This window comes from Photinus pyralis, unplaced genomic scaffold (assembly GCF_008802855.1).
Source record: "Photinus pyralis isolate 1611_PpyrPB1 unplaced genomic scaffold, Ppyr1.3 Ppyr1.4_LG1, whole genome shotgun sequence".
NCBI lineage: Eukaryota > Metazoa > Arthropoda > Insecta > Coleoptera > Lampyridae > Photinus > Photinus pyralis.
This window is the reverse complement of record NW_022170249.1, coordinates 49881649-50025827: the sequence shown is the minus strand read 5'-3', so window position 1 is coordinate 50025827 and position 144179 is coordinate 49881649. Positions and strand designations below refer to the sequence as shown.

Here is a 144179-nt window from a genome sequence, read left to right as displayed (position 1 = left end):
GCTACTGCCTGTTAATATATATTCGAATTTATTTGATATTTTACAACAGTTGATGACGGAATTGCTGTTGAAACTACTTTACAACTTCCCCTACATATAGAATTTCATTACTAAGGTATACATTTGATTGAGGTGTCATCTTGTAGCAAAATACTTCAAATTTCATTCACGTATTGTTGATAGTACTGAATTCCGCCACTAGGAGAGACCGTAACAAACCTAAAATTTCAGATTTCCCTGCGTTTTGGATGAAAAAAACAAAGTCAGCAACAAGAGTTTCAACGTACAATTCGTACACGCTGAAAAAATACGAATTATCGCGAATTTAAGGGGGAGTAATAGACAGTTAATGTCGAATAAAACGCGTTCTTTATAGAGGTTACAACAGCCGTACGCGGTCAAGGACAAACTAATTAAGCGCGCCAGTATACATGTATTTTCGTTAGGTTGAAGAATTACTGTTCAGTTCTGGGGTTGATTTACGCATTCGTTGACGAAACAAAGGGGATTGCATTGTGTCGTGATAATCTGAAAATTTATCACAGAAATTTGTATTAAAATTTGCGTTTGTTCAAACATTCATGAAAGTAAAGTAGGGGAGTTTGCGTAGGAGAAGTTAATATCAAGCCTCCAGTATCCAGGACTAAATTTCTTTCGTTTATGATAAGTCCAAAGGCATAGAGATAATGTTTACTGCACAATGTAACTGTAAAAACACTACTGGTAAGTGAAGGATTAAGTGAAACTTCTGAACGGTTTATTAATACTATTACCAGCACTTTTCCTAAGTACCAGTCGTTTTTAGAGTAATGTAAGAGGTACCGAGCTCAAAAGCTGGTATAGTTTTAGACTGTTTAATGTAAAATCGTTGGTCTAATGCATCTTTTGTTTTTTTTTTTGTTTCAACCTATAACATATAATTTTGTAATTTATATTTTTCCCTTTCGTCTGGTTGTAATTTTTCAATATAGCCTTCGGTTTTCTATTTGTTCGATCAGGATCACTGGATAATAAGAAGGTGTTTCCATTACTTATCTTTTTTAAATCTTTGGAAGCAAAATGATTATGCTAAGGCAAGTACATGCTCGACACTATATTTTCACACGGTCTGTATAAAATAATGTAACCTCGTCAAGTCTTGAAAATACATCTCCAAAATAATTCCATAATTCTGTAATCCAGTGACGGATTATAAACAATGGCCGTGATATGTTTGGAATCGATTCAATTGCAATCTTTCAAAAGATAAAAATGCAATACAAGTAAATCATGTACCATGACGCCATAAATTCCATAACTTTTCTACATACTCTATAATCGGATAGTAAATCAAAAATAATCGGCTTAGTCGCAGCGACCAAAATATATCGTTAGGAAAAGACGGGAGGTCGTTAATTGTACTTAATAAACATTTCACGATTTAGTTGGGGTAAATGGATTAAAGGATCAGGTAATTTATGTATGTCCTGGATTAGAGTATATATTGATTATGTAATATAGGCTTTTTGTACCGAAAATTGCTTTTTCCAAACTAATTTCGTATATAATTTGGGAAATCAAGTGGAAAATTTCTGAATGCAATTGTTAGGTGATGAACGAACTTGTAAGCGGCACCCTATCAAGCTCGTTATCGATGACGTTAGGATCCCTTTAAATTATCATCAATTTTATATTGCCATATTTCTTTCACGAAACGTTTAATGTAGTATTATAAGAATTCAAATATAATCCGAGTCTTTGATTTGAGAGATGAAAGTGCTTATTATCTGTGAAATAGGAAAATTAAGATATCTTATTTTTCTTTGTTAGAAACCCCTTCCTGTCAATTTCGATTCCTTTCAGTTATTAATGACACCCGTATAGATTTTATGGAAGGTGAGTTCTAGTTGCGACTAAAAAACTTAATTAAAGGCACCTAACTAAATCGAGAACGCTTCACATTTTCCCAGACCAGCCAACATAAAATAGCGGGAGTTCAATTTATGTGAACGTAAAATACACATCCGCATAAGGAATTCAAATTTTTTCTTTTTCTACTTCAATCATGTTCCAATATGAATAACCAGCGAAGCCAGCACTATCACAGAAATTAATTACTCCGACCTTTGTTAATTTCAGATTGCTTCCTACTACCAATATTACTTCTGAGTATTATCCCGCCGTCCTCTCAGATGGAGCTATATTTAAAGGCGCTGCAAATTACGTATTAACATAAAATAAATGAGTAACAAATTGCTTTTTTGGGATATAATTCTTCGAAAGTAAATTGGTTTTCGTTATACTCTCCACCTTTAATGTCACATTGCCATGCTTTTGTGTCGTATTAAGATGTAAATTTCTGTACACCTACCGACTGGTACATAAACTACTTTATGCCGTAAGTAGGTATGCTTGTATAGCATGCAAATTATCTGCGACAAACACATATATTACCAAAGTATTTAACTCAGCAAACATGTTTTAATTAGTACGTAATAGTGAATACATGTAACACGCGTCAACTATGTCATATTAATTACCTGTACCATATATAACTTCAAGCGTTACTGATTTGCTACGTCTTTTCTCCGTGCATTTAATCGTTTATTTATATCTAATAAAATTGTGGTATAAATAATGTTGACATACACACAAAATAAATATGTGAACATATTTTCTCTGTGAAAAGAACCCCAGCCATTATATTTACTTTTGCATGTTACGGTATTATAGCGTGATGAAATAAATAATATTTACCTTCATAACAAATACGGTACCATCAAAGACAGAAATTGTTTTAATTATAAACCGCTCAAAAAAGGGAGATACCTCGCTTAAACAAGCAAACCTGTACATGCAACCGCAGCTTTTTCATTCTGTGAGCTGGAATTTTTGCAGGGGATTTATAGAAATGAGAAAAAAAAACCCATTTAATTCACCATGTACATCAAACGGACTTGATCAAATGATAAAGACATGTATTGTTTACAAGACTCCATTCCGTATTTGTATCTTGATTTTTTTACTATTTGGTATATATTTGTATTCAATACCTATAGTCCAAAAAATGTGACCATACAACGATTTGCTGATTGCGAATTTGTTTATTATAATGATATAGGTACCATTCCTGAGGATACTTATAATTCTAACCTCACTTTTGTAGAACCAATTAATTTCTCATTAAAAAAAATCCGGCTAGTTGAAGTGTGAAATGGTCGCCATGCCTCATAATACCCTGGAAGATCTAGAAACCCATATTCATCGCCATCCTCGATCCCTCATTATTTATTTATATTTTATTGTCATTTGGGGCAGCTGATCCGTTTTGTTGTATGCTAGATGAATTAAAACCCCAATTCGAATGGAGCGGTGTAGCGAAAAGGGACCACCATTCCCGCGCGTAATAATAATTTGTTCTTTCGGCACTTTGTGTCCTAGTATCATACAAAAAATTCTAGGGAGGAAAGTTACTCGATAGCTTTTAACTCGTAAGTAAAGGTCTGATTATGATATTATTGTCCGCCAGATAGGTAGATAAACAAAGGACCCACAATAGTGCCCTTCTACATTATCGAAAATGCGTTAAAGGACTTTTTGAAATACCAAGTGTTTGCTTTCCGTAAAGAAGTTATACGGTGCATCTGATAATTTTTGGATCAAACGAACTTACCTTAAGTGATGTTCGATCCTAATTATGAGTTGCTCTCGTCGAGGTAAATAACTAAGTGTAGTACCCCCTTTTCCTGCGTATAACATCCACAACGTTCAAAGGTCGAAAACCCCGCTCCCCGATTCCTCAGGTAGCCCAAGGTACTCATTCTTTTAAAGGATATGTTGTTGCCTTAATGGGAGGGTTAGGGAGGGAGTTATTTACCTCGACGAGAGCAACTCATAATTAGGATCGAACATCACTTAAGGTAAGTTCGTTTGATCCAAAAATTATAAGTTGCTCTCGTCTCATAAATAACTAAGTGTAGATGTTTAAAGAAGCAACCACATATCACATCAGTCCTTATAATAGCATAGCAAGGAGTACATTCTCGCAAAGTCAAACAAAAATCCATATCCAAAAAACTACAGAAATCAAAAGCTTGGACTAAAGAATAACTTACATTAATAATACCTATCTAACTAAAGGTACCAAGTAGTAACACTATAACGAGTTAAAAACTGCACCCGCAAAATCTTCTAAATCTCTAACTGGTCTTTGATAAAACCGAGCAAAGGTATTAGATTTTGCTGACCAACTAGCAGTTGTTCGTATTGTATCAATGCTAATCCCTCTTCTAGCTGCAGCGGAAGTTGCTGCGTGTCGTGTGCTGTGAGCGGAAAAAATATTTGTGTCCAGCCCACTATTCGATAAAATTTCTTTAATCCATCTACTAATAGTCTGACTAGACGCATTGTGGATTGGTTTCTTGTGAGTCAAAAACAATTTTCGACAAGATAATAGTCTAATAACCTTAGACCTGGTTACATAACATTGAAGTGCACTAGCTACACAAATTGAGGGTTTATCGATAAAAAAAGGAAGCAATAATGTTGGTTGGTAACGATTTCGAGCCGATGTTTTAATCTTCAAAGGTATCTTAATTTCTATTCTATGTTCGTAAACTAAAATATCCTCTACTAAAATGTTAGAAAGAGTCTGCACACGATGCCCTGTCGCTAACGCCAATAAAACGGCTAATTTCTTACCGAGATTTTCCAAAGAAATAGTGTCATTCGCAAAACCCGCTAGATAGTCGAGCACTATTGCTGGATCCCAGATATAATTATATTTAGGCAAGTTTGGCCGAATATTACCAACGCCCTTAAAAAACTTTTTTATAAGAGCGTTGTTTCCTAGGTCATAACTTAAGACCTGACCTATCGCTGCTCTATATGAATTCAGAGTGCCAAAGGCAACCCCTCTTTCAAACTGCAAAGCCATAAAGGATAAAACATTGCTAGGCGAAGCTCGAAACACGTCAAGTTTATTCTCATCGCAAAAGGTCCACCATCGCTTTAAACCACTGTCATATTGTCGAAGAGTGACCATAGATACTGATGATAGTCCTATTTCCACGGCTGTCAATGGAAAACCCTTCTGTATTAATGCTGTCCTGACAAGATTCCTGCAACCAGGGTAAGGTTCTTCCACATAGGGTGGGGCTGCCTATTAAGAGACAAAAGATTAATGTCTGGTTTAAATACGATTGGCTGGCCTACTAATAAAGACCTAAACATAGGAAACCAAGGCTGAGCTGGCCACAACGGAACTATAAGAATACCTCTAGCTTGATCCGTTTTTATTTTACATAAGGTCCGTAAAATAATGGCAAATGGTGGAAAAGCATAAAAAAACAAATTCGTCCAAATTAAGGTAAAAGCGTCTACTTCAAACGCTTCCGGATCTCTGAACCAAGATACAAAAATTTTACATTTCTTATTTAATCTGGATGCAAACAAGTCTATAACTGGGAAACCAAAGGTGCTTGTAATTTTTCTATAAGCTTTATCAGAAAGTTCCCACTCTGTTTCAAAAGACAAGTTTCTACGCGACTCTCTATCCGCCTCTAGATTATCTCGAGACTTAATGTAAGAAGCAAAAATGAAAATATTTCGACTCTCACACCATTTCCAAATTGTACGGGCCAGCCGAGTAAGCTGTGGGTATTGAACACTGCCCATCTTGTTAATGCAAGCGATGGCAGTTGTATTGTCTATGCGACAGAGTATATTCACATTTTTTAAGCCATTTGCAAAGCATTTTAACCCAAAAAGAGCTGCTTTCAGTTCCAGAATATTAATATGATCGGCTTGTTCGGATAAAGACCAATAACCACCAGTTTTCATGCCCTTACAGTATGCTCCCCATCCTGATCTGGAAGCATCAGAGAAAATTTCTAAAGAAAAATCTAGTTTGTTTAAGCTATTAAAGGAAGTTGAAATATTTTTTAACCACCAATCGAAATCTTCTCCGAGTGTTCTGGGAATAGACATAGTAGCATTGTAATCATTTTTATGACGAAGTAAGGCTAAATATTTTATCCTCTCAAAGGAACGGGTATATACCCATCCATACTTAATAGCTGGATTAATAGAAACTAATTTTCCTAGCAAAGCAGCAAAGTCCCGAATTTTGCACGATTTCAACCTAGAAAAACGTATCAGTAATTGCAAAAGTTTAACACGTTTATTAGTTGGGGGAGAAATAATCATTTCATTGGTATTTAAGGTAAATCCAAGAAAATCACATTGGTGCTTAGGAGTGAAAACACTCTTCTCTCTATTTATAATAAACCCCAAAGATTCCAACAGGTTAACAGTGTAGGCAACATTCAGAGAACAATCTCTTTTTGAATCTCCAAACAAAAGGAAATCATCCAAGTAAACCACCGAACAAAATCCAGATGCTCGAAGGTGAGACACCACTGGTTTCAAAATCTTTGTAAATATATAAGGAGCACAGCTCAAACCAAATGGTAAACAATTAAACTGGTACAACATGCCATTAAATAAAAATCTCAGATACTTTCTGTGATCAAAATCAACAGATAAAAGAAAGTATGCATCTTTCAAATCAATCTTAGCCAAAAAAGAGCTCCTACAAATAAGCGTCTTAACAACCTTTATATCTTCCAACTTAAAATGTTTGTATAAGACAAACAAATTTAGGTATTTGAGGTTCAAAATTAACCTAAATTTTCCATCAGGCTTAGGTACTAAAAAGATATTCGAGACAAATTGGTCTGCACACTCAGCCATATGGCTGATAGCACCCATTTTTAATAGATCAGCTATAGAATTCTGTAGATAAATGAATTCCGTTCTAGACCATATAGGCTCTCGCTTTACAGCCGCCTGGAAAGGTTTTTTTATAAAAGGAATCTTTATTCCTTTGATCCAAGATAAAATTTTTTGGTTATTAGTTAATTTCAGCCATGAATTATAAAACGCTGATAATCTACCAGCTGACGCACTCACACTTATCGCATCCTGGCCTTCTTGTTGATGGGTCTCCCTTGGAATCTCTGATGACCTCGTCGAGTCCTCTGATCTTGGAGAGAAAGATCCCGGTACTGTCGAGTTGGCTGACGAAAGGGCTGTTGGTCTCGACGTACTCGATTGACGTGAGGCGTGCCCTTGAAGTTTTTTGAAACCCTGTTGGACGAAGTTGTTGCTTTAACGGGTTTCAATTCCTGGCTAATCTTCTCCAAATTTTTGGATGCCTTAACTCTCTCGTCCAGGTTTGTGCCAAAAAGCCAGGTATCCACCTCAACACTATTTAAGGTTTCCTTAAGTTCCTTTTTTAACCCTAAGGAAACGAGTTCCTTCCTTACAGAAGAGTAGGAGCTAAATAAATCCGCAAGTAGCTTTCCGGCATCACTTAAAGGCTGAACTAAGCGCAGGTCTGCTTCCCCCTTCTGTTCTAACAAGGAGGACAAAGCATAACCCAAAGCAGAAAGACTACTCCCTAATTGCTTCTGAAACTGAAGTAACCGCATATCTCGATTTCGAGCAGGTTCATTAATTGCAGCTGCAACTTCCAAATTCAGTTTAGGCGGTTCTAGGGCCTTCAAATTAGAAGGAGGTAAGTAACAGGACAACAAATCTGTCCGAGCTTGATCGGAAAGTTTCGATTTAATTAACTCGGACCAACTGGTGGCCAACTCCTTCCGTATAGCTTTGGATCCTAAATCCTCTTCATCTTTATCGCATCCCAAAATTTTTAAAACATCAGCTGATAAGGGTAAAGCCTCGCGTGGTAAGTTGGGAGAAAGATTTTCATCTGTAACCACGGGAAAAAAATATATAAGCAATCAGTAGATATATATCTACGTAAATGCTAGTGTACAAACTATTTTGTACCAATAAGATGAGGAATATTCCAAATCTTAATACCATACAACGCAAACAAGCGCCAAGGTCAGTGTCGATGCGTCATCGACACACAATCTCTAATAGAGACCAGCAACTGTACTATCCCAAACAAAAAAAATTTACCTGTTACAGCATAATCCCTGACGGCAGGTATGTCCATAACTGAATTTTCCGAGCCGAAATATATATTTCTGCTAGAATCGGGAGTATTCCCGCGATCTGACGTAGTATCTGATGCCGAAAACGAAAGCATTCTCTCCGGAGTCCCAGAATCCGAAACGGAACCGAAAACTGAACGGCGATGGCGACTGCTATCACGATCTAACCGCGATAACTTCTGCAGCAAACGTCTCCGTTTCCTAACCGTCTTGCTGTCCCTGTCTCTACGACTTCGTTTACCCATGTTCGAAAAAACAAAACAGTAAACACAAAACAAAGGATCACGTCTTAATCCAAGCGCAAACGAACGATGTGATGACTAACGCACATAAAAGAAGAATGAGTACCTTGGGCTACCTGAGGAATCGGGGAGCGGGGTTTTCGACCTTTGAACGTTGTGGATGTTATACGCAGGAAAAGGGGGTACTACACTTAGTTATTTATGAGACGAGAGCAACTTATAATGAAAAGATTCTGACTTTCTAGTGCTAGTCCATTTGGTTCCAGTTTTTTGTAAAAATTTATGAGTTCTGATTATTGTTCCGAACCGCCTCTGTAGAATTAAAATTCTTCTAAAGAAGTGTCTAATAAGATTTTGCTGGTGACGTAATAAGGAAACTATAAAGAAACGCAAAGGAATATTTAGACCAGTTCTTGGTAAAATTTTTAAGTTCTGAAAATTTTAATAAAATTCCATTGAGGAAATCAATTTTTTCTAAAATGCTATCGATTTCTGCCATCATCAGGCTGTGTCTATAAATTTTAGCTTTGTTCGTGGATGCAATTCTGAACCATTTCAGGGACGATACGCATGCGGAGTCTAGAAGGTAGCGTTCGTGGTTAACGAATTTGGGATTTTTTGTAAGAGTTCCGTGTTGGCGGATCACATTGAATTGATTTAAAATCGATTCTAAAATAGTCCTTTGTTAGAACTGACAGTTCGATTTGGTTGCTCATTCGCAATACCCATCATCGTGTAGCAAACAGCACTCACATATACTCATATTATACAGGGTGAATTTTCAAAAACTATCCCCCAGATTCGTGATTTCCATGTTCACAAACCCCCCCAAATACCAAATTTCGTCGAAATCAGAATTTTTTTGCACCTCCAAGTAGGGGCGCGCACTTTAGTGGTAGAAATTTTGAAAATTTTTTTTCATAATCGGATAGGGCATACCCGAAAAGATATTCAAAGACGTGCCACTCATCTTTATAACTCTTATGGTTGCTGAGAAAAAAATTAAAGAAGAAATTCAAATTTCACCACTTCTTTGGGGGTGGCTCCCAAACGTTGGATCCTCGGTTTATTTGGAAAAAGTGTTTATTTTGATCTCCTCTACCATCCAATTTTGTACATACTTATATGTTATTTTCTTTGTTTATACTACATTATCTTTTTTTTTCATTATTTTTTAGTCTTTTTCAAGCATGTATATTTATGTTTAATTAGATCATTAAGTTACGCGTCTCATGTCAAAGGATTTTGTTTTGATTTATGCATATTATGTCACAGTTTCACTGGAAGAGTGGAAGATCGCCCATCCATTTGTGAAAATTTTCTTTGTTTTTCACAATAAATTATTATTATTATTATTAAATTGGGGATCCTTAAGCCATTTTTAAAGGCGATAGAAAATAGCTAAGTTTCAACAAACATATAGATGCAACAATAGTTCGCAATACCTTTGCATTACGAAAGTTATCTGACAACGTCTCTGTTCGTGTCTTAAGGGTCGCATATTTTGCATTAATACAGTCACAGTTAATGTACTGCAACATTGTATGGGGAAATTGCTCACATTCAAATAGAATTTTTGCACTACAACGGAAGGCAATCAGAATCGTTGGCAACTTGGATTACAGAGAAGATTGCAGGGACATGTTTATCCAACTAAGAGCACTAACTGTTCCTTCTATATATATATTTTAAATTGCATCTTGTATGCCAGATCTCAATTGGACAATTATTCCTTAAGATCTGACATACACTCCCACAACACACGTTCGTCCACAGAAATTTATGTGAAATACTGTAGGCTACACAAAACATATATGAGTTTTCAAAACACTTCTGTCATACTTTTTAATAAATTACCTTGAAGTATAAGAAAATCCTAAGCCTGAGGAAAATTCTTAAATGTGTATTAATTAAACAAGCCTTTTATAGCGTAACAGAATTTGAAAATTTAGATTTTTATCATGTAATTTACTTCGGCGTTCATGCATGTCTTACGTCCTTATTACACATGTGACCATTCATCATTTACGCAGGTCGTGATTCCCCGCTTAATATGAAAATGCGATAAAAGAGTTATATGTTACTTTATATAACAACTCAACTTTCGAACCGTTCATTACCTGCCACATAACAAACAAAAGATAAAGTTACCCTAAGTCAACACCGCCCTGTAGACATTTAAATGACGACCGAACACAAAATTACAGGCTGTTGAACGTGAAATACTTAACTATTGATCAGATTTATTTTGTAACAGTACAAAAATTATATACAACAATCTAATCGTGGTGATACACGATCATACTGTCCATTATTTCACGTACAGACAACGCGGCAACTTATTATTCAAGAGTACACGTAACAAATATATCGACCATCGGACTAAATACACCTGTAAACACGGTATCTTAAGGTTGTGAAAGAAGAAACATCGCCCATAAATTTTTATTGTTTATGGGAAATGTTTTTTTTATCTGTACGCGTTTCTCGTATAGTTCCTGGATGGGAAACAGTAATAAACATTAATGTGATATAATTGATATAAACCACACTGTCTTAACATTCCTGCATGTCACTTCAAAATTTATGCTTTCACTATTCAGCTTAATTTACGCCGATAGTAATGTTGATAGCTTTTAAAGCGGTACTCAAGCAAATGAGTGAATTCCTGATATTACTGACTAATTACGAATAAGGTATATATGAAATTTATCACAAGAAGTACAAGATCTTGGTAAACCAGATTTTTATTAAAACATAGTTTATAGAATTATTTTATTATCGACATTTTAAGGCCGCATTGCAAAAAATGACATTAACATCGTAAAGAGCTGGATCTTCGCTCAAAATGTCGCAAAGTGTACGTAACGAAAGTTCTCAGTAGTTTCTTTGAAAAATCCAGTTTCTGAGATACATGGATTTATGAATAATTAATATTCTCCGACAGATGTTTTGGACGTTAGAAGTGTCAATTTATTTAACATTATTTAATTCGGCAAGTAAGTTGCCAGTATTTTTTTCTGTCCATTATATAGATTTATTTTCTTCATTTAAAAGCATTATTAGTGTTCCCGGTATATTTACTTGTTGAATGATCCTCCTAACAGTTGTAAGCTTGGAATTTTCAAACACGCCCCTTTCGTTCGTCAGATGTGACAGAGTGCACTTGATTTTTAATCAAACAGCGAAACGCATGAGATTTTAATTGCGGCCACCCATATGTATTAGTATTTGGTGATTAAATTCGATTAATTGGGGGATTCCGCATCAATTTGTGAATGGAATTTCACCCCTTCACTCCAGTAGGAGGATATAGTTGCGTTATTCTTCTTCATTGTAAGTACGCCTTCCCATTTACTGATAGGAGAGCCGCCATTTGATGAAACTGAGTCGTGCACCAGATAACAAGATTCGATCCACAACCAGGAAACAACATCCGTAATTTCTAGCGTATTAATCAATAACTATATTTGCCCCTTCAGGGTTATATGCTCTCATTTACAATTTAACTTGTTACCTTCAGTATTTGTATTTATTATCTTGCGACCTCTGTAATGTTATGATGGAGTTCTCGCGTATGATATTGTAGACGACCACTTCCTTCCGAAGCGTTGGCCAAGTAACCGTATTTTACAGAAGCTTACTACGAGTAAGGCGAGGCCCTTCAGGCATTGTTCGGTTCTTTGCATTTCGAGCTCTGCAGCTTGGATGTTTTCTTGTTTGCAGATTTATGGAAATCCAGGAACTGAGCTCACTTCTCTGGATGATATCTCCGGAAATGAAGGTAAGCGTGTTGCCTTTCTTATGTTTTGCTTGTTGTTGTAAAGTTATTAAAAAAGGTTAATTTTTGAACGAGATTCAATGCGATTCAAATATTGGTGAGCGTTAGGTTTTTTTGACCCTGTACATTGTTTAAATACTGTTTAAAGCTATTGTCACCCCTACAACAAGAGCATCAATTTTCTATAAACAATATGATTGTTAAGACATGAACGGGGAAAAACTACAATAGGTAATACACTAATTTTTTTAAACTGTATTAGTAATCAAGATCAGATGGTCTAATGATTCATTACGTATAGTCCTTAGAATAAGAAAAAAAACCAATGAACATTGCCACACCTCCACAAGTGTATTCCTACATGTTGTAGTGTCATAAGAACGGAACTACATAGTGCTACTTAAAGAGAATCGTTGTTACCACAATGATACAACATTAAATATTTTATAGTCTCCTCGCGCATAAAACGAACGTTTTGAAAACGCCGCCGTTATGAGAGATCAATATTTAAACGAAATGCATTTATGAACAGTTGAGCAAGCTTCAAAATTTCATTTTATTCTTATCTGCGTTTTATTGCTACGCCAATAATAATTAAGGGAAAGAACAGTGGAAGCTGCTGCTTATTGAGACTGTATTGTCTCGCGATTCGTTTGCCCATTCGTGCAGATGCTGTTCAGTTTCATCACTTCCGATGTGTCAATTAATTTATTTCATACCTTCTGCAACACGTTTTCTCATTTAGTTTTGATATCCGATTAATGTACTTTTACTCAAACTTAGATGCTATACTAAGAAAAAAGGCCAAATTGTACCACGTACACAGTATTTACGCTTAAATTAGCGATGGATTACAATCAAAAATTCACGCAAAAGTATACAAGTTGCTTTAAAACTTAAAGCTCAACATATCTGGGGATTACCTCAAAATCAATATGACTTCTGTCAATTCTTTAGAAAGAGGCGTTTAGAGAGGAATTAGGTTTATCCTCTTCAATTTCTTTTAAAATTTGTCTCATAAATTAGCCGTCTCTAGATCTTCTTACAAATCTACTTTAGTAACAAAAAAACGTTTCAGTTGTAACATCTAACCAAAAGGCATTACCGAGAAACTCTTTTCATTATATTACCTCTCCTAAAATACCGCTCTCATAATACAACTACTGCGCATAAAAAATGAATCTTTCCCTTCACTAGACGGGTTCCTGTAAGCTAATCTAACATTCAACTCAAGATAACACTTGAATAGCATTTAATGCTTGACACAAATAAATTTGAAGTATTTTTACGTTTCCTAAATTTCACGTATAAGGCGCGATTCATACTATACGTACGTCACCGCACCGTCAAATATTCTTTTATTTTATTTTTTTTTATTTTGCCTTTATTTTTAAGTGGGCGGGGTTTCAGCCGAGGCTGCTCTACCAACCCAACCCACTATACATTTACAAATATCCATGCCCGAACCCGGATTCGAACCAGGGACCCTGTACCGCAGTCGAGCTTCCACTGAACTGCGCTACATGAAAGTTATAGACATATTCAGACTACACCGTCCCGACCGTCAAGATTTGTCAACGAGAATATTTTACGTTTCGTTGACGGTGCGGTGGCGGTAAGTATAGTATGTAAACCGCACTAACTAAACTTTCCTAATTGAATCACTGCGGTATAATACTGTAATTCACCTCAACCCAGGTTCGAACACCCGACCTCCGGATTTATAGCCCAACGCTCTACCATTGAACCACAAACAGGAAGTTAATAAATTAAACAAATATAGCAAACGAGCTCCTGGGTATGGCTATAGCATGTGCAAAACCAAATGTTAAACTTGATGTTAGTTTTGCTTTTATTTAAAGTGTATATGTATGAAATTTCATTTGAATGCTTCCATAAATAAGCTGCGCATGCGCAAAACCAAACTTTGAAACTGATGTTAAATTTTCTTTTATTCCAAGTGGTTATGTACCAAATTTCATTTAAATCCCCCTATCAATCAGAAAGTTGGCACTGCGCATGCGCAAAACGAAATTTTGAAACTGGCGTAAAATTTGGTTTTATTCCAAGTGCCTATGTATCAAATTTTATTTAATTGCCTCCATAAATAAGGAAGTTGGCACTGCGCATGCACAAAACCAAATTTTGAAACTGGCTTTAAATTTGCTTTTATTCCAAGTGGCTATGTATCAAATTTCATTTAAATACCTTCATAAATAAGAAAGTTTGCAATTCGGTCTGTAAATGGTCGAGATGCGCAAAGGGCACTGTGAATGCTGATCGATTAGGTTCGACTTTTGGAATTGTGTTTTATATGGCTAAAGCTATGCGCATATTGAATTTCATGCAATTCGGTTCATAACTAACGGAGATGTCAAAAGGGCCTTCCTTATTTTTTGGGATACATTGCCAATTCACGAACTCCGATCTACAAATTTGATAAAGAATCCACCTGCAAAATTTCATCGTAATCGATTCATTCGTTTATGAGTTATCGTGCTAACGGACGGACGGACGGACAGACACAACAAAATTATAAACTCGCTAGGAGCTCGTTAATAAATAACTAGCTATAAACCTAGTCAAAACTGTAATTCCGAACTGGGTGATTACCATTACTACGGATTTGCGCTTTAAATCTCGCCCACTGCACAATAATGTGCAACAATAAATAAATTCAGGAATTCGAGCAAGATTTCATCTAGAACATTTTAACGAACCGCCATCTTAAGTGGGGTTACAGTCGAAACTCGGTAAGTGAACTGCGAGTAAAAAGACCTTCAAAATAATCAAGATATCGTAACATATTCATTAAAAAAAATTCAAAATGGCGCACAGTCACCATAGAAAGAAGCACTCGTTTTGCGCTTGAAATCTACCAGACCTAATGAACACACTGTATATAAATGAACTAACCAGTTTCATAGTTAAACATTCCTAACTCTGGATGAAAACTGTGAAACATTTAGTTACAGTAAGCATTTTTTCAATTATAGACAATTCATGTGCACCGATAGGAAAACACGCACACGAAAATACCTAAACTCATTTTAAACGACAACTGAAATAATAGTATATTAAGATACAAGTGTATAATCAAGTCTTTAAAGCAAGCGCAACGAGTTTAATGGCACGACGCGAAGCGGAGTGCCTTTAATGTTACAATTGCTTTAAAGACCAATTATACACGTGTATCTTATAGTATTTTTTATTATACCTGCAGTATAGTTTAAAAATAGGAAATACAATGAAATCATATTGACGTTATACTCAAATACATGTCTAATTAAGTGGGCTGGGTGTTCGTTTCACGATTGCCATGGAAATGTCACTTGACTTTTGCTTATAAAAATCATCTCTTTGTGAATAAAACGATTTCCGTTGAAAAAGATAATACACCGTCCAAATCGCTTGTTGTAAAATCTAAACAAACTTTGGTAGGTGTAAAATCCAAATCCAGTAAAGCCTATTATAAATAATATGAAAAGTTGGTTCTATGGATGAATAGGAAGTTACTTACGAATAAAGTCTTAAATGCATCGATAATGAGGGCATATATGAAGGAAATGTCAAAGGTATTTAAATCTTCTATCTTTTGGTGCATTCATTCAAAACTTCAAACAATGCTGCGATTAAAAAGTGGAACAGATTTGGAAACATATCCTAAACTAGGCGCGCTTGTGAAAGTTTCAACCGCAGGATAGGTACACGCCCAAGAAATGTTCTGCATTCACAGAAAGCGACCTAAGAGGATTTTTTATTTCACCCAGATGACAGTTTCAAAAGTCATACTTGAAGTATCGTTACTTAGCAACATTAAAGCATGTGTGTTAAAGGCCTTTTTTCGCACGCATTTGAGTGTTTAAAACGGAGATTGTGATGCAGGTATAATAAAATATGTTTTTTTCCAAATTTTGGGTAAGCATTCGTCAAAGTCACTTTTTTTGTGAGGCTCAATTGTCTCGTCTCACCTTCTTTAATTATGAAAAACATTTTGAATGCACAACTGTCCCACTTAATTACCTTGGACGCGTGTATTATGACAAGGTATTGTTTACGTACGTAAATAACCGGCAGGACTAATATTTATTCAGTTCGTAGACAAAACGTCCTCAATCAATTAAATAATTACAAATGCCTACAGCTTAATAAGACTTTCAGGAAGTAACAAAAGAAAAGTGATCCATCTGCTTCTGCTTCTTCGGAGATAAACCATTTAATTTTTTGCTAATTAGGCAACGTAAAAGAAAGTGATCTGACGCCGAACCATGCAAAAATTCATCAGTCATTCTCATCGAACGCGTCACATTTAACGTCTATCCCCAAATAAATGTAACTAATTGTACAGAAAAAAACCATGGAATGTAATACTTTTACGCTAACGTAACGCCGGTATTTGGGGAATTTAAATAAAACAGAAAGCTCTTTTCCCCAATGCCTATAACGAAATTAATCGCGCTAATTGCAAAAAGTATTAAAAAGTAATTTAGAAGTTCTCACGATAATCTACACTTACTTTATTAAGCTTACTTCCGTTTGTTGTGGTCACCTTTTTTTACAAATGCGTGTAATATTTTATTAAAAAAATTGATTTTGTCACGCTACATTAAGTAATCAAATATTACATTAAAATCCTATTATAATTCCTATTGACGCCTTTCGTAAGTCATTTTCAGAGTGCAGATAAAAACGTACCATTAAAATATGTAATAAAACCGTTCTGTTGCGTGTTAAAAACATTTAATATAAGGTACAAATAGTCAATATATCGACAGACACTGACGTGTGTAGAACAACTTAATTAACGTAAAAAAAGTTATTTTTCCTACATTATTTTACGAACAGTGTAGCTTTGATTTGTTTACTAGTGTTGGGAGAGGTGCTTATGCTTTCACCTTTCCGCCCATACGTCCGCGCTACTGGTCCCTAGGTAACGTACACACTTCGAACCTCACACTCGATAGTACCCGCGTCAGCAAAACCCACGCAAGTACCGAAATAATTTAGTAAATTGCGGGAAGTATAGTCGTTTGTTGAATTGTCTGTGATTTTTATTGAATTAAATACCAAATTATACACAGGCAAGTAATTTAAGTAAAACTTATTTTTGCTATATCATTCAAGGTAGCTATAATGGAATGTTTTCCAGTTCACAAAGCTGATCATTTACATACGACACAGATTTATTCAAGAGAAATCAATTAATAAAGCTGTAAGAAAGAGGCACTGAGAGCCCGAGGACAAATACCACGCAACATGAGATCGATTGAATCAAATTAGTTAAATTCCTTAAAGTTAAACGTCCGGTCACAGCTGCGATTTTCAACACCAAGTGATATTTTTTCGGAAGCTTTACTTGATGTAAATGAAACTGGCTTTGATGATATTTTAAATGTAATAGTAACTTTTTGGTGGTGGATAACTTCACTTTATCGGGTACTTAAAAACGTTATAGAAAGGTTTCACTTAAGTGATAACTGCTTGATAGACGCATACTCAAACTTCGTATACGTGGCACAAAGCTTGAGCTAAACTCGAACTTAAAACTTTGATCACGATTAATTAAAATCTTTTAGAACAATGTCAAAACTTTCATACAGAAAAAATTTACAACCATCGAGACTGACTGTATTTCATGAAAATGCTCACCAAAAAGATTAACCAAAAACGTCTGCTTCGTCTATTTAAAACATGCTTCCTTCTCTGTCAACGGCCAACAATTAAATTCACTTTAGCCATCAGTAAAACCGCCGGCGCCCCCTCTTGTATCGATTATTGCGCGTCTTCGATATACTCACACCTGTATCTACGTTCGGCGAACACATTTTCGTGTTTTTGGAGGTATGAAATCGGATTTTCAACGCTGGCATCTAAAAGAAAATCAACGCCAGACACAGAACTAAATGATCAAAGCTCTGATTTATCATCATTTCAGAGGAACAAGGTTACATATACGAGTATGTATCTGTGCGCGTACTTGCCGTCAACGAGAGGTTTGTAGCAAATAAAAGATTTAGGATTTTTATGCTTTTGCATATTTTCGCTCCTACTAATGGGAAGTAAACATTTTATGCGATTTATAAATGCCCGATTCACCTCATTCAATTTCAAAGTGCTGTTTAGGAATATTTAGGAAATTCTCACTATTCATCAATTCCTTAATTTATTTCCGTATTTACTTCACATTTGCGTTTGTCTAGTTTGAGCGTTTGCAGCACCTACATGCCAACGGAGTTCGTTTATGAACGTCATAACGAAACGCATGTAACGTTAACATCACTCGGCTACGCCTCGTGATTTAAGTTACACAAGTTTCATTAATAACGTTCATATTCATTCAAAATTTAATCTATGACGGTCCAAATATATTTTATTCGCATTTTGAGTTATCTAAGCGTTTTCATAATTTAAAATTCAAAAATAAATTCATGCATATTTTAATCTGTTTAAGTGCATACAAATCCGAGCCCTAATTATTACTGCTGAAACGATTCTTATAAAAATTTACAGGTCATCATTTATGTCCACCTAAGTCCACTTAACCACTGGTGTCTTAAATTAAAATATTCAGGCTATGCCAATCCGACATTCGTATTTTGCAAATTCAACGCAGCATGGATAGATGGCCCCTCCATTCCTCCGAGTTATGACAAGATTACATTATCTGACTTCCGGCACTTTACCATTACGCGGGCTCTCGACTTCGACTTTATTGATTCTCAGTTCGATTTTTCTCAAGGACAAGGGTCTGGCTCAAGTTAGATCAGTAATAGCTAACTCGGCTTTGTACAATCCCAGATAAGAAGTACCAAAGAATACTATTATATTTCCTGATGTCGAAGGGTCCCTCCGGAGATGTCCGAAAATACATGGAGGAAATAAATGTTAAGGACCCTTTATTTTTATTTAGAACATTTAGTGATAAAATTGACCCATAAGGATAGCGAGCTGAAGAGAGAAAGGCGGTTTTTTGGTCAATCTCCTTTTGTTTACCGAGCTCGAAGGTGTATTTTGGAGGCGAATGTTTCACGGGCTATGGAGAAGTTCAATAAAAACCAAGTCATGATACTGATAGAATTGCAAAAACAACAATTTCCGACGAGAGGTCTGTGAGCCTGTGAATCCGCTCTTTGGAGTAGACCACTTCCTCCATGTTATGGATATTTCCGAACACGACCAGTTTCTAGTGTCATATAATAAAATCTCCTATACGTTCGAGGAGTGGCCAGTATGGTGGGATTGAAGGTCTATTTCAAAAGTACCGGACCTGAATCTTTGAGGCTGTTGCATCATAGGTAGCTGAAATGACCCAATATAAGAATTTCATAATGGTTAACGGAGATGACCTCAGGATAATATTGATTTCTAACAAGACCAGGGTGACATGAAGACAAAGTTGGATAGAATTTAATTATCATTCGAGATTTTTAAGATATCAGAAACCTATTTTTCGACCCGGCACCTAGGATTTGGAAAAATTTATCTTTATGATGGTCACTTTAATACTGCAACCTTGAAAAAAGGAGCTACAGATTTATTTAAATTTTGAAACACGTAAACATAATTTCCAATTACATAACAAAATAGCCAAGTATTTTAATGAAAATCTAAATAATGATTATATTCATAACATGTACTCGTGAATAAATGAGAGCGCATTATTAAAATAGGGTTTGCGCTTAACAAGTATAGACTGAGAGCAATAGAAAGGATTTTGTACATTTTGCTCCGTACGTTAATTGATACGAGAGACAAATATAACAACAAACTTTATAAATAAGTGTGACATTTCTAATAAAACTACAATTCAACAGACGTCCTTCTTTGTGATCACGCAAAAGAGAGCAAGTCCCAAAGAGCGCTAATATATTTCATTGTTGTCCCTCGCTATGCTCTGTTAATCTTCAAAGAACTCGGCGGGCACTGGGAATTTCATATACATTCAAGAAGTGGCACTAGGACAATTTCGCGGAAGTCCAATTTCCCTATTTCATGAAACTGACAAATGATACCTCCACTAACTGGATGTATTTTCTACAGCCTAGACAAATTCTAACCGACCGAACAATAAGTTGCGGCCAGTTGTGACAAACTTTAAAGTGATATTCATTTATTTTCGTCTCCAACTTCTACACTTTCCCGCTTTTAATGTAATAGTCATACTTTGATTGTACCGACCTCTTTATGGTAATTGTCAGTAATTATATGTTACATGTACGCGCAATGTTATCTTGAATTCTTAGCGTGCGTAAAAATAAGGTAAGCAAACAATTAGGTAAATCAAATATTCCCATGCGAGATGGAACCCGCGTATGTGAAAAAAAAATAGTTGTCATGCTCTCCCCACACCTATATCTAAGTATCTAAAATGCTCACTTATTTTTTTTGCTGTAGTTTTAAGTTTCAGCCAACGTTACTATACCAAGACCAACCCAACCCACATTTACAAATACCCGAACCCGGATTGGAACCAGGGACCCTTAGTAATAATTCACAATTCAAGTTAATGATACTGAGTAATTTTACAGTTTGTAACGAATTCGAGTATAGGTGGCGTTTTAAACTAAGACACATAATTTCCAAAAATTATGTAAGATATTAAAAATTGCTTGCTACACTTGTGTGGCTGAATGGCGTTCATTTTCAATTGTCGCGTTTATAACAGCATAAACGAAGACCATCGTTGCCATATGATTGGCGCACATGAAAGATCGCAGACTTTGAAGTCGCGGGTTCGAACGCCGGACGCGCGCGAATTTTTTTATTCATACAATAATTGTAAAAAAAGAAGCTTTCACTGGCAACACGTACGAAGACGATTGAAAGAAATACTTTTAGAACATGTAAAGTTTGATGATTCAATTAAACATTGTGAATTATGCATTTTGTCTACAATGGGTAAACGTCCAGCAGAGAGGCCACTTCAAATAATTCTTTCAGATGTGATGTGGCACAGTTTTTATTGGTCCGAGCAAAAGAGATATTTAATTATTTAAAAAGAGTTCACGAGTGGAACATTTGCAGAGTTAATGAAAAGAGAAGAGATAGAATCGAATAGTGGCTCTCCAAATACTCCAATGCTAAATGGAACGGTCAAAAATACGATGAAACTATTCAGAGCATAATAAGGGCAACATGTGGGACATTCAAATTAAAAAGAATGGCAACTAACCTTCTGCCTAAATTGCTAAGTATTCGTAAAAGGTAAAATTCGTCGTTGTAGTCTTTCGGCTGTAGGGGTTTCAGGTAACCCGACGAGAGGGCGCCTGTTCACCATCTGGTTACTCCGTTCGCATGCTGCAACGCCCAGCGATAGCTCCAGACGTGCTCTGACGTTATTCAGGTAAGGAATACGTAAACGCGTCACTCTTAAAAACCGCTTCAAATCATGCACTTGAACGTGCAATCACCTAATCAGTCTCAATAATTACAAAGTTGTTATAAAACAGTCTAGGCACGGTGGCTCTGCGATATTCGTGCGTATTGACAGTTTAAATAAATGCAAACCATTAATAATAATAATAATAATAATAAATGTCTTTATTAGGCAGTTGTACAAAGTAAATATTTAAATAATAATAAAATTAAAAAAAAAGAAAGAAAATATATATATATATATATATATATATATATAATATATATATATATATTGACATGAGCATGTGAATCTGGAAAAACTCAAATAAAACGTACGTTGTAAGAAAATGTTTTGTTATTTAGGCATTATACGCTAAAATCCATAATAATACTTTAAAGATTATTTACTTACTAGTATGTCACGCACCGCACGCTTGAAGTTAGGTAGAGTGTAGTTTTTAATTTCAGCTGGTAAATTATTAAATATTGTAACAATCGAGTAAGAGAATGATCTTTGCAGTATCTTGGTCTTATGAACTGGAATAGATAATAGGTCTTTACGTCTAATATTGACGTTGTGAACGTCGGTGCGAAACGTAATTTTATTGTATAAATATGGTGGAGTTTTGTAAGCTATGATTTTATAAAACAAAATAGAGGAATGGAGGAGACGCCTTTTCTCCATGTTTAACCAGGATATGTCTATTAATTTATGAGAGACATGCTGTCCTCGCCTGATATCAAATATTAGACGCAGACATGCATTTTGGACAGCCTGAACTCTTCTAGATGTTTCTACTGTGAGACAGGGACCGTAAATTGAGGAATAATATGAAAAGTGTGATAAAATTAAGGAATTACACAATACGATCTTTGAATTTTTATTAAGCAGGTGTTTAATTCCATATATGTATCTAAGATTGGTAAAGGCACGCTGAGTACACAATTTAATGTGTTGCTGAAATCTCAAATTAGTGTCTATAACTAAACCTAGGTTACGAGTATAATTAACAAACTCTAACGGAGCACCGTCAATCTTTATGCACAGCTTTGCCATTAATTCATCACGCTTTGCCGTATTGTTAGGATAGCCAAACAGTAATACTTTAGATTTAAGGGCATTGATATGTAAAGAATGAGCAGTAGCTACTTCAATAAAATTTGATAAATCACTGTTGACTCTCTCGTTTGCACTTTCAACATCCTGAGGGTCAAATTCATAGTACAGTTGTGTGTCGTCTGCATATAAATGATAGCTGCAATATTTTAAGCTAATGGGCAATTGAGACGTGTAAATAGCAAACAAAAGAGCATTTAACTGTCAGCGGTAATTTCAGCTGTCAATTCAAAACTTCTTTCGAGTGTTTCGCTATCGAATGTGATAAGTGGTACATTGTAAATATTTATAAATCTACATGTGGTGATTTTGATCTGTTAACATTTTGAACAATTTCTTAAGAATCCAGCTATAAATACGTTGTTGTAACGGCCGATCTCAATATCAGATCTGGCAAAAAAACAAAAACAATACAATGTTCTGACATGTTTGTTCTTGTAAAGTGCAATCCGTAACTAACACCCGACGCGAGTGGTATGGTTAGGGCATACGGTTACGTCGACCATTATTGATTACGTAGTAACAAATGCCCAAGTATGTGACTTCGAAAACTTTGTTCCATGTTCCATGCCGTGATACTAGTATCATGATTCCATGCGTTTGGTCCCTATAGTCCATACAGGGTGTTTTTTTTAAGATGGGCCATAAGACAACGTAAAGGCATTGAGTTTTTTAAAATGGACCATGGGGAATATTACATTGCATCAAATGTTTCAAGTCATGGCTTCCTCGCTTGCTTCCTCACGAATCATCTGCCACGGTATTATAAAAAATTGTTTCTAAATCAACAAATTCATTTTAATTATATATATATATATATATATATATAAACGTATAAATTAGAATCGGTGCTCGAATTGTTTTCCATCGGCAACCCGAAGCGATCATAAGATCCTCGAAGATCACTGCATCTTCTATTTCTCTGCTCATCTTGCGAATTTCCTCCTTCAATCGATCCAATCTTCTCTTCCATACCTCACACCCGAATACACTATTTTTTATGTAGCCCCCAAGATCCGGGGAGCGCGGCGGCTAATCTCGAATAGAGCCGAGACGTCTTGAGCTTTTATGTTGTACTCTGGTGTTAGAGCTGTGTAAGTCGCCACATTTTGTTAATTATTTTTATTTTGGCGGATAAAACATAAAACTTTGTAGATGTATATATATGGAAGCGGCAGTATTTTATTTAATACTTTAAGGATTGATAGCCCCCCATGAATCCCATTGCAAGTTGACGAGACCCTACGTTATTATTTCGCGTTGGGGTAAGCAATTTTATTGCCAAGTATGAATATACCCTTCTGAGTGTTAGTATATGAAATACCTTTAATTGTGTAATTCCGCACGCCATCGGGTACGTTCGGAGTTTTTAGAGGCTTTGGTTTTCTGCTATTTTTAAGGAGGTGTTGGGATCCAGGTTGAGTCTACCTGCCTACCACGCGTTTACAGGTTGCGATTACACGGCAGCCTTTTATAGTAAAGGAAAAGTCGAACCTCTTAAAATCTTTTCCAAAACCGAGACTTGCCGACAAATTTTTGGGATTCTTGGAATGAAAGAATACGTGTAAAGGGCTCTACCTTACCAATTCAAGATTATGCAAAAAACCTTGGTGTGGTATTGGATTCTGACCTTAGATTCAAAAAACAAGTTTCAGAGATGATTAAGAAAGCTTTTTTAAATTTGAAATTAATTTTTCGTAACAGGCGCTCCATTAGTCAGCAGATAAAAAGTATTCTGTGCGAATCGCTCGTCCTTTCCCAGTTTAATTATTGTGATGCATTGTACGGACCTTGTTTGGACGCAGCCGATAAGTACAGGATACAAAAATACAAAACTCATGTTTGCGTTTGATTTATGGTGTTAGAAAGTATGATCGAATCTCTCATAAATTACATGAGATGAAATGGCTTAATATGGAAAATAGGAGATTCGCTCACTCTGCTACATTATACCATAAAATAATCTCTGGGAAGACTCCACGGTACCTCTATGAGAAGGTCGGATTGAGCTCAAATAGTAGGTACGCTGCATTAATCACCCCACCATTCCATAAATCAGCACTTTATGAGCGCTCTTTTAGCTACAACATAGCGAAACTTTACAACTCATTGCCAAACTCGTGTAAAAGATTGCCTCCTCACAAATTCAAAAAGTACATCCAACTATTATTACTTAATCGTCAGTTGCAATAAACTCGTTGTCAATTTGGTTATCTTATAGGATTTTTTTAGCCCTCATACCGAATCACGCACTCATTAACTCACATTTTCAGCACTCATCAATCGTTCATGAATTGTGCTGCAACCACGCACACCAGTTTATGTTATATTATTTAGAAGCCATATAGTCTTTCGTTCAAAACTTTATATGTATATTTGGGAAATGGGTTAAGTGGAAGAGCGAATGCAGTTTCTGCTGATACTGCATTCGAACTTCGCCCAATTAGCTACTTAGCACGCAGAATGTTGTTTTTTTTTCTGTACTTTATATATGTTGTTGTAATGTAGCTAATAAAAGACATTATTATTATGGTCGGTGTTTCTTGTGAGAACTCAGGTCTAGCCTGGTTAACTAATCGCACGGATTAAAATCAAGTAACGATTAGTGTCTGTGTCTGGTGAAGTTATGTAGGGTCCTAAAAAAAAAAAAATAAAAAAAATTCACACACGTACATTGGACATCTAGGGATAATGTAATTCGTACTTACCAACATACCTATTGATGGGCACAATAGCCAACGCTATCAGGAAAGAGGAAAACAAAACAAAAATCATTATAATAATTCCTGTAATTTTATTAAATGGAGTTTATTGTGTAAGTGTTTCTTTGGCTTTGCGTTTGGGTTGAATACGAGTGGGTTGTGATAACGTGGTGTGCTTCTGTGAAGAAGGAGTTTTGTGTTTTTTAATTGTATTTATGGTGTTTCTTTGTTCCTGAGGTCGTATTTGTGAGGTTGCTTGGGTTTTTGGTGGAGATATTGCAGTATTTTGTGAGCCTGTGTTAAGGTTTTTGTGTTTCGGTTGTATACGAGTGGGTTGTTTCTGAGAAGAAGGAGTATTGTGTTTTTTAACTGTGCTAGGGCGTGTAACTTTATTGGATGGACCTGTCTTTGTAGTGCATGTTGCGTTACTTGTATTTATGGTGTTTCTTTGTTCTTGAAGTTGTATTTCTGTTGTTGCATGGGTTATTGGTGGAGACATTACAGTATTTTGTGAGCCTGTAGTGCTGTTAAGGTTGTTGCGTTTGGGTTGAGTACGAGTGGGTTGTGTTTGTGATAACGTGGTGTGTTTCTGAGAAGAAAGAGTATTGTGTTTTTCAGCTGTGCTAGGTCGTGTGGGTGAGGGCGTCTTTGTAGTGCGTGTTGCGTTACTTGTATTTATTGCGTTTGTTTGTTCAGGAAGTTGTGTTTGTGTGGTTGGTTGAGTTAAGTTTGGAAATATTACATGTGTGTCATGTTGTGAGTCTAAAGTGCTGTTTAGGCTTTTGCGTTTGGGTTGAATACTAATGGGTTGTGATAATGTGGTTTGCTTCAGAGGTGAATCTCTGATTGTAGTATATGTTGTATCATTTGTTGTACTTGTTTGTTCGGTAAGTTGTATTTGTGTGTTTGTTTGGGTTAGAGGTGGAGATATTACAGTATGTTGTGTACCGTGTTGTGAGCGAGTACTGTTGTTTACATGTATACGTTGTGGATCATTTCTGTATGTAGTATCTTGTGTTATGTTTAGAAATTTACGAACAATATGGCATGTGTTGATAATGACTGCTTTTTGTAAATGTTTGTATGTGTTTTTGTCTAAACCTAATAGTTGTAAATTGTGGTGTATTGTCTTTGGTATAACTCCAGTAGCACTAAGAATAATGGGAACTATAACAGTAGATTTCATTCTCCATTGCGTCTTAAGCTCGATAGCTATATCGGTGTATTTGCGGTGGTTTTCTGCATGTGTTTTAGTTAAGTTGTTAGTGTTGGGGATGGCAATGTCTATAATACAAATGGATTTTTGTGTTTTATCTATAAGTGTAATGTCTGGTCTATTATTGTGGATAGTTTTATCTGTGAGTAGTGTCCTGTCCCAATATAATTTGTGTGTGTTGTTTTCGAGTATGATCTGTGGCGTGTATTTGTAGTATGGTGTCGTATCTGTTATGAGAATGTGTTTAAGTGCTAATTTTTGATGTATGATTTTAGCTACCTGATCGTGTCGATGTTTGTATTCAGTTTGTGCAAGTCGTGTGCATGCCGATATTATATGTTGGATTGTTTCTGATGTTTGGGAACAAAGTCGACAAGAATCATTTGTCACTGTTTTATCTTTATGTATGTGTTTTTTATAGTTGCGTGTGTTAATGACCTGGTCTTGTATTGCTAACATGAACCCCTCAGTCTCCGGGAAGACATCACATTCAGACAACCAACTGTGCGTTGCTATAGAGTCAACACAATCCTGGCCAACCTCTTGTGGAAATCGTCCATGTAAAGGCTTTTGGTTCCATGTCTGTATGTTATTTGTGATGTATGTAAGTTTGGATGTGGGTGGGAGTACATTAGTTTCGTGTAGTAAGTGGTGTGTAAGATTTGTCTGCATATGTTACTGTTTTGTGTAAGACTGAAGTATCTGATTTGTTATAAAAGTATTGTCGTAAATTGTGTATTTGTGTTTGGTGCAATAGTTTTATATCTGTAAGTCCTCTACCTCCTTCCGAACGAGGAAGGTAAAGTCGTATAGTGGAGGAGTGAGGGTGATGTATATGGTGTTTTGTTAATAGTGTACGTGTGTTTCTCTGTATTTGTTTTAAATCTGTATTTGTCCAACGTATAATCCCGAAAGAGTATGTAAGCACTGGTATGGCATAAGTGTTAATAGCTTTGATTGTATTTCTACCGTGTAATTTTGTTTTAAGTATACTGCGTATTCTTTGTAGGTATTGTGTGATAAGTGTTTGTTTTATACTCGTATGTTTAATATGTGTATTTTGCTGAAAACCAAGATACTTATAAGTTTCATTCTTGTCCATGGAATTTATTAAATTACCCTGTTCTAGCTCATAATCTAAAAGTTGTCTTTTACCAGCTGTGATGTGTTGTGTTTTACATTTATCAATTCCAAAGTCCATTTGTATGTCACGTGAGAATGTTTCGGTAATGTGTAGAAGGTGATTAAGTTTTATGCTTGTGGAAGAGTATAATTTAAGATTGTCCATGTAAAACAGGTGTGTAATGTTGTGATGTATTTCGTGGTTGTGTTTAATATTGTACCCAAAGTTAGTAGTGTTTAACAAATATGAAAGTGGATTAAGAGCAAGACAAAACCAAAGCGGACTTAAAGAATCGCCTTGAAAAATGCCTCTTTTAATTTGTATTGGGTCAGTAATAAGTTTTGTGTCGTTTAGTGTAAGTGTTAACGTAGTGTTCCAACATGACATTATGTAATTGAGGAATTGTGTAATATTGTTGCTTTATTATTATTATTATTATTATTATTATTATTATATACAGTGAATATTAATTTTTACCCGATGAATTGAAGAGTTGCAGCAAGGGTGAATATCAGATCGATTATTCAAGAACAATGAAATCCCGCCTACTGGAGAAGTTCGGTGAAGATATCCTTATTATCGACACTTTCAAAGCAACGACGATCTGTTCCAAAAATACGGGATATAAAATACTCACTGACAACTGATACTGTACAATGCAATCCCCTGATCGCGAAAGAGAGATACTGCGTGTAGTCAGGGGCGGACCCTCAGGGGGCCCTGGGCTACTATTTGTAGGGGGCCCTCTACTTACTGTATTTCGGGTTATCGAAAAACATCTTCATTTCTATTTCTATTATTTCTTCAGAAAATTATTATTAAAATTACAGGTCTAAGGCAAACGCACTAAGTATAAATACAATGAAAAATATTGAAATACAGTACGGTTCAAATTTCAAAAAGCACAGATTACACAGAAACAGTGAAGCTCGATCTGTACACAGCGGCAGGCGAAAAACCACTGATCTATTTTTAGAACTAGACTTGTGAGAATCAGGGTGACTTTCGACACGTTACCCGGTGCCTTGGGGTGAGTAGAGTAAAATATTGCTTGCACGGTGACTACATGAAACTAGAATAATAGACTTTTCAAGTGTTTTAGAGGAATTTTTTGAAAGAAATTTCTCTTATGTGACGGTTTTGTCCGTCCGTCTGTACCTCGTGCATAAACGAGTTTGATATCTTTCTAAAAATTTTGGCGTTATCATATAATGTCATATAAGGCATTAAATTTATACTAAATGTGTTACGAAAAAAAATGGTGGATATATCGTAATTTTTGTATATTTGGTACTCCCAGTTTGTTAATCTACGAATTCATTGAGCCATAGACCCAAACTATCGATTGCCGAAAACAGAATTAGGAACTCTCAAGTTATGGTGTTAGCAATTTCGGAGTTATAGACAGAAAGCTCAATCAAATAGGCACGGAACATGTCATGGAGGATTAGTTAGAAGGAAAGTAGGGTCAAATTTCAGTAAATAAGTTCACATAAGTATGTAGTATTATCCATTCACAGAACTTTTTTAAGTGTTCCACGTCCTTCCTCTGTTACTATCTAATAAATTGCAACTATTAAAAGAAAATGTGAGAAATGTTTAATATTATGATCAGTTAATATCATGGTTTGTTTGGGTCGATGTTTAGCAGAACAGCTGATCAAAATCAATTTACGAATTTTATTAAGAAAATACCAAAATACTGTCCTGCTCGTTGAAGTAATTTTGTAAACGCAGACGTTCGTTGGAGAAAGGCAATTTTATTTTCAAAAAAGTAATATACCTATGTATACGGTGCGTTCGAGATTAGAGGCTCTATCTCTTTTATTTGGCGAGATACGAAAAATTTGTCAAATATAATTTTGTATGAGAAATTACGATCTATCCAATCGCGTACTCAACCTTCCGGCATCAGCATTAGTTCCAGTTTAACCGGGGCGGAGGTTGATGCAACTTTTGTTTTTCAATTGCAATGCCTATGTTTTTTTAGTGTTTGAAAATACCGCTCAATTTGCTGTATACATACAACGTAAAATATGCATATGGTTCATACACAAGAAAATGAAGAAATTCGTGCTTCAATATTTAGAAAACTAGAAATACCACACCGTGGAATATATCACTATCACACAGAAAAGTCCTACATCAACTTGTTCAATGTTTCGTTTTGAAAATTTACTTCTGCGCGATACAATCAACCCGTGTATAACTGATTCCACGCATCCTGACAGCACACGAATTCCGGTTAGACAGGAAGAGATACCAAAAGTTTTAATATATGATCGGATAGAATGTAATGTCACATATTATAAAATTATATTTGACAAATTTTTCGTATTCACCAAATAAAAGAGATACGAGGTGGCCCTCTTTTCTCAAACACTTCGATCTTGTTTTTCATCTTTGTACTTATGGACTTATTGTATTAAGTGATATGAATATGAGATGTGTCTTTACTGCTCTAGCGGCGCCGGCGTTTAGTTGTATCGTCCGCCTGGTGCTGTGGATCTACAGACTGCAGCTATTCTAGAGATTATGGGTTTACTGGATTCGAATTCAGCTCGAGGGGTTTCCTTAGACGAGGCGAATGCTGGAGCAGTAATTTTACCCCTCAGCATCCTATTCCTTCATCCCTAAATTTACCTATCCTTACATTCCCGTTCTCTGGCTGAGGAGGCTCTGGCCAAGCTCTGGTCGAAATCGCTAAATTCTTGGACCATATCGAAATTGAGAAAAGTTTTTTCGTAGGTATATCGAAACTTCTACATCCACCATTTTAGAACGTTCGGAACTACGGGTGGATGTTTGTTTTAATTTTTTGCAAATACTTATAGTCAAAACTGTCTTTCAACAAATAATTTGGTTGATGGGTTGCGGAATCCACTTGTAGACCTTGGACCTTTGACGCGCGACCTTGTTCGAACACAAAGAAAAATAAAAACATGAAATGTAATATGATAGCGACTAAAATCGTATAAAGTTAGCATAGGTCATGTTGCCGTTAGACATCGCCATGTTACAGGGAACTTGCGGTGGACAATTATCAATATCAACAACGGCTAGGCAATTCATTCCGCTTCACGTGCTAGTGGAATGTAAATAAACTTACGTTATCCGTCATTCCGTTTCTACTACGATGTAGTAGTATTATCGACCTTGACCTTGACATATAATAAAGAGCTACTCATCAAAATAAAGGTTGTTGTTTTTATTATGGTTTTTGTGTTTATAGAATGAATGTCGTAATTAATTTTTCTAAAATCCCTGACGTTTCTGAAGGTTACTCGTTTACTACCCAGTAGGTATTATATGCGGAATCCGGAATTACGGGTTTAGGGATATCGTAAATTTCGGAATAACAAACAAAATACCGTTCACTCAGGACAAGTGCGAATATAATCGACTATTGGCAAAAGTAAAGTTTAACAGTTATCTAAATGCTACGTAAACTTCCGGTTTAATTAACAGTATTTTTTATTCCTATAAAATAATCGATCCACTTTGCAAAGTAACTCCAGTAACCGTATGTATGTATTAATCGCTTTATTGGATAACAGCAGCAGTGATTATCAACATTCACGAAGCGTTCCTTGAAAAACTCACTGCTGCAGCAATAAGGAATTGGTATTCAAACAGAATTTTTTTAACCCTTGTCATTTATTTACTAGGGTATCCCCTGGCAATTTAAATACTAAACTAGGAATTAAATTAAATAAGAAAAAAAATGCAGAATAGCTACATTCAATAATCAAATACTAATACCAAATTAAATACAATATTCTGTCATCGAATTACAAAACTGTAAGGCTAAACTAAATTTGGTCGTTATATTATTGGGAATATTAATACAGATTACTGTATTACCGACGCCATGTTCGAATTTAAATTCTAGTAGATATTCGCCAAACTGACAAAGAAGTATGTCTGAATATGTTGTCTAAAAAGTTATAACTGATTTTTTTTAAATGGAACACTGTATATGTTTAGTTGGTTTGATGTCATTTGTTAACCTCTGCCCTGAAACCTATTCAGTTTTTGATTTTTTTGTTAATGTTGACATCTTTCGTGATTCAATATTTAGAAAATGTATTAATTCTAGCATGCTGTGTCAAAAAAACCTACAATAACTTGTTCAATGTTTCGTTTTAACATTTACTTTTCCACGATACGTCCTCCCTTTGTAATGCAACGCGCACCCTGCATCTTTACAGCACACGGCACGCCAGATTGCATAAATTTTCTAAATAGTGAATAATGAATTTCTCTATTTTTTGTATATCAACCATACGCATATTTTATGTTGTATTGATTACTCTTTTTAAATATCGTAAAAAATATACTTAGGTAAGTATTACATTTGAAAAGCAAAAGCGCATCGATTTTGCGGAAGTGATACCGGAAGTTTATAGTTTATAAAATCATATTTAACAAATTTTTCGTATCGCCAAATAAAAGAGATATTAAGCTTTTTGGCTGTTTGGTCGGGCGGTCGGTCGCGAATGTTTTTTAAGTATGAATATAACTCTCGAAGGAATCATTGTAGAATGCTCCGGTTTGAATCATTAGCTTTGTGTCACATCAATTGCAATTCTTAGCGCTAATAAAAGGTTTTATGGATTGTATTGTCTTTCCACCAGATGCAGCTTATATACAATGTGTTCAAAGTAAAATCTGCGGTATTGCTAAGTTTGTTATTATTTCATCTGCGAAGTTGATTAAATCAGGAAATATGAGGTGTTTTTTTCTCATGATTGCAATTATTGAATCAGAAAAAAATTGCGCTTTGGGTATTCAGTAAAGTGTTCTTTTTTGAATGAAATACCCTGCTATATCTTAGCAAAAAAATGAAATTGTGAATTAAAAAAATTAATACTTAGCCACCAGCAAATTGAAGTTAAAGCTTTGAATTATATTTTATATTCAAAGGTTAAAGGAAATACAAGCCATTACATTTTTTAAGTTTACTACAACAATTTTGTAAAACGCAGGTGACCGATACTTTAAACTTAAAGAAACAAAAGAACCTAATGTTGTAAAGTATAAAATAAGTACATGTTTATATACGGGACGTTCCATTTAAAAAATGTTTACTTTATTGAATATCGTCTAAAATACGCGTTCCTTATACCAATTTCATTAGTAAAGTACATCTAATTTAGCAACTTAATTTTTAATTCATATTATCGAGGAAGTAAAGAACCTCGTGAATAACCCTATATTCAAGTAACAATTTAAAATGGTTTTACATAGGTACGCGTTTATCAGTTTAACTTTAAAAAACGGTTATTTGTCTAGATATTTTCAACGTTTCTTATACAGTCTTAACAAACGTAGAATAAGCATATTTTTATTCGTATTGTAGAGCAAATATATAAGTAAACGAATATTCTAGCGCATGGTAAATTAAAAGCATATCATACCTCAACATGACAATAAATTAAATCGCATTTTAAACGTAAGGTCATTGATTATTATATAATCAATGGTAAGGTCTACAAAACAAGTATAAATTGTGAAGATAAAGCGCATTTTTTGAAACCGGATTAGCTGATACTAAATAAATGGTTGCGTTATAAGGGCCCAGTTCAGTTTTGCCTTTGTGGGTATACTTTTCCCAGACAAAGCGTTTTTGAGATATTCGCTATGGTTGCTGTGAAAAAAATTATAAAGAAGAAATCCAAATTTCACCACTTTTTGGGAGCGGCTCCCAAACGAAACACGTTGGGCCCTCTTTTTATTTGGAAAAAGTGCTTTGATCCCCTCTATCACCCAATTTTTTTTTACATGCGGATGCGGTATGTATAACACCTTGTATACCTAGGTATATTATTGTAGGTATAGGTATATTAAGTAATGATTAAGCTAATGGTTGGTCAAGTCGTAAATGACTGACTTGAAAATGGGACACCCTGTAGGCTGACAGTTGGCTCATTTGTGTTTATTTATTACATAATCGAAGCTATCAATTTAAAAATGAGTGGCGCGGCATGAAGAGCGTTGTTTATTTGTTCTATTTTTAGCAATACTACTCAAACACTTACAAGCAACAGTTTTTTGCCGCGTGATTCTTAAATCTTAGCAAATTATACAGCACTATAATGGTTCATTATTATTCAACAAACGTCCTTGTCTTTTTATTGTTTTCTTTAATCATCCACATCAGAGCGCGATTTACAATAATATTGAAGAAAAGAAAAGCCATCGCTAAAGGAAATGAACAGAAGCTAGGTATAGGTACGACAAATGACCTCTTAAATCGGTTCATTTAGAGCTCTTGTTATTTTGGTTTCAGCAACTTTCTCTCGCATAAAACTGATTTCACCGTTGAATATTTATATGATTTCACCCTCCCGTTAATAACGCTTGTTGTTCGCATTGTTGAGCTCGAATGTCATTATGGAAGTACAACTAATAATAATACCTACCTATTACCTAAATTAAAAACGGTGGAATCGTCGGTCGCTTCGATGTACTTCCGATTTTATTTCGAAATCCAAGAAAATGAAAAACTTGTGCATTTTATGTTGCGGTTCTCCGATAATTTTACTTTCCTAATAGATACCTTGAATACCTAGCCAGAATTCAACCTTCTTTTTGTCTAGATGGTGTAGAAAAAACTGTTGTGGGTGCATGGAAGTGGGGAATACCTATGCGTCTCCGCAAAGAATAAAAGCGGATTAATTAAAATAAGTGTAATCGAAGGGTGTCGGTTCAAATTCATTAAGGGTTCAGTTTTCGAATTGGTACTAAGCAGTAAGCACTTTCCTTTAACTGTAATCGTTTTTGTGCACGTGTCAAAGCCCTATAAATTGGCGTGTAAAGATGGCCGCGTTGTCGAATTACCATAGCAACGAGAAAGCAGAGACGCACGTGTTAACATTGGAAGGGGTAGAGTGGGTCGCGTGAGGGCGGAGTTTCGTGCGGGAAGCCATCATGAATTCGGTGTCGTCGCCGGCTTCTAGCGGCCTCTATTCCGCTGAAGCTTCGGTTTGCGTCCGTAATTATGTTAATTCCTCTGTTTACAAATAGATGTACTACCTGGATGTTGTCGTTTACGTTTAAAGGGGATATATCAATCCATTCCTTATCGCTTTTGTTATTTCAACCTTCAAGGAATCTCATTTTTCGAATGACGTAATTTAAAGCCTAGCGATTTACGTATGCCAAACTCAGACGAATTTTTTGTGTATTTTTGCACTGGTGGAATTATAATAACGTTTGGGAACGAAGCGATAAAAAGTGCTGCCATTACTCACGGTATAAAAACAATTTCTCATGTCCGAATAATAGCGTCGTCGCCGTTGCCAAGATACGAAAACGAACGCTTCTGCTTGTTTTTCTTGGCAAGGACCAACGGCGATCAAAATATTTTTAGTTTCGGTACTTCTCCATTTATTTTAGAGCGTGTCATACATAAATTTTTTATAGGCGATTGGCGTCTGCATGTCTCACGCGTTGAAGGTCATTTATGTATCCTGTGCAATTTAACACCGAAAATACGACACTTCAATGTAAACGATCTAATTATGCAATAAAAAACGGTTCCTTCTTTCATGCAAACCAGTTCTCAGAATAATAAATGAAATAATTACACGTTATGACTCAACGGTACCCAAAAGTGGAAATAATTGCTCGTAGGTTTACCGTCTAAATATAAATGCCATTACTTTGTAGATAAGTATTACTATCAATGTTTATTTATTGTCAGTTAAGTAGATGCTTCCGGCGTGTTTTCCAAAGTTCATCGACTAGTAGCTATAGTCACTGGAGTCGTTTGCATTAAAAGTATGACCTGTCACGAACACTAATCGAACTAATTATGTTTATGAAATGGCCTTCAACTTCCGGTTATGTTGATCGATCACGCAAATTTATTTATGTGAAATTCGAAATGTCAACATTTATGGTAATTATACCGAGTTGTAACCTTTTTCGTTTGTGTATATTTATGGTTGGGTACAAAGTGATTCATAAATCATAAATGACCTAACAAAAGAAAGTCAGTTGGCAGAAATTTGTTTTTCAACTGCCAAGGCAAAGTGATGGCAAATTATCTTAAAAAGGTGTCTTCAAGCGGGATTCAAGTGCTGCTAGTACACTGACCATTCATCAAACAACGGACTGGCACAAGCCTCTGAAACTGCACCTTTGTCCTTGACACTCAATTTTCAGTGTATTTCAGTGTATTATGTATAATAAAAAATAGATTGTGCACCTTTAAACGGGGGTGTCAAGAAAGATTTTGGTATCAACCAAATTTGGTACCCCGGAATTTTTTAACATGAAAATATCATCGAATCCAATACAAATGTTTTTGAAAATTGGGATCAAGAGACGCGACTGAAATTCATAGTTGGGCCTTTATAAAAATGGTCAAAAGTTCATTAAATTGAATGCACTTTTTCTGTATAGGAACAAAACTCGAAACATTGTTGCATATGATTTCTCAATCATCGGTAGGTATAGGGTCTGTTTCATTAAATAATGAATTAATTAATTGATTGATTAATTAATGTTTTTTCCTTAGAATACACTAGAGGTCTATAACTAGTTCATTTTTCCACAAAATTCATACACATTATACACTTTGTATCCATGTAATTATTATTCTTTTAAGGATTCTTCTAGAGCGGTAGTAGCCGGTCCGTGTGGTGCAGTTAGCTGAACTGTGGTGCTAAGGTTCCCTGGTTCGAATCCGGGTTCGGGCATGGATATTTGTAAATGTATAGTGGGTTGGGTTGGTTGGTAGAGCAGCCTTTGTTGAAACTCCGCCCACTAAAAAATAAAGGCAAAATAAAAAAATTAAAAAAAATAAATCTAGTTTTGGCGCCATCTATTAGTTATATAGTGACTTAAACTTGTGGAAAAGAATTAAAAAAGATTTCGTCTTTCCATACAATTTTTTGGAAAATAGAAACCTTCTGATAATACGAAACACAACAAAAAAGAATTATCTACTTTGGTGCAATCGTTCTGAAGTAATGCGCATGCATACATTTCGGGGTTTTCAAACTTTTTTGTAGAAAATAAAAAGAATGATCACAAATATTTTTCCTTCGCGTTCTTCTTACACTTATCGTGCCAGCTTTTCATGTAGCGAACCTCGACTGAAGATCAACGATTTATCTAAGAAAACATGTACACGGTGGAGAACATGATGTTGGTCAAATAAAACTATTCTACCGTCATTCAATTTAAACGAAAAAAGTGGAATCGAAAAATTAAAATTTTAGTATTGCATAAAATTCAATAAAGTCAACAATTTCACTCTTTTTGTAAAGATGCTATCAATATGGATAGGTACATAGGAAAAGTTAAAAAAAAAACTTGTTCATTTTCTTGGAAAGTTACGCTAAGGAAAGATAATAGACGTGTTAGAATTGTATTAGGTGTTTGGAAAAGTTTATTTAATTTTAAGATTGTCTGTCTTTACGATAAGAGTTGCGCTTATCGCTAAAGTTTAACTACTTTTGTAAACAGGTAAACAGGTGAATTTTGTTTATTTTAAAATTAGGAAATGGAATCGGAGATGAGACAGGAGGGGGAAAGGTGTTACATAGAAGAGGAAATGTTTAACGTGCACCGTGGCTTTTTGCCGTTCGCCTTTGGCCTTTCCTCCGCCACCGCCGGCTGTGTTTTGACCGTTAGGTAGAATCGGACCCAATGGCTCCAATAAGTGTGTTGGAGCCGTGCTTTTCGGATGTACTAAAGACAGTCAGTCTGTGTAATTATAAGTTTATTGAAGAACGTTTGGTAGTGAATTAAGGGATTTTAACTACATGTTAAATTTAATAGTCGAGTACAAGTGCAAAGTGTTGACCGTGCAGTATTTTTTCTGACCACTTGATCTTTTTTTGTTCTGATGTTGTTATGTCAAGTGTCTCGTCTACGTTTTCTTGTGTTAGGTTGAGCGGTGTGAAGTTTTGGTCTATTTTAATTATGGCTTGATGAATGGGTGTCTGTTTTCTGTAAAAGTATGTCCTTAGGTTCTGTATTAGCGTGTGGTGTAGTGCATGGCCTAATAAGAGTATATTAGGCCATGGTGTAGTGTCTCAATGTCAACGAGTCCCCTCCCACCTTCTTTTCTGCTGATCGTCTGCCTTTCTATAGATGAATTTGGATGAAGTTTTCTGTGTTGCGTCAATCTCGTTCTTGTTATTCGGTTCAGTTCCTTTAGGTCAGTGTTTGACCACTTAATGATGCCGAATGAGTAGGTAAGGAGTGGTATGGCGTAGGTGTTTATAGCCTTAGAAGTGTTTTTAGAGTTCAACCTGGATTTGAGGATGTTGTTTAATCTGTGCCGATAATTCTTTTTGAGCTGTGTTTTAAAATATGAATGATTTATACTTGTGTTTTGCTCAAACCCTAGGTATTTATACGTCTCATGTGGTTCCATGTTTCTTAGTATCTCATTATTAAGCGTTTCGGTTACATCGTATTGTTTGTGTTTTCCCTTTTCTACGTGAAGCATCTTACATTTATTTATACCGAATTGCATACCAGTGTCGTTTGTAAATCCTTCCGTGGTCTTTAAAAGCGCTTTCATTTGTGTGAGATTTTGTGCATACAGTTTAATGTCATCCATGTACAATAGATGATTAATAATATGTTGTATTTTGTTTTGGTGTTTAATTTTAAAACCAAGTAAAGCGTTGTCAACGTTGAGGCTGTTTGAAAGTGGGTTGAGACATAAGCAAAACCAGAGTGCACTGAGGGAATCACCCTGAAATATTCCCTACTGATTTTGATCGTGTTCGTTTGTATTTGTCCTTGTTCTGTTGTCAGGTGTAGCGTTGTTCTCCATGTTTTCATCGTTATTCGCAGAAAGTTTTGTATGACATGGTCTATTTTGTAGATTTCAAGAATTTTGAGTAACCAACTGTGCGGTATCGAGTCAAACGCTTTTTGGTAATCAATGTAGCATGTTATTATATTCCTTCTATGTGTTTCTGCATATTTCATAACTGTACTGTCTATTATTACCTGTTCTTTGCAACCCTGACTATTCTTCCTGCACCCCTTCTGTTCCTCTGTCAAAATGTTGTGATGTGATATGTGTTTGTCTATTTTGAGTGTAATAAGTGATGATATAATCTTGTATAATGTTGGTAGACAAGTGATTGGTCTATAGTTTGCCGGATCTAGGGTGTTCTCATTTTTTGGTATAATGTATGTTTTACCTTGTGTTAGAAAATTTGGTAGTGTATGCGGTTCCTGGATTATTTGGTTAATATGTTTCGTTAGTTGTTGGTGTAGTGATGTGAATTGTTTATACCAGTAGTTGTGTATATGATCGATTCCCGGAGCCTTATTATTATTATTATTATTATTATGGTCGGTGTTTCTTGTGAGAACTCAGGTCTAGCCTGGTTAACTAATCGCACGGATTAAAATCAAGTAACGATTAGTGTCTGTGTCTGTGTCTGTTATGTAGGGTCCTTAAAAAAAAATCACACACGTACATTGGAAATCTAGGGATAGTATGTAATTCATACTTACCAACATACCTATTGATGGGCACAATAGCCAACGCTATCAGGAAAGAGGAAAACAAAACAAAACAAAAAATCATTATAATAATTCCTGTAATTTTATTAAATAGAGTTTATTGTGTAAGTGTTTCTTTGGCTTTGCGTTTGGGTTGAATACGAGTGGGTTGTGATAACGTGGTGTGTTTATGTGAAGAAGGAGTTTTGTGTTTTTTAATTGTATTTATGGTGTTTCTTTGTTCCTGAGGTCCTATTTGTGAGGTTGTTTGGGTTTTTGGTGGAGATATTGCAGTATTTTGTGAGCCTGTGGTGCTGTTAAGGTTTTTGCGCTTCGGTTGTATACGAGTGGGTTGTGACAATGTGGTGTGTTTCTGTGAAGAAGGAGTTATGTGTTTTTTAAGTGTGCTAGGACGTGTAACTTTATTGGGTAGACCTGTCTTTTGTAGTGCAAGTTGCGTTACTTGTATTTGTGGTGTTTCTTTGTTCTTGAGGTTGTATTTGTGTGGTTGCTTGGGTTTTTGGTGGAGATATTGCAGTATTTTGTGAGCTAGTAGTGCTGTCACGGTTTTTGCGTTTGGGTTGTATACGAGTGGGTTGTTTCTGAGAAGAAGGAGTATTGCGTTTTTTAACTGTGCTAGGACGTGTAACTTTATTGGGTGGACCTGTCTTTGTAGTGCAAGTTGCGTTTCTTGTATTTATGGTGTTTCTTTGTTCTAGAGGTTGTGTTTGTGTTGTTGCTCGCATTATTGGTGGAGACATTACGGTATTTTGTGAGCCTCTAGTGCTGTTAAGGTTGCTGCGTTTGCGTTGAGTACGAGTGGGTTGTGATAACGAGGTGTGTTTCTGAGAGGAAAGAGTATTGTGTTTTTTAGCTGTGCTAGGCCGTGTAACTTTATTGGGTGAGGGCGTCTTTGTAGTGCATGTTGCGTTACTTGTATTTATTGCGTTTGTTTGTTCAGGAAGTTGTGTTTGTGTGGTTGGTTGAGTTAAGGGTGGAGATATTACAGTATGTCGTGTGTCATGTTGTGAGTCTAAAGTGCTGTTTAGGCTTTTGCGTTTGGGTTGAATACTAATGGGTGTGATAATGTGGTTTGCTTCAGAGGTGAATCTCTGATTGTAGTATATGTTGTATCATTTGTTGTACTTGTTTGTTCGGTAAGTTGTATTTGTGTGTTTGTTTGGGTTAGAGGTGGAGATATTACAGTATGTTGTGTACCGTGTTGTGAGGGAGTGCTGTTGTTTACATGTATACGTTGTGGATCATTTGTGTATGTAGTATCTTGTGTTATGTTTAGAAATTTACGAACAATATGGCATGTGTTGATAATGACTGCTTTTTGTAAATGTTTGTATGTGTTTTTGTCCAAACCTAATAGTTGTAAATTGTGGTGTATTGTCTTTGGTATAACTCCGGTAGCACTAAGAATAATGGGAACTATAACAGTAGATTTCATTCTCCATTGCGTCTTAAGCTCGATAGCTATATCGGTGTATTTACAGTGTTTTTCTGCATGTGTTTTAGTTAAGTTGTTAGTGTTGGGTATGGCAATGTCTATAATACAAATGGATTTTTGTGTTTTATCTATAAGTGTAATATCTGGTCTATTATTGTGGATAGTTTTGTCTGTGAGTAGTGTCCTGTCCCAATATAATTTGTGTGTGTTGTTTTCAAGTATGATCTGTGGCGTGTATTTATAGTATGGTGTCTTATCTGTTATGAGATTGTGTTTAAGTGCTAATTTTTGATGTATGATTTTAGCTACCTGATCGTGTCGATGTTTGTATTCAGTTTGTGCAAGTCGTGTGCATGCCGATATTATATGTTGGATTGTTTCTGATGTTTGTGAACAGAGTCGACAAGAATCGTTTGTCACTGTTTTGTCTTTATGTATGTGTTTTTTTATAGTTGCGTGTATTAATGACCTGGTCTTGTATTGCTAACATGAAACCCTCAGTCTCCGGGAAGATATCACATTCAGACAACCAAGTGTGCGTTGCTATAGAATCAACACAATCCTGACTAACCTCTTGCGGAAATCGTCCATGTAACGGCTTTTGGTTCCATGTCTGTATGTTATTTGTGATGTATGTAAGTTTGGATGGAGGTGGGAGTATATTAGTTTCGTGTAGGTTAAGTGGTGTGTAAGATTTGTCTGCATATGTTACTGTTTTGTGTAGGACTGAAGTATCTGTTTTGTTATAAAAGTATTGTCGCAAATTGTGTATTTGTGTTTGGTGCAATATTTTTATATCTGTAAGTCCTCTACCTCCTTCCGAACGAGGAAGGTAAAGTCGTATAGTAGAGGAGTGAGGGTGATGTATATGGTGTTTTGTTAATAGTGTACGTGTGTTTCTCTGTATTTGTTCTAAATCTGTATTTGTCCAACGTATAATCCCAAAAGAGTATGTAAGCACTGGTGTGGCGTAAGTGTTAATGGCCTTGATTGTATTTCTACCGTGTAATTTTGTTTTAAGTATACTGCGTACTCTTTGTAGGTATTGTGTGATAAGTGTTTGTTTTATACTCGTATGTTTAATGTGTGTGTTTTGCTGAAAACCAAGATACTTTTATAAGTTTCATTCTCGTCCATGGAATTTATTAAATTACCCTGTTCTAGCTCATAATCTAAAAGTTGTCTTTTTCCAGCTGTGATGTGTTGTGTTTTACATTTATCGATTCCAAAGTCCATTTGTATGTCACGTGAGAATGTTTCGGTAATGTGTAGAAGGTGATTAAGTTTTATGCTTGTGGAAGAGTATAATTTAAGATCGTCCATGTAAAACAGGTGTGTAATGTTGTGATGTATTTCGTGGTTGTGTTTAATATTGTACCCAAAGTTAGTAGTGTTTAACAAATATGAAAGTGGATTAAGAGCAAGACAAAACCAGAGCGGACTTAAAGAATCGCCTTGAAAAATTCCTCTTTTAATTTGTATTGGGTCAGTAATAAGTTTTGTGTCGTTTAGTGTAAGTGTTAACGTAGTGTTCCAACATGACATTATGTAATTGAGGAATTGTGTAATATTGTTGCTGACTTTGTATATTGAGAGTACTTGTTGTAACCAAGAGTGTGGTACTGAATCGAATGCTTTTTTGTAATCAATGTATGCAGTGTGTATGTTTCGTTTGTTATGTCTGGATTGTTCAAGTATAACAGAGTCTATAATGAGTTGCTCTTTACAGCCCCTGGAATACTTGGTACACCCTTTTTGTTCTTCGTATAAAATGTTGTTATCAGTACAGTGTTGGTATATTTTGTTTGTAATGCATGATGTAAGGATTTTGTATATTGTAGGAAGGCATGTAATTGGTCTATATTTAGATGGGTCTTGTGTATTGTTGTCTTTTGGGAGCATGTAAGTGATACCTTGTGTAAAGAATGCAGGAGTGCGATCTGGTGAATTAAGAAGTTCAGTAAATTGTTGTGCAAGGTAAAATATTTCCACCAAAAGTTGTGAATGTTATCAATGCCTGGACTTTTCCAGTTATGTAAGTGATTAATAGTTTGAATGATGTCTGTTGTAGTGATGTTTGTGTTATTCATAGGGGTAATGTATTCAGTACGTGTGGTTTCTGTGGTAATCCACGGGGCTTGTGGATTGTGTTTAATGTCTTTGGTCCATAAGTCAGACCAGTATTGCTGGAGTGAGTGTAGAGATGGTGGTATTAGTTTTTCATTAGTGCTGTTTTGTGTTAGTGATCTGTAAAATAGTTTTTCGTTATGTTTAAATTGTGTGTTATGGCGCTTTCTATCTGCAGTTTCCCTATAGCGTTTTAGACGGTTTGTGTATATTGATAGTTTTTGTGTCAGTGTATCTCTATGTTCGTTATAGTTTGTATTTTGTTCTCGTGTGGTGTGATTGTTTAGTTTTGTAGTTATGTGTTGTACTTGTCGTGTTAGTTTTGAAGAACGAGTTCCTTGTATGTATTGTGTAATCCGACCTAAGTCACGTCTGATGTCATCGATGCGATTTATCAGGCGTTTTTCCCAGGCCGGGGGTGAGCGTTTTTTTGTTGTGTGCTGTTGTTTGTTTATTGCTATTCTTGCACCGTTGCATCTAGAAACTGCAACCGCACCGCAATACACAACAAAGTGTAGTTGATGTAAGCTTGTGTTATCGTTAATGTAATTTGGTAAAATGTGGTCATTTAATGTTTGTGAAAGTGTGCGTAATTTTGTAGTGTGACTTTGTTTAGGTATTCGTGGTCTTTGTGTTGGGTCAGTGTTTGAGAATTCTAATAATGCATTGTCGAATTCTTTTTGAAGGGATGTGAGTGTTTGGTTCGTGTGATTATTTGTATCTATCGATGGCTGCAGTGTCGCAAATGTCTGTCTTTCAGAGTTGTTTAGAACGGATGTATTATCTTGTACGGTGAGTGTGTTGTTTGTGTTGAGTAGTGCTTCAATTTCGTGCCTGATTTGTTCCTGTGTGTCTAATGTAAGGAGTGTATTTTTAATAATAACTCTACGTTGGTCTGCAATGCGTTGTTCTGTTAAGTGTGCTAAATGTGGGTATTGTGTAATGAACGCGTGATATAGTTTACCTCTGTATGCTGTCCTGTCCGTTTCCATCTTCGTGATCTCCAGATACGTACCGAAAATGAAGCGATTCATCCCTTCGTCCCATTTCATACGTCTTTTGGAGGTTTCCTTTGCGCTGGTCCCATCCACAAGCGGTTGAGAAGCAGGCACAAAGGTTTCTTCTTGGTGGTCCTCTTCAAGTGGTCGTTGTCGTCTTCGTGGTCTTCTTTCGGCTGTAAAGGTTTCGGGTATCCCGACGAGCGGCCGCCTGATCACCAACTCGTCACTATCGGCTCGCATGCTGCAACGCCCAGCGATAGCTCCAGACGTGCCCTGACGCTCCTCAGGTAGCGGCATTTTTCCGAGGCTTTGTTTAAACTCCATTTTCATGAGAATATGGGGTGACTAGGAACACGTGAAGGCGTCACTCTTCAAGATATTCGCGTAAGCAAATATCCACCTGCGTGTTGTGTAGGTATATGTAGGAGAGTCGGGAACATGGGCGTGGGAGTTGGAAAGTAAAGTGGGTAGGTAAGTACTAAAGGTGGTTGGATTTGCCACCTTTAGTGCCCATTGATCGCCTTTTACGATCTCTAGGGCGAGAGTGGGCCTATTCTATCCCCGAACCCACAGGGGTTATTATTATTATTATTATTATTATTATATTGTACTTTGGCAAGTTGGAACTTCTATTCTATTCTCCATGGGTTGGAGAAGTGGGTACTGCCTACAGGTTGGGGTACGTGACTGGTGTACGAAACTTTATGGGGTCACGGTGCAGGGTTCCATCGGACTTCTGCTCTGAGTTGGCTTCGACATTGGGGGTAACGCTGTTACTATTGCCGTAACGGGCGATGGTCGCATAAGTTGCGGATTCTGCCGTTGAGCGTCGTAGCTATGGTAACCTCAAGTGAGCTTCTGTTCAGCCAGCAGTGGTATCGCAATATACAGGAAGTGACATTCCTACGTTATACGTACCAGTAGTTAGGTGGGGAGGAGACTTCCTCGTTATGAGAGGTGAGGTCGAATAAATTCTGCTGGCGGATGGCGCCCTTTTTAACAAGGTTTTTGATCTTGGGTGGGGGGAGCGTAAACGTCAACTGTGCACGCGGCGGCGCTGTTGCTCTGTTCACTGCATTCTTACCGACCAGTCGTAGTTTGTACGTTGCTCAACATGTGGCGTTACTGTATAGTAGTTACAGTCTCATTTTTTGTCTTTTGTAAGTCTATTATTCAGACAGTGTAGTGCGGTTTTGTCTGTTGGACCTCTGGACAGGTGCCACGTCTTGCGCGCTTTTGCCTTTTCTCCTACTAGCTCCCTAACCTCAAGGACACAGTAATTAATTTGTGCCAAGCCAATATATTGAGGTCCGCGAAATCAGCACGGTCATTAAAAGTACTCACGACGGTACATGATCACATCGTTAGTGCTTTGTTAGTGCCTCTTAGTGCTTTATAACATCCATCGGCACGACCGGCCGTTTCCGAGAAAACGACCCCCTCTTGTGCAATGCTGACTTGCTACCTTCATTGAAATCACTAATGACCGGACAAGTGCTAATCGTTATTGCCTCTTAGTGCTTTATAACTTGTATCAGCACGACCGGCCCTTTCTGAGAAAGCGACCCCTTCTTTTGCGGTGCTGACTTCCTACCTTTGTTGGAAACACTAACGACCGAACAAGTTCTTATCGTTAGTTCTTCGTTAGTGCTTCTTAGTGCTTTATAACTTGCATCAGCAGGACCGCATGTTTCCGATAAAACGACCCCCTCTTGTGCAGTGCTGACTTCCTACCCTCGTTGAAAGCACTAACGGTGCGACACGTACTAATACGGACTAACGGTCCGCCGTGCCAATGGAAGTTATAAAGCACTAAGAGGCACTAACGAAGCACTAACGAGGTGATCATGTACCGTCATTAGTGCTCTTAATGACCGTGCTAACTTCACGGACCTGATATATATTGGGCGGTGCATTTTCTCATGATGTTTTCTCTGGATGACTTCTCTGAAGATGTCAATCTCTTTTCTTCTGCCTAGTTGTTACGGGCACTGCTAGGTCTGACTCTAAATCCTACCAGTGGTGTAGCTGCCCTAAGTATACACTTCTAGCGACGGCAAGAATGACAGGAGAGTGGTTGTAGGTATTAATTCGCCACATTCGCGACAAAAAATCGAGTCTCCCGGCTAGTAGGTCTATTTCGTATAGTTTCCCAGGTTATGTCTTAGTGGACAGTGTATGCTACAATACGAGAGAATTGTCTCTGAGGTTATGCAGAGATCTATTGCAGTCCGTTCGCATTTGACGTGGATGTTCTAATCCCTGAGGTTGCTCACACTCTTTTTGGACATTAGCATTGATTCATTTTCTTTGACGGCGCATTTTTATTATTATGAGACTGTTGGGGAAACCAAGAAGAACCAGTCCATTTGTAACCGCGTTCGGTGCGTCGTGGAGAATGACGTGGAGGGTGTTGTACTATAATCCCTGTACCGCCATGGTGGCCATCCTGTAGAGGAGGCCGATTTTTATCTAGGAGTGAATGACGTTTTTGGCCTCAGAATGCGTATTTGCGAGATGGGTTTCCGAGAGGATTAAAATTTGGATTTTGTGGTGTTTGAGGGGTTACTGAATTAAAACTGCATTGCAACAATGCACCACTCACAGGATAAAATCCACCCTTACTCTACAGACCCTAATTTAATTAATTAACCAACGTTGAGAGTTCCCCAGAAATTAGTAGCATTCGAACTTTAATTACTAAATGTGACAGTTTTCCCTCTCGGCTTGCAAATTTCGTTTACGTACACCCATGAATCCCAACCTGTGCCATTGCCGATCCGTTTGAGTTAGTACAATCAGACTAAAAGCGCGATTTCTTCTTTACAGATGCGCCGGATTGAACGACTCGGATATAGAATACGGCGCCTGTCCCGACCCTTGCAAAAACAACCCATGCAGCGTTGGCCAAAAATGCGTACCGGACACTCAGGTCTGCCTGTCCTTGAATCAGAAACCCTGCCTGCAATACCAGTGCAGTAAGTATCACTTTGTGCGCAACCGAAACGGGCTAATTCACCAATTTACAGTCAACGGAACCATAAACTGCGGCGATTTGCCGACGGAACCCGTCTGCGACGTCGACAACCGAGAGTATCAAAACGCCTGCTTCTTGGCGCATCACAATTCCAAATTTGCGTACGGAGGACCGTGCCTTACCAATTGTAAATTCGCGGGAAAAGTGTGCGGAATTAATGGCAAAACGTACACATCGGAATGTGCAGCATGGGCCGACTACGTGAGCGTGGATTATATCGGTCCGTGTGTGACAGTCGGGTTGATCACGAACGGTAATGTCAAGCAGTGTACGACTGTGAAGTGCGGACCGTTGTCTGATCCCAAATGCATAGGGGTGGCGCCGCCCGGGGCCTGCTGCCCGGTATGTGGCGGCGCCATAAGGCTGCTATACTCATCGCGCCAAATCACTCGCGCGCTTTACGCGTTCCAAAACAAGTCTACGTCGCCAATTTCCCTAAAGGGGGTCTTGAGAGCGTTACAAAGGCACATACAGGTGGCGCAGTGCACGCTACGTGGATTTCTAAGCGTCGAAGCGGACATCTTTGTCATAGTACAGTCGACTGAGAAATATCCCTCTCAGCTGCAGTTGGAGGCGTGCGTGAGGGAGGCGGAAAAGTTGGCCAGCTTAGTCAACAAGCAAAGTCCGAGGATAGTCAGCGAGTTGAGTTTAAGCTGTTTGACGACGGCTATGACCGTTCACTCGTATTCGTCCGTAAATTCGTTCAAGCAGTACAACGCGGCGAAAGGCGCGCATTTATTCACGCAATTTGCTTACCTGTTAAATATATTTATTATTTATTTCTTGGTGTCATGATAATTACAGATTTGTTATCATTGGGCAAATGAGCCAGTTTTATCGTTGAGAAGACAAACTTGATCTGTGATATAATTCTGTACATTTTGATATTGTTTTATTGTAGTTTATAAATATAGTTTTAAGAAACTTGTTACCAAAGAAATAGTATTCAAGCAAAATTTGTTGCAACGTTAAGCATGTGCCTTAATAGTTGTAGATATTAAAGATGTGTTCAGTGAGTAGGATTTACGTTCTTACATTATGTACATTTAAGACTTCCGTTAACGTGCCAAAATATATCGACTGGCTGGTTTCAAAATTGATTAAATGCTATAACTAGTCGAATTTATTGTTTTGTACAGAAATGATAAATATATGTATATGCCATAATATGTATCCATTGTTTTTTCTTCTTCATTTAACCCTCAGCGCTGTTAACAAACGTAAAGTACGCAGACGATTTAGCTATCACTATATCTGAGGGAACCATGGCAACAGTGTCAGAAAGAATGAAAAATGCTCTAAAAAGTCTAAATATCACCCAAAAATGGTGCGAAAGCATAGCCCTCTAAAACTGTAGCAGTAGGTACAATTTAGCGGACGTAGGAAGATTAAAGCACCAATGCTGGACGGTCTTCCCAAAGAAAAAATAGGAGAAAGATTTCTTTCCTTCAGCTTTACTTAAGTGAAAGTGCGATTTGGTTGATATAATAGCGTAGTTTCTGCAGAGTTCAAAGTTCCTCAACTTATGCGTGGTTTGACATACATATTGCACTATGTAGTATAATATTTTAGTTCTTGCAAATATAACTTTTGTATTATTAGTTTGCGCGATTGTAAAACGAAATCAATTTGCTGTCGCTCAAGTTTACTATAGACAATCACGCTAGTACGAAACAATGTGAAAAGTTCCACCCTTTATATACAACTTGCGACGATACATACATTTTTGAGAGTTGGCAACCATGCAATTTCTAGGTGGGAAGAACCTGCCTGCGCCATATAGAAAAGTACGAACGGGGGTTACGTTTGGCATCTTGTCTTGAATGGCGGTGGTGAACGCGTCGCTCCATAACTGTTGTTATTTTGTGTTTTCTTAATGCAGGTAGTAATCTTTGCATTTCTTTATTAATTATTTGTGTTTTGTATGCCACATTTTATATTTTGTGTGTGTTTAAATCTTTGTTTTTGAAATTTACTTGTTTAACCGCAATGCATAATCACATATGCGATACCGTTATGCTATTGTTTGTAATTGTTTACGTTTTTGGTGTTGTGATATTTGCAGGGGTTTGGTTTAATTAAGATCACGAAACTTCATTTTTATTTTATTAGGAATTGAATAAATTCCATAGACAGTAATTAATGGTACATGCTTACTCGTTTTCCATTACAAATCTACTGTTAGTAATATTAACCTATTAGTGACACACCGAAAGTGGAATAATGCTTACTGCTATAATAAGCGTTTTCGCAAGAAAGTTAATGCAATTAAATTTAAATCAGTTCAATGCAATGATTATGAATCAACAATTATTTGAACTCAAAGTTTTGAAACCTCATGCACGTGTATCCTAATTTCGGCAATCACTAATTATTACATTACAGTGTAATGCTTGCTTAATATATGTTTATTGATGTTGATTACTTGGTCTTGTCCCGGAAGCAACATTCATATAAGTTTTGATCATTTTATTTTAATATGTGGAAATTACCCATTCGTTTGATGTATGTACGGACTTGTTGTTTGTCACTAACCATTTTTCTCCGTGAATGAAGCAGTCACGGGGGTGAAAAAACTGTAGTCAAAATTGGGTTTCCGTGATTGTCTTCGACTTTCAACTGTAGGCTCGAAACCCCGAATGAGGGTCGACGCTATCTTGCGGTGGAGAGATTATGCTAATCTAAACTCTTCAGTTTAGAATCTATGTGCGAGAAATGAGTTACGATTCGTAATTTCCACATATCTTGTTTTTAGTTAAATTTTCCTACAAGTTCATGTAATTTTCCATCTTGCTTTTAACAAAAGGACTTTATTGCACCAAAGATGAGTCACATCCTGTGTATTTCACCCTTTCTTAGAATCTTGGTACCTGCTTACCTGACCTATAACTGTAGGGGGGAGACAGAAAAAACAAAGGAAGTGGTGGAACAAAGAGTGTATAGAAGATAGAAATAGAAATAGAGAAATGATGGAGAAAGAAAAGGAGAAATAGATGAAAAACCGGTAAGAGAACAGAAAAAAGTACAAAAGGAAATCTAAAGATAAACAATGAAGGTAAATCAGTGAAATTAAAACATAGAAGGATTTTGGAATGTGATAAACAGAGGAAAAAAGAGGAATAGGACAAGTGGAAGGGAAATACAATTAGAGGAATAGGAACAACATTTTATTAAGGAAAGCAAGAGAGAGCGGAGGCTATGGAAAAGTCAAGGAAAAGATGACGAATGTGATATGATATGATATGATGATATGAAAAGGAGGGGGGTTACCTAGAGAATGAAAGGAAGTGGTAATAGTGTCGATATTCAAAAACGATGGGAGGGGAGGATCTTGGAGGACACACAAATTGGCTACAGCAAAGGGAGAGGAACGAGCGACTGTATATATATACCTATACGTATTAAAGAGATTGGTCCAAAAGGAATGGGAAAAAGGGCGGAAACGTGTTTGCGTAATTTCATGGATGTTTTTGAAGGAAAAAAGAGATGGAAATAGAGGAAGGGAAGAATAGAAGATAGAGAAATTTAATATTTAAGGTACCAAATGCAAAAGAATAATGGGACAAATGCGCAAATAAAAGAACTAAGGAAAAAGGGAGTGGTGAGAATGAGACAGGTGTGGAGAATAGGAGAGAGGGGCTCCAAAAACAATTTCAGAACAAGGATGCAATGGTGAGAAGGATGCTTATGTATGTACGGACCGGAGATATGAAGGTGAAACGAATGGGATGAACGGGAAAAAGTACATAGAAGGTATTATAGGTATTAGGGAAAGACACCAAAAGAAAGTAAGAAACAAAAATGGAGAAGATCATGCTAACAGCGGGACGCATGGCGGTAAGATTGAAACAAATGAGTAAAAAAGAAATCGAATTGGTAAAGGAATGCTTGACAACAAGGATGAACGCAAAAGGAATGTGGGAAGAACAAAAAGGAAAATATTATCAAAGAAATTGATATAGGCGCGCTGAGGTCGAAAAGAAAAGAGGAGCAAACATGGAAAATGAGCTGACAAAAAGGGACCTGGAGGAGAGAGGGAAACAGAAATGGAAACAAGAAGATAGAAAATTTAGAATGTGTGGAGAAGAAGTAGAACATAGATCACATGCTATGGAATTGCAAGGAGGTGGAAAGGACGGAGACAAGCAGGAGTGAGGTGCTGGAAGTAGGAGAAGATGTGAGAAGTGGATGAGAGGGATACTAAAGAAATGAGAAAAAAACGCATTTTAGTTTCGGGTATAATCTAGATTGCAAAAATTTTTGCCATTTTGGCGGCTAATAAAGATTGATTGATTGCCTACGCTTAAAATATCTTTTCTGTATTCCGTAGTAAATCCTGTTTTTTTTGTGTTCCGTGGACTAAGTCAACGTGTTTTGCCATTCATTTAAGGGACTTAAGTGCCACTTTTTCTCAGTTCTGATTTAATTTATGAGCACTTTGATTGTTTCTATAAAAGTGTTAATTAATTTTGGTAGCGATAAGAATGGCTTAATCGGTAAAAATTGCGTGTTATCTGAGATGAGACGATTTCGCGTAAATTTTTGATACCTACGCGTCTACAAGAACGTTGAGAAACGGAGTTCTGATTGGTTGTCATGTTGCTAGTTCCCGTTAATTGGATGGAGTTCGTTGAAAGCCTAAAAAACGCAATTCCTGCGTTTCGTTTTGTTTGTAAAGTAAAATTCATTACGTAATAATCAGGAAGTCAGCCGAGTTCGAGTGAAAGTTTTAAGAAGGCCTACGTAAAAGTTTTGGTGTAGCTGTATTTCATTGAAGTTGTCGTCTATCGTCTCCGGACAGCCGTCGTATTCATCGGTCATGTGTTGGGCCAGACAGTTTTGGTAAACGCGCTTTTCTATCGCAACTAGTGGTTTGTGTACCCGGATTTTAAGTATTTCTAAGATATCATTATTTTTTTGAATTGTAATCGAACGCTTATGCGGAGTATGTAAAAGGACCTTGTTATAGTCTATTTTGATTGTTGGAGTCTTATGATTAATTTGATTTGTTTGTTTGAAATAAATGTTGTTTGTGTGAATTCAAGTAAATCGTGTGTCTATTCGAACCCTTTAACGATCCAGATAAATGTATCATGCTCAAATATGATTAATTTTGTTAATCAGTAGTTTCAGATGTCTACAAAATTTATTTAAATAATCCATTTGGAATAAGGAATTTGATCGCAGCCTGAGAATTTGGAATGTGAAGTCGAGATTGGAATTCTTCATTGTGTGATTCGGATGTGCCCTGGGAGAATTTTAATAAGATTTATTATTATTTGATGAAGTTAAATATGAGAGCATTTCTACGTATAATTTGTTCCAGGTGAATTTCTTTTTTAAACTATATTTCTTTATTTCACATATAGGTATGCAAGTTGAGTTTCTATTACTTTGAGGATGAGTAAGTTGAGTCGTTTCTTTATTACTCTATACATATTTTAAAAACTTATAAGACGTAGGTAGGTAAGCTGCAAAGTGCTAGGAATTTATTTCATATCGTCGTGTACTGCACTTCTTTTTCGTTTAATAAAACAAAGATTCTTATTCATCAGTATTGAAATCTCAAATACTACGTAGGTGCTAGAGCATCAGGTATAATCAGAAGAAATAATCCCCCTTCGTAAATCGTAAGTAATGACATAAAACTGAAGGGTAGTAAAAACAACTCTACATGGTACAATTAAGACTCCGACAAGAAGAACAACAGAGAAAATGTGTTTGTTGCTCCGACATTTGTGGATGTGACGCAAAAGCAGAAGAAAAGGTTTTCCGTCTGCATACCTACGTTCCTTGGCAGCATGCGTAGGCGTTAGTTTTCCAGTGCACCCCGAATCGCGGGTTTGTCGTTTACTTGCTTCTCCCCGGTTATCGCGAACGCGTCTCCCGTTGCTACATCTACTTGTTTACGAAAGAAAATAATTCGCGTCTCCTCTTCAATTTTGTCTAGACATTCCTCCTCCTTTGGTAAGTTATTTGTCTCTGGTCCATACATTTTAATAGCGACCACATTTTTACTTACAGAATTTAGATAATTTTCTCTATGGAGATTATAGAAAATGCGAGCATGCAAAAGCAATTACATTCGATTTTACACTTTTTCGAATTCTAGAGCAATTCGTGTTATTGACAGTATTAGCAAAGGGTGCTTGTATCAGAAAATTTGTTGCCGTATTACATTTAGATAAACAATTGTCTGCTGTAATTATGCATAGAAAAGATCTAGAAATAACACAACCGTAAACTTTGAAGTTGAAATGCAAATTTTGTAAAACAATCTCGAAACCACCTGAACCTTTTCTTTCATTTTGTTGGGAGTCGTTCAAGGTGGATTACCCCGATTACCCAATTTGAATAGACTTGCGGACTGATCCTTTACTCCATTCATTCGCTTAATATACCTAATACAATTACTCTATTGGGAAAACTTTGCAATTCGTATTTTGGACATTTTAAACGAAGTACCTACCTACGCTCGTACGAGAATAGAGGTAATCGAAATAAAGCAAATAATCCAAAAAATGTATGTCCACCTTTCTTTTGGACAAAATCGATTTTAATTTGCCACACGACCTACATACTGAGTTTATTATTCCCATACTTCATCTGAGTTCTCCAAGGCCACTATCTATGTACATAATACATTATTGACAGTCGTCTTTTTTTTTACAGTAGTTAAACCTATAACTTATTAATAATCCTATAATACTTAGATATCGTTTATAATTTATTTAATAGCGTAGGTATATGTTAAATTGACATTTTAATAGGTTTGAATAAGCCGTTTTTTTAAGCGTCAGGGTAGGTAGATAAATGTGACCGCTTTAACCGCATATGATTGGGCATTCTAACGATTTCTGTCATTCCTCTTTCAAATGGGACGCGGCGCATGATGAAAAATGACATTCAGAACATTTGACAACGGAGTTTGTATGAAATTAGTCAGGGAGCCAGTAGTTGGAAGGATTTGTTGTTTGCATTCTTATTAAAAATCATAACTCTGTGGCTCTATAATATTTTTATTTTTGCGGTTCCCATAACCTTGCCGGGGAAGGGCAAGATGATCGATAAGATGGTTGTCCTAGTGCTTCAGATACATTGATTCTGGGCGTGAAACAATCGAATGCCTTTACGGAAAGCGAGACGCATATCCTCTACCATATATATCGCCGATCCTTGATCGTCTTCGCAATGCAAAATATATATTTTCTTCACTAAACGTAAAGAGTGCATATTGTCAAGTCACCGTTGCTGAAAAATCGATAGACTATTTTGCGTATAAAGTTCCAGGTAGAGATTTATTTCGTGAAAATACCGTTTGGCTTGCGAGCCAACTTCACTAAAACAAAAATTAATTCCTGGACTTCTAGGGAGACACTCTACAGATCAATTATTATTAACTCATTTACGCATTGCATAGGAGACCGGGGGATTCGATACTTTGAGAATTTGGAACGTCCCCAAGTAACCTATTATAAAAGACTTTTAAGTCTCCCAAAAAACACCCCCGACTATTTGGTGAGAATAGAAACTGGAGCAATCCACACCAAACGGCTACTAGCATTGAGCCATTTGGAAAATGCGGTATCTATTTTTAACTGGGTTTTGCAACTAAAAGACATATTCTCTGAGATCAAGTTGGAAGAACAGTGGAATATCATTACTAACAACCCTACTAATTTCAATACTACTGAATCCTAAATCAATATGAAAAATATCTGGTAGAGACTGATAGAGATCGGTTGCTCCATTCCTCCTACCCAATCATTTACACACATTACCCTACCCTCATATCACATACCCCACAAACACCTAACCTTTAACATCCCTATCAAATACATACTTACGTGTGATATCACAGTTTAGGTTAAGCAGTCAACTTTTTCTACGATTCTATTGTTACGGCATTACTTATAACCATAGGCACACTACAAAATTGTGCAATGTGTAATTCCCAAATGCCTGAAAACCTAACGCACGTCTTTTTTGATTGCCCAATAGTTAAACCTATCCGTAATAAATTAATAAGCAAAATAAACACTTTTGAAGAATTATTGCTCGCTTTAAATGATCTGTCACAATCACTTGTAAAATCAATATTTCATTTTATTATTGAGGTATTAAAGTTGCGTTCATTTATCCTTAATGAATAACCTTTCTCTTAATACATACATTATATATAATTATATAATTTTTTTTTGTTTATAAATTTCTAAATTACGATTTTTTTTGTAACGACATTTGATGAATATGAAGGCTCTTGTTATAAGATGTAAATCTTTATACAATAAAAATTATTATTAACAACTTCACATAGCAAATATTTTTCAAGCAAATTGGCTCCCAAATTTGTTGGTCCATTTCGTCTTTCCGAAAAGGTATCACCTAGAGGGTACAAATTGGAAGACGAATATGGAAATGACAAAGGTTCTTGGAACACGAAAGATTTAAAGTCATTTCTTGGGAACTTTTTTTTGTGTTGTTAGAATAGGTTTTTTTTTCCTTTTTGTTGGATTCAGAGTGTTATCTCTGTGGAAATTAAGGGTGGAGTGTGACATTTATTTTTTATTTTAATTTTGGGTAGTGGACAGGTTTTATCTTCACTTTAGGCAACTTCAAAAATTTTAAAAATCACTTCTGGTTATTTGCATCTACGTGCACGTAGATATTGCGAAAACTTTATTTTACTTGAATGTTGCATACAAGTTCGTAATAAGACGATTTTTATTATCCATCCGGTTTACTTGAACTCGAGGAACCTTTGATATATTATCCTTTCCTTGATTTAATTTTCTTTTTCAAAAATTTATATTCAGGCGCCACCTTGTGGAAATTTAGACTGTTTATCTCCTCGTTTAAGTCTGAAAATCACAACTTGAGTCTTGGACTGCATTCGAACACAAACGTAGGTATTTCAAAATAAATAATTGAATATTTTTCAAACTAATAATTTGGGAAACTCAGTAGCCTAAATCAACTTCCGAATAATCTAAAGAATTCACTCATTAACACCTGACAATTCTTGGACACGAAAAAAATCTGACATAAGAAACTGTGTTCGGGTCGCACAATGGGTTCGAATAAACACACAATCAATTGTTCGACAATGACAAAAATTTAATCCGAAACATAACAAAAATTAAACTAATATTCCTGAAAAAAGGAAAGCTTACAAAGCTTTTTTGAACATATTGCCCCGCACGCAGCCCGTCGACCATTAAAGTAAGAAATTTTAAAATCACTTATAGTCTTTTCTGAATAATCAAAATAATCTGGTCGTAAAAGCTTTGCGATATGAGGCGCACTTAACTCACACGCAAATGTTGATAGCTTCTGAACTTCACTTTGCTTTATAACACAGAATTGAACGACAAACAAAATTGGCTTGATGAATAAAACGACAATTTTTTGTGGCTGTTCGGGCGGTAAAAACTATCAACTTTTAATAAGAAGTCGGACAACACGCGTTAAACTTCTTACACCACTTGAGTTAACATATTTCTGCACAAGACGAACTGCGTCTTTAACTGAACAAATAGAGCTGATTGCCCGATTTAGCGTAAACAAATGTACACGTTATTCAACCGTAGCGAAATTATCAGCTTCGTTTTACCGTTACCTCGAGTATTTAAGGAAAACACCACTTTCCCAAAATAATCTTCTCCAACATTAAACGCGAGATTCTTCGTAACTCCTGCGCCTTCGTTATCCGCACCAGAGCACGTGCGTGAATTAATCTTCGCCTAACGATAAAACTTTATCGCAACTGATCAGCATCACTAGCACCTTATGTAAATTGAATAATTTATAAAAGCGATAAAATTAAAACGAAAACTACACAATTACAAACAATTCCAAGAAAAAAACACCAACATAATAATACAAATTCAAACAAAACAAACCAACTCTGTGTTTATTTCCAAAATAATTCTCCAGATTAGCTTAGTAAATTGAAATATTCTCATATACAGGGTGTCCAGTCATTATTTTTGGTGTTTATGCAACAATATTTATATTTATTTATATAGAAAAATAAAATTTGAATTTAAACAAAGGAATAATAAAGAAAAATTGGATCGATCTCGGGGTGCTACTGCAGAATTCTTGTGGCCCACTCCGGAATAGCGTCTCATTGAATGGCCATTCTCAGGATAATGAAGCCCGTCTTCACCGTGCGTCATATGCTCGAAAACGTAAATCGGGTTGTATGTTTAAGTTTATGTATAGGAATAAAAAGCCAAATTCCTATACTACTCTGTACGCACTGATTTTTCTGTTTATTATTTGACCTTTTTCGTGAGCAAAATGAAGTCGCAGAACGCACGGGTAAGTTTTCCTTTCTCGTTTAACCTGACTGCAATTTACGATTAGTTCTTTACTTGTAATGGCGAAGTCAATATTAATTGTATTAATAACAGATGGGTACGCTAAAGTGTCGCACTTAAACGGGTTGTTTTTCTGGGAATTTTATTGACACGAAACAGCGTTACGTATTTCTTCCCCAACGGTTTTCACACGGGTTTAAAAATATGGATCTACTTTAATTCAGACCCACGAACGATATATGTCTTTTCCGCGATTCGTCTCTTTGATTTCAACACAGCTGTACGCTGTGTACATTTAAGAAATAGCATTAGAAACCGGATTATCTCCGTTAATGGTGTCGGTTTATCAAAATTTCGCTGCGTAGAAACGAAGTTTATCGTGTACATTGTGCAAATACATTTTCCGACTCCGTTATAATGTATGAAATTTAGTAATCTCTCAGTTGCTCTAAATTTCCGCTAAAGTGTGTAAACACAACTGCGTTTCGTTAAATTTAAGAGGAACTCAATCTGAAGCGTATTCAATTGAAATTGTCGCGATTCTTATTAAGTTAGGGAAACTTACTCCAACCGTTGGGAATTCTAGACATGTATTGATTAAATTAGTAACTTAAACTGACATCCCAATTCCCTTCAACTTTTTTTATTCTATTCGGCTAGCGCGAAACACGCACCTACACGTAGCCAAAATTGAAGGTACCGCCGGCGCCTCACGAAAGATAACACGTGAATGAGGCGTTTTACAAAATCGGTAACCTCCGGCGATTTCCTTAAGAACCCTAATCACGAACGCGGGATAAAGTCACGTTCTTTGAATTGCAATGCTTTGGGGACGTACTATTGAGATCTGATTTGATTGTCTAGGAAAGGGTTCCACATCTCTTACGTAAACATTCCATCGCAAGAAAGGTGGCGAGCGTGGGATGATGGATTGGTGAAATACGAGAAATGTCATGATTTCTAGGACAGTCGTTCGTGGGTTCAAGGATTTCGTTACAGTAACCCCTTCCTTTTTCTAAACAATTTGTTAAATTACATAATGTATAACGATTTTCTTTTCAGGTAAACTCAAACTACCCTATTATTGAAAAAGTACTTTGACTCATAAGCAATCTTTAGTTTCCTTTTTGTATCCTACGTGTGTTCTACGAGCAGAGATAAGAATTGCAAAAAACTTTGAGCACAACTTAAAAAATTGTAGCATGTTAAAGGTCTCAGTTGCGAACTTTACGATTGCGTGCGTCGGGGCAAGTTTACAATTCAATATAGATGAGTGAAACATTTCAAATAGAAATACCGCTTGCGTTTTTAATATTCGTTCCGTCATAACTTCGCCTATATTTTCATTTTATATTGTTTTAAATTTAAGGAGCGTGTTGGAAAAACGACTGTTAAAGTTTACTTTATTACGGCTTAGTTTTAATGCATTGTACCTACTGATTACAAATGCACGGTCTGCATTGTTCGTAATAAATTTCGCAGTAACAGCTTTCAAATATTGCTACTATGATTTATACAGTTACGAATGTTAGTCATAAATATACATTTTTTTTGTACCGAAGGGAATTCGAAAATGATTCGTAAATCTCATCTTGATATTGATATTACTACTTTGATGCACCGCACCACTGTACTCCCCAGTTAGAAGGCAATGATTCTTTTCAAATTTCATTCTCTTTTATATTGAAGTGAACGGATCCCATTCCATTGAATCTGATGAGATCTGTAGTTAAATATACAGGGTGCGTATACAAAATTTTTCTATATGAAAGTTGTTTGGCATTTTATTTCCCATAATAAGTAAGGTAGCATTCCATTGTTTTTGTTTCAGGAAACAAATGGATATCGAAAAACAATTGAATTTTTTTTAAATAGCAATAGAGATCTCTTTTCAATGACGTACCACGTTCGAAAAAATAGTTTTCATTTCAGGCTTTTTGTGATAGGTTAATGGTTATACCAGTGCCTTGCAGGTGAACGTTTTGAACATTCATTGCGATGAAAGCCATTTTGCTAATTTGTTTTTCTTTTCAAGATTTAATAAGAATCGTATACGTTCAATTGTTTTATTTTGATGTAGAACATCTAGATTAATGTTATGGATCAAATATTAATAAATTTTTTTGAAACATTAACGTGTTATATCATCGAAAAGAGAAAAAAAGTCACTATCAAATGTGTCTAATGAAAAGGTGCACTGTCATTTTAAAATTCAATTGTTTCTCGTTACTTCCCATCAAACACATTTTACGTTTAAACGGTTTTAAAAAGCGCTTTGAAAGACCGATTTTATACCTACGTTTAAAATACGTACATTAAGAGGTAGACATAGCGTCTACGTGTATGGTTTTTCCTTTTGTCTACGTTTTGACAAAATCTCTTCTGAAGGGCGCCTAATTTTATGCAACCTTCCAAATTAAAACAAATAAAGATCTGGCTGTCATATTAATTAATATGAATATTGTTGCTTTGGGTACACAAAAAATAAATCTCGGGAATATCAACCTTTTCTTCAGTTGAATATATTACATTCGAACAAATATAAAAATACGGAAGCCAGATCTTTATTAATTTTAAGAAGTAATTATGGTTGCATAAAATTTTGTCATTTAAAAGTAGACAGGGAAAAACAATACACGTAAATCCCTATGTCTTCTTTTTAATAAATATCACTGTAGGTATATATAAACCATAGAGTTCACTTTCTACGTTGATAATACGTATATAAATTACCGTTTTTTAGCATTCGTTTTATAAACTTATATAACACCACTTTAATATACCTACGCATATACGCATATAAATCGTATATCAATGGAAAATAATAAACGCATAATGTTCCTACAAGAATACAACATCCATCGGACATTTATGCGTATTATATACGTATCTACAATAATATTAAGATACAAGTGTATAATCAAGTCTTTAAAGCACGCGCAACGAGTTTAAGGGCACGACGCAAAGCGGAGTGCCTTTAACGTTGCAAGTGCTTTAAAGACCAATTATACACGTGTATCTTATAGTATTTTTTATTATACCTGCAGTATAATTTAAAAATAGGAAATACAATGAAGTCATATTGACGTTATACTCGAATACATGTCTAATTAAGTGGGCTGGGTGTTCGAAATTTCACGATTGCCATGGAAATGTCACTTGACGTTTGCTTATAAAAATCATCGTCTTTGTAAATAAAACGATTTCCGTTGAAAAAGATAATACACCGTCCATTAAATCGCTTGTTGTAAAATCTAAACAAACGTTGGTAGGTGTAAAATCCAAATCTAGTAAAGCCTATTATAAAGAATATGAAAAGTTGTTTCCATGGATGAAAAGGAAGTTACTTACGAATAAAGTCTTAAATGCATCGATAATGCTGGGATATATGAAGGAAATGTCAAAGGTATTTAAATCTCCTATCTTTTGGTGCATTAACTCAAAACTTCAAACAATACTGCGAATAAAAGTGGAACAGATTTGGAAGCATATCCTAAATTACACGCGTTTGTGAAACCTTCACCCAAAGGTTAGGTACAAGCCAAAGAAATGTTCTGCATTTACAGAAAGCGACCTAAGAGGATCTTTTATTTCAGCCCCAGATGACAGTTTCAAAAGTCATACTTGAAGTATCGTTACTTAGCAACTTTAAAGCACGTGTGTTTTAAAGGCCCTTTTTCGCACGCATTTGAGTGTTTAAAACGGAGATTGTGATTCAGGTATAATAAAAAAACTTTTTATACGGAACTGTGCTGCTATATAGCATATAGGGTCATTGGTTTTTTGAAATAAAAACAACTGAATGCTGCCTTATTATGGGAAATAAAATGTTAAACAACTTTCATAAACATGTTGCATACGTTTGATATTTACCGAGATCATAATCGGTACCCTGTGTAAAGAAGTCTTGTACAAATTTAATGGTGAACGTTTGTAACTAATGATAAAAAAACGTAATTTAACAAGACAACAGGCAACATGACAGTTTTCAATATCTATTATAAATTTACTATCACTCTCTTCGCAGCACATTAACATTAGAAATCATTAAGGGCTGGTTATTTGATTTTTTCTTAACACTTCCCCTAATAATCAAGTCTACAGAATAGAAGCACTATTCGCCCACCACGAGGCACTTCACTTACTCCGATGATGGCATGATGATCGCAGGCACTCGAGGCACTGTCTAGTGGGAGGTTTGGTGAGAAAATCAGCTTCTTGTTCATCTGAATTCTAATTTGACCAGAATCCAAACGCTCGCGGACGAACTCCCTTCTGATGTCAGTATGCTTTATGCGGCTGTGGAAAACAGGATTCTTCATTAGAATAATGGCACTTTGATTATCCACTTTCACTTACCGCAACAGTCTTGACGGAGGAATAGGACCACCAGCGTACTTGAACAAGATTCCGGTCATTTATTTCCTTGTTTCTCGGTCCCCGCCGTAGTCCGCATCACAAAATGCTTCAAGATCCTCACGATACTTGTACAAAATTCCATAGTTTGGAGTTCCCTTCATGTTTTTAAAGAGTTGTTTCATCAATAGCTTCACGGTATGGAACTTTGGCCCCCAATTCCTGCCGTTCGAGATCTTCGGAAGCACCTCTTTCAATAGCTGTTGAAACTGAATTACCACTCGACATTATATAAACCGGTCAAAAATTTTTCGCGTGTAAGCTTCCTGGGAAATAAAAATTGAACAATCGCCCAACTTTTGAATTTTTAATTTGTAGAGCTGAGGGTCGTAAATCCTTAACTCTCCCAAGCGAATCCGATACAAGATAACAATTTCCGGACTGTATCGCTGGTTCAAATCCGGCTCGAAGGACCAAATGTAGAGCTGAGGGTCGTAAATTTTTAGTTCTCTCAAGCGAATCTTATATAAGATAAAATTTCGGTCGGAGATTATCTCGTATCTTAGAAACTTGGTACTTCACAGAACGAGTTACACACTTTGACAGTTTGACATGTACTAAAAACATTGGGGAGCGTCTTATTCCAGCATCCAGGAGCTTGGCGTAAATGTTTTAGTATGTGCCCACACTTCCTTGCTAGTCATAGACATATTTACCTGCGTTGATAAACCCAAAACAATAATATTCTGAGCTATAAATTCAAGTTCCTTGAAGACTTCCTTCTCTTTATCATACGATACCCTAACCTTGGACGTTGCATCTGTAGTCAGTCCAGTAGATTGTATTGCTTTACTCTCCACTATGTCCATACAGCCATTTACATTCAACTGAATTTTGACTTGGAATTTTCAAACAACCCAATTGGAATGTTCCTCCAATTTATCTATCAGAACTCGCGAAACTTCCATGACAAATAACCCAGACGATAAAATAAAATAAAGGCAATAAAAAAAATAAAAATAGTAAGTTCTCCTACTAAAACAATGCGTACGACACACTTCCGTTACGACCGTTCACAACGAAGTTCCAACAAAAATAAATTCGCGCGCAATACTGGGCCCATAACCTGATGAGACCTGTTGTTAAATAAATAAAGAAGTCTTGCACGAATTGAATGGTAAACAGATGTAAGTAATGAAAAAAAGAACTGTAATTTAAAATGGAAAAAGCACATGACGGTTTTCAGTATCTGTTACGTATTTACTATCACTCTCTTAGCAAACAGTATCCAGCAAAAATCCATGCCAAAAAAACCAAAGGACTGCTGTCTTGTGGGGCCATACCAAGCTACGCCAACTTTTCCTCTGGGTACAATTTAATGGCTGGGGTTTCAACAGGTAATTGCTTCGGCCCTCGATACAAGAAGTAACCACCTATTGCGGCACAATCATTCTTGGATGTCGTATGATTTTGTAGTCGTATTCTCAATCGGTTAAGGCAAGTTCCCCCCCCCCCCCTCGCGTATTGTGAACGACGCCATTAGTATTTTATCGGAATCTCTTGCAATATAAAAATTGATTCCCATCTTGCACTATAAACGGAAAAAGCTCATAAAGTTTTTATGTCTATAAACTCCTTTTGAATACCTACTACTAAGGCATTGAATTTCTTTTACTCATGACGTCAACCACATACAACGTCGTTCATTAGTGCAGAAGCTTTGGAGGTTGAATTTACTTTTTCAAATAAGCAATAAATTATATACAGAATTTCTATTTTAAATTTTACTATTTAACCGTAAGGACGATTCGTAAGGTAAACGATCTACGCCAGGAGCGTGACAGTATCATACACAATGTGGTAAATTCTTAAAGGAAAATATTGCCGGCCATATCTGCTTCAGAAAACCGTGTCATTAGTCAATTTTGGACGCTAGGTTCAATTCATTTTTGCTTTCTTTCTTAATCCCTGTTATAATGGGAAATAAAATGTAGAAACGATGATATTGCTATTTCTGACGCAATTAGACTTTTAGCAGACGACCTACACGCTATTCTGACTGCTTCATGTCCCTCCTATTTTTTTTACTTTGCTTTTTATGTTGCCGCGTAGAAAACCCGTTACGGCCCCAACGAAACAGGAAGGCTATCTCTATCTCTCGTCCAGACAATTCATTTTACCTTTGTGGGTACGGTCCTCCGACAAAGCGTTTTCGAGATACTCGCTCGTCAAGTTTTAACATCACCAATAGATATATTTCTTCCAGACGTCCCAATCGCCCTTTGTGAGTACCATCATCCAACAATCAGTTCTTGAGATATAAGGAATTATTTATATCCCATCACGATAATGAGTCGAGGAAGAGACTGTGGTTTGTAGAAATTAATTCGAGTACCATAAAGAATAAAACCAGTTCCGCCCGCACCCCCCGCCCCTCAAATCTCCTTTTTTGATAAGCAATCAGAAAGTAGGGCGGTAGTTGGAAGAAAACATTTCCTTTTGTTGAGACCTTTACCTAATTGGAATACCAGGAAAAATAAAATAATTTTTACCTCATTGATCTCTAAAAAGAGTCGCACGGGAAAGTTATAGTTTGTAGAAACCAATTTATTTCGATGAGACCTTTCATTAGAATACCATGAAGGGTAGAACATGTGTTTATCCCCCCCCCCCCCCCCCACAGCGAAATGTGATAGACGTGTGGCACACATTTAAGGTATAGGCTACCTATTGCAAAAAAATCCAGGACCTTAGGACCATTACCCTACAAGTAGTTCAAAACGGCAGAAGGTGGTCCGGACGGACGGACGGACAAAACGCAAACAATAGCACAAGATGGCTGTGTCCATCTCGTCTCCTCTAATTTCGATTTTATATTAATCAATTGTCTTATAATATTATGTGAGGACAAAAAGTTTTTTAAATTGTTAATATTGTTATTGTTTCCCATGTCATAAATTAGTAATTTTTCCTTAAGTATAACTATATTCTAGACTCGTTTCTAACACATGTTTTACAGCATACTGATAACCAAAATGTACCATTTTAAATTGTAACTTTTCAACCACCTTTACATGTTCTCTTAAATTTAAGGTATGTTACCTAAGGTTTAGTCATCGTTTCAAATATTAACATTTCAGCTTGATTAATGACCTTCGGGTCGAAACTATAGTCGCTGTCACCTAATGCCTTTATTTTAATACCGAAAATAATAAAAAGAAGTGGGGAAGGTTTAGTGTCTTTATCAATCCACTTACCTGAAATTACACTTTTCAAAGCAAAAACAAAGATAATAAAACGGCTCGCTTGCACGTTATTCGAGGGATCGAGAAACACTAACCCACGCCGACTTTTTTTACCTAAAAGCGCCCCCTATTGAGCAACAGTATAAACATATACTTTCAAAACGGTAAAATTACGCGTATGGATTTATGCATTAGATATCGCTGCCAAAAATTTAAAGCTTCTGTGACGTTACACGAGACAGTGGCGTGGCGACAATAGGAGCTAAAAATTCCGCCTAGCCGCCATGTTGCATCGAGTGTATAAGCAATATTGTATTGTAGTGTACGTAACACATGTCATACGTCACATACGTGTTGCCTATTTCGAGCTTCAATTTTTGATGCAACATGACGGCTGGGTTTCTATTGTCGCCATGGTCTTTATAAAGTCAACAGCAATAAAACATGTTTGCATTGTTTCATTTGGATCAGGAGAACATAATTCGAAACAATGTAACCCCTTAATAAATCTGAAACCTTTAGTCTGCGATCCTGATTTTGAGAGAAAGGCAGAAGGTTAATGAATTTTTCACAGTCCAAAAATAAGTTGTGGCAGTAATCAATCTGGCTTTATCACGTGACTAAAGACACTATCGAAATAACAATCGAAGTACTCCACGTGGTCTTCATCGAAACCACACAAATTGAGCTCTCTGATTGTCTTCAATATTGAGAGTCCGAATTCTTGATGAAGATCTGCTGGAATTTCCATTGGAATGTGCGAGATGAAGTGCCCTGGAAAAGTAGGTCTTATCGTTTAACAAGGTTGATCACCTTCAATTACCTGGCCAGTACGAGAGTGACAGTTTCGCTCCTCTTGGTTCAATTGTCAGATTCGTGACGCGAAATCCTGCTTTAACCAGAAGATCTTCTAGTTCGCCTAGGGGGTTCTGCGAGAACTGATAGGGCGAGATGAAGTTTTCGTAGTCAGCGATGTGAGGGCGCCACTTGTCCGTTAGAGCCATATGAGCGATGACCTTGAAGAAATTGCTGGAGGTGACACAGGAAAAGCTGAAGTCACCTCCGGGTCTCAGCATTTTATGAATATGTTTTAGCGCTGTCCTGGAATAGAAGATTGGCGGAGAGGTTATCAGAAAATTCGAGACTCACTCTTGTTCACGGACAAAGTGAAGGCACGAGAAGGAAACGACGTGGTCAAAATAATTGAGGTGAGAATCCACGAAATTTCGGTCGTGGACAATATCAACGTGTTGAAAGCGTAATTTTCCTCCTCCATACTTAGCATTGGCATATTCCACTACGGTCCTGTCCCTATCGATCCCGATAACTTTGCTTGTGGTTACTGGTAACTTTGGTCGAAGAACATCGTGCGTTACGTTGCCTGTTGCACATCCCACATCCAACACTTTGCAGTGCTTTTTCCATTTAACGAAGGTCAGCAATTTCTCCACAGCACTCTTCGCCTCCCTTTCTGCGGGGAGGTTGTATTTTATAAAGCATTCAGCTCTGTTCATTACTAATATCTCGAACAATATCAAACAAAGATCTCCTCATCTTACTACGCGCAAATGATCAAACCATTACGTTGTAGTGACCCGTGACCAAAGACGGCTAATCACATCAAGTCAAAGTTCAACGTCAATCCAAGACAAACAGTGATTACATCAGAATTGCAATTGCAAAAAGGTTAAAAATGCATTGTAAATTTGATTACGTGGTTTTTTATTTATAATTAACTAATAATAGTAGTAATTATTGTTTATCACAAGCGCATCGAAATTGGAACTGAACTGAAATACGCTACACTTTGCTTATATAGTAAACGATAATTGTTCTATGATGTTCTTAGAGCGATTCGGAATGGTCTAGAATAAACATGTATTTTTCCCGGAAGCATTGCGTCATATCGTTTTTTTTTAAATAAAAAAGATAAGTGAATGCTTGTTGGACATACAAGTATTGCATTAAGAATTAGAGTATTAGCCAACAAAAGACGGAATTGGAGGGATTAAGAGGAATTAGTGGAAAAGATTGTATCTTTCGATTTCCCCCTAGATTAAGATGATCACTTAGGATGATACATTCTTAGGTCAAAGTACGGCCACAATTTATAACTAAGAAGTTACTTTAATATTCAGAATGCGTTCTTATACTGAAAATATTCTGTACACAATTTATTGGCTCCTTCGGGAGATACACCAAAAAGTTCGTTCACATCTTCCCTGCGGCGTGCCAAACGGGAAATTTTTGATAGATTATTAAAATCGTCATAGTAAAATTATAGCTGACAAGACCCAAAATCCGGCGGATATTGAAAATGACCGTCCGATTGAAAAACGAAGGAAAGCGACAGAGGGTTTTAAATTACCAAAGCAAACCCGATAGCGATAGCCAATCTCAGATTTGCACTTTCTTAACATATTTCTGCGATTCCTTGTAGACCAACACGAATAGAACGTAATTGTGATCCCTTCGAGCTTTCCTAGGGATGGCGTGCACGATATAGGGTAGTGTACAGCTGAAAAGTTAATAACTGACGTTGCAACTTCCCAGCAAACTTCAGGGTTAAAGTAGGTGATAAATAAGTGTACCAATCAAGCGGAAAATTGATGCTTTCCCATTATTGGCCAACGCATGCCATATATTTATCGCGCCCTTGCAATCGCTTTGACACTAATTAAATCCGGACTTGTGTTGGCGTCAACCGAACATCAAGCTATCAACGTATTCATTTTTCTTTTTCTTTACTGTGTTGTCGGGCTAGTCTTATTGTAGTGTAGATCGTGGTTGTTTTTATTTTATTTAGTCGGAAATATTCTTCGAAGGGTCAAATGCTCATTTCTCCCACTTTACAAAGGAAAAATAGTATGGGGCGAAGAATATTTTAGAGTAGTTTCACTTTCGGTTGAATTGAAAATATTAAAAAATATTTTTAAAACATGAGAAACAAGTATAAATGATGCATAACTCTTGTGCAGATGAAGCGCATTTTTTTAAACCGAAATAGCTTTTGTTTTGACATCATCAATGGATATATGGCTTGCAAACGTCTCAATCGCCTTTTGTGAGTACCCTCTTCCGACAATCCGTTCTTGAGGTATAAAGGAATATACCCGATCACGATAAGAGGTCGAGGAGGAGGACTACGGTTGGTAGAAATTAATTCCTTTTGTTGAGACCTTTCATTAGAGTACCAAGAAGGATAAAACTAGTTCCACTCCCCCCTCCCCTCCTCCCCTTGCTTTGATAAGAGGACAGAAAGAAGGGCAGTAGTTGTAGTTTTAAGAGCTTATTCAAGATATGCTTTTGTTTCTTTTAAAATCCACAGTTTACTAGATATGAGCGAAAAACAGATTTAATGATTTTTCATTTAACCTTTGTAGAATCGTTAGTATTAGAAATACAGAAATATGCAAAGAACAAAAATTGTAGATTTTTTTCCGCTTAATAAGATTTATGCTTCTTTTATAATTTTCGAGTTATAACGCAAATTTACATTTTTTTAAATGGTATTCATAGTGCTGTGACATTTTTAAAAAGTGTATTTTTTTCTGTTTATAATGATATAAGGTTCATTGTACTTACTTTGACAAATAAACATGATAAAGAACGGTTTGTATTATTAAGAGTATAGTAAATACAGATTTTGCCATGGGAAACATTTTTCTTCTCTTAATTACTGTCTATTATAATATTTAACTTGCAGTTAGTTGTGCGGCGGGGCACCGTTGTGTTGAAACCAGCGTAAATTACGTCGTGTTTCCAAATCTCACCCATCCTACATATCTTGAAATTCATTTGGTAGAAAATGAAGATAACATTGGCCTGTCCAATTTTCGTCGTAAATGAAAGGTACCTATCTCACTAGATATTGTTTTCTATGGCCAACTCTGTTTACTTACCTCTCAATAATACGAAAATTACTGCAGGGCGTTTATTTATTAAAGTACATTTAGCAAGCCTTATATCGTTATAAAGAGAAAAATTTGTACTTTTTAAAAATGTCAAAGTCAAATATGACTACCATTTAAAAAAATTAAAGTTTGTATTATAACTCAAAAATTGTAAGATCTAAAAATAAATTAGTATGTTCATCATGTTAAGTATTAAAATGTCTGAAACTTTTATTCGTGTTATTTTGTTGTTTTTCTAATAATAACGATTCTACAACAGTTAAATGAAAAATCACTAAATTTGTTTTTCGCTCATATCTAGTGAACTGTGGATTTTTTTCAAAAAACAAAACCATATCTTAAATAAGCTCTTAAAACGACAACTCTTTCCTCATCCTCAATCCGTATGTCTTATGGTTTCCGAGATTCCAATGCTTAAAATGAAAAAAAACTCACCCTGTATATAGATTCGAGAACTTATTCCCGAAATTTCAATCTGTTATTAAAATCGAGAGGTCTGTGTCTCCTGCTGGGCGAAGTACTTTATGGTGAACTCGCGTTTGCCTCCATCGCCATTGGTACACAAAGAATCTTGTCTTTCCAGCGCAGTCGGTACACTATTCTTGCCGAAGACACAAAAGAAAAAAAACAAACCATACCTTTTTTGAAAAAAAAAATTTGGAATTCTCTTAATTCGGGAACTTAGCTTCTTCGCAGTAAGCATACAATTCTCGCCGAAGATTGCCGAGTGAGCCGAAGGCAAGTTCAGCAGAACCTCTACCCAGCATTCAGCCCTGTGATGTATCAGAAACATCAAACTTAACGTGCAGGTTATTCGCCAAAAAACCTTATTTTGCGTTATTTAGTATGGGCAAAATAACGTTTAACGTTTTTGATACATCACAGGGCTGATTATCTATCTTTTTTGAGGAAATAATTGGGAGTACTACTTAATTCAGAAACTTCCTCGAAATTTTCAGTTTTTCAAAATTAAATTAAAAAATTAAAATCCAGAGTTCTCTCGCCCTTTCTCGCTTTCAGCTCGCTCGGCATTTGTACACAGAGCACCTTGTCATTGGAGCCCCAATGGCGTTGGCCGAAGATCACCGAGAGAGGCGAAGGGTAGGTAGCCATTAGTCACACCCCTAACCAGCATTGTGTACCTTTTTTGGAAAAAAAATCAGAATGTTTTTGATTCGGGAACTTTCCCGAAATTTCAATCTGTTACTAAAATTTTGGTCGAAATATCTTATACAGAACTCGTCTTCGGTTCGCTCGGCATTGGTACACGACCGCCTTGTCCTTGCAGCCTCAATGGTCTTGGTTTCCTCGTAGTTTGTACACTACGTTCGCCGAAGATTGCACTGTTTACCTTTTTTGGAAAAAAAAAATCGGAATTCTAATTCGTGAATTTTCCCAAATTTTCAATCTGTTATTAAAATGGAGACGTCTTTCTGCCTTCTTTTGGTGGAAACACTTTATGCCGAACTCGCCTTCGGCCTCGAATTAGTACACAAAGGACCTTATCCTTGCAGTCCCAACAGCCTTGGCTTCATTATAGTTGGCACACAACGCTCGCTGCCGAGCGAACAAAGGCGACTTCGGAACATCTCTTAACCAGCATTGTCAATCTTTTTTGGAAAAAAACTATCTCAAAATCTCTTCTATCAAAAGGGAGAGGTCTGTCTGCTGCCTTTTGGTCGAAATACTTTTCGCTGGGCATTAGTAGTACACAAAACACCTTGTCCTTGCAGCCCCAATGGCCCCGTCTTCCTCGTAGTTGGTACACTCTACTTGTCAAAAATTGTCGAGCGAGCCGAAGGCGAGTTCGGCACACCTATACCCAGCATTGTTTATCTTTTTTGGAACTCGGATTTCTTGTAATTTTTGTAATTTTCCCAAAATGTCAATCTTGTATTAAAATCGATGTGTGCCTTTTGGTCGAAATACTTTATGCTGAACTCGCCTTCGGTTTGCTCGGGATTGCACAAACAGCCTTGTCCTTGCAGTCCCTAGTGGCCTTGGTTTCCTCGCAGTTGGTACACGACACTCGCCGAAGATTGCCTAGTGAGTCGAAGGCGATTTCGACTCAATCTCTGTCTTCTTTTTTTTTTAAATAAAATTGGATTCAAAGTCAGTAACTTTCCCGAAATTTAAATCTTTTATTAAAAACGAGAGGTCCGTGTCTTTTTTTAGCGGAAATACTTTATGCCGAATTCGCCTTCGGCTCAAAGTTGGTATACTATGCTTGCCAAAGAACTCCTACTCAGCATTGTCTTTCTTTTTTGGAAAAAAATTTCGGAATTCTTCTAATTCGGGAACTCCTTTATCAAAATCGACAGATCTGCCTGTCGCCTTTTGATCGAAAGATTTTATGGTATTGGTATTGCTAGACAAAACACCTTACCCTTACAGCCCCATTGGCCTTGGTTTCCTCGGAGTTGGTAAACTATTCTCGTCGAAGATTGTCGAGCGAGCCTAAAAGATCGGTACAACTCCTCCCATCTAGCCTCCCATTGTCTCCCTTTTTTTGGAAAAGAATTGTGAAGTCTTCTAATTCGGCAGCTTTCCAGAAATTTCAATCTTCTTAACAGTGAGAGGTCCCTGCCTTCTTTTCGCTAAGATACTTTATGCCAACTCTGATGTAGTGCTTTTGCCACAATCACTACCCAGCATTGTGTTCCTTTTTCACGTATTTTTGCAAATTTATTTGTAAAAAGGTAACGTTTAATCTCACTCTGGCCGGCTGGCTGGCTGGCAGCAAATGCGGGAGTGTACATGTAGCTACTGTTGCCGTCTAATTATTAACTTTAGGGACGGGACCACGTGATGTGAGGTCGGCGACATCTGGTTGCCATCCCCGAGCGTGATACACTAACCTGGAGATTTTTCAGTTTTCTCCTATCTTTTTCTACAGCTTTGGTCCGATTCTTTTCAAATTGGGGTCGTCGGAAAGGTCTTGTAAACGCGCACAACTCGTGAAGGAATTTTGATTTTTTTTCCTAGGGGCGAAATTAACCACCTTTTGCAAAGCGCGCGTCTTCGACGGGTAGCCGACTTTGTGCTCCCAAAAGTTTCTTAGAGCTCTAATTGCGATATTTTTTCTCGTGTCGCCAATAGAAGCTCGAACTCTGGCAAGTACCTAAAATTTGAGTACGGCGGGGTATCTTTATTTCGATGAGACATTTCATTAGAATACCATGAAGGGTAGAACATGTATTCCCCCCCCCCCCATTTTCTAAAATTTAACTTGGTACCACTAGAGCCATGCGTATGCAAAATCTGAGACCAATTGGTTGTCGTATGTAAAAGTTATGCACGTTTCACTTTCAGAAACAGCATCTCCGGAAATAATTCGTGGGGGGCCCCCCTTTTAGACAGAGAAATTTGATGGCCGTCTGGCACACCTTCAAGGTATGGGCTACCTACTGCAAATCATTCCAGGATTCTAGGACCATTCCCCTAGAAGTAGTTCGAAACGGTAGAAGTGGGTCCGGACGGACAACACGCAAACAATAGCACATTTTTTTAATTCTTAAAAAATGCGCTAAAAACATCAACTCTGAACAAAAGCATTATGTGATGGTTTTGTCCGTCTGTCTGTCTGTCCGTCGGCCCAAGTGTTCCCCGTCTAACTCGAGAAGGAAAAGACACAGCGACATCTTTAAGAACGTACTGTCCCCAAATATAAATAAAAACACGTCAGTCGGCCAGGAATTTATTGATGGTAAAACCAACTTGTCTAACTGCAGCGGTACTGTAAACTGGGAAACCAACATATTTACGCAAAAAAACCAATGGAATCTTGCCGTATCTCTTTGCATTTAATTTAGAGTATGATCGCATAATTGTAAAAGGGCAATCTGTATTTTATTACTAATTAGCTGTAAATGACAATACCCATGCCGTACTCGCATTTACCTAATGCATGTGTAGAATGCCGTTAATTTGGCAAATAATCATACAATACAATCATATATGTACTGTATGGACGCCAGAAACGAAAGACAAAAGAAAATCATCACCTGAGTAATTGTCGGAACAGGAACAGTAACTATTCGAAATACAAAATTACAACTGATTTTAACCAAAGCACACATACATTTGCTCAAAATTCCCTTTAAACAAATCCTAAAAGAAAGTAGTTAATATCGGCGCGTTTCGAGTCGCCAAATCGATATGGATCATTAACTCCCCTCGTATAGCGTTGTTTGCGATATTTGTTGTAAATTATGGTCCTTTGAATGTAGGGCGGACAAAAAAAACACGCGTTCCACGGAGACGAAACAAAGCGTAATCTTTGGTGGCGGCCAGGGGCGTCTTTAAAAAAAATCCATTCGGATCGCTACTTTATTTCCTTTTAGAAAATACGAACCTCGAATATTTAAATCGAAATGGGGCACGCAAACTCGGTTTTATCACAATCTTTAGCAAGTTCAGAGTGTGTTTAGCTGAGCTGTGTAAAACTGTCAAAAGCTTACTTAGACTCCAGTTACACCTTCCAGCGTGGAACGCCAACTAGAGCAAAATAACACCGTAAGGAGACATCATATGGTGATATAACTTGTGTTCGAAAGCTCTAATCGATTCTATTTGCTCAGCTTTTTATTGTGCAAATTGCTGGCGGCAGTGTATTGTTGAACTTTCACTTTTTAGCGCATTTCCACAAAAATTAAAAAAAATGCGCTATTGTGGCCACTTTGTCCGTCCGTCCGTCCGTCCGTCCGTCCGTCTAACTTTGCGACGCTACTAGTTTTTTATCTTAAGAGCTATTGTTCTACTTTTTTCGCTATTTGGTTCGTTATGGTGTCGAGTCTTGTACCAAGGAAGGAATTTTTTCTGTACCGCTTACAAAAAAAGTTATTGTAAAAAAACAAAAAACCGTTTTTTTTACATGTTCTATAATTTTACACTTTTGCCGTTTATTAACGATCCTAGAGATCGTTTATAATTTTGCATTGCTATCTGTCGTCTGCATGCTGGTCTGTCCGTCTCTGTTCCTTTGTCTGTCTTAGTAGGTATGAATATGCACTAGTGAGTTACCATGACTGTTAAAGTTTGGCCGCCCATCGAATATTGTTTATTGGGGTCCTCTAATCAAATTTGGAAGGGAGGCCGGTGTATCCACCGGTAACTTCCGGTTTGATGACGTCATAAAGTGCGCAATTTCGCTAATTCGGAAAAATGCTTCTATCTCAGTAACCACTTGTCTGATTTTCATGATCTTGGGCTCATTGGAAAGATAATAAAATAAGACAGAACTTTTATGAGAAATGCAAATCGCGTTTCGCGAACGGTTTTCGCGAAATTTGCCAAAATTTGAAAAATTCGCGAATTATTTTTTTTCTTTATGACACAGGTAAAACGTTATTAAAACTTATAACTTACGAATAAACATTTTTATAACCTGTTTCACCTACGGTTTTTCGCAAAATTTGAAAAAAATTTCTTTTTTATTTGGATACTTCAGGGGATACTTGTAAATCACAAGAAACATTTTTGGAATTTGTTTCTTTCTCTTTTAAACCTAATAATCCCGGCCAATAAAAATTGCTTCCATTATACTTACCGAGGTGTAATCCGTTTTTATAGTACATCAGCCACCCATATTTTACGTGTATAATGTTTAAAAAATGGACTGCTAATAAAATAATATGCAAGAAAATACAGTAATAAGGAAATATTAATGTAGGTTAGAAATATTGAAACAATAAGTTCCAAATAGTAAATTGTATCTCATAGGTCCCTTATTCTCTTACCCTATTGTATCACAATAGTGTAGGTAATATTTTTTTCTCCAACCACCTGAATAAGACGCTATTTTGTCACACTTTTTGGTACAAAAAATGGGAGATTTCGGGAGTCGTCGGTATAACCATGGTAACTGTCCAAAAAGTAGGTAAGTACTTTTCGGACTAGTCCAAAAAGTAAAAATTTGATTGCTTGGGGTTTGTTGTCCATATGGGAAGAAGCCTTCGATCTTTCTTTTGCCAGCCATGTTCAAGTGCATCTGGATCTGGTGCGCTAATTACTGCTTTGAAAACCGATACCCAAATGCTTGCCTAATAGATTGCTCGTTTGCAGTGTAGAAGTAGTGCATTTTTGGTCGGAGGAATCATTTCTGGTTTCGATGGTAAAATAGGCATTAATTTCCGTAGTTCATTAGTTGTATTCGCTCCACGTCCATAGATCTTTATACAAAGTGATTCCAACGCCGTAAATTCGGCAGACTCTACCTCAAGTACCGTAAATGTAAATGGTCTTCCTAAAAGTGGAATCATCGCCTGTCAATATCAATATCAATGAAGATTTTTCAGATATACCGTCGAAGCGTAAAAAATGTGAACCAAAATAACTACGACATCGGCATCACACGTTCGTACGAGGAATTTTTTTGTTCTCCCTCGGTCAATACATGTATCAGATGCAAGACGATTTTCGTATCAGCATCCTCGTAGTCAATCGTATCCAGCATCTCTTTCCCAGGTCCGACCTACCGACAAATTCGCCATGTGTGATGTATAGACCACAATTCGGAAGCTGAAAGCTTGAAATCGCTATTTCGTTTAAATACTTAAACAACTCAATTTTGAAGGCATAGACATGTAGACCAACACTTCGGAATTCGAACATTTGGGCCAATCTTCAGTCGAACACCGCTGCCATGGTCGTTTCTTGTTTCTCCTTTAATAGAATATTCCTAGTATGAGTCCCACACTATGTGTAGTCCGCTTGCTTTCCTCAGTTCGTTGTCAATGTATTTAAAAAAGCATCTGTAACGGTATTCCTCAAAACTTGAAGCACCCCGAGGAAGCAGAGTGAATGAGAGCACCTCCATCTACAATAACTGCATCATACACAGAAGGAAGATCTGTCACATCATCGGGGGCTGTATAGCAATAACCTCTTTATGTGGGCAACCTAGAATATCTGACTTCTTTAGCGGTACATTTTTTCAGAAGAACTAGGGAAGGGGTAAATTCTTGCACTTCATGTGCGAAAAACTCATCGCTGCATCCTTTCTTTGACTGTGTGGCTACGTACATCTTGCCTAGAACAGACGCACATTCCAATTTTTTGTGACTGTGTTCTCTTCCGCTGTGGCGCTTGGTGTTCCAAGTTATTTTTTTATAGGAACATCATTTGCTTTACTCCTATCGATGATGACCTCCTTTGCATAAGTTCTGTATTGCGACTCATCCCACTTTTTGCTACGGATTGCCTATCTTCCCTTATTGCACCTTCGAGATTGCTGAGTTTGCTTCCAAGCTCGGCGAATGGATTTCCATGCTCAGTAGCATAGCATCAGTCATAGACTTTACATCAGTAAGAAAGTCATTTTGATTCTTCAGACCTTCATCGTAGTGAAAGAGGTCGTAGTCAACATCTTCTTGCGCGTTTGAGGCTATTTTGAAGTCTGCGACTCTTTTACTCACAGCGTGACTGTACCATGACCAGTTCATCATTGATATTGGATCTTGGGTCAAACCAATTAGACCTCCACTTCCCTTAATTATCTTGTTTAGTTGTTCGTGACTCTGATCGATAGCAATGCTTGAAAATTGGCTTCTTGATCTGTTTACGACAAACTTTCCAGCAATAAATTGAGAAAGAAGGGATGTTGGTAATCTTTTTAAATCCCGAACGTGAATGGGAATTGGTTTAAAAGAGAAAGAAGCAGGTAATAATCATGTTTTGCGTAAGTTACAAATATTAATAACGTTTTACCTGTGAAAAAAAATAATTCGTAAATTTTTCAAATTTTAGCAAATTTCGCGAAAACCGTTCGCGGAACGGGATTTGCACTTCTCATAAAAGTTCTGTCTTATTTTAATATCTTTCCCATGAGCCCAAGATCATGAAAATCAGACAAGTGGTTACTGAGATAGAAGCATTTTTCCGAATTAGCGAAATTGCGCACTTTATGACGTCATCAAACCGGAAGTTACCGGTGGATACACCGGCCTCCCTTCCAAATTTGATTAGAGGACCCCAATAAACAATATTCGATGGGCGGCCAAACTTTAACAGTCATGGTAACTCACTAGTGCATATTCATACCTACTATTTATTTTATTAGTATTTAGGTACGTTCTACCCATGTTCTACCGCGTATCTACTAAAGTGGCATTTTTTTGTACTCGTATTTTTACAGGGCAATTTAAATTAAATATAATACAAACCTAGCAAGAATACGATTACCAAAGATGTTAGTGGCACGCGTGTTAGTTTAGGTAACGCAATATTTTAAAATAAGCGAATAAACACGCCCACGATAATTAACTTCAGCTACTCCATCCATTTATAGCCATACGTAAAGGGGCATTAATGTTTATGTTGCGTGTTTTCTCACAAAAAAAAACGGGCACCTAACTATTACATGTGCAATGTCCGTACCCGGAAAATCTCTACCGTTCCGTTAAGCATAATAAATTTGTGGGATAAATGGAAACCCTCCTTGCAAAACGCCATTACATCCGAATAGACAAAAAATGTGTTAATTAAAATGTTATCACTGTATACATCATTTGAGGACGAATTTTAATTTTTTTTTAATGCCGGGTTGCCAGTAATTTTTAGAATTATTAGGCTTACGTATACATTAAGTTAAAATGAAACAAACTTGTACTTTATCAGAAAAAGTTTTAGATGAGATTTTCCAAGAGAAAATTGGAGCCTTTGAAAAGATAAACAAAAGGGGAGTGTAGTAATCTTATCTTTGAACAAATGAGAGGCAAACACATTGTGGTGGAAATTTACTTTGCACGAACTAAGGTGGATGTTAGTGTAGGTATAATACATACATCACAATAAAACCGCGTGTATATAATTTAGGATGTATTTCATAGCCACAAAGTAAATACCATAAGATTATCTGACAAAGCAATAAACGTAGCGTAGGTTACGAACACATTTATTCACTGTTTGCATTTTAATTTAATTGCCATAAATAGCTTTCTCTACAGATTTGACATGTGCACCTTTGCAAACTGTTTAAGTCCAAATATCTTTAGTAGTACCTAGTCTACTGATATAATCTCTCGCAATTGGGGATACAATTTTTATCACATCGTTATGGGACGTTTGTACATACACTATCGAGGAAAAATTAATTGTATGATCTCGTGAGCTTTAAACTAAGAACAGACAACGAGTTATTCACTGCTGGTGAATGGTGAAGCCTCGTCCTCAGTTTTGTAACTTTTTGAATACCGTGACAAATCGTCATTTAGCGCCCTTCCCAAACAACGTTGACGAGGGTGAAGATGACGTTTATAGTCCTGAAACTTCAGGGACCGATGCCTCACAAGAAATACAAACTTCTAATGGATCTTCGACGGAACAAGAGGTTTGACTTTGAAGGTCTACTCGAATTAGAAGGCTATCATCGCGGTTTAGAAACTTTGTTGTAGCAAGTGGAATTGAAAATTCTAATTGGTACGGGGATAGGCATGTTCTTTTAGGTAATAGGCGAAGAAACAAGAAATTTTACTACGTTAAAATTTGACGATACTGCCTCCAATACAGGGCCAAACTTTGTTGATAATTATTGTATTCCTCAAAGAAATTTAATCTTCAAAGGATTGAAATACGACTCTACTATAGTCTAGAGTACCATTGAAGTCCGAGGACAATCTTATGACAGTATATTGGATATAATACAAAATCCTACCTTTTGTATTAATTCTTAGAAAAGCAAGTATAGTTGTTAGTTAATGGGGTGTTGCCCATTTCGTGGACTGACTTTGATCCCTTAAAAGTACCGCTTGAGTTATGTAACATCTGGGTTGCCACCAGGGCCGTGGCCAGGGGGGTGCCAGAGGATGCCTGGCACCCTCTGACCGATCTCGATCAGAATCGTAAAATAAAAATGTACAATAGTGCTATTTTTGTACATTGTAAATTAATTATCACAAATATACAATTACTATATTGTTGTTCATAATTATTACAATAAAAATGAATAAAAATGATTATTCTTGATAATTATAATCTACATACTACATTTTGTAGTATGAGTGCAATAATGGTTATTAGAATTATGCAATTTGATTCAAAAGTAACAAATTTAAATTATAACTCAGATTCACACATATCTGAAATCTGAAGTTATGGATTGGATAAAATTAGTTTTTTTAATATATTTTTTGCTTTTTTGACAAACAGGTCTCGAGACATTTTTGTAAACAATAAATGCACCCTCCAACATTTCGTTTGCACCCTTACACTTTTCGTTCTAGCTACGGCCCTGGTTGCCACATTCCGACGTATGTTTAAATGTAAAGGTGTGTTTGTAAATATGCTTCATTTTATTGTTGGCATTGGCACTGAGCTTAACTTAATTAAACGGCATTAAGTATACTCTGCATTTTACTATTAATCTAATACAGTATCAAGTGACAAGATCGAGATCTCAAAGATGAACCTATCCGAGAGCACAATATTGTAGTGGTGGGTATCAGGGTATCCTAGATGTGAAAAAAGAATGCAGCTTCAAAAATGGTTAACTTTGCAAGATGGTGTTTAAATGGCACGTCAAGCAAAAACACAAGCAAGCCAAAACCAAATACTACGTTGGGAAAACAATCCAGGTGGGTCTAAAATATTCATTGGATACAACATAGTGGATTTTACCAAATTAAATTGGTTAGGGACACTCAACTTTTAAATCGCCGTTTGGCAGGTTTATCTATAAACGTTTAGCATTTCAGCACCTGAATATTATGCTACTCAATTTTTAAAAATTGTAATTGGAATTAACGTTTTGGTATGTCATATGCTCAGAGCTGGGTAAAATACTTTTCAAAATCTATTTAAAATAGAAAATACAAAATAAGAAATGTTAATTTATTTTAAATGCAAGATACTAAATAGGTTTGGTATTTCTATTTAAAATACCAAATACAATAGTATATTGAAAGACAAGTGTTACAATGCGACCTATTGTAATACGACTATCTTGTGGCACGAGTGGCGACGCGAAGCGTAGCCACGAGTGTCCGCAACATAGGAGTATTACAATAAAGCATTGTAACACGCGTTTTTCATACTATTTTTTCTATTTCGGTGCTTTAATTTAATTAAAAAAATCATTATCAGAAACTATAGGGAACATTAGAACTAACATGTTTTATGTTGGGAACACTTTTTATGCTGTTAAGTTTTAGGTTGGCAGCATAGTAAGACTGACATTTTGAAGTTCAAACATGGAAGTACCCAACGAAGTACCTACTTGTAGTAACTGCCAACTTAAGAGATGAGTTACCAAAGAAAACGACTATAATCACTGTCTTTGTACAACTGTTTTAGGCCGAAAACAGTTGTACAAAATCATCATTGTGACACCGAAATAGAAAAAATATAAAATAGCTTTATTTAAAATAGGTACTATTTAGTTTGAAATAATCTTAAAAGCTCTGCTGATCTGCCGATATTTTGATACATGCTCTTTTAGCGATTGAACTCTGTATCTTAAAACAGGGGCGGACGTGCACTTTTTCGTGCAGAGTCAAACACTAACGACTAACTTTTTTTGTTGAAATTGACTAACGATTAACGAATGGCACAGACTATTTCCAATACCGTGCGAATTTCAGGCAGCTATATGGACAGACGGACAAAACGCAACATACCAATATACACTCTTATCTTTGAATATAAAATATATTTTATATTCAAAGCTCTTATATAAGAAAAGTTGTGCCGTAAAACTGCTAATGACATCTTTGCGAGTGCCACAGTAACGTGCCTCTGTAACATGAGATAAAGTCCATAACTGAGGTAAGCAACTTTGTAGATGGTAGCACATTGTAGTACAATTGCCACGTGTGTTCGGCGAAATAATCGTAGATGGCGCATAGTGGCAAATAGATAACTACTTTGGTCATACGATATCTACTTATTCCAAATTAAACTAACGGTACAGAAACAAATTAGAATTACTACAATTGTTACTACTGTAATTAGTTATCAGATGTCGCGACTGACTCTAAATTTAGTAAATTTAATTTAAATTTACGTTTAATGTCTTATTTTAGAAAACAATTTTGGGATTTGTTCAATAACGTAAAGAATAAACGATCGGTTATTGAAGGGCTTTTGTATTTCCATCTCTACAATTATAGTCGGTATGCAGCTTTTTCAATCGGAACGTATAAAATGGGGTCTTCTCTTCTCGGTGTCCTAAATAATATGGCGCATGTCGTATGACGTCACGAATCCAAAGTTACGTAAACGACCATCTCGTGATTTTCTTTGGCTGATTGTCGCCATTTTATATTATCTTTGTGAGTGTATTAAATGGATATATGAAAGAGGACAGTGTGAGTGCAGTGAGGGTGGTGTACAGTACGTGTTTAGTGTCGAGTAAATTTACTTTATGTTAGTGCATAATAATGTACTGCAACTATTTAGAAATGAAATATTTAGTGTCTTGTATTTTCTTAAATTTGCTTATTTTTGCTAACATCGTATCGTCGACTGGTAAGTATCCATGATAAGCACCTACTAAAGGGGTTAAGTCGTCGGGTGTTGGTTCTACGGAAAATTTCAGGGACACACAGGTGTATTTACTTTTTTTGTCTCCTTTGACGAGTTAACCGGGTTTGAATCAATAAAAAATGAACTATTTTCCACCTGCTTCTATTTACTTTATTCTTATAAAGGTATCGGCACGTAAAATATTTATGAACGCATAAATCAGCTCTTATTCGTTACTATTTTAATACCGTCAAGTCTGAAGTCGACGTTAACCCATGCTTTTATTTTCATAGGAATGACGTGCGTAAGTAAATATTCCAGGTAAAGATCGTCTTTGTTTATGACTCATTTTGTTTTGCTGCCATTAAGACTTATTAATCTAAACGAAAATAAAAAAATGAAACTGGACAGTTCTAGAGATCTATGCCAGCGGCGGATTTCAAGAGGCAGCACCCTCACCATGGGATGTGGTAATAGCGTAAAAATGAGAATTAAATAAATCACGAGATAAATCATATTTTTGTCGTGCATTTTTTTCTGATTTTGTATACTCAAAAAAAACACCCCTTAATAGTAAATGCTTGTTCCGCCACTGATCAATGGCTTCTCATAGTATGCATCCGAAACGACCCACTGTAAGGGAAGGAGGGGGATATTTTTACTAAGGAAAGTATCTAATTAAATGGTCACAGATGCTACAAATCTACTCTAAACTCGCCGTTCATTAGAAATGATGCCCAGTTTGAGATGCTGAACTGAACGATCAAGATGGTCCCATACGTGTTTGTGAAAGACACAGCGCGCACCCGTGTGTTACAGGGGTTGTGTTGAGAGAAATCCTAAAATGTCATTCTTACACCACCCTTAATTACTGGGGAACGAGATGTGGTTGTTAATATCATCATCTAGGGAGGCATTTCACTGGGATTTTCATTTGTTTTCCTAGGTTCAATTGATCCTCACCACATCCCGATAAATCTGAGATAAAATTATCAGGCGATAGCATTTAACGCGTGCTTGATTCACGACAGAAAAAGTTAAGCGACATCTAAACCACCGATTTTTCTCTAGTTGTTTCCGAGGTTGTTTCTATTGCGTCATTTGAAGTCATCGGGTATAAAATTTCACTAAGAATTTTCAATAAGAATTCAGGTCACCAGGAACCAGCCGTGAACTTAGCAGCCTTATGAACCCAAGTGTGGCGCAACTGCACAACCGGTACCCAAAAAAGAATGAGGAAAAACGCAAAAAATCCCTCCTGACTGTAAGGGTATATACTCTTTTAAAATCCTCCATCTTTTTCCTTCAGAAAAATTGGAAAAAAATGCGCTTTGTCTATCTTTGTACTCTTCTTTCATGCGATGAAACATTTCCGAGGATGTTCTATTCTCAGATTTCTTCCTGCTTTCTTTCCCTTCTATTAAAACAAATTTTATATCCCTAGAAAGCGCTTAAAGAGCATTATAAATCTATTTTGTACTCGGTTTTGTATCATTCGTAAACACTAGGTATATTTGAAGCAAGGAAACTGTTTAATTTGTTAATAAAAATCGATATTCACAATGTGGTTGTTGGTTGCGGCATCCGGTAACTCTCATTTTCTGAGAAACTACCTCGGAAACTACACTCATAGAGATGCTCACTATGCCGTAAGGGTGCAAGAAGAAAGCACAAGTATTCTAGTAAGCCTCGTAGTAAGCATTTCCCTCGGCATTTCAGGTGAATCACAAATTTATTTTCAATGGAGGAGATTGTTAGTTAGCCTTATGGGTAGCTGATAGCCCCACAGTTTCCATTTAATTAAGACGTCTATAAATAGGGCAATTAATTTCAAACATGCAATTTAATAAGGAATTAATATAGAGTGACACCATTTCAACCATAGCAGTAATAAATTTATTTAAGGTTTAAATTTAATTCAATTAATACCGAGATTAATACACAATTTATCACAGGAATTAATTCAAAACATACCTATAGAAGTTATTAACTACAAGTTAGAGAAAAATTCTACAATCCGAGCTACAATTCTTGTTTGTAGGTAATTTATTTCCTTTTGTGGGAGTTCCAGCTTTATAATCCAGTTAGAACCCCCAATTTTAAAAAAATCTCCCAATTTCTACACCAGAGCAGTAAAGTACTTTTGCATTTAACAACTTTCGAAAGTTTCGAAACCGTTTAATCTCTTCAAGATCTTTTCCGGGCCTTAAGGCCATTGCTATACGTTTACTACGAGGTTTACTCGAGGGTTTACTACGTCCTGTACAAAGCTGTCAAAAACCTTAGAGAGCTGTGTAAAGCACTTAAAAGGTTCCTACCAATGTTCTGTAAACCACTAGGCTTTCCTAGGTAAGTCTAACATCTCGTCTAACATACTCCCCAGGGTGCTTGCTATCTTGAAAGTTTTGGAAATATACTGAAAAGCTTTGGAAAGGCGCTAGGGAGGCTTTGCAAGTCTTTGGTCTCCTGAATCAAATATCCATTGAGCACGAATTCTGTTCAAGTGTTGCATAATTATACTATTTTTTATTACTGTTATTGTATGTGCACATTTCTGTTCTCGAGTTATCATCTCCAGTCCCACAGGGACCTGTCAGTGCAGTGTCCTCTCCCCAGTTTTCAACCCAACAACAAAAATTTGTCAATTTTGAAAAATATGCTTCACGAGAGATTATTGTTTCAAAAAACATATGCATGTCATAAATCCTAATTCAGTATCCATATGTACATATGTCCATATGGCACACTGATAAAATTTAAAGTGACCTTCGCGTTATTTGAATTATTTGATTTTGATGTGCTTTAATAGATAAGATAGTCCTCGCGTATAGTTATATCGAGTATAATTGTGTAATCGAAGTAGTAAAGTGTAATTAAAGTGTAATACTTTCATTTGATAATGAAGCCACTCGAAGTCACTTTTGGCAGTAGTACCTATACTCTGATACTGTTTGGCGACTTTTTTCTATACGTCATTATAACGGATGATTCATTTAAACTAAGGATAATTTGCGAGATAATGTGTATCTTACGCAAAATATAAAGGATGTCTGATGAATTTTTAGAGCCCTTTAACGCTTTTCAAGAGCTTCTCAGAACCATTTCATCTGCACTTCGAAGTCATTTCCAAAGGTTTGTAGGTCGCCCAAAGTCGAGCCCGAAGTGCTTTCCATGACGACCAAAGACTTGTCCGTCCCTACTTTCCATTCTTAAGAAGAAGATCGACAAAGTTTGAAAATTGTTTCTCAAATCATGTGTATATGAATTTAGTTCGAGTTATTTAAGGTTTGGTAATCAATCACAATAAGTTTTCATATATCGAACACCCCTAAATGGAACCCATCCCTATAATTTATTCGAGTCGGGAATTTTTTCTCGCCTACTGTCTCATTTATCCATGAATTTTTTCAAAATCAGAAAGATTATACCGGATTATACCTCCGATTATACCTCGGATTATACGAAAATTACATCGTTCTTCTCGAGGTTCTTCTTGTTCTTTTCTAACTTATAGGTATGTATAGGTATCATATGTTTGACATTTCTGAACGCCCCCAGCAATTCTCAGGTAAACCATTATAATGAGATTTGAACAATACAGTTTACAAAAGGGAATTTCCAAGGGAATTTCTAATTACAAATCGGCAAAGCTACAGCAAAAATACTTGTTATATACCTATTTCCAGAGGAAATTGAATGCATTCAATTTTTTTGACGGGATTTTCTCCTCCTTTATTTCATTTAGGATATTTGAGGAATTGAACTAGGTTTGCGTTGACACGAAATTGACAAAAATGGAACACTAAGGTTTACTCCGAGGTTTAGTCATTTTTTTAAATACCTATACTCGAGCCAATACTTAATATGGTACCAAGATATTGTTGTTTTCAATATCATTGGAGCCATTTAGTGACCTGTACTTCTTTTATCCATGTAGATTGCACGAGATGAATTACTCAGATGAGTTTTGACATAATGTAGGGAGTATCTCACACATCCAGGCACCGGCAGTTCTGGTTTTTCTATAATAGTTGCGTAAAATAATACTGGCACAAAATTCGTGCTCATTGACCACTAATCAAGCCACTAATCTTAATATAATTGCGAGTATAATTGAATATTTTACGTTACATTAATGTTTATTGATAAATTATGAACGCCATATAACTGCACATAAAAGACACAATCTTTGTGAGCTTTTAGCTAACGGATCTATCGACACTGTCCCATAACTGCGTGTTTGATGAAATTATATCCCTCAATCCCTCTTTTTTTTGTAATATAAATATCTTGAAAACTGTAGAACTACTTGATCGCAATATCCTCTGTTCTCGCCTTTATTGTTGGAAAAGGGTTTTCGTGAAACGTTTTGAAAACGAACATTGATCTGGCTAAAAGCACTCTAAACCTGACTATTACTGTAAATATTTAGGTATATCGCATAGTAATGGGCAAATAAAAAAAATATATAAAGGTCTGTGCGCCTGACTTTGTTTTCTTAGCGAAAATCGAGGGGAAAATACATCAACGTCAACCAATTGAATTACGAAATGCACCGAAATCATTCGTAGTTTTCTTGTTCTTTACGACTTTTCTGTCAAAAAAATAAACCCATGATTGATGATAAAGTTACATTCGTCACCTTTCTCTTTTCGTGCGCCTGTTGCTACTATTCTCTTTTATTCCTTGTCACTTTAGTCTTAGTCTCTCATTCTTGCAAAGGTTAGGAATATGCGATTCATATTAAATCAAAATCCATGGTGATTTCGCATTATTATAATTATAGCGATTAAAGTTAATTTTGTAATTAATGCCCGTTATGTTCCCCGCAGCGTGCGTCGTAGGAATAGGTACTACTAAACTATCTACTAATATATGATAATGTGACAGCCGTTTTAATTAAGTAATCCTCAATTATATAAAACCACGTATAAAACGTAGCATTAAGCCATCCAAAAGCTGTTTCAAAGTGAAATAGAATTATGAGGAAGCAAAGCTTTTAATTCATTCCGTAGCCCTTTACGGCTGGCTGGGGTTTTCCTCAAAGTAAATGGAGGTAGCGAAATAAGTTTGGTCTTTTGTATCTCGTGCTTATTCAAATTGCTGTAATTATAATGCCGACTAGTAAACTTCGATATTTTGGCGTACGAATGGCAACCCAGGCAAAATAAACGGAATTTGAAATCAATATATCCACTGGTCATTTTTATTTTGTCGCCACCATATTTCCCTTGCCGATTCTGACATTACTGCTGAATTTTCGGTTACATCAGATTTATTTTTGACTATTCTGGAACACCTTTTCATGATTTGTTCATTAAGCATGTAATCGATGCACTTGCCCTTGAACAATCCACAGAGAATGCCGCGGACAAAATATTGACATATCGCTTGCCCAAATTTCAATTCCGGAAGTGATATACTTATTGCGCTAATTATAGGTTGTTTACTTCATCAACCACTTTACTCGGAATTACGTTAATCACATTAATTACGCTGCTGGAAATTATTCCAGCAATTATTGCATTGAGTTAAGGTTCCAATGTATTTTTCCGAGTGTTCCTATAAAAAAAAGCTGTTCAAGTGTGTTTCAAAGTTCATCTCCATTGTCTCTTGTCTCTTGTAGGATAAGATATGACAGTTAGTAGGTGTACTTCACTAATTAAACGCGCAATTAAAATGACCGGCTCTGTAGGTCCAAATTGTTATTTAAGTGACATATTTACCCATTGTCAGCCTCCACAAGATCGTCGATAACATGCCACCTACCCGTAGTATTTTTTATTGAAAGATCTAAAATTATTACAAAATACGGAGAAAGGAATAAATTGTCATGAAATTTTAATTGACTGCCATGGGAATTTTTCTTTTTTGCTTTTTCCGGCAAATATGGATACCACTTGCTTGTGTATTAAATTTAATGATAATCACGAACTCATTTAAATATAATTACAGTGTTTAGCTGTGTTGTGGTAAATTCCATAAATATACAGTAAATTTGATAAGCCAAAAAACTACTTTCGTACGTTTGAGGCATTATATTAATTTGCCAAACCTATTTGTGTGAAATTTGATTCTATGTAAACAAAACTTATTAAAAATGCATCTTTTAATTGCTCGGAGAGACATGTAAGTGGTCGCCCGCAACTGACTTGGAATGGAACTACCTCGGGAACTACATTTATTATTAAATTTTTAATAATGAATTACCTAGCTTCGTTAAAAAAAATCAAGTCACTAATCTAACAATTTTTTGTACAACGTTAGCTAAACTCGAGGCAAAACTATTACCTACTTATATGAGGTGGCAGTTTCATTCCATTCCTCGTTCCATTCCGAGTTACTTTTTTACAAATAAATAAATCAAAGTTCGCTCGGTTCGCAAGACATTTAGGCTACCATAAAAGCTTCTTAAAAATAAACGTTTAAACGGTGTGAAGATACTTATATTCAGCATTCTAGACAAAACTTTCACCCTGTATATTTCCCCCAACGAGGATTTTAACAAAACATATTAACATATTTATAGAGATCCTACTCTTTCACAAAATGAAAGTATAGGAATATAATGTGAAGGAAAGAAAAATGCTGACGAGTAAAGCCTACAAAGGAAACAAACATCTTTGTTTATTTGGAAAAAAACACGTCAATTTTGGGTTCGTGGGAAGGATATCGTTTAGGATGTAATGCCTTCAGCAATAGGGCGGAGCGAAAGTAACCATCGTGGTAATCATAAAATCAATATTTTCCAACAATTATGTACCCTGGATCTACAAATGATATCTTTTGAGTTGCCAAGTAACTCAGAAAAAAATCTTTTTTTAAATTCAACACCCGGTATATCTTAACCTTTTTGACCATCGTCGTATCTTCTATGGTTTTGGAGTTTCCCATGATCTCGCCCATGATAGACACGTGTGTATCTTGAAATTGGAATTTTGGGGTATTTTTGATAAAATCAGAGACAAAATCGGAATGGGTATACCCAAGGACAAAGATGACGGCGGTAATTCCACCTCTTTACGTTTTGTGTTTATGGATTTTTGAAATCATTTCTGACCAGCGCCGAAATTGAGGAATATGCAAAAATAGTTTTCTCATAAAATGATTAAAAGGAAGGATTAGGCAAAAGCATTTCAAAATAGAACTATTTTTCAGACGAAGTAGGCAACCCATTAGCGAATAGGAAGAAATTGGAAGAAATAAGTATCTTTCACGAATTCCGAGTTACGTTCACCCTCGCGTTCACCAAATGACAGATAAGTTTAGTTTTGGAGCAAACATGAATTTTCAACTATCATCCTAGCCCCTAATAAGGAGTGATTTATACATTGGCAAAAAAAACCGATTACTATGATTGAAAATACTTAAAAATTTAGGTCCTTTTGCTTCAAAAGTGATTTGTAAAAAGGTTGGAGTTAAAAAACAGGTAATTTTTTTTTATTATAAAACAATTTGTTTTCACCCATACTTATCCTAACGTTTTTCGTTCACTGGTTGAACCAGGATAAAAAAACGCTTGCTCGCTGCTACTGGTAGAGTCTAGATGCATCTAAGCCACAAACTTGAAGTTTAATGTTTCTAGCACATGCTATGCGACTGTTATTACACAAGGTTGAGACCAAAGTTTCTCTTTACATTAACTCTAGACAAATTATCGACAAAATACCTTGCGCAATAATTATACTTGTATACCATAGCAAGAACTCTTGTAAATCTTCTTTATTAGGTAAGTGGTAATCTTTAATCTCCAAAATGTTGCATGGAAAATTTATTAGCTACACAACTTTAACGAGGCATCGGACAAACGGTGTTTTAGATAAATTCTATCTTATACTTAAATAAACATTTATTATGGAGACCTAATCTCGCCAAGGAAATCGCTTGTGCTTCAGAACAATGAAAAAGGATGTGATATAAAATACATGTAGTTCCCGTAAGCATATCACACGCAATTGTGAAGGTTCACATCCGTAAAAATTAATCCTTTCGCCTTATTGGCAGTATGTACACCATACTGTGTAGAACGTCAATAGGTATATGTGTTTCTAAAGGCCTTTTTTCGTCTTCCTTATGGCGGTAAAGAGCTCTCAGTGCAGAGATTTTGGGAACACATTTTTTCAGTTAATAAGTTTAGCTTTAGAACATGCTTTAATCTTCTTTGTTATACCTTGCAAACTTACAAATATTAAATTGTTGATGAAAATCTTTCCACAAATAGATCAAGCGCATTATTTCTTTCAACAAACGTCATTACTTTTAATAGTTAGGTGGTAATTGTATAAACACTATTTAATGATGATAATTAAGAAAATCACGTATGCGGTATGATCTAAGAAGTTCTAGTCATAAGTACATAATACGTATTGTGTGACAATTTTAGAAATAGGTGGACGGATTAAATTTTGTAAGGACCAGCTTTGGAAATTTTTAGCGCATTTTTGAAAAAAAATGCTATTATATTCGTTATGGCTGGCTGGCTGTTCGTCTAAGTTCTCAGCAATTACAATTGCTAGAGACTTTAAATTTTTACTAAAAGCTTTCTGTTATAGTGTAGGTGTGCAGGCTCTAGTCTATTTTGAGTTAGATTACTCGTGAGATCGATAATTTTAAACTTTGCTAATAAAATATTGATCTGTATTACCAAAAATTCGCTTTCATCATGCATATGCTGATTTACAACTTGTTTGATTATATATTTTGACGAGTATTTTGATTTATACCTGGTTTTGGACATGTATATACTTAAAAACCAAGCAAAGGGGACGTCTTTAATATCCTTGACCCCAATAAGTATTTCTAAAACAATGGACATTTACGTACATACCTACATAAGGATAGGTAATTTAATTAAACCTCTATTCATACATTTGAATCTTTGTTTAATTCTTAATGAAGTCATTTAAACCCTTAAATTGGTAAAATCTTTAAATCTACTATCGTAAAACGCTGGCATTATCGCAAATTAGCTCACCAAAACCTAGTTTATAAGAGCTTTCTTTGAGAAAACATTTTTCTAAAGACTCGCTTTTAAATAACCATGATTTTCACCGCGTTGATTACAATATTTGGAGCAGATTAGAAGGCATAGTTCCAGATCGGAACAAAACTAAAAAGGTTATTTAAGGTCCAAAAAGGGTCCCAAATCGTGCGCGATAAATTCATCCCGGCATATTCGCCTTCGAAAAATTCGCGCACGGAAGATTTGGCTTCAAGGAAACTTGTCCCCGGAGTATTTGCTCCCGGCCAGCGGTGTCTTCATCAGAAAGTTCACCATATCGTCTTACACTCCGAAAAGTAACGTCGCCACCATCAAACATATAATCTATACCACCATCGATGCTACGCCAGCTCTCATAAGTAATTGTATTAGCCAGTTTTGACTTCACCACCAGTAAGATCTTGTCGAGGCTACTATATTCCCTTTCTGGGTACTCAGTTCCGACGTCCCGTTCACCCGCAATTTGCGTTTGAATTTTCTATAATCAGTAAGATCTTGTGGGGGGCTACCATATTCCCTTTGTCGGTACCAATTTCTGACTCCCCCACATATAAATGCGCCATTTTGGTGGATTTCGCAATAAACCTTCCACAAAATCTGAGCACAGCTAAATTTTATTTCTTTGTTACAGTTAATATATATCCAAAATACGATGATCCTACTACAAGCACAACCAAATACGAAATCAAGGAGGCATTACAGTTATCGTGTAATGTGACGACAGAAGACCTAGACGACAATTCAAAGCTTTCTGTGAAATGGTAGGTTTGCACTAAACAGATTAAGAAGAAGTAGGTAATTATACTGAATCTTTTATTCGTTTAGGGAAAAAGATGGTAAACTAGTCACAGAAATTGAAACAGTCAACAAAAGGGTATCATTGTCTCATAGTGAAGATAATGTCATGTATAAACTTCAACTTAATTCTGCCGACGAAAACGACGCAGGAAATTATTCGTGTGTAGCACTTGTCAATAATATTGAAGTAAATCGAGCATTTATAGTTGTTGAAAGTAAGTATGTTAGCTAAACGATTCATTTTAACGTTTCCATATGCAGGTAAAATCTATGTGAAAATACAAAAAGATATCAGTGTGATAGAAGGTGAAAAACTAAGAGTAGTGTGCCTAGTTCTCGGAAATCCGGTTCCAATCATTACTTGGGAATACAGTGAGTGTTAAAGAATGTTGCTTCAGATTTTTATTTTTGTATTTAGATGGTAAAGAATACAATAAATCTGAAGGAAGAGTATCATTAGAAACCGATACTGAGAAGAATGTGCCAGATTCTGTTTTCATTCTTAAGGATGTTACAAAAGAGGACCAAGCGGAACTGAAGTGTATTGGACATTCGAAAAGTACCAACGAACGCAGCGAGCCTTCTGTTGCCGTTGTTAGAGTGAAAGGTGAGATTTCATGCATTGAAAAATTAATACAAAATTATTTCTTTTGTTTAGACAAGTATGCGGCATTGTGGCCCTTTTTAGGCATTTGTGCTGAAGTTTTGGTTCTTTGCGCAATTATTCTTGTATATGAAAAGAAACGAAATAAAACAGAGCTTGAAGAAAGTGATACAGACCAAAGTCCTGAACAGTAAGTATTATGAGCCTTTTAGATAATGGTACATTTAACAAAATTTAATAAAAATTGAAAGAGTACAGCAGTAATACACTTTTTCAAAATGTGATTTTTATGAGATAATTAGTGATGAAGGAACAAGTATATTTAAAAAATTCATTTTTTAAATCAATCTTGCCTAATTCAAATTTAATTTGTTTGAAAGAAGAAGTATAATATAAAGAATTTCAAAAGATTGGGTTTCTAATTTTTCACCTTACCGTAACTTCTTGGCAGCCTGGTGTAAACAGTTTTAGATTCGTCTGCTACAAATAAATCTAAAGTAATAATGCAAGCACACTCGTTTTTTTTAATGACCACAGCGCTCTATTGCACATCTTTATCCAAAGTGGGGAATTTCTTGCTAATTTTATTTAAACTTTGACAAATTCAAAACTAACTGAAATCCTGTGTGCAAGTCACACTACAGTCGGAGCCAAAAATATGTGGATTTGAGTTTGTGCACATTATATCCATTCGTCAAATTCAAATGGGGTTGATATCAAAGAAAGTACCACCATTAGCTCTATGTCGTTTCAGTGTAACAAAACGCATGTGAAGTTAACCTCTCATTTATACAATTTTCAATTGTAATTAGAGTTCTGGAGGCCCCCACCAAGTTCTAGAGTTCGTAATCAAACTAGGAAAGAGTCAAGTCATATAAACATGAATTTTGAAAAATGGGAGGTCAACTTCACGCAGCCCGTTATTACCTACGTCAAAAAAGTAAACTTTTTTTAGATTCCCCAAAAATCACCAATAGTTCTAACTACTAAAGTATTCACTAGGTATAGTTTATAAATATACATTTTACAGCAAATTCTTATAATGTAATAGTTGCATAACTAGTGTTCCACCAAAAAATGTTCTGGACTATTATTTTGTCTGGAAATGTTTAAGAAAACGCGAGAAATATTAAATGTAAACCTTTTTTTATATTTTAAGTTTAAATGTAAAACTTCATTATAAAAGGTTTCAGGCCGTCCAGCGTCGTATTTAATTTTAAAAAATCAAGGGTTTATATGAAACTATCATCTGAACTCAAAAAGGTTGGATATTTTTCATGGAATTTGAAATATTAACAATTCTCTTAACTTTTCAACTGTAAAATTTATCACAAAATTCTCAAGAACGACCAGATATCTAACCAATCAGACCTCCAATTCGCGATAGGGCAATCATCTTTAGTATTATTATTATTAGTTTCCAGGCAAAACCTGATAAGAGATATTGTATTTCTTACGCACCCTTAAAGCAGAATACGAAAAAAACCTGGTTTTGGTGAAACTTTACTTCCCTATCTAATAATACATTTTATTTAAAATTTTATAGAAAATTCTGGTTTGCAGATCATTGGTAGCGCCCTAGTTGCAACCCTAGTAGTGTTCGTGTAAAACTAAAAATTACTTCCCAAAGTTGTATTACTTACTTTCTAAAATGTACCATTTAGAATATCTGTACTTAATAATTGATTTTGTTTGTTACTAGGAAAAATACACCAGATCATGGGAAGGATTCGAATTTAAGGCACAGACAGTGAATATTAAGTTGTTGTTTATATTGAAGCTGAAACATAAATTTAGTATATAAATAAAAAATACGTTCTTTCATCATTGGTAGCAAAAGACTAATTCACCATAATGATGCCCGGGGCCGGCGCTGTACAGTTACGCTATAATTATTGTTGCCTTCCTGCTCGGGCATGCCTTTGCTGTTGCGACAGTTCCTTTATAACATACTTGGTAATTACATCAAACGTCGGTAATTTGTTATGTACTTACTAAACAAAGTTAACACGATTTTTGTACTTAGATATACTGCGCTAATAAAAATTGCATATTTATAAAAACAAGAGAGTACTAAATATATTATAAAGGATTGTAATGACAGCTGGGCTGTCATTCATGTACATAAAATAAATTATACACTCCTGTTCATAAATGTATTGTTATAATAAATTATGTTTTTAAAATCATTAGGACTGTTGTAAAACTTTTTTTTGTGATAAGATTAATTTATAATGTAAAGTGGTTTAAATATCCAAAGAATCTTATTCTCATCACTTATAGTTAATCTTGCACTTAGGCTCTACTAATTTAATGTGAATTAAAATCGCGCCTTAGTGTGCTTTCAAATTACTGCTCAGTAACATCAAGCTGTATGTGATGCATTTAGTAAAGTAAATTCTCCTCATACTGTAAGACAAATTGTAGAAAATTAAATTGTACAAATAGGATGCCACGATAAAATTTTGCCTCCCTACGTTGACTTCTAACTTCATCCACGTAACAATCTTCCACCCTGTCTAGATGTGTGATATCTATTCCGTAGTACATCACTTGCGATTTCATAATCATGATACTATTTAGCCTTTAAAATCATATCTTTAAAATATTGTATTCTAATTTTAATGGTTTTTATTGTTCGGTTTCAGAATACATTATTTTAAAGTCGATAATACCTAAAGTATAAAAGTGGGAATCAAATTAAGAAAAAAAATTAACGCACTAAAATAATATTAATCACATTCCTTCATGATACATAAAAAATGTTAATATCGTTATCATCTATCGAAATAAGTTTCCTTCTCATAGGGTGTTACGATCCTGTCAATTAATTTTGATTTCCACCTACTTTTTAAATCTTTACTATAGTTACTTATTTTCTTCAAGTAGTTTGTAAGATTATTGGTGCTTGCACAAAAAATCGTCTATTGTTGACAGTTGACACTGTATTGGTACATGTAATTTAAACAGTTAATAAAAACCACCAAAAGAAAGTCATTTTTGTTTAAAAAATGGAATTTTCTTTACATTTTTCGCTTTGAATCTAACAAATTTCCGTTTTAAATGTGAAACTTATATAACTTGCATAAATTGTAATTCAAATAGAGTGACTAATTGTTTTGGAGCACCTTATACTTAGTGAAATTGTTCAAACTCCCTGCTAGGGAGGAGATTACATACCCATGTATTGAAAAATAACGAAACTGTTAAAATCAACAAAACCCTTCCATTTCATTGTTCTACTGTTCTTTGTAGGTATCCCACTCCACTGTTGCAAGGTGAACCGTTGCTGTGTGCAGTTATTGAGGTGATTGCAATTTTGAATGCTTCCCCTTTCAGTAACCATTGCGATTTAAAATTTAGGAATTGGCTACCACAAATAAAAAGGGCACTTTTTTGCTCTTGATGTCTGTCTGAGTCACAAAAGCTCCAGAACTACACCACTTGGGGGCAAATCCGAGTGGTAAGATGAAAGGATTTTGCACGGTCGATAATCAATGCAGAAAAAATAAGTACGAAAATGGGTATAAACAGTATGGTTAATAACCGTAAAAATATTTGTCATACTATGACAAACTTGGTGCCTACCATCACAAATTAAAAATTATTTCATGTTTGTATTCTCCTTAAGGCATGAAATGTCCATAAGGGCTATTAAAATTGAAAAAAACAAGTTTGAAAGTGCACTCTTCGCCCCTTGCTCACAAGCGGCTTAACGAATTTTTTTAGTGCACTTTCAAATTCAAAAAATAAAAAAGTGTACTTTTGATAGTGCACTTTTACGCCTTTGATATGTCTGAGTCACAGGATTCCGAACTACACCACTTACAGACTTGGTACTGGTGTCATTCGATCAGAAATTAAAAATGATTTCATGTTTGTATTCTCGTTAAGCCATGAAATGTCCCTTATGGTATAAGGGCTATTAAAACCGAAAAAACAAAGCTATATTGCCATTTTAAAAAAATTAATATGGCGGTCGCACTCAAACACCCTGTATAACCTGTATGAAATAATTTCAAATGGGAGCATTCTCATTTTTATGTCTATATCTCAAACGGTTTGAGCATGAAAGCTTTGGTTCCATCTTTAATGGCGACCCCAAATAATGTTTTGTTCAGGGGCGGACTGGGTAACTGCGGGCCAAGTGGAATAGCATAGGTTACGGGCCATTAAAGTATTAGTGTAGTAATGCAGGTGGCGGGGGGGGGGGGGGGTTGCTTCTGAGGTGCGCCACAAAAACATTTTAAAGTACTCCTTTCTCGAAAATAAAGCAGCTGATACACACGAGGTGCGCCGCCTATCATTGTATTTCAGCACAAAAAATGTAAAATTCATTGTAAAACACTTCAATTAAAACAGAATTTTTTAACAACCTAACATCAACCCCAATTAGAGAAACATGTTAATAATTTATTAATAGTGCAAGAAACTAAATACAGCACATACTTATAAATTTCCAACGGGCCATTATGATCTACAGGCTAGGTGGCGATCGCCATCCGCCCCCCCGTGCCAGTCCGCCCGTGGTTTTGTTTATACCTCTGTAACCGCCAATCTTCAAGTGTATATTCCATTGTTTTGAATCTGAGCTTAGTTCGACTGGGCTTATAACTCTAATTGAGAACAAGCAAAGTTTTGAGTCGAGCTCAACTTATTTTTTTCGAGGCAAGCTGAACATCCATAATTTCGAGCCGAGCTGGACATCCATACTTTCAAGCCAAGAGTTTTTAAAAAGTTTGGCTCTAGTCGATTTCATCTCTACACTTTGGATTGCGCATATCCAAGCCTTTTACATTAATTATAACAATTTAAGATTGAGAATCACGCCACCATCTCTTGCAATGAAAATTTACTGTAATGATTTGATTCACGGATATTTTAAATCATAATAATTTACCAGCAATATCTATTACTTCGTTATTAATGTTAACCATTATATTATAGTTGACTAATTAAATAAATTACAACATCGTAATAGCTACAAATTTATTTACATGTAATATACACACAACTAACATCTACATCATAATTGGATAATGTCGAGATGTTAGGACACCTATAGTTGCAATAACAGTAATGCTAGACATAATACTGAAGGTAATATACATAAAGAAATATGGAAATTTCTAGGTTACTTAATTCCTAAAATATCAATAGATCTCACCCAAGAATTCACTTCATTTATATTTTGTACTGGTATACTATAACTGGCAGTCGCAGACTTTATCTGTTTGAGATAAATTTTAAGAAGCTAACAAATGTACAACAATGAAAAAAAAAGTTGATACACAAACAATACAACACAGTAACAGCGAAGGATGCTGTTTATTACAACATAACATTATGGATATAATAAAGCTGTTCCTGAAGGTTTAACTGCACCAATTTGCTATCCACATAGAACAATAATATAAACGTCTTCGGTAGCCATACATTTACAAAACATTTATTCTTAAGCTTTGCTGATATAGTATATGAAACAATTAAATTTAAATGTATCGGAGAAATGGTTGATTTAAGCCCAAACCTATGGAAATTAAAATAAAACGATATCAATTAAAAGATAAGTGCACATACCCTTAGTGTACAATCCCAAGAACCGGACGATAGAGCAGTGCCATCTGGAGAAACCTGTAGACATGATACTCTATTTTCGTGACCATACAATAAGCAAACACGAACACACTTAAGAGTATCCCACACATTTACAGTGTAATCATTATAGCCAGCGAATAAAAGGCGACCTAAATAAATGAGTGCAATTTGTATAAAATGAATTACGTAACCATACACACCGGAAACTGAAAAATCAACAGCATTAATGCCGAATATTATACTTTCTTTATTGTACACTGCCACCTCTCGATCTGCACGGAGATCAAATAACCGACACTAAAAACAATCATTAATTATATGCAGAGGGCGTGTTTCAAACCCAACAGTAGCATCATCACTTCCGGTCGCTATAGCATCGCCGCTGGGATGAAATTTGACACTGTTCACATCCGATTCGTGCCCCTCGAACGACTGCACGCAATGCCCCGTCCTCATATCCCAAAGATAGACCATTTTATCGCAACTCTGAAAGTCGCAAGCTAAATTTGCGGTTTTTCACTAACTTATATTACCCCGGAGACGAATGTATTGCCGATTTCCGACGGTGCTAGGTCTATGGACATGACATCGGCCGCATGTCCGTGAAAGCTTTGCAACAGTTGGCCTGATTCGACATCCCACAATGCGCATGTTGAATCGCCACTGCCGGTAAGAATCTTAAATAATGCGCGATTAGTAAAAGGGATAAATCTCAAAGCAGAGCCACCTGTTGATCAGAATTTGGAAAGGTACAACAACTTGTGTAACTGGTGTGTGTACCGACGGTTTTTTTCTTCAATGTTACGTCCTCGTCTAAACTTAATGGATATACTGTAACTTTATTATCCAAACCCCTGCAGAAATTGAGAAAGTAATAAGCGCAGGTCTGGAATACAATGAAAATGAACCTCCCCTAACCAAGCGTCAAGCATTATTGTATCCTGTTTAATCAAATTTTAGTTAATTCTATTCATCTGTGTGATGGTTTCAAATTCCAGCACTCAGACCTAGTAGCAAGTTACGATTATTACTCGTAGTTTCAACTAAGGTCGACAAAAAGAAAGAATGTCATCCAAAAAATCTTGGTGACTGCACACGCATTCCAGTTTTATTATACTTCAAAATATTTTTCAAAAAATACATAGGATAAAAAGCGAGCTTGTCAGTCTTATAAAACATGATTTACCACAACATATGTGCCCCAGTGCTAAACATAACCTTTAAATCTAATCCTAGTTCATTTATTTACATTTTATTTTCACCTTTCCTAAAACACTATGTTAATCATTACCAACTACACAGTGGGTTGCCCCTCAGGAACCAACTGACTTCATGGCGCCCTAATAGATGAAATTAATAGAATAAGAACAGTGGCGATACGTGATCTTTCGCCTTTTTACGTGCCGGGTACAATACAGTCTGTTTCTTTACTTTGCAACCATTAACATTCTATTGAATATAAGTGACTGCCCCACGTAGGGCGCCAAATAAAAATGCTATGTGCAATGGCAAACTGCCACTAACCCGCCCACAAAACACCTGTCCGGTTAGCTCAATTTAACACAGATACTAAGAAAACCTTGAAAAGAAATAAAAATTTTGCTAGGGCGGGTCCAGCCTCCGCTACGACGAATAGATAAATTTTCTTAATTTGAGAAATTTAGCAGGCTCAAAAAGTCCAAAGAATTAATTACAGGCAATCAAATAAGCTGAAAAAAGAATAGCGCTCAAGAGCCAGATAACACACACCACGCAACAAGCGATCGATTACACAAATTAAATTTAAATACAGTTTTAATTACATTAATGCGCATTTGCACCGACAAATTTAAGCCGAGCTTAGCTTAAAATCAATGGCAACCATTGTCTCAATAATCGTTGCCATAGATTTTAAGCGACGCTTAAACTAAGCTCCGCTTAAATTTGTTGGTGCAAATGGCCATAAATTAAATAAACTTTTAAGCAAGCAGACGCACTAACATAAAACAAACACCAAGCTGAAGGATGCTTCGGAACCTCACTCCTTTGTAATTAGAACTATAACATAGGTCCTTTGATAGTGGAAAAGCAGAGGGAAAAACTCCCTTTAACTGATAGCTTGAAGACCTAAAAAAAAGGCTTCTTTTCAGCGAAAAACGCTGGATAACCACAGCACTCCGGCTAAAGTTTTTCGTGAACGGAAAAACACTCTTCCGCTTAACCGGACTTAACCTTTTATCCCGATGTAAAGAAAATTTTTGAATACTTTTTAGCTTTCTTCTATACAACTTTTCTATTAAACAAGACAGACAAATACGTTCAAATACGGCATACGCCAAATCCCAAAACAAACGGCTATTTTTCAACGTCCACCACCAAAAAAGCTATGGATAACGTCTCGTTCGCTTATTTAAAACCTTTCCCCTTTCTTTTCCACTTTCCTTCCTCCTTCCTGAAATTTATTAATGTGTAATTAAAACGAACATCTGCTCAACTCGGCGATAACACGTTTTGGAAATAATTAACTTTCGTAGCGATAACGGAATTTCTTATCGCAACGGCCCGGATTATTAATGAAATACACTTTTGCAAAACTACGTAAATAATTCCAGATGTTCCTTACCTTAATAACACAAAATAACTTTACAATTACAACTCAAAATCAACAAAACCAAACATAAAAATTCCGACACAAAACAAAACGGACATCGAATGATCAAGATTTGAATTCAATCGTAATTTACAACCACATTTAACGACAAAAACAATTGAAATTGGACACACAGAGTGATGCAACATTACTGCAGATGGTTAAACCAAACAAAACGCCCACATGGTGTAGTTTACACAACAATACCTAGGTGCTCAGTATATATCTTGCTCTAACCGAAATCTCCCGTACCATTAACAACTGATACCAACCTATTAAATTCTTTTAAAAAAATCAAATAAGCTTTATTTCGAATAATATTGTAGTTAATATTCCAGAAATCCCAATAGACATTGAGGCACCATGCATGCATCGGCGATAAAGATCGAAGGCGGATGTCACGCAATCTTTCTGGGCAATATGATGTGTTTTGTTCTAGTACATTAGAGAAGATGACGCGAGCACACCAGAATAATCGACTTTGCTCCATAAGCAAATCGAACATCATATTTGATAGAAGAACAAGTCACTGTTCAATTATCGCTATGCATTTGTAGTAATACTTAGTGCACTTAGGGCCGATCTTTCATGTTACCGTTAAATCCATCTGAGTATGGAAACAAATGTATTCCCATAAAAGTGTTTTATCAGATAAATAACTGAAACACGAGTCATTAAACAGAGGATTTCTGCGTGCTGTAAAGAATTGAGTTTGCACATCCACAGACTTAAGATTTCTCAATGCCGGCTCATTTGGGGAAATTGCAATAGTCTGTAAGATAACTAGTAGGCACTAGCTATATTACAGTTATGCTAATTTACCAGGAAAATTTTATATTAAAATACCAGTTTGTCTCAGCACAGTTGGGGAGGTTCTCACTTTGAAGCAATCAGTGTATTATTGACACAAATACCTACAAATTAAGCTAGACAAACGAGTGAATGAAATAATAAGCACTTGAAAACAAAGTTTAAGTACACACATTAGGTAATAAAAATAGATTGACCATTACCCACAAGCAACCAAATTCCCAGAAGGCGCGTAAGCACAAGCCATCACCCAAGTAGTAGGCATGGTAACTGCATGCTCCTTGTTAGTGGTAAACGCATCCCAAATTATCATTTTACCATCCTAATTCAATTTCAATTTTGAAACTATAATCAAATCGTGCAATTACACTATTTACCTGTGATGATGATACAATGTGGCGCTTATCCGGTGACCAATCAGAGCATAATACCTTGGCCTGATGGCCCTTTAATGTACGTCTTGGTTTTACGTTCATATAATTTATTATCTCTAGCCTATCGGCTACTGCTGCCACTACAAAGCAAAGCTGCAGTAAATACACAAACAATCTTACAGTAAGGTTAAAATTTAACAATTAATAGCGCAACTTACATGTAACATCATTAAGCTTTTGGCGTTCATCCTCCAATTTAATTTTTAAATGTTCCGCTTCTTTAGTTAAAGACTCTATCGTTTCCACGGGGCTTATTTTAACACTAACATCTCGAGACATGTCGAAAAGTACAATCAATTCAACGTGTAATTATCAATTCCTTCAATGATTCTTTTTGGGTCAGTTAACTCTTGTAATCAATATTTGAGGTTAGAAAGAAACGCAACCATAGATTCTACCACTTTGTACTATAGGGTGTGTCGACCTTTTTGGGAAATTTGGTGAGGATGTCTTTCGGCCATTTAAATGCCAAGCGTTAAAAGTCTACAGGTTTGTTTAATAAATTTTAAATAAACGGCGGAAGTGACACGCATTAATCGATTTTGTAACAGGTAGAGTGAAGAAAGCAAGATTCATTGAAGTCCTTCAGACGTTTGAAGAAGTCATATACATATTAGTTCATTCGTTCATTTTTGGTCCTTTCAATGGGTCTAAAAACACACATACCGTCCTGAAACAGATCCAAATACGAAGTTCTAAACAACGCTTATCAAGGCAAGTTGGTGCCAAGATCATTCTCTTAAATTTTGCTAAATGAGCTAAAAACTTGTGACTTAAATTGGTAAATAGCTATGGCGTAACCCGTGTGATTTGAAATTTAATAGGGTTCTTCCTTGGATGGGCCAAAAGGAACCTACTTATATGCAAAATTTAAAGTCTATAGGATACGATGACCTTCGCATGATTGCAATTTACGAATGCACATTATCTGCTAGTGTGCATATAGCGAGCGATAAGAAGTAGTCATTTTCCGTTTTACATTTAATGGGATTTTATTCACGTGAGATTTTAGTTAAAACCTCACCCATCTATGCTGTGGTATCTTATTTTTGACAAAAGAAGGGCGATGATTGCAATGTGGTGAGGAACCATTTATCACTCCCTCCACATTGTAATACAGTGCGAATATCAGCTTTTTCCTGAATGCATCCTCGAAATTTTAGATAAAGATAAAAACGGCACTTGTTTCTGCACTGCATATACATAAAAAATAAATATTGCTTATTTATTATATTATGTCCACAGTTCACATAAATTGCACACCTTCCCATTATATCTCCAAGAAAAAAGCTTAATTTTCAACATTTTCAAGAAAATTGAATCGCTGGTACGTCTTTACACTTGGAGTTGGAGGTTATGTACACAGAATAAGACCTTCACAGAACAGAAACATAAATGGCGCTAAATTGTCACTGATTACAGGGTTTCCCGTGGTTGTACGGAGAACTATTTATCGCAGACTCAAATATTTTTTTGCAAAACCTGTAATTTTGCTCGTTACAGGAAATATTTTTACCGTCAATTTTATACGTACACATGGTTTTACACATGTCAATTTTGACTTTTGAAAGATTTAAAATAGGAACAAGTTATGTGACCGTAAAAAGTGTTGTGTGGCGGATTGTAACGATAAAATATCAAAAAGGCATCGTTTCCCATATTTTGAAACAGATTGTTTTGTGCTCGAAACGCGAAGAGGGTTGAAATGTGCTGTTATTTCTCTCCTATTTATGCAAGGTATTGAATTTATAAATTACCAACGGTATAGGCGCAAAAGGGTGTAGACTTAAGTTTTATATTTATATAGACGTAGATACTTATATTGTAATTCCTTTTAGATAATGAATAAAAAATACGTTTTAGATAATTCAACAACTTCCACCCTCGCTTCTCAAGTAACAAGTAAGCACCAGGATCAAGTTAACATTTGTTGTCAAAAACTTGTGTGACAATTTGCTGAAACGGTTTTATTACCTCTTGGAACAAAAAATTTAGTTCTAAAGATATTTTTTAACAAAAATATGTAGTCCAAACAGCAATTAAAACCAAATATTTCGTACGACAAATCGTTATGTAAGGATCTTTCTGCATAGTGTTAACATCTACAAAGCGTAAGTTCCACTCACTTCTGAGTTTTATATGTAATTTGTAAACATGTAATTTAAGTTCTCTGATGTGTTAAATAATGTAATGTGATTGTATCTAAATACACTTTTTAGGCTATCATCACAAAAACGTTGATTTTGTGGTCGCTTTTGCGGCCATAAAGTTTCACTTTATTGTACGCTTCTGTCAAACTTTACTTTATTGTACACATCTGTCAAACTGTACTTATTTGAAACTGATGTGTGAGAACCAGTAATCTGTTTGATAGAAAACGTCTATCTGGTCTGTCCTCATCAAGGATTGGGTCCATCCACGTGCGTTTTTTTCATTTTCAGACTTGTAGGAATGTTTCACACTATTTTGCGTAATCACAATGTTCACATTTAAAATTATAGTTTGACGTTTCAATCTTTGCTGCTTGCAGAGACCTTTTTGAAGTGTAGAACCAAAACATGAGGAAGATGTTATTGCTTACATTATTATACGAAGAATCACCAGCAATTAACCGAGAACACAAGTAGCTACCTATACCTACCATCAAAGTAGGTAATCAGGTTTCTAATAATTGTACGTTAACTATAAGGTCTTGGAAGCCACAGTTACGAAGGACCTATTGCATTTGACATTATTAAAATCTTGTGCAACCGAGGAAGTTGCGATTGTACTTTTACTCTCAAACGCCTGCTTTTATATCATATATGACTTAGGGTCGCAAGCGCAACGCTTGCAGCTTCCAAAATTTCATTTGGGGTATCTGAACTGTCGCTATCACCCATTTTGATACGCACAAAACACACGCAAAGATGCTAATTATAATTACATATGACAGGAAATGCTTTGTTTTTAATTGTCTAAGATAACTATGATTTTCAGAAAAAATATGTTTATGAGCAAATTTTTGAATTCTTTTTTGATGATCGCCTAAAAAATGTTGTGTGCACCTTGGCCAAAAGTGATTTGTTAGGCCTCATCTGAATTGCGGCCTCGGCTACCGCCTCGGCCACAAACAGCAGCTTCGGGCAAAAAAGATCACTTTTACGGCCTTGGTACACAAATAACTATTAATTTAACAACTGTGTATTCTTTATCGATATTTATGAATTGGATCGAATTGGGGAAATTACTTCATGGCTGGTCACCAGATGGCGCTGCTCTGATTTTGATGCTTTAGTTCACAGTACACCCACCAGGGTCCGCCAAAATACCATACAAATTTGTAACATTGCTGTTTCTATTCTGAGAAGGCCGTATTCTGTGGTTATGTAGCCATTGTGAACTAAAGGTGTATGTTTACAATTTGTCTACCAATGTAAAATGCAGAATTCCTCATAACAAATAGATATTAGGCTCTTTACATACCCTTACATTCCCTGGATATTGCAAAATGAACTTAAATGGAACCGATGGTAAGCGTTTATTTGCGTGTGAACTTCGCTAACCTAACATATTGTTTGTAGATGAGAACGATGAATGGTGCTACACTTGCACAGTCTGCAGGAGCCAAATTGGCCATGAAGAAATATTAAACAATTCCATGACTTCTCATCCAATTTTAAGAGTTCTCGTTTGTCAAAAGTGTCATAGTCATTTTATATACGACCATAAAACCAAATTAGATAGAACACAAAACTTGTGTCTCTGGTGTTTTAAGACTGGCGACTTGAAATCTTGTAGCCTGTGTACTGATAAATTCTGTGTGGTGAGTAGTACCTAGGTATATTTTACTTAATTATGTATCAAGGGGCTAATCATTTCCTTATAACGTACCGCAAATTTATTTTCGATACAGCCCTACAGTAACAGTTATGAATTCAAATAGTGGTTGGAGACAATAAAAAATAAGGAAAACTCACGTGACTCAAAAATAAACTTTCAACCAAAATGTTATTTGTTAGGATCAACCAGAATTCATACGATTGGTAGGTATTGCTGCAATTATCGAAGTGTCAAATGCAGCAGTAAAGTTGACACTTGTTGTATTGCCTTAGGTTTACCTTGTAGGTCTCAGTCATGTTTTTATTTTATTGTGCTTTATTGAACCATTGAAATGTCGACTGCATCCTGAAGTTTAAGTGACGTTGAGTGGCACTCCTCAAAAAGATGCTCTCTTAAGTTTTCTTGTCGGATATGTGAAGAGTATGTCCGTGGTCTTTGGATTTCAATAATCTTTTTGGACAGCCTATACATTTTGTTGCTCATAATTTAAAAACTTATATTGAGTGCTAATTTTGAATTACGTCAAAGTCAATGAGACATTGGGCTCGTTCATAAGACACAACAGTTACCGCTACGCTACCTCGTAGCGTATCGGTAACAGTTGGGGTCTTATGTCACGTCCCTACTTTGACATATGTAGCGCTACTAAAAATGGCCGACTGCTCCGTAAAGAGCGTAAAAGTAGCAACATAATTATAAGACGTATCGGTAACTGTTGTGTCTTATGAAATATCATCTCTTTTTTTGTATCAAAACCTACTTGGATGAGTATAATGTTGTGTAAACAACGTCATGTAGACGTTATTTTGGTCTAAACACCAAAAATAATGACAGGACACCCTGTATATGACAATATTTCATTTCATTAAGTGTACATCTGGAGGATTATTATCATATAAGCACAGAGTTGGTTTATTGTACTTGAATTTGTTATCTCTGTGTCTATTTGTATGCGTAATATTTTCTTGTTTAAATTTTATTGCTTTTGGAAATTGTTAATTTAGATTTGTGTATTTCATTGTAACACGTGAAGTTGCAGGTTAAAGTGTAAGACACATCTGTTCGTTTGCGATAAGAAGTTTTATTATCGGACGAAATTTAACGCACGTATTTTGTCGCTTAAAAGATAACGGAGATGCAGATGTTACGATGTGCGCGTTAGTTCGGCGTAAGAAGGGACGGGTTTCTTCGAAGTTGGCGTTAACTATGATTGTGATTGGCGTTTGATTTGAAAATTCTGGATCGAGCTGGATCTCTTCTGCTTTTCCTCAAAATTAACTGAAATCCCACAAAATCTATCACAATCTGTTGATTCAAATATTTTCCAAACTTGCCACAATTTCTCATCTAATGATTAGCCCCTTAGCGTGTACAGGCTTGTTTATTTCTTTCTCGTTACAGAAATGTTTGAAACACAATCTAGAACCGGAAGAATATAATAAATTGCTTAGCGATTCTCCATGGATCTGTGTAGTTTGTGGGCCTCGATCAATACATAGGCTTCAAGCGATTTGTAAGAAAGTAATTGGATTATCACAGTAAGTAACAGTCTTACACCCTTTCAGATATAAAAAAAAGGATTTCCATAGGAGGCTCAACAGAACGAGATATTTGCAAAGTAACTACCAAAATGAGACTGCTAGCCAAAGTAAATCTCGATCGAATGTGGATGATATCACGGACGATCAGCTATTGAAAATGAAAGATAATGTCATTAAATTATCCAATCAATTTTTAAAATTATTCGAAAACGCGCATGAGGAGGTGTTAAAATTTAAGTCAAAAATAGAGCAATTGTTTACACATAACGATTTTCATAAAGCGCCGCGATTTTTGCAAAGCCTCATTGAAACCACGAAAGCCAACTTAAATTTATGGGAAGCGGAAGTCAACGATTGGAAATCTCCATTAGACACTAAGGATGGAATTCTGGGAAAGCGAAAGTTCAATTTGAGTATTAAACGGCTATCAGATTCTGATACAAATGACGAATTTTCTAATAAAACGGTACCCGGTAAGTACCATAATGTTGGTTCGCAATAAATAGTATGTCCATTGCATTTTTTTATCTACATCCTTAGTTTTTACGTGTATTTATCCATATCTATATATAAATAATAAAAATGAATCGCCAAAATGTATGTAGGTACTGCATAACTTCAGAACGACTGCACAAAATTAGATAATTCTATTTTTTTTTATGTGTTTATTATTAGCAAGCCAAGGTTTTTATAAAAGATAATTACCAAAAAATAGCACCGAAAGACGTAAAAAATGTTTCTCTTCCATCACTTTAAATCACAATATAAGTAATAGATGGCGCCAAAGCAGATCTAGTACGGATGTAGAAGAACCCATACCGTCGACTTCACAGTCGAAGCGAAAAAATAGAATGTCAAACGTGTCAACTATTCATTTTTTTTATTAAATTGTATCAATTCAGTCATTGGAATTTGGATTGCTTTTTAAATACGTAGTATATATAAATTGTTAATTGTCCTACGTAATTATTTATTTCAAAAAATTGTACAGGTCCGTATAGGAATTTTCTTAACCCTGCGGTAGTAGCACGATTTCCTTAATTACCAATAATCGCATTGCTCTCAGAGACCAATTACTTTTTATTAACAAAAAAGTTATTCGTAAATATTTTTAAGCGAGGTAAGTTAGGAAGGTACTGAGCAGCGGGGGTCATTGAATACCTACGCAAATGACTAAAATACGTCATTTCTGGTGCGTTGGGGTAACGGAGAGTTAATTAAGCCTGAAAAAAGGTTGAGGTGGAGAAGTGTCAATGAGAAATCTTTTTTCATTGTATATATTTCGTAAAATAAATGTTTACTTTTTGTACTAAATAAACTTTAATTTGAACATTTTTTTCACAAAAAAAACTGGCTATAAACAGAATGTCCCTTAAAGCAATAATCTCGGCAATAATAGTCATAGTTACTTGGAACTAGATCAAAATTGAAGTAGATGGAGCTTTTTCTTTTACTAAAAAATTTCAAAAAATGGATGTAATCGTTTTTGCACGCAAACTTTTCATGTCGGCGACAATTGGATAAAAACCTATATGAAGTGGTGTCTTCAAGTAGTCGTACAGACATTCATTTTACTGTGATGCCAGCAACATGAACGTTATGACATTGATGTAAACTATTTTTGGTTATTGTGAAACGTCTAGGACTGTGGGAAGTTTGGGGTTCTCTCCAGACGATATAAATTTAATGTTGGTCTGATCAGTGCAATGTACACCTTCTGAGCACTGAGATGGTCAGGTAATATACTCTACCTAAATGGATTTTGGAAGAGCGTTGTACTTTAACAACCTACCGTATATTATTATTAGATTCGATTATTGGACACATTGCATTATATGCGTTGCTGGGTAATTACTAATTACATAATAGAAACGTTCTGTCTTTTTTAGAGGAGAAAGCAGGAGAGTCAATATCTGAGCAATGTAGTGAACCTAATCCAGTATGCAACAATGAATCTTCAGTACCAATAGAAGTTATTATCAATAAACCATCCATATTTGATTTGTCTGAGGAATCTGTCGACAGTGATTGTAGTGTCTTTTCGCAGGCTACCAATATAATAGCTCAAATTTGTGAAGCACCTGCAAAAGATGAAGAGGAAACAATAAATTCCGCTAATGGTAATAGCTTTTGTATCTAATTCTTCTAAATTGATCATTGATGGGATATTGTAATATTCTGATCTGCAGAATTAGTTTTTGAATTTTTGTCTGGAGTTTTATAAAAAACTTGGTTAGTTCATGTAATATGACTACTATCGGAGTAAAATGTAGAGTCCGCTCACTTTGAAGGCTCAAATCTCAAAATCGCTGGAGCCGATATTAATGAAATTTTTGGAACGTATCAATTGATAAGTTGTTGTTAACATACGTAAATTGTAAATTTTTGCTGCCAGGACTTTTTACGTTATCGAATTTTCCTCACAAAAAAGTACTCTAAAATGCGTGATTTGTCGCGATGCTCAACTGTACAGGTCCATAAATAGTTTATTTTTCCACGAAAATTCATACATTTCGGGTATTACATAACCCAATTCTTGCTGTAGCTATTGTAGATGAATAAAATAGCAAACGCCATAAATGCGTACATATTGTCTGAAAACAACTTGTGGATGTTTGTTTTTGTGTAAATTAGCCAATACTCTACGTACGAAACAAGATGAATAATAACCTGCGGTTTTCATGTGTGATGTGCGGCAAACATAATAACAATTTCATGCATATATTACTTAACCGTGTACTTAGCGTGTGTGCCGCTTTATACGAAACGTTGCTGCAAGGTACAACTTTGCGATTAAATGACCTTCCCCCCAACTCCGCTCGAGGTGTTGCGTTTATCTCTTTCGCTCAAAATATATTATTTCCTGCAGCCCTTCACATTTTTTTGTCATTGTCAGTGTATCTTATAATAAGCGAATAAACGCGTCTGTCATTTTATCGCTGTAACGTTTGCGTAATTATACAGAAATGCATAAAAATGTATCGACGTATAGTTAAAGGTGTATTCTATCACATACGTAAACATTATCCCATTTGAGTGAATACTTTTTTTGTAATTAAATCCTAAAGTTCTGAGTTCGTATACTTTCATTGAAAAAGCGCGCTTTCCCGTACATATTTCACTATCACATTTTCCCAAATTTAACAAGAAATATGACATTACGTACGGATACGTAGAAATAGTTGACGATTATATTACGCTTTATTTGATAAAAATCGGTTGGGTAGTTTTTTTTTTATAACCGTTTAAAGCCAGCGGACTCTACATTTTACTCCGATTAGTAGTCATGTAATTTTCAGTGATGGTATAAAGTTTACATTTGTATTTTTAATTCTTTTTTTATTTTAGATGACAATGCCACAAATATTTCAGTGGAAAGTTTAGAATCCGAGTCATCTTTTGTATTTGACTTACAAGGATACATATCCAATGATATGCTTTCCGCAGATGGTACATATATTTAATGTCTCCCTCTTAATCCGTTCCATTTTCTTATTCACCTCTTGTAGCTGGAATACTTGTGGCCTGTGAATGTGCAAAAGCAAACAAAGTTTATTGTTGCGAATAAATCACATAGTATTCAGTCCTTTACTTCAAGAGACTGTTTTCATTTGGTTTGGATTTCTTATTTTATTTCTGTGTGCATGCAATTTTTTTCCATTAATCTGTATACCGCCATTCACCAGTTCCTCTGTAATAATTAATAATTTCATCAACATCGCAACATGAAAAAAATTGTTGTAGATTTTTTGGAGGGAACCGAAGATGATATAAAAGAATTAAGTACTGTAAGTTTCCATATAAAGGACAATCTTACAGACAGCATATTACAAGCGGAACATATGGATTGTGATAGTGCTACATGCCCCAATGACTTTGAAGAACAGGAAGACGAAGTATTACATAGTCACAATGATCCTGACGAAGAAGGAAAAAGGTGTATGGATCATGATTATGCCATACCAGATGCTACTGGCTGTGATGACTGTGAAGATAAAAAAACAATAGAAGAGTTTCCACTGAAATCAGAGTTTTTAAATGTTCTACATCTTGCCCCTACATCTCAAACCACGCCAAATAAAAGCGAAAATGAAGAAGACGAAAACGAAGAGCAACAGTCAAATGATGAATGTGAATTGTGGAACGTGTTGTTGCATGTCCAAGATGCTTCTCCCCCCCTACCCGATAGTTCCTCCAGGTAAGTTGTTTCGGCTAAGTAAGCACTTGCTGTGACTTGTACTTTTAGTGGCGAAAGTGATGCTGATGAATTTAATGACAAGTACAATTTGCCAAAAGGCGTCCACGGCAGTATTTCATATGAGCTTCCCCCACTTCCTGATTCACCCGCACCGGAATCTGATATTAATGACCACAATGATAGGTTGCAACAAGAAATAAAACCTTGCTATGTGCTGATCGAAAAACTTGACGTTACGGAAACAATAACACATTTTGAAAGACATTCAGAAGGGGATAATACCGCAAAAGTTGATAGCGAGATAGAAAGGTATGCATTTTTCTTCTAATTCCAAAGCGCTTTCAATTGCTGTCACTCAGACCATGCTTCTGAAATACCAAAATGGAACAATTACAACTTTCTACCTAAATGTCTGCTAAAGTGATTGATCTCAACATTTTTATTGATTAATTTATATTTTTTGTTATTGTGCAATAATAATTATTTAAATTTTTAGACTGACAAATTTGGATAATATTGATAGAAAACGTAAGCATAGTTTAAATCATTCCAAAGGAAAGGAGAAAAGACGAAAAACTACAGATACTGATATTTTGTCCGGTTCGGATTTTGACTCTGACTCGAACAGTATTACACCGTTAATTGAAGAAGACATATTGTTAAATGCTTCACATTCAGATCATGACCTTGATGATATTAAAAATATCGATGAGGATCACCCTTGGAATATTGTAATGAACGGCGCCTTGGATGATGAAATGGCCGGTCTTCCCATTGATCCTCCTGAGGATCCCAGTGATCCTCCTAAGGATTCCAATGATCATCCTGAGGATCCCAACGATCCTCCTGAAGATCATATTGCTCCTGAAGATCCCATTGATCCTCCGGGTCCAGTCAAGGGGGAACCACGAAGCGCTAGTCGTAGTAGTAATAAAGAAAATGTGAACAACGAAATTAAGGAAGTATGTTTTGCTTAATCCGAGTCATATTTTAGTATTAAATATATATATATTTGCAAATTTCAGGAAACGCCAGCTGAAAATGACGATTGGAAGTCTGACCGACTGTTACACTTTAGTTTGAACGACCAGTCGGACAAAACTTCAAACAAAGTAAGGAAAGCTTCGGATGATCCTAAACCCAAAAAAGCACGCTCAAAATCAAAGTAAATGATGCAATTTTTTATTGGTAGATGTAGTACTAATTCTGATAATTTAGGGATTTGAAGTCAAATGAAAATATAATTGATTCAGATGATGGGAGCACCATCTCTGACAGTTCAGATGATGATGATTTTGTGGAAAAGTATAACAAGATTATTATCAACAGCGAGTCGGACAGTGATATTGAATTGTAAGTTATTTTTATAGATTATCGGCAAATTAAATTTTCTTATGCAGCGTATCCGTTGAAAAACATAAAAAACGAAGGAGCATGACATTGAATGACATCGAAATGGGAGTAATTAAGTCTGACGGGAAGGGAAGAAGGAACATTAGATCGGTAATGCTTAATGAGGTTATTTTCGTTGTTCACTGTTGATTAGATTTTAGCAGATGAAACGTTAAGTGACAGTACAAAGGAAGCGAACCTAGCCGAAAAAGAACGGAAACTTAGACTAAGTCAAAAACAAAAACATGTAAATAAATTTGAATTTCTTATCTCGTGATTAAAGATTACTTTTAGATGGATCTCATCTTATCACAATCGTGTCCTGAACAAACGGAGGGACTTATTTTAGATATTAATGAACAAACCGCCTTACCAGTTGTCGTTGTGGATCCCAACTTAACGGGGAGACTAAAACCCCATCAGAGGGACGGTGTAAAGTTTATGTGGGAGAGTTGTTATGAAAGTGTGAAACAAATCGCAGCTGGAGATTTGGGGTCTGGCTGTATTTTAGCGCATTGCATGGGACTTGGCAAAACCTTTCAGGTAATTTGTAATGTGTATTTTTTTACTGTGTACTAGATAAGGATGTCAATCAAGGGGATCCCTGAAACCATAGACGATACGCCGATGGTTAAATTAAAGAGAACCTGCACGTACGTGGACTCTCCTATAAGCTCAATGTTGTGCAGGTGTGCATAAGGTGTCTCCATTGGCAAAAATAAAGGTGATGATGATTTCTGAGAAACGAAACGTTGTATTGAAAATCTCTCAACGCCGTCTTGTAGAGCTCAAAAAGTGGCATTTTAATTTTTTGCATATCTTCAGAAGTAATCGGAATTTTCTGGTTTTCTTTAAAGCATGATAATAACTGATTAATTGCGCATCTTTTCTTTAATTTGACCATCGTCGTATCTTCTATGGTCCCCATGATAGACGTCCTTATCTTGGACAGTATATTTTAATTTGTGTTGGGATTTTAAATATTAAAATAGGTTGTGATTTTAGGTAATAACTCTGATACACACCTTATTTGCCCATCCATCGACAAAAACAAAGCATGTCTTAATTATTTGTCCCTTGACGGTTGTATCTCATTGGAGGAAAGAATTCGAAGAAGCTTTTAAATATGTTCGAGACAAACACTTAGTTTCTGTATATCACACAAGGTAAATCTAAGATGTGCTCGTTTCATTACTGTAATTACTTTTTCAGTGACGAACGGGATCCAGTAAGGAAATTAAGTGTTATCAGTCGGTGGTATAGGAAAGGTGGCGCTATGCTTTCAGGGTATGAAAGTTTCAATAGGCTGACCCAAAGTATCAGTAATAATTGTAAACTTCTAGAAGCATTGTGCGATCCTGGTATTTGTATCATTGTCTAATTTTGTTTTTAAAGTATTTACCTTTAGGACCTGACCTGGTTATTTTGGATGAAGGCCATCTGTTAAAAAATGGACGAGGTGGTCGGTTTGCAGCGCTCAAAAAAGTAAAAACGAAACGTCGAATTGTTTTAACAGGGACACCACTGCAAAACAATCTATTAGAATGTAAGGTTTTGTTTGCTAAACATTTTAGGAACTCATTTTCTCTTTAAATTAGATTATTATATGATTGAGGTTGTGAAACCAAGTCTTCTAGGAAGTAAATCGGAATATACGAATCGCTTTACAAACCCCATTACAAACGGACAGTACGATGATTCAACAGAAGCGGATATAATTCAAATGAAGAAACGCAGTCACGTTTTGCATAAGCTATTGAAGAATACGGTACAGAGATTTGAAGCTTCCGAGCTATTGATGCACATCCCTAAAAGGCGCGACTTTGCCATATTTATTAATCTTCACGATATACAAAAGAAACTGTATGATTTTAAGGTGGATATGGACACTCAAAACTCTAATACCGTAGGGGTTAGGGACCTGATAAAGAATTATCATAAGTTTCAAAACATATGGTCACATTTGTACCTTTTCCGATTAAAACAGAAACAGGTAACATTCGCTTTTTTGTATGTAACCTCCTATGCATGTAAATGAGATTAATTTAAATCGGGGATGTTGTGTACGTGGACGTTCAGGTGAAAAAAATCGTTTGGTAACAAGAGCTTGATACAAACATAGATGGTTTATTGGTTATTTTTTATAAAAGTTGCTCTAAAAACCATTATTTAGTTATTTCTTATATATTTTATGTCAATAAAATGTTTTTTATTTATTCTATCTCACGTTAGCCATAATGCAAAAATGTATTTTTATGTTATATGTATATTAAGGTGTTGCTTTGTTAACAGCTGTTAAAAGAATTCGAAAAAAACCCACTAGAAAGTAGAAAAGGATCATCTGAGATTGATCCCGCGTATCTTTCCTGGTGGGAGCAATTTGCTCCGCCCGATAGCGATTCAAACGTTGAGTACGGGCCAAAATTTAAAGTAATGCTTGCAATTATTAATGAATGCCAACGCATTGGCGACAAAGTGTAGGTGTAATTTGCAATATTTCATTTTATTTCTAACATTGACTACTTACAGGTTAGTCTTTAGCAATAGCTTGATTGAATTGAGTGCAATACAGCAATTCTTGGAGGCGTCGGCTACATCATCCTGCCAATGGAAGTGTAATGAAGATTACTTTAGAATGGATGGAAGCACACCTCTCGAACAACGTGAGATGTTATGCACAACTTTCAATGACAAGGCAAATACGCGCGGTAGGGTGTTTCTTCTTACAATTAAGGTGGGCGGCTTGGGACTTAATTTAGTAGGAGCAAATAGGGTTATATTAATGGATGTTAATTGGAATCCTGCAGTGGATGATCAAGGTGTTTATCGAATATATAGATTTGGACAGGAAAAGCTGTGTTATGTGTATAGACTGGTTTCGATGGTAAGTTTTCATGATCAAAATGTTATAACTAGCAAACATAGCATGTATGTGCACATATTTTATTGTTCCTATAATATTGTATATCACAATCACACATCAGTGATGTGTATCTATTTTTACCATTATAATCTGAATTTATTACTTCAGGGAACAATGGAAGAGGTTGTATACGAACGGCAAGTCACGAAGTTGGCTATTTCAGCACGCGTCGTTGATTGCCTGCAAATTTCTAGGCATTACAAAAGTACAGACTTACAGCAAGTCTACAGGTAACACATCCATTTTTTTTCAACTACCATTTTCTGCAATTACCACAGGTCGAAGTTCATATACGATCAACCTAGACCAATATTACCACCTCCTGATGATAATATACTGGCAAACGTTTATAAGAGCTGCCTCGAAGTATTTAAATTTCACGAACATCAGTCACTTCTAGAAAATCTGCCAGAAGAAAACTTGAACGAAATCGAAATGAAGATGGCTTGGGATGAATTTAATGCAGAAAATGAAAGAAGTATATTATGTAATTGTACTCTTTGTTTATTAAATGTATAACATTTTAGAGGAACAGCAGTACAAGGAACAACAAATGAAAATAGCTGCTCAGCAAGCTGCTACATTAAATACTCCTAATAGGTACGTGATAAATAATAACAATCCTTAGTTTGACAAATATCATTAAAGTTAGGATTAAAGCCGCCAGATGGCGCTTATTGATGCACGCAAGACAGAATCTTGTTCCGTCTCTTGTGTCGTTTCACACACCAAATCTCCCTCAACCCACAGTGAAAATGCCTACGTTATATCATTTTATAAGAAAATAAACAGTTCTCATCATCCAAAAGAAAAAGAAACCACATTCACATTTTGGTTCCAGAAAATTAAGTTTTAATTTGCATATAATTTTTCCTTGAATGTGTTTTAAGTGCAGGTATGTACAAATTTTAAGAGTTTGAAAAAAAGTTTATAATAAAACAAAATGACAATTAGTTTGTCATTGACGTCCCGGGTGGATCCCTATGGCGCTGTACGACACTGTTCTGTTTCTAGGAAAAATTGGAATAAAATGGCATGATATACTTACAAACGGTATGCTCATTATTTTTCTCAAACGCGTTTTCTACTGCGCATTACGTCTCTAAACAAATCACACTTGCGGATCTGTACAGTAAGAAGCGTAATTTTGTCCAGTTTTTTTTTTGTCCCCAATATGGTGATCATTGTGTTACTAGGCTCCCTATGTAACGCTATCCAAAGCTCCAACTGGCGGCTACGAATATTTAAATTAACAAAAAGTAACATAAGTACATTTTTTCTGAACTCACCAGAATATCTTGTTACAATATTTTCAAATTAATGTCTCGCTCCCTAGCGGTGACTGTTCTTCATAAAAGAGATCTGCTGTAAAAAGTTCAACATAGGTCACCCCTTCAATTTTTCTAGAATTTCATACATAATTTAATCCTTTGTTTGTTACACTATTTATTAGCTAAATTGAGCTATTTCTCTAGGTTGCAGGAAATTCTTCACCAACTTCAAATTCCTGCAAAACCATTCCATCCTGTTATTAACCCAGCCTCGCTGGTTAATGGGCAATCTACAAAAATTACAGTTCCTTCATTTGAAACGTTGGTCCAAAGTATGCAAACAAATATGTCTACCACAGGAAATACTAGTGGAACCAATTTGGCAGAGTCTCGTCCAATCAGCTCGGCAATACCTATACGAACAACCGTCCAGCCATCTCTCACCACTTCTACCATTACTAATGGGCCCTCACTTGATCCTCAGAAGATTACTCTACCACCTTGGCTGGGTCCTAAGTTAAATGTGCTGCCTCACCATACTGCTACTACCAGTAAGATTAGTGGAACCAGTGTGGCAGGGTCTCAGTCAATCAATTCTGGGCAACTACCTGTGCAGACAAAGGTGCAGCCATCGGTCACCACCATTAATAGTGCAATAGAGTTTCAAAAAGTTACAGCACCGGCAAGGCAGGTACAAACCCCTAAATCGCTTAAATCTACGCACGCAAACATGCTGCCTTCATTTACCACTCCCAACGAAAATACTAGAGGAAAGTTGGGTGTAGGGGCAATAACATCTAGACCAATGTATTCTGTAGTACCACAAAAGCAGCCACCAAATCCAAATGTGAAGCCAGCTCTTAACATTACCACCAATAACACCAGTGGGAAGATCACTGCAACACAGCCAAGGAATTCTCCTATACTATCATTACCAACAAACAGGCAGCCACTGCTTAACACTCCCACCAATAACACTAATGGGAAGTTCCCTACCGCACAGTCACGGACAAACAATTATCCCGTAGTAGCAGTTCCAACAGTTGGGCAGTCATCGCTTAACATTCCTACCACTGGCACTTCAACACTGTCAGGACCAATCAATTCTACTATACTCCCAGTACCAACAAATATACAGCCATTGCTTAACACTACCATCAATAATACTAATATGAAATCCACGCTATCAAGCAGTTCCACTACACAATCAATACCGACCAATGTTCAGTCGTCTTCCAACAACACCGCATCAGGATCTCCAGCAGTTAATTCTAACGTCAGTGAAATGCATCGATACATTAACGACCTTCTTACGTTTGGACAATTGGCCGGTCGCAAAAGAAACCCTGATACATCAAATCTTCCTAAAGGATTACATAAAGGAGTTAAAGTTGTACTGCCAAAAAAACCAAGGGTGATTACTGTGACTAAGCCTAATGCAAAAGTAACTGAAACTGTAACACAATTGAAACCTGTCCAACAGATTGTAGTCAATAACACTTCTGGAAGAGGACGTGTACAGAATAGCTCGTCATCGTCTAATACATTGCCGTCAACTCTCACCAAAGTTCTACCAAAAAAATTGGTTAAAAACCCAATTGCAGGAAATGTATCTAGAAGTGCTGAAGGGTCACCATCATCTGCGAATAATTGCCTGGTGCAACCGACTGAAGCATCAGTTATAGACTTAGTTAATGGTGATGAAGAAGACCTTCGTAATAAGGAACGTGATGATTTGCTATCATCCTTAAATCAAAATGCAAATATTACATTATCAGCAATAATCGCCCCAACGCAGAAGAAAGGTAATTATTCCGGAATAAGTTTTCTTAACCTTTTATGGTTTTTACAGGTGATGTGATCGAGATTGATTAGACCATAATTTTGAGTGGTTTATTTAAATATAATTACGTTATTTAGTTTTTGTATAGTGTATTTATAAAATTACATATTCGTTTGGGGCTTTTTCTTATTAGCATTAGTGATTTACCTCCTCAATTTGTGTTCGGTTTGTTTTTGTCTCGTGTTTACTGTTACTTTACAACTTGTGGATAATTCTCCATTGTAAGCTATACACGCGGAAAGCCAATGATGTGTGTGAAGCGGTAAGTTAAACTCTTTATTTTTGAATGAAATGAATGGACTGTAATTGCAAAAGAAGCATATTATTCTTTAATAATTCAACATTTTTTGTAAAAGTAATAGCTCAGTCTACAAAATGAGTACTTGGTGTTTATCTCTGAGGAAATGGAGTGCGGTGCTTCCTAAGCATGATACCATGGCCTAATAAGAGTATGGTCTACTATTGCGCATAATGCATTAGTCGGTTTTGAGATTTACGCCTGATGCGTTTTATGAATGCTGTTACTGGAAACCTGAGAGCGAATCACCAAAAGGGGTTTCGGGGTGATGAAGCCTAAGGTCGACGATAGTACTTGGATTATTATTTTGTTTTTTATATTCTTACTGAAGTTCTGCATTCACTTACACAGGAGTCGATTATTTTGACCCATTAGTATGTACCTAACTGTTGGAATGCAAAAGGAGAAGTCTTGTTTACATGCCTTTCCCTTTGAGCTAAGTAGTCGTTTGGAGATTGCTAACAGTATGGCATTAACTCTGCAATCATGGCTTTGAGACTATTCATGGCGAAACGAGGTGCAACCAAGAAGTTTTTGAGTGACAAACTTCAAGCGTGCTTTGGAGGAACTTGAGAAAACTAATCTAGAGTTGTGTAAGTACAGGATCTCGCGTACCTACTGTGACTATATGGAGGAAACTGAATGGCTATTTATCTCTTCAGTCAGTCCCCACATGGGTGAATGCTGAGAACATGTTGGAACTGTGATAAAATCCCTTTGGGCTGTTCTTCATAAAGTGGCTCAAAGGGGGAAGTACTAAAGACCGTTGTGGCGACACACCTGCACATGCACAATTCAGCAGCAAACTAAAACGTGCTGCACCCTCATTGGTCACAACGGCCGGTCGGTGTTATCTATAGTGAAAAAAAAACAGTAAATTGTTATCATTAATAAACAACGAGTTAATTGTTATGTCACTATTGTATTGGAGGAAATTAATTCATTTATTCCCGTTTTAAAGAATTTTATTTATTGTCCCGAGCATTCTCTTAGTCTTAGATAGTCCTTCGAAAATGTGAAGGTCATTGGTGTTAGGACTGCCCCTGACATTGGGGGCCCAAAAACCATTAGATGGTTCTAAAGGAACCTCCTGGGAAACTTCCTAGAATGTTCTTGAAAACGATGAAATGTAAGTATATTTTTACAAAGTCATTTAAAAAATGTTCCTATCAAATTTATTTGAAAGGGTTTACGATCCTTGGGGGAATTTGCTTGAAGATTTTCTCCTAGGCTGTTCATAAATTTGTTTAATAATAATAATAATAAATTGTCTTTTATTGGATAGTGTATAAAATATATATAAAACATAATAGAAGGAAAAGAAAAGACATAATTTTGACACAATCCAATGGGGCGCCAGATGGGGTACATGACCACACACAGGGGTTTTGCACTCCCTTTAAAATAGCCCAGGTTGGAATTTCAAAGGCCCTGGATTCAACCACCAGGTGAGGCATGGCTGATATTACATATTTGTATGTATAGTGAGTTGAGTAGCAAGAGCAGCTATTAGCTAAAACTCCGCTCACTATGAAAATCAAGACGATTAAAAATAAAAATCCACAAATAAATGAAATCTGTTTGGATATTCCTTAAAAATATTCTTGGGATATCTTGAAAAACTTTGTAAGAATATTGGGTTTCCAAGAAAAGTATTACCGAATTTTGTAGTTCGGCTATCATTAAGCATGTAATGGTCAGTGGTGGACTAATCTGCAATAACTTTTTTGGTAGTAAGTGCAATATCACTGTATATGGGCATATTTGTATCAAATATCCCTGTAGACATCCTTTGTCTTTCGTCTCCAAAAATATATGTGAAGATTACAATAGGCACCGAGTTTTACTTTTATGACAAACAAAAATATCACAGAAAGGCAGCGACACTGTACGAAAAAGGGGGCAGAGTCACTTTGATAGATAGGTACCCTTTAGAAAATGACTATGTATATAAATTAAAATTTTTTGCTTAATCCAATTTTGATCATTTACAAGCTCACCAAAAATTCAGACCCTAGCTACTAATTGATAAAAATAGAATTATAAAATCTGTAACTTTCTCAACGTTTCATGGACAGTCATTTCTTCAAAGATATTGACATCCTAACACACTAAAACTAGAAGGTGCAAAATGTCTCGAACCTAATCACCTCCGAGGATAATAATATAATTAATGTACATAATTTAGTGCACCAGCAACAGTTGAGTAAAACTCACATGTAAAAAATAGATTTATTATTCACGGACAGAAAATATCTTCCAATACAGGTAAAAAATATTAATAAAAAAGGGTAGTGTTATCTACTTAGACAAAATTCAAAGCTATCACTTCATTCTGAAGCATCATCTTTAGCAACTGAAAAAGGTTCACTTAAATGCTCTGCTTTACAATTTACAATAACAACATCGTCATTAGGACGATCTTGACTGTTAGTTTTAGATTGCTCGATTTTCTTAACAATTTCCATTCCTTTAACCACCTTCCCGAAAACTACATGTCTGCCATCTAACCATTCGGTCTTCTTGGTGGTAATGAAGAATTGTGAACCATTGGTATCCTTACCAGCGTTGGCCATTGACAACCATCCCGCTCCGAAGTGCTTCAGCTTGAAGTTTTCATCAGCAAAACGCTCGCCATAGATACTACGTCCTAAATACAAAATGAGTTATAAAATAATGATAACGTGATTATTACCTCCAGTTCCATCCCCTTTCGTAAAATCGCCTCCCTGAATCATAAAATCTTTAATTACGCGATGAAATTTGCTGCCTACATATCCCTCGCCTATTGGTTTCTCACATAACTGGAAAAAGTTATCAGCAGTCTTGGGGACCGTCTTGCCAAACAAACCGATCACAATGCTACCTTCCGGTACACCTCCAATTTCAATATCAAACGTCACCTTAACACATTTAATTAGATCATCGTTTCATTAACTAATTTGGACTTACCTGTGATGTTACTTTTGGGCCGCTTTTTGAGTTCGAAGAACCAGAACCATAGCAAAAGGTAATGAATGAAAATATTATATAAAAATTGAGATACATCTTTTCGGTGCTAGGAAGTGAAAGGAACTGAATATACAAAGGTTATGAGAGACTCATTTAACCTTTTATTAGTTTCGTAACCGATTAGATTAGATACTTTCACATAAAACAAAACTCTTGAAATGAAGATGATTATACTGAATTTGCCACGATTACTTTTCTCATTCGCCGTTACTTATCAGGGGCGCATTTGTATTAAGACCATATATATAAGAGAAATATATGATTAAGACTATAGGTCAATGGATTCTGGAACAGATCCGTATTCGACATAAACGCTATTGGATTTTTTATTGAACTCGTTCAATAATTAATTTAAATTTATGCGTGTAGCAATGAACGTGCGTAATGTGCATGTGGAAAACCATTTGCTTTACTAGGTACTTTTGGCACTCATAACGTATGTACTCCCAGTTATAACTTTGAGGGATAATTTATATTTATTTTGCTCCCTTTCTATTATTGTTATCAGAGCCAAATTTGTCTAATAGGTATTTTCGCACGTTCTGTTGAAACCATCAATATAGGTACCTACCTATAGTTTCTAACTTTCTGTATTGTATTAAAAACCTCCAAAGCTATCTTGTAAAGTTCAAAAAGTGGCCAATGAGAAAATGTTTTTTTATTTTTATGTATCTGCTCAAATAACATCAGAAAGAAACAATAACAAAATCGGCCAAATATCGCTATGGTAGATATCGCCGTAACTTGGACACAATGTATATACTTACACCTTTATTTGTTAAGTAATTTACTCTTTTTTAGTGATGATATACTGATATTTACCTAATATAAACCTTACGATAAATAAAATTTGGTATTAAATACCACTTTTATTACACAATATACATGTTTCGATTAGGTTTTAAGGTTACGGATCTCGGAAAGTGCGTTTGGAGCAAGAGCTGCAATGTGTCTTTCCCGGTTTTCGTGTGACTTCCATCACCTTTCCTAAGGTCTTTTATCTTTCCTTCGTTTAAAATCTATTGTAGCTTATCTTGCATCATTTCAATACCCTCCCACCCCAAGGAGACTAGACGGCTTTGTTGTTCGCTGAGAGTGAACTGCGAGATGTATCCCACCCTCCTGTTCTTTTTACCACATAAAAAAAGCCATATAGGAAAGGCAAAAATGTTGAAATTCTGTGCAATATGTGTCTTAGACACATTAAAATAAGTCAACTCTAAAATCGATATTTAGACAACCCATGTTTGTAGTTTTATGACCACAAAAGATTGTGGAGGTAGTCATATTCCCTCCCAGTTTGAGAAAGCAAGCTCCTTCCGAAAATTTTCGTTGGAAACACACAAATATGTGACTCCCAATAGAGCTCTAGCCATGCCGCTGCGTTGGTCGATCAGTTTTTGTTTACTGATGAATTGTTACTAATAACGGGCGATCAAAAATGAGTTGCTGTCGAGTGACCTTTGAAAGTTCAAGTTAAGTACGATTTCCCATGTAAACAAAAATTCCAAGGGTGACTCGAAAGCAACTCATTTTTGATCGCATAGTATTACGTACGTGTATTTCTCTATGTCTACTTTTAAATGACAAAGTCCCCTTAAGGGCGCCTAATTTTATGTAACCAAAATAACTTCTTGCAACAAATAGACTTTTTCTCTTTTATCGGTCTCGGAATTTTGTGATGGAAAATCCGTCGTTATAACCTTTCCGAGATTATGACATGAAAATTTGTGCATGTGACCTCAGTACGTGACTCCAACTCCAAGGTCAATTGTGGGTACTTGGATGAAGCTTTTGCGTTTAAAAGATGATAGCAATCCGTGACTAGGCCGTCCTCTGAACCTATATCATTTAAAACCAAATGTAATTTCCGTACGATGTTGGTTTAGTTTCACATTACAACGCTCATCACACTTTCTGTAACATGTATGTAGTGTATCAGCCCAAATCTTAGAATATATATGATCTAAGGCCCAAATGGAATAAGTTCCATAATAAATCGTTGGAGACATGCTCCAAAAAACACTCAGGCCATCTATTGGTATCTTTGGTTGCACAACCACTGGTACACGAGCCAAATTTTTTTTGGAAAAAATACTAAGTGATGGGCATTTTTTAAACACTTCTTAACTTATTCCATTTGCCTAATACACATTGTATAATAATAATCATTGATAGGGCAATCTGTAGTAGTCTACACTAAGTAAACATTTACACAAATGTTTCCCTAAAATGATAAACTACAACAATATGATAAGAGGAAATACAATTCCTCTATACTTTAATATAAGAGAGTTGCCATTAACTATCAGTTAAGGCAGCATGAAGAATTTTAAGCGATTTTAGTAAAAGCCATAATTATCCTAGAATATCTTCAGTAATACCTTTGTTTTTATTTTATAAACAAAAGCCACACTCAAATATTTTGCTGTCTGGAATCTGGACTAAGGTCAGGAAGGCTCATAGCATTGTGTTTAACCAATGCTAATAGTTGGTATAATTCATACTTTTTTTCAAGTTGTAAATTTTATAAATGGTACGAACATATCAAAAAAATTCAACAATAACCGAATAAGATAAAATATAAACAAACATTCAGTGATAAATGCAGCGTAAATATACACAAAACAATATAATGCTTAATGTACAAGAAGATAGAAACAAAAATTGTTTAATTCCCCAGTTTACATTCCCAAGAGATAATGGTGGTAAGGAAGTCATGTAAATTTAAATCGATAAATGGCTAGTCCTAGTAGTCCTACTGTGATTGTTGCTCCCAATGTAACTATGGTCATTAACTAAAATTTAAAAATTGTAGAATGTATAATTAAAATAAGCTGCAAATTTACTTTAGGGCTACTGGAGGGTTTTTTCTTCCTAGACTCTTTCCCATTACTCAAACCATTAAACATACGGCGTGCCAGTTCCTTTTCCGACTGTTTTTGTTTCTCTTTAATTTTCTCCAAACTGGCAATTTCTTTCAAAATATCCGCATCTTGTGGAGATAACTTTTCAGCCTTTTTTAAGCAACTCAATGCAGTTTGAACGTCATTTTTAGCCTTGTGCACCTAGAAAGAATGATAAGCACCAATCCTGCACTGAAGTGCAGTCTTACTCTAGCTTTTCTAAACAATGCCTTAACATTGTCAGGTTGGCAACGTAAAACGGTTTGAAGCGATTGCAGTGCAGCGTCATACAATTCTAATTTCAATTGTGCGGCAGCCATATTATTTGAAACATGGATTCTGTCTTCTAAAAGTTGCTGTAATGCAGAATCAGATACACTCGCCTTGTCATCAGTCGGAAACTGAATTCCTCCTTCCACTTCATCTAGGTACTCTAAAGCTCTGCGGTAACACTGTATTGCTATTTGATTTTCGCCACGGCTGTACCACCAATTTCCTCGTTCGCGCTTGTCATTTCTACGTGATTATCTCAAAGAATGCGTTACTTAAGAATAACATACCCCTTGACCCTCCTCTGCTGAATACTCAACAGTTCAGGTTCGTCATCCGGTTCTATAGCCACTAGCTCTACTTCAAAATGAACAGTTGTGTCTGGTGGAACCAGGTTGTCTAACCCTTTTTGACCATAGGCGAGTCGCGAGTGTATTTTAAGCTGGCTCAGTTCACCTAAATTCATAAGCCCCAATGCCAAATCTAATCCTTGAATGACCTAAAAAGATGAATTGATTTAATCCCTTACAGTAATTTCAAAAATACCTCATAATCTCCCAGTTGTACTTTGAACTTTTCCTTTCTCTCAACGGACGTCCCATCCTCAAGCGTGCATGTATAATTTACAATACAGTTGTCTAATCGTTGAGGTCTACTATCCGGTTTACCTTCTTGTATTACTTTCTTCATCAAACTCCCGCTACCGAGTATGTCCTCCCATTCGCCCTTCTTCGGAACGTCATTATCGTTGGGTTTTACAGTATTCACATCTTCTAAGAGATCGGAATCGCTTAATGTGACATCAGACTTTATATCGGTAATTGGGGCAGTGCTACTTGTATCGGATGCGAGAGAGCTTGTTTCGTATTCGCTCATATTGTTAGTAATGTTATGACAGATTGTAACGAGAAATTTTGATTTTTAAACTTGAATAGAAACGAAAGACAAACGAAATAAGCCTACTAAAATTGGGGCATTTTAATCAAACACAAAAATGACATTTCATTAACAAAATTTTAGGTTAGGAAAGGACTGGAAAGTTGAATGCGGCTATCATTTAACGAATATAATATACAGTGTGTTCATAAATTGCAATCATCCCTTGATTCAATATGGATGGCCAATCCAAAGGCGCTTTCTTTCGGCTACTTCGCGATCTTGATTTCAAGATCGTGATTCGTAGGATCACGTTTTACGAAAGAACGCGCGAATTTAAATTAAAGTAGGGTTAAGTTTACGTAGCACACATTTGCATTCGAATTACGTATTTTTTGTTTGGATTATGAAAATAATTTAAATACAAGTGGAAGTACTTGCACGATTATGCTCCTCTTCAGTTACAAATATTGACTAATCTAACATTTGAGCAAAAATATCCTTGCATTTATAGGTTAGGAATTCGTGATCATAAAACTTTTATGTTCAGTTTGTTCACGATTTTAGCAATCATGATCATAAATCACACTTCGAAAGAACGTGATTTTACAATCCAAACGCGTTTGGATCACCGAAAGAAAGCGCCTAAAATACACCTCCCTGTTCAAGTAAAGTAGTTATACAAGTTTTTATTTTGTGAAAAATTAATTAACCGTTTACCATTTAAGTTCTGAACTTAAAAATAAAATATCTCATCCAGCTCCTTTCCAACGAGCAAGGTTCCCAGCATTGAGGCGCAGCTTTCACGTTGAAGTGCAAGGCTGATTCTTTGGAAAAGATAACTTGCCGTGACTTTGGTAATTCTTGCTCCAATTGCGTTGCTCAAATCCACCGTTTCTTTTCCATTAACTCCGGTAGTTTCCAAAGCCAAAGGGACAACAACGAAACGGTTCTCTATTTCTGCGTAGAGCTTGTGTTTAGCAGTCTTTCTCAATCTTGCAGCGTATCCGGCATACAAAGTGCCATAAAGGGGCAAAGGAGTTTCGGCAAGTGAAATCCTAGACATGCTACGACCGTTCTTTCAAGGAACGACCATCGACTCTCTTTCCATCTGATCTTGAACATCCTGCTGGTTCTTCGATGGACGGGATCTCGGCGGTCCTAAGAACTCGCTGAACAATATGTCATCGGTTGAAGGGACTTATGCCCCGCACAGATATCAGACCTAGACGGAGTAGTGAGGCTGAAATATGAAAAGATTCATTAGAGAAATGTGTGCCCGCACCGCATCTGTGGTGACGGTATGGCTTTCAGCCAATCTCCAGCACGTACAGTGGGATTCGCGAGAAGCCGTGCACGACCTTCCTGGATGTTATGGTTGTCTTTTAGTAGTGCATCGTAGGCGACGTTCAGTTTTGGAAGTTCCCACGACTTGTTTCCGCCGATTTGTGGATGTCGGGACGTCGCGTCGGTGCCAGTTCTTTGCTACATTTTAAGGTAGTTTCTCTACTGTTCCGCATAGGTAATCAAGGTAATAGCGTAGTTTTTTTATTAGATATAAAGTGTACATACTGATCATTTTAAAACTCCACTAAAAATTGTAATGAGATCTCAAGGCGATTGAGATGATTTTCGTCAGGTATGCCGGGCATTTCCTTTTTATAATCCATCAACCAAGAAGATAATCGTCAGTAGAGATGCAATGTTTCTGACCCCAAGGAGCAACTAGAAGCGGTTCATCATTTATTGTTGACGACAGTGACGATAACGAGCCTATATGTTCAGTTGGGGTGGGGCATCGAAATTAACAAAAGTCGAAGCAAGTCCCAGTCGATGCTTTAAAGAAGAATCAACTGATTTAATCGAAAACTAGATTAATGAAGCAACCGATGGTACTATAATTATGAGCCCTCAGTGAATATCATTTACCCAGAGGGCGATGAATTGTGTCCCCTTGTTCGGGAAGGTTTCGTATCGTACTTCGCATGTGACTGCGGTATGGGAGATCCCTTTACTCGTGAGGAAGTTCTTCGATCACGCGATAGTCAACAATGGTTGGAGGAGAGAAAGCAGGAATTGGAGTCATTCGCGATGAACGAGACTTGGACGCTGGTGGATCTCCCACCGAGAAAATAACCCGGTGAAAATCAAATGGGTCTTCTAATGGAAACGAGCCGATGATGGTACTGTTGTTCGACACAAAGCGAAGGGATGCTGTAATGCTCATATGTATGGCATTAATTACGACGAGACATTTTCGCCTGTTGTGCGTGTGCGTTACAGTTCGATTCGCATTGGCCCCGCACAACCAGGATTGGGAATCGATCAGATATGGACGCCGTAAACCCAACTCTTTTAGCCCCTAGGTTGCGCAACTTTTTCAATTGCCCAATAAAAAAGGTCGAAAAAGTGTGATTTCGAATTTTAAAAAATCAACCATTGTCGTATAGCATTATTATTCAAAAGCATAATATACCTAATCTACTATTACGTAACGATTTCGTAACGTAAATTTTAATGGCCAGGATAATATAATAAACAAGTTCTCCTTTGTAATCTAATCACCGAGTCAATTTACTGTTAACATTATTGTGAGAAAGCTTTCAGTTCGCTTCCAAATCTCCCAACGCTATGTATTTTCTACTTTTCTCCGTTTCTTTGCTGATTGTGGGATGTTACGCTTCCTCAGACGAGGATCTAAAAGTGACCTCAAAGGTGAGCAGATTGGTATATATGCCATATGCTGTAATAGGTACTTTGTCTTTTTTCTAACTAGGTTCGGTTTGACATTGAAATCGGGGGTAACTCTGTGGGAACTGTTACCATTGGACTATTTGGAGAAATAGTTCCACTGACAACGGATAATTTTTTTCAACTCTGTGAAAAACCAAAGGGAGAGGGTTACGTAGGCAGCAAATTTCATCGTGTAATAAAAAAATTTATGATCCAAGGAGGTGACTTCACCCGCGGCGACGGATCAGGGGGTATAATTTATTGTACCTGTTTACCAGTAGTTGGATTTTTTTCTTTTTTAAGGACGAAGTATTTATGGAGCCCGTTTTGCTGATGAAAACTTTGTCCTAAAGCACTACGGAGCGGGATGGTTGTCAATGGCCAACGCTGGCAAAGACACAAACGGTTCTCAGTTCTTCATTACGACTGTATTAACATCATGGTTAGATGGGAAACATGTTGTTTTTGGTAAAGTTCTTGAAGGAATGTCGGTGATTAGAAAAATTGAAGAAACCGAAACTGGTAGAAACGATCGTCCAAATCAAGATGTAGTAATTGCTAAGTGTAGTGCAGAGAGGTTGAACGAACCTATTTTTGTTAGTCGAAATGATGCTAAAGATTAAACTAGAAATGTATTGCAATCAGGTTGCTACGGTGAAGGGCACTTGAGTTATTTGTGTCAGTGCACACTTTAATATTATTAAAAATATCTTTATCTTCGGTAGTATAATTAACCAAATACAACAATGGAACAGGTCTCAAAGATGACACGTGTTCAATCCATCACCCAATATGGTGTGTGTATGTTGGAATAAATATAACAATATATACGTACCAATGAAAATTGTGCTGCCAATTTTATAGTGCACGTTCACTTTTAAAAAATAAAAAGTGCACTCTTTCCCTCTTGATGTCTGTCTGAGTCACAAAAGCTCCGAAACTACACCGTTTACAGACTTGGTATTGGTGTCATTCGATCAGAAATTAAAAATTATTTCATGTTTGTATTCTCGTTAAGGCATGAAACGACCATAAGGGCTATTAAAATCGAAAAAGCAAATTTGAAAGTGCACTCTTCGCTTAACGAATTTTTTTTTCTATTTTACTGCTTATTACTTATGCCATATGTATACCAAATTACAAAATAAACTTCAGCAGACCGTTGAGGGCCAAACTCCTCAGACTGGTAGACTCAAATTTGACAATTTATTAATACATTTAATCAAACAAGCAAATTAGTCACTCATTTTTTTAGACAAATGATGAACTAATTGCCTCCTTACAAGGGACAATCTAATAGAAAGATAGAACGGAACATCGAAAGCTTCCACGTATCTTCTCGCCTTCTTGGTGTTCTTTGTACCTTCACGAGTGTTCAATCGTTCACGCCTTCTTCTCCCCTTCCTCGAGCTTGTTTTAAACCTGCACATTGCTTTCTCTTTGGTACATCATTAATCGAAGACCCTTGCACGTTGCACACCACCTTCATATCTGCATAGTGCTCTCTTCACTTTTTTTTACACAAACGAACAAGTGTGTCACGTATTTGTGGGTGACACAAGAGAACATTGGATATAAGTCAGACTGATTTTTTTCCTACTCGCCTGACGTAATGAATTGGCTGCATAACTACGAATCCGGTTACGAGCATAGAGCTTTGCAAGTGTATATAGTGGGTTGGTTTCCTTGGCGAAATAAGGATTTAAATGAAAATATAATGTTCTCTCTAATTTACTTCAATAATCAAGAAAATTCACAATTAGAAAAATTAGTTTCACTCATTAAATTTCTGCGCATATGAATCCCCCTTGGAAAATGTTTGCCAGAATCCTTAATTAGTATCATTATCAGAACATTTCGATATAACATAAATCATTACCTACTATAATACCACCTAGGGGCTAGGACCCAAACTCTTTGAGTCCCTGGACGATAGACTTTTGTCTAACTTTTCTTAACCCCACAAGGGTAAATGTCTAATAAAAGTTGTGATTTTCTAATAGAAAAAATTCAACCATTGTCCCATAGCATTATTATTCAACAGCACAATATACCTATTCTACTATTACGTAACGAATTCGTAATGTAAATTTTGATGACCAGGATAATATGATAAACAAGTAATCAAAGTCAACTTACTGTATAGTGAGAAAGCTTTCAGTTCCCTTCTATAAATGTCTCAATGCCATGTATTACTACTCTTCTCCGTTTCTTTGCTGACTCAGGGATGTTATTTTTCTTTAAACGGGGATCCAAAAGTGAGCACATTGGTATCATAGTGTATACTTTGTCTTTATCCTAATTAGGTTCGGTTTTCCATTGAAATCGCAAAATGTAGAAGGTATATTATATTTCACAGAAACATCCGCAGGTGATTAATCCGTTATCGAGAATGTTCAAGAAAGATCGCTACAGGAATAAAACCCTGTTCCAAAGTAGTAAATAGTGAATATGACTTGGAAAACTATTCTACTAAGTAAGGTTCAAAAACCTTTAATAACCCTATTTTGTGTATTAATGTAATTTAACCAACACAAATTTTATGTTTTACTTAGCGCGTAAAAATTACGATGCTGTCATCCCTTTTTGAATAATTTTTGGTTATTATGTTACAATGTTATTCTATACTAGTTCCTATTCATATCGTAGGAAATGCCTCATTTTTTTTATGTAACACAAATGAAAGAACACAGCTATATGATGCATGATGTACTTAGTTTATATAATAGGTATTAAATAAGGCCCAAGGGGAAACAAGTTAAGCATGTTGTTGTTACATAATATATCAACCCTTGATGGTGTAGTATTTCTATCATTCATATGAAGAAACTTATGACCCACTGATGTCTGTTATTCATTGTAATTTGGAACACTAATCCCATGATTGCATATGCTGTCACAAGTATCACTCTGCAATATGCGTATTCTTTTCATGTAGTCCCGGTTACATTCACAAGTAGGTATTTATTTTCTTTACAATGTAATTTTATTGTAAAATATCGGTTATACCTACTAAAAATTATACTGTGAATGAAATAATTTTAAAATCCGCATAGGGCGAGATGGGAATTACGCTTTGAAGTTCGCTAATTAACTCGATGCACTAAGCTGCAAATTGAGTAAATCCTCGAAATAAATATTATTTACATAAGTGTATAGTCTCGATAAATTTCAAATGATCGTGATGCGAATGAAAATGGCACGTATCTATCATTGGATTATTGGCGTGAATGTTCAATGTAAGGAATGCAAGGGTATAGCTTAGGGTGGTTTACAATTTTCAATTGAATTCAAAGACGCCAACATCTTCAGATATTGCAATATTAAAAGGTCTCTAAGGGAATTTCAAGAATTACAACAATGGATTAAATATTTCATTCTAACACTTCCAGTTAAGGGTCATAATTTCCCAAATTTCTACGCCTTAATTGCAATCTTTGTCCTGCGAAGTATTTTCGAACACCTTTTCATTTACATTGAAGTCGCAAATGTGGATGTTGTGTGTTTTAAGATTTCTTTCGCGAAGTATTTTAAATCGGTTTTGGAAAATGGACATGCTGACGGTACTTTTAGTTTTACTCTACACTGCTACATCTGTACAGTCATAGAAATATCTCTATCTTACCTCTTTGTAGTGAATGGCTATGTTGCGCATTTTAATTACAGTTAATTTTTTAGCTACTAGAATTTTATTTAAAGACTTATGTAATATATATTTGTTAGTAAGGAATTTGGGGGATTTTGAATAAAACCCTTTGTTACTAAAGGAATGCAGAAACATTATCCTGTAAATAAATGTCTACAAATAGTATACGTACGACTGTCAGAAACAAACAGGGGAAAACTGCGATTGTTCTAGTTCGATTTCCTTTGCAAAGGTGCAGCTATTTATGATAATTTTCATTTTGAACGCTACCTTGTATTGTAATTTTATTAGAACAAGAATTATGTACTAAAATTGTAGTAAAAGCATGGCTTGTGTTAATTACAACTTCCACTTCGATTGTTTTTGTGAATCATGGTAGTCGAACGCCATTTTTTTCGATATAAATGGAAAACCTAACATCAAATTAACGTAATAAAAAAATTGAGCTGTCGTATTGTAAAGGAAAGTATTGTTTACATATCCAATAGGGAGGGAAATTCACGCGCAACTAATACGTTATATTTTCATCGAATAATACTATAGATCTCGTTAAAGTGCATTCGAGTAGATGCGTTTTGCTGCCGGTATTGACTACACCCACAATTTATAAATAATGAGATCAATTAAAATGTTTTCAAGTTGAAATCGTATGCCTACCACGCCGGGAAAGAATACCAGAATTGCGGTTGCAATTGCAATTATGTACACCTAACAGATTTTACTTAAAAGTGCATGTATTCGAAAAAATTTAACCGTGAGGTGTAGGTACTGTGTTTGCCTATTGAACACCTACGTGCATTCGTATATAATTTCGAGCGCAAATTAATTTCTTAGATTCGTCAAGTAGTGAATACGACTAACGATTGTACTTCCTCATAATGGATATTTAAAATAATTATGTATATATATTTTTAGGGCCTGCGGAATTATACGGAAGCACCGTCAATTACTTAATGAGCAAAATCAACGCTGATTTTAAAAAATGACGAAAGTTAAGTGTAAAAATTTTTCTGCATGTTAGCATCTTTTTGTAGATATTTACTCAAACGATTGTTTACGATTGTACTTTAAAATTTTGATTTAAAAAAAAATTTACAAAAACACTCTCATTTAGATAGCTAGGGGGAAAGCATTTTAAAAAAAAACAATATGCAAAGAGAGAAAAAGACACACCATTTTAAAAGTTATAGAAGTCTCTTCACAAAAATACCGACAAAATCAAATTTGGGGTGGTTTGATCACCAAACGTATGACCCAATTTAAAGAATTGCTGCAGACTTTCTAAGATTATGTTTTGTTTGTTTCATTCCCTGACGACTCAACATTTTTCTTTAATTTTCTCAGAAACTAACTGCATTACCTTGGTTTTCGGATGTGTCCTTCCTGATATTATGTTTACAATTAACAAAAATGACATCTTTGTGCCGGTATGGCGGTTATGCGGGCCCGTCGCTGCGGTATGGCAGGTTGATTTTCGTGAATGACTGATTGAGGACTTGATGCCCATAAAAAAATGAGCTTGTAGCAAATCACCCAAAAAAAAACAAACAATCGACACGTTCAAATGAGTATGGCGGGCTAAAAGGCCCACCGGAAAAGTATGGCATTTCGTTTCCGTCATTTGTTTTGTCACCGACTACCAGAAAATCCAAAGAATTTTGTGTTTCAAATTGTCCAAAATCATTAAATTTTCCGACATGTTTAAACAATCGTTACGCAATAACGGCCCCACTTCCAGAGAGTTAGCACCATTTTCGTTTTGAGGAATACTTAATTAAACCTTTGAATGGTCGCCATACTTGTAGCAAATCACACCACAAAAAGTGTCATCATCTTCCGGTCTATTATGATTTTAACCTCTATCTCATCATCTCTTTCCTAAACTTTACGCGATTATAGATGATATCTGTGCATCCCTTTCGTGTGTGAATGTTTTATAAGGGATTTTCAAACTAGGGAAGACGTTATATGTAGGCATAGTGTAAGAATAGATGGCTAAACCTGCTTTTGCTTTGTTCGTATGCATCTCATAGATTGCAATGATAGCAGTAACAAATTGACTCCGATCATATAATTTTAATTAAATCGCTCATCAAAATTAATTCAAAGTCTAATTTCAAAGAAATCGCCAAAATAATAGATCAATCAGAACGCGGGTCCGCGAATTATTTTCAAAATCGCAATCGAAACGCGTCGCGTCGTTGGTTTGTTTTTGAGCCTGAACTGTATAAAATTAAACTTCAAAATTTTTACCAAGAAGCCATTTTTTTTATGTCATCCCGGGTGCCGCATAAAGTTGAGCACGTTACCAGGTTTTTTTTGCGTGTGGGGGAAATCTCAGGGCACGATCTTGGCCAGAATACAAGGTCAATTGTTGGCCACGGTTCTATTTCTACTGTTGCGGCATAGTCCGGGAATTCTTTAATGTTCAATTGCCCAGTAGGTGAGCGTAGGTAGAATTGTTCGACCACTGGTCCATGTTTCAAGCAAGAAATCGTAGGAGGATGGAAAGTATTTTTTCTATTTCGGTGTCACAATGATGATTTTGTACAACTGTTTTCGGCGGAAAACAGTTGTACAAAGACAGTGATTATAGTCGTCTTTTTTTTGGTAACTCATCTCTTAAGTTGGCAGTTACTAGTTAGTACAAGTAGGTACTTCGTTGGGTCTATGTTTGAACTTCAAAATGTCATCTTACTACGCTGCCAACCTAAAACTTAACGGCATAAAAAGTGTTCCCAACATAAAACATGTTAGTTCTAATGTTCCCTATAGTTTATGATAATGATTTTTTTAATTAAATTAAAGCACCGAAATAGAAAAAATAGTATGAAAAACGCGTGTTACAATGCTTTATTGTAATACTCCTATCTTGCGGACACTCGTGGCTACGCTTCGCGTCGCCACTCGTGCCACAAAATAGTCGTATTACAATAGGTCGCATTGTAACACTTGTCTTTCAATATACTATTTCAATAGGTTTGATAACAAAAAGGCACACAAATTTCAATATTTCCCGTTTTTGCACTAGTGGAAATGGTTCGTCCTGGAGTGCAACTAAGAAAATAAATATTAATGCGGCTGATTTCCAAATGGTCTGCAACATAGGAATTTGTTCTTGTTTATCAATTACATTTGAGGGAGGCTGTTGCTCTTTCCTTGCAAACAGACTTACCAATGCTGGAAATTCATTTTTTTTTATACTTCCGATGCATGCGCTGAGATACATGTATATGATAAGTGTTTATTCTGTTATTAATTATTTTTTGGAACTATAGTCGTTTAAGAAGGCAACATACTCACCAAAAGTGAGAACTTCGACAATTAATAGAGTATTTCTGTGGAATTTGTCATAGTTGCTATTGCTTTAAGTGTTTAACTGTCGCTTGTATCATTAACAAGTCCTTAGAGCGCCTTCTCAAAAGGCGTTTTTGTAGGTTTGTGTAGCGGAAGTCCGCTACACGCACCACAGCGCCGCATCGTGTAAAGCCGTCCATATAAAACAATGTTTCACAAAGCAGACTAAGAGATCCCTATTATGGTCTTGATAAGCTGAAGAAATAAAATAATTGACAGAGACAGAACATAAACAATAATTTTTGTCACAATCGAGAGTGATATCTCAAAATATGACAAATAGTACACTGCAACATCTAAAACTGAAATGTCAATGTTCAAATGTAATTTAATTTTTTTTAGCAAAAAGGATCAACTCGAACCAGAGAAATTATTATATCGAAAATCAGTAATACTCAAACGTTATATAAAGAAGTCGTCAAAAACAATAACTTTGAACTCTGGGTTGTAACGGCGAGTTGAGTGTGCATTGTGCAAGAGCTAGGAACACAAACAAACAAACAAGAGAGATAGTGAATAGAGCGGCACATACATTTTGCGGTAGCACTGTCTAACGTGTGACACTAGGGTAAATCAAATACGAAAACCGTAATGGATACTCAATCAGAATCAATAATCCCTCTTGTTTGTTTCCAGGAACAATCTCCATGTAAGTGGGTCAAATGTAGGAATCACGTGATTGGTTTTCAACTAAGATGGTGAATTTTTCAATGGAAACGTTACAATATTACCCGTAAAAGACCTTTAGAGAATATTTTAATGCTTTCGAATATTTCTCAGCTTATCCTACATCACTGAATGATGCTCCTTTGGATTTGGCTTTTACAATAGTCTCAATAGCGTAAGTATGTTAAAAAAAAGGAAGATGATCCATTTCCAAAAAAATATTCCGGGTGATAAAATAAAAATTATTGCGAACACGATTCTCATCAGTCATAATTCCCATTATTAGAGTGACCTTCATTTAACCCGTGAGGTACACCACCAAGAGTCTTGGTGAATGTTGAACACTGAACATTATTTAAATATATTGTTAATACTTCTGGTGCCCCTGGGAACGTGTTCTATCAGCAAGACGGGACACCAGCGCATAAGGCAAGGATATTTTGTAACTTCTTTGATAAACATTTTAAAGGACAGTGGAGTCGCGCTTACGGATCTTACTTCTATCCAGCACGCTTTTCTGATCTTTCTCCTGTGCAAGGGGTACCTTAAAGATTTTTATTGTACCTACCACAAAACTTTAGGTATACATGAAAGTCCCTAGGTGGAAGTTCCGTTATATTAAAAATACATTAGCTCCATAGGAAAATTAGTTTTAATTTTATGTAAGATGAAACATTAATGGTTTATTGCGAAATATACTCAAACAAAATAGCGCAAGATTTGCAAATTAGTGAATCCACCGTTGGAGCACTTATTAAAAATGATGGGGGACGTGGAAACATTAATATCGCTGGGCGTCCAAGAATAGTGAATTTTAGAATGTAGAATGTTACATCTCAATCAGGTCCCAAATTGTACAGATGAGTTTTACTATGGTTACTTAAAATGATATTACTAAAATTATATTTTTATTAATCTGATGGTACTTTATATTACCTTATTTATCCATTTGCTCGTTTAACTTAAACCGAAAATTATGTCGTCAATAAATTTGAACATATGTAAATGTGTATCTTCAAGGTGTATATGTAAAAAATGCAAAAAACCAATCTACAAAAATGTAATGTCACTTTCCCTAGAACATTGTTTCTTCTTTTAGAATCCAAAAATATTTCGATATATTTATACATATACCAGTTTCTACAAAAAAATAAAATTTGAAATTTAATAGAAATCTTACTTATAAACTAGGCTGGCTTATTGGTACTGCCAAAGCCAAAAACACAAAAAAAAAATACAATTTTTGCATTGAATGGTATGTTTATTAAAAAAACTTAACCGCCGGACCGTATAGTGTCAGGCTTCGAATTAGCTAAAGAGCATTATATTAGTATTCAAACCGAAATTGGAGCATCTTAAGTACTTACCTAGAGTCCTTTTTCACTCTTGCTTTAAATATTTAGTTAAAAACGCAATGAAACAAAGAGTAATAAAGATTGAACACATTTTGAAGTAGGTATTCATATGATCAATTGCGAAAACGGCAAATAAGAGTCGTTCTGAGTAGAACGTTTAAGTATCGACTATTGAGTATGCCATAGCGACAGTAATGAGCACTAAAAGCATTTCTGTTTCTGTCATTTAGATAAAAAAAGATCGGTGCCCTGTTTTTCAACGATACCTACCACTGCACGAAATTGTTTCCTTTGAAGACGCTCGACTATCACTAATATTACTTCTGTAGAGTTAGTGCATGTGTTTCCTTCCACACAGTTAGAATTGAAAAGAAAAGTTCACTCTGTGTGAAATGTTCTGTAACTTCAGGCAAATTATTCTACCGCATCAAAGGTGGCTTGGAAATTGTTTTAACCACGCGCTCTTCCGCCTCCTTCTGCTTGGTTGAATATATATCGGACTTTGTTTCTTGCTCTTTGTTATTTTCTAGCTTTCTTCGCTCGCTTGTAATTAATCTTAGTAGAAGTGGGAAAAAACTGAAAATAGCAAACTGTTAAACAGCGGCGAAATAAAGTTTTGTCCAGAAAGTCGCATATACGTTCAAGTTGTAGTCTAAATTTTATGTCGTTACTCACCGATTAGTACAGTGGTGCCCTTACGGCGTGGAACTTTAGATAAGTCGCTTGGCAACGCTTGTTTCTGCTACCATCTGGAAAAGACGCCTGAAACAAACCGTTTGAAGTTAAGAACTTACAACTTCAGAGCAATTACAAAGTTTTCAAGAAAAGATTCGCTCGCCGCCGAGTATAATATTTCATATTCTTTTGAATGCCATATTTCATTAATTTTTTTGTTGTTTAATTTATCTCGGTATTATTTTTCAGCTTCCGGTTTTAGTTTGCGACTTACAATGGGCATGCGAGCGAGAAACATTCTTATAAAGCGATATATTGAGTTTCCCGGTTTTCAATGCAATTTTTTTTGTTGCTGTAAATATAACTTTCGAAATGACGCGTAAAATTGGTATAATAGCCAGTAAGCTATTTCCCACGCAATTATAAAAGGTATCGTATTAACAAAAAAAATGTTTTTCTGCAGGCCACAGGTAACCCCTATGTGTTCATTCATTAACTGCCACAAGCAACTTGATAGTCAATTGTACCTACTCGAAACAGCCGCACCGCGTGTGTTTCCACTAGAGGTTGTGCGTTTTTCGTAGACTCTTGCCCCAAAAATATCGCAATCACATAAAGTTTAATGCGTTCTTCATCCATTAGCAAATGAAAAGAACAACTTTTATTTCTGTGCGGGGGTCTTTTCTACCTTCATTATTGTGCGAATTGTTTTCTTAACTGTATTCTTGGCCTGACAAAAGAATAACAAAAGCTGGTGGTATTTTGAATGAGAAAACCACGTGTAGGTTAAGTGTTATTTAATACTTTATTGAAACGTCTCCGTAGTCAATGGACAATTGTGATAGCTCGTTTTATTGGGAATTAAATGTGGAGCAAACAAATTAAGGATAATGTTACGATTGTCGAATCTAAAGGATTTGAGTAGGAAATAAGTTTGTTTTGTTATAATGTCGTTAGATCTTCTTTTTTGTGCATTAAATCCTTACCTGAAACATAATCGTTCAAACTTTGCTATTTTTATAGTATTGATCTGCATTAAATAAGGGCAATGCAGATTACCCCTTGCCTGCGGACCTCGAATACCCTTTTCAGACGGTGGGTGTTGCAAATTGTCGACATTTTTGTGTCTGACTGCGTTTTATTACCAGAACACACTTCGATCGAATATCTTATATAACTTACATTTAAGATGAAAAATGATACCCACCAGGGGAGGATTGAGAAAGAATTTAGAAATATTCTATCATTCCAATATTTCTCGCCACTGCTTGATGTTAAAATAACTTCACAATTGTAGTAAACCTATCTTTGGTGTTCGCACTATGCATTTCAGTTTGGAAAGGTCTATTTAATGAGCGCATTGAATTTGAGGAAAATGGATAACCGATACCTTGTGAGAGTGGCACATTTAAAGCTTTGTTATTATTGAATTCAGGAAAAATAGGTTAGATAGGTACGTAAAATAAAGTTTCAGCCAATAAATTGATTTCATTAGACGTTCGTTACCGGTAATTTATTGGAAAATAACAGAAAATTATGTTCGAGAAAGGCTCGTCTTCCGAAGATTGGATACTAGAATATCCTCACCGGAAACCCACGCGCGGAGTATTCGCCGCACGAATTTGACTCCAAGAAAGCTCGCCTCCAAACTTTTTGTTTCCAAGAAAACTCACCCCCTGAGTATTTGCTTAAAAGGAAAAATCACCACTCAAGAACTGCAGCATATCGTCTTACACTTACCGAAATTAACGCCACTACCATCGAGCTCCTCCAGCGCTTGTAAGAAATGTTTTGCGTATTACTTAACCAACCCTGGTCAAAGATAGGGCGAAAATCAATTTTTGTTGGCACATCTTTTTGGAATTACAAGCATTTGTATAGAGGACCTTAAAAATGTTTATCTGAAGACCAAAAATTCATGCAGAGAGTTCAGTAAATATAATTGCTGTGTGATTAGTGATGACTCGTGTCATGGAAAAACGATGCAAACTACAGAAACAAATGAAATTTAGTCCATGAATAGTCCGGGGACAAATGATATGAAATATGGCCGGTAGGCCATCAATTGTTGAAGTATTTCACTTACATGGGTGCGTTAAGTGTAGTATAAGACAGAAAAAAAACGCTAGATTATTTAAACAAGAAGACGTAACAAACCGGTGGTCATTTGGCAACGTGCTACCTTTGTCTTTGAGACGCTATGTTCAATTCTCACTAAAACAATCTCAAAATACCTGGAATTTGTTATTTTTCACTTTTTCTTCTGTTGGTTAAATGTACTCTTCACCTATTTTTTTAAGGTATAACGTACAAACACCTGCACAAAATGTTACTGACTGACAGTTCGTTATACAGGGGTTGTATGAAGAAGAAGAAAAAACGCCACACCACACCGTTTGCCAATGTGAAGCATACAGAAAGGCAACGGAACACCTAATTGGAAATGAAAAAATTAGACAAGAGGAAGTAATACGAGAGTTCGCCTAACTAAACCAAATCCTGGACCTTGTTAAAGATACCTACGGGCATTCTTGAAGGGTAGACAATACCGGGGAGTAGACTACACCAAAAGGTCGCAGTGCAGGTACCGACTGCGACCACCCCTGGTACTGTAATAATAATGCGTTTATCGCTAAATGTTAATTAATTTTGTAAACAGATGATGGCCCGTTTTTTTAACCGAATCTCTATGTCTTATGGTTTCCGAGATCCCAATGCTTAAAATGAAAAAAAAACTCACCCTGTATATTTATTTATTTATTACTATACAAACTACACAGGGTACAGCCTTAATTACGTAGCAGGTATCTACATTATCTACTATTTCGATCGTTGCTGAATAATAAGTAAATCTAATAATAACATTCAACTGAGAAATGAGTCTAACTTTCACCTACAAAAATAAAATATGATACCTACTGTTGGGGTATAAAAAGCCCTACTAGTTAAAAAAATCATTGTGAGCGATCTCCATTTTTAATTTTTAAAATAAACAGTTACTAATTTTTCGGAATTTTCGTTTATTTTAGTAGTTTAAAGTTATGTTTTGAAAAGCAGCTCTATTAAAAATTTGTCCTTAGGCCCCAAGGGACTGCAGATAAAAAGGCGAAGGGTGGGGGAATTATAAAAGGACAACAGCAGCTGTTGGGCGTTGGTTGGCGACTTGGCAATTTGGGCTTGTTGGACTCCGTCTTTGGTGCACACATTTTACCTTTGGCTACACAAAAAAAATATTTAGGGACACATGGATGCATCATAAGTCATAATCAAGATTAGCGTGCCACTCCTTAATTTTTTAAAGTGAGTAATACCGAAAGTAAAAATAATGAAACAAAAACATTTGATGAACGTACGAAGAAAGCAATAGTTGAAACTACTGCTGAAGAAGAGGGAAGTAGAAAAAAAACAGGCAGTTGACAGAGATGAGACGAACGCTCAAGTTAAGAAGAAGTTTCATTTCATCCGAAAAACTTTGTTTATGCAAAATAATAATGTACTTCAATTTTATGTGTTACTAATTTTTTTCTTAGCTATATTTTTTATTTGTTTATGTTGGAACCCTCAAAGACGGGTTAAACTGGAACCGGAACCGAAAATTATTGAAGTCACAGAACAGGAACCGGTACCGAAAACGTTATATAATAATTCTACCTAAGTAGTGCGGAACCGGAACCTATTATACATATGGTTTCCAACCCTTGTGGGTGCAGGAAAAGTGGATTGAATTGCACTGTTGCTTGATTAGGAATGCAAGTGAAGTGCGGTTGACATTAAAGTTACTATGCAAATATAATTTCTTGGATATAAAATTGAAATCTTTACTGTACCTTAACATTTTTGTCCCTTGTCCCTCTCATTTTGTTGTAAATTGGTGTAAATTATTCTAATCAAGAACTTTGAATGTATAGCAACAAACGCAAATACCCATATGTATAGAGACCTGTTCTATTAGTACTCACTCTACTGGAATTACAGGAGAACAAGAGACAGTAGGGTATGATCATCAAGATCAACACACTGTTACTGAAAAGTATTTCATTAGCTATACCTACTAAAACAGTTGTGTATGGATTAATGGGATTATCATCAAAAGCTCATATTTCAGGTACCTATACCCCACCATGGTTAGATAAGTAGGTTACTATTAAAATAAAGGGCATGAATCCAATTGGACCCAATTGTGAGCACTGTGACTAATGAAAACCGATGAAAAACAGTCAGATAAGATCTGACTATGCAGGGTGCATAGTATGAATTTGTTACGTACGTACCGGTAAACATCAGTGGAAAGAATGGCGAGAACGCATAGTTGTAAATAAGGGTTATAAATTTGTACAAAGTAGAGCGCGAAAACAATATGCATGCTATTTGCGCAATTTGAACCATTTCAATAAAATTTTCTTCGAGTACAGTTTGAGTAGATTACACTAAGTATATTCCTGGTACACGACAGAATCTAAATCATCTTTACATATACTTGAATAGCTTTACTTTTAAATTAAACAGGAACGTAAATTATCACATGCCAACCCTGTGCTTAAAGTCTTATTGCGATAGAGGAACAGTGGCACAAGCAATGGGCGTGCTTTCAACACTTTTATATTGAAGGGACAATATAAAATGTAAATATCTCCTTGGAATTCCTTATAGTCATATTGCGGTGACTTTTTTACTGCCTTTCTAACTTAAATATGTCATTTGTATTTAAATATTCTCGGAATGCCATAATTGCATTATAATTGAGAAAGCTGGAAAATAAATTTTTCTAAATTTCCCTTCAGTTAATTCCTGAACTCGTTAAAAATGAATACATAAAATTTATACCTGACCACTTTGTCACCAATTTTACGGCATATTTCACTTATAAAGCTACCAGTGCGTGTAAGAATTCTTCCGATAGCAAACTCTTCCCGACATTTTTGTAATGATTTTAACAAACGGCCATATTTAGATAACTAGAATGTGAACTGTGCACAATATTCAGGGATAACGAGATACTTGTATAGGATTTTGCGGATCTATTCAATTGCGGTGATTCCATTGCCGAGGTGAAGTGTACTTCACTGTCCAGAATAACATGTGGACCATCATCATCCGATGTTTAACTTTTCGCAATTTTCACCCCTATGCCCGACGACAGTAGAGGTCGAAGAAATTTATATAAAAGTTGTCTTTTTAGATGGGCACAAAAGCGATCTTAAAAAATATCGTTTAGTGTTAACTTGAAACGAATCTTCCCCTACTTTCAAATATCGACACGAACCGTTTAAAAATCGAGAATCGCGTGGCTTTTTTCCGTAATTAATTACAAATCGATGTCACTAAATGTGTAAGTGACTTGAATCAAGTGGAACAGTAGGGTTGTTTAAACGACCCTTACATTGTTTTAAGTGTACCGGGCATAGTTTACTATTAATCTGTTGTAAATAGGAGCACAATGGAGCCGGAACAATAAAATATCACAATTTGGACATACTACAATAAAAAAAAACGGTTTGCGCGAATCCATATTATTATTCCTACGAATTTAATCAGGAGGTGGGCAGATTGCGAGTGCTTTAGAATATTTAAACAAAGAACGAACCAGTGGGAGGTTAGGCGTGCATGCTGTGACAATATACAGCTTCTATTATACCATTATTTTTCAATAGGGATCACTATATCAAGCGATTGCTACTGAAAAGGTACACTCGACTTAAATATTTCGTATAGAAAGAAACCTGGATAAAAGAAACGGGAGGAAACTTAAGTAATTGAATTTTAACGTTTGTTTTCCGGTCTTTTAACATGATACCCTATTTTATTGTATTTAAACTCAATTTAGAGACTAAATGGGGAATTATATTTTTACTACATAAGATTTTTGAGAGACACGTTTCGTTTTACTTTTGTTTACAGGCGACTCAGAGGAATATTTTATTCAGTTTTCTAAATTTTCTTTTGTAATACATTCGTTTTTGCTTCAACGTTTTTTGTGCCTATATTGTATCAGGTTATATAACATGATTTTTGATTTAAAATTCAGTAGAATTATGTCAATATTGTACTTGTACTGAATGGTCATTTTCATTTTGTAAAGGCCTCTTATACAGGGTGTTACAAAAATTGTTGGCTGACTATATTCAATTTGCTGGCACCCATCTACGACTTTCTGTCGAAGATCTACTTTTGGCAATGCGTATTTAAATTTTTCTTAGTTTTACCTGTACGAACCAATTCCACAGCTGACAATTTTTGTAACACCCAGTATAATAGGGAATGGACTTAACAGCCGTATTTGGAAGAATAAGGAATTGTTAAGATCCACGCCCTAAATTACACGCGTTTGTAAAAGCTTTAAACAACTGCTAGGTACCTACAAACCAAAGAAATCCTCTGCAGTTACAGAAAGCGAGCTAAGAAGATTTTTTATTTCAGTCCCAGATGACAGTTTCATAAATCATATTTGAAGTAACATTACTTAGCAACCTTTAAAGAACATGTGTTTTAAATGTCCGATTTCGCACGCAATTGGGTATTTAAAACCGAGATTGTCATTCAGGTAGCTAGTTTTGTGTGTGCCAGTTCTAG

The 144179-nt window shown here is 36.0% G+C and overlaps 8 protein-coding genes across 10 annotated transcripts; 4 read left to right on the top strand and 4 right to left on the bottom strand.

The window, feature by feature from the left end:
- The first annotated feature begins 37061 nt into the window (after positions 1–37061).
- LOC116162261 (reversion-inducing cysteine-rich protein with Kazal motifs-like) lies at positions 37062–47819 on the top strand. The gene is made up of 3 exons (XM_031475846.1): positions 37062–37192; positions 46409–46593; positions 46645–47819. Exons 1-3 carry the CDS (start codon positions 37062–37064, stop codon positions 47445–47447), a joined length of 1119 nt encoding a protein of 372 aa, XP_031331706.1. The 3' UTR covers positions 47448–47819.
- Positions 47820–65134: 17315 nt separating this feature from the next.
- On the bottom strand, positions 65135–66166 carry LOC116180447 (juvenile hormone acid O-methyltransferase-like). Its single transcript, XM_031500430.1, has 3 exons — positions 65728–66166; positions 65402–65679; positions 65135–65352 (listed from the first exon to the last, which is right to left on the bottom strand). The coding sequence occupies exons 1-3, from the start codon at positions 66090–66092 to the stop codon at positions 65177–65179; spliced, it is 819 nt and encodes a 272-aa protein (XP_031356290.1). The 5' UTR covers positions 66093–66166; the 3' UTR covers positions 65135–65176.
- A 14531-nt stretch (positions 66167–80697) lies between these two features.
- Positions 80698–94351, top strand: LOC116160664 (neuroplastin). Its single transcript, XM_031473928.1, has 7 exons — positions 80698–80954; positions 90584–90713; positions 90778–90965; positions 91012–91122; positions 91169–91357; positions 91409–91544; positions 93057–94351. Exons 1-7 carry the CDS (start codon positions 80867–80869, stop codon positions 93106–93108), a joined length of 894 nt encoding a protein of 297 aa, XP_031329788.1. The 5' UTR covers positions 80698–80866; the 3' UTR covers positions 93109–94351.
- A 1978-nt stretch (positions 94352–96329) lies between these two features.
- LOC116160663 (guanine nucleotide-binding protein subunit beta-5) lies at positions 96330–101218 on the bottom strand. Its single transcript, XM_031473927.1, has 9 exons — positions 100984–101218; positions 100769–100905; positions 100595–100713; positions 97680–97806; positions 97486–97629; positions 97298–97438; positions 97153–97249; positions 96935–97101; positions 96330–96884 (listed from the first exon to the last, which is right to left on the bottom strand). The coding sequence occupies exons 1-9, from the start codon at positions 101102–101104 to the stop codon at positions 96873–96875; spliced, it is 1065 nt and encodes a 354-aa protein (XP_031329787.1). The 5' UTR covers positions 101105–101218; the 3' UTR covers positions 96330–96872.
- Positions 101219–104184: 2966 nt separating this feature from the next.
- Positions 104185–117933, top strand: LOC116170566 (transcriptional regulator ATRX-like). Of its 3 annotated transcripts, XM_031487054.1 has the most exons (25): positions 104185–104337; positions 104389–104630; positions 106049–106185; positions 106237–106661; positions 108078–108308; positions 109537–109638; positions 109933–110386; positions 110435–110695; positions 110883–111348; positions 111412–111551; positions 111605–111739; positions 111787–111889; positions 111933–112025; positions 112073–112321; positions 112784–112944; positions 112991–113139; positions 113187–113324; positions 113377–113771; positions 114071–114255; positions 114308–114662; positions 114810–114931; positions 114980–115179; positions 115229–115301; positions 116177–117777; positions 117825–117933. In XM_031487054.1, exons 1-25 carry the CDS (start codon positions 104316–104318, stop codon positions 117845–117847), a joined length of 6462 nt encoding a protein of 2153 aa, XP_031342914.1. In that variant the 5' UTR covers positions 104185–104315; the 3' UTR covers positions 117848–117933. The 3 variants fall into 3 exon arrangements, with proteins under 3 accessions (XP_031342914.1, XP_031342922.1, XP_031342930.1); XM_031487062.1 differs by lacking the exon at positions 109537–109638; XM_031487070.1 differs by lacking the exons at positions 104185–104337; positions 104389–104630 and having other exon boundaries at positions 106048–106160; positions 106213–106661.
- A 2431-nt stretch (positions 117934–120364) lies between these two features.
- Positions 120365–121367, bottom strand: LOC116159117 (peptidyl-prolyl cis-trans isomerase 5). Its single transcript, XM_031472027.1, has 3 exons — positions 121066–121367; positions 120809–121016; positions 120365–120763 (listed from the first exon to the last, which is right to left on the bottom strand). Exons 1-3 carry the CDS (start codon positions 121159–121161, stop codon positions 120444–120446), a joined length of 624 nt encoding a protein of 207 aa, XP_031327887.1. The 5' UTR covers positions 121162–121367; the 3' UTR covers positions 120365–120443.
- Positions 121368–123738: 2371 nt separating this feature from the next.
- LOC116159232 (peptidyl-prolyl cis-trans isomerase FKBP8-like) lies at positions 123739–125341 on the bottom strand. Its single transcript, XM_031472178.1, has 5 exons — positions 124848–125341; positions 124592–124800; positions 124241–124547; positions 123975–124193; positions 123739–123923 (listed from the first exon to the last, which is right to left on the bottom strand). Exons 1-5 carry the CDS (start codon positions 125175–125177, stop codon positions 123843–123845), a joined length of 1146 nt encoding a protein of 381 aa, XP_031328038.1. The 5' UTR covers positions 125178–125341; the 3' UTR covers positions 123739–123842.
- A 2390-nt stretch (positions 125342–127731) lies between these two features.
- On the top strand, positions 127732–128630 carry LOC116160147 (peptidyl-prolyl cis-trans isomerase 5-like). Its single transcript, XM_031473286.1, has 3 exons — positions 127732–127892; positions 127954–128161; positions 128214–128630. Exons 1-3 carry the CDS (start codon positions 127809–127811, stop codon positions 128531–128533), a joined length of 612 nt encoding a protein of 203 aa, XP_031329146.1. The 5' UTR covers positions 127732–127808; the 3' UTR covers positions 128534–128630.
- The last annotated feature ends 15549 nt before the right edge of the window (positions 128631–144179 follow it).

Bases quoted from the DNA above. Each gene is read 5' to 3' on its own strand.
- LOC116160664 (XM_031473928.1), top strand. From the start codon at position 80,867: ATGTACTGCAACTATTTAGAAATGAAATATTTAGTGTCTTGTATTTTC. The intron at 90,966-91,011 runs GTAAGTATGTTA...TTCCATATGCAG, and splicing joins AGCATTTATAGTTGTTGAAA to GTAAAATCTATGTGAAAATA. The intron at 91,358-91,408 runs GTGAGATTTCAT...TCTTTTGTTTAG, and splicing joins TGCCGTTGTTAGAGTGAAAG to ACAAGTATGCGGCATTGTGG.
- LOC116160147 (XM_031473286.1), top strand. From the start codon at position 127,809: ATGTATTTTCTACTTTTCTCCGTTTCTTTGCTGATTGTGGGATGTTAC. The intron at 127,893-127,953 runs GTGAGCAGATTG...TTTTCTAACTAG, and splicing joins ATCTAAAAGTGACCTCAAAG to GTTCGGTTTGACATTGAAAT. The intron at 128,162-128,213 runs GTATAATTTATT...TTCTTTTTTAAG, and splicing joins CCGCGGCGACGGATCAGGGG to GACGAAGTATTTATGGAGCC.
- LOC116160663 (XM_031473927.1), bottom strand. From the start codon at position 101,104: ATGTCTCGAGATGTTAGTGTTAAAATAAGCCCCGTGGAAACGATAGAG. The intron at 100,906-100,983 runs GTAAGTTGCGCT...TTTGCTTTGTAG, and splicing joins AAAGCTTAATGATGTTACAT to TGGCAGCAGTAGCCGATAGG. The intron at 97,630-97,679 runs GTGGCTCTGCTT...GCATTATTTAAG, and splicing joins TTCCAAATTCTGATCAACAG to ATTCTTACCGGCAGTGGCGA.
- LOC116180447 (XM_031500430.1), bottom strand. From the start codon at position 66,092: ATGAACAGAGCTGAATGCTTTATAAAATACAACCTCCCCGCAGAAAGG. The intron at 65,680-65,727 runs GTGAGTCTCGAA...CTTCTATTCCAG, and splicing joins CACTTTGTCCGTGAACAAGA to GACAGCGCTAAAACATATTC. The intron at 65,353-65,401 runs GTAATTGAAGGT...CTACTTTTCCAG, and splicing joins GTCACTCTCGTACTGGCCAG to GGCACTTCATCTCGCACATT.
- LOC116170566 (XM_031487054.1), top strand. From the start codon at position 104,316: ATGAACTTAAATGGAACCGATG. The intron at 112,026-112,072 runs GTAAATAAATTT...GATTACTTTTAG, and splicing joins TAAGTCAAAAACAAAAACAT to ATGGATCTCATCTTATCACA. The intron at 114,932-114,979 runs GTAACACATCCA...CAATTACCACAG, and splicing joins GACTTACAGCAAGTCTACAG to GTCGAAGTTCATATACGATC.
- LOC116159117 (XM_031472027.1), bottom strand. From the start codon at position 121,161: ATGTATCTCAATTTTTATATAATATTTTCATTCATTACCTTTTGCTAT. The intron at 121,017-121,065 runs GTAAGTCCAAAT...AAATGTGTTAAG, and splicing joins GCCCAAAAGTAACATCACAG to GTGACGTTTGATATTGAAAT. The intron at 120,764-120,808 runs GTAATAATCACG...TTTTGTATTTAG, and splicing joins GAAAGGGGATGGAACTGGAG to GACGTAGTATCTATGGCGAG.
- LOC116159232 (XM_031472178.1), bottom strand. From the start codon at position 125,177: ATGAGCGAATACGAAACAAGCTCTCTCGCATCCGATACAAGTAGCACT. The intron at 124,548-124,591 runs GTATGTTATTCT...ATAATCACGTAG, and splicing joins CAGCAGAGGAGGGTCAAGGG to AAATGACAAGCGCGAACGAG. The intron at 124,194-124,240 runs GTAAGACTGCAC...CATTCTTTCTAG, and splicing joins CATTGTTTAGAAAAGCTAGA to GTGCACAAGGCTAAAAATGA.
- LOC116162261 (XM_031475846.1), top strand. From the start codon at position 37,062: ATGGAATCGGAGATGAGACAGGAGGGGGAAAGGTGTTACATAGAAGAG. The intron at 37,193-46,408 runs GTAGAATCGGAC...CGTTTGAGTTAG, and splicing joins GGCTGTGTTTTGACCGTTAG to TACAATCAGACTAAAAGCGC. The intron at 46,594-46,644 runs GTAAGTATCACT...ACCAATTTACAG, and splicing joins CTGCCTGCAATACCAGTGCA to TCAACGGAACCATAAACTGC.